Genomic DNA, 144,179 nt, shown 5'->3' with positions numbered 1-144,179 from the left:
GGGTGTTACAACACTCCAGCACTACGAAAGGATCTCGTCCCGAGATCTAGGACTGAAAGAATGCCGGGTACTCAGAACGGAGGTGATCCTCGCGTTCCCAAGTAGCTTCATGGTCGGAATGGTGTGACCACTTGACTTTGAGGAATTTGATTGACTTATTGCGAGTCTTGCGTTCTGTCTCTTCAAGAATAGCAATGGGGTGCTCACGATAGGAAAGATCTTCTTGGAGCTCAATGTCCTCGAAGTTGACGGCGGGGTCAGGACTCTTGAAGCACTTTCGAAGCTGAGAGACATGGAACACATCATGAACATTTGCAAAGTTTGAAGGAAGCTCAAGTTTATAGGCGAGATCGCCTCTCTTGCTGACAATCTTGAAAGGTCCCACGTATCTAGGGGCAAGCTTGCCTTTGATACCGAAGCGACGAGTACCTTTCATAGGAGAGAGACGGAGGTAAAAATGATCTCCGATCTCGAAAGCCAAATCACGGTGCTTACTATCATAGTAGCTCTTCTGATGGGATTGGGCTGCTTTGAGGTTATCTCGAATGACTTTGCACATTTCCTCTGCCTCTGTGATTAAGTCATTTCCGAGAAGCTGACGTTCACCGGTTTCAGACCAGTTGAGAGGGGTACGGCACTTCCTGCCATACAGAATTTCAAATGGGGCCTTGCCCGAACTTGCTTGAAAACTGTTGTTGCAGGAGAATTCAGCATAAGGAAGGCAATCCTCCCATTCATGCCGAAGGAGATCACACAAGCCCTGAGCATATCTTCAAGAATCTGGTTGACACGCTCGACTTGACCGCTAGTTTGAGGATGGAAAGCTGTGCTGAAGCAGATGTTGGTACACATGGCCTTCTGAAAAGAATCCCAAAACTTGGAGGTAAAGATGCTGCCACGGTCTGAAGAGGTCACTTGAGAAATACCGTGCAGAGAGACAATCCTAGAGGTATAGAGTTCCGCCAATTGAGCTGTAGTGATTGAATCTTTGATAGGCAGAAAGTGAGCCACTTTGGTGAGTTTGTCGATGACAATGAATATAGCATCATTGCCACGCTTGGACTTAGGAAACCCAGTCACGAAGTCCATCTCAATATGGTCAAACTTCCATTCTGGAATGGCAAGAGGTTGGAGGAGACCAGCTGGCCTTTGGTGTTCTGCCTTCACTCTTCTGCAGACATCACACTCATTCACTGTCGGGTGGTAGTTGCGACATATGCCAACGGGTGGCTTATCATTGTGGGAGCCAGTAAGACATCGTCGGTGCCAGGAAGCAGGATAAGGCGAAGACATGCACGCCGGTGGATCTTACCCAGCTTCGGGGCTCTCCATGGAGATAACACCCCTACTGCTGCTCTACGGGGTCTCCGCATGCTCACTCTATGAATCAAGTAGCTACACAACGCTCCTAGAGCTGTTTGGGGGGAGGAAGAAGAAAGGGCACGGCTCGCCTGCTTCTTCTCCTTAGGTGTGTCTAGAACTAGCAGGGGGTCCAACCCTTTGCATGGGTACTCCGGGGGGTCTATATAGGCCTACCCCCCGGGGGTACAATGGTAATCCGGCTGGGCACGGGCCCAGCCGTCTGTGACTGCGCTCGCCGGCTTCTGCGCCGGCTGCTGGGGCCCGCCGACTGGTGAGTCCCGCCGGCTGGCAGCTCCTTGGTCGACAGGCAGGCCCCACTGCCCAGGGCCTGGTTGGCGGCTGGTTACTGTGGCTTTATCTTGTTGACGTGAGCTTCATCGTGGTAAGCGCGACTACAGTACCGCCGCCTGCCGGGCGATCGCTGTAGCCTTACCGTGTCTTGTCTCCTTAATGGGGCGTCTTCCTCGAGGGAGGCGGCAAGCCGGCTGCGGGGAGCCGGCTCTGTCTTGGGCAGACTAGTTGGAGGCGTGGCCGTCTTCGGGCGTCTCTCTGCTCGACGGGGCCCACCGTCGATGGGCCAAGCTGGCGGCCCGTCGTGAGTGATGCCAGAGTTAGCATGGCAACAGTGCTGCGCCGGATGGGTCACGCCTACCCCGTACGGCGCACTGTGCCAGGCGTGCTCCGGGATTCGGGGTTGGCAGGCTTTACTGTAGCCACGCCCCGTCACACCGCCGTTAGGTGGGTGCAAACTTTGTGGGTACGGTCCTGACTGCTTTATGGGGAGCCGGCTTCTTGGAGTCGGCCTTCTCATGGCCGGCTTCTTGGAGTCGGCCTTCTCATCAGGGCTAAAGTCGGACCGCCTTCCGAAAGCCGGCTGGGCTGCAGCCAGCTAGGGGAAGGCGGCCCCATGTCTTGGATTCTTGAGAGCCGGGTGGGCTCGTAACTTTTTCAGAAGTGCCAGGGGAGGCCGGCTAGGCTACCCATGGCTATTTACTCCGAAAGGTGTCCCCGAAGCTGATCGAGCTCCGAGGTGAGCGGGGGGACGAGAAGCTTGGTCAGCTTCCTATCTAGAAGAGCCGGCTTTGCGGGCGTACGCCGACTTCAGAGAGCCCGCTTAGGCGGGAGGAGAGGGGACCTGCGTGCTGACCACGGGCCTTCTCGCGGCCACGTGGCGGCAGGGTCCTGCGTGCGCACGCGCATGACGGGACACCGCCACAGGCCCGGGCCCGCCACTCGCGAGCCTTAGTCCGGGCGCGGATCTTCCGTGGACCACAGGGGCCGCTCGCCTTCTCAAGGCAGTTTCGTCTCGCCGTTAAAGCTTGATAATCGCGGGACGTGGGAAGTGGGCACGATCGATCCCCACTCTTCCCCACGCCGCGCCTCCTCGGCTCCGCCGCGTGAGCCTATAAGTAGGGGGAGGAGGGAGAGCGACAGAGGTTCGCGTGCTCCCCCCCGCTCCGTCCCTCCTAATCCTTGTCTTCTTACTTTCGCTGCCACCGCAGCCTCCCGTCTCAGCGCCGCCGCGTCGCCACGCCACCTCGCTCCCATGGCATTGTCAAGCTCCTAGGACGGCTCCAACGTCCATGAAGACCACGTGGAGTTCCTTCGCCAGACCCGGCGCCTGCCCGGCGCTGACCGCGTACAGGTCCGCCTGGCGCCCGCGAGGGAGATCTCGCCGGCGCCGGAGGAGGGCGAGCGGGTCGTCTTCCGCTCGCACTGCCTGCGCGGCTTCGGCCTCCCGGCGAGCGGGTTTCTGCGCTCCTTCCTTGACTTCTACAACCTCCAGCCGCATCACCTCACGCCCAATGCGGTGATGCTGCTGTCGGCCTTCATCTCCCTCTGCGAAGGCTTCTTGGGGCTGCTCCCCACGCTGGAGCTCTGGGGAGAGTTCTTCCAGAGCAAGCTCGGCATAGTCGTCGCCGGCGTGCCCGCCCCCTGCGGAGCCTTCATCGCCATGAGGAGGGCGAGTGAGAACAATCCGTTCCCGCCCATCCCCCTGATCCAGTCGGTAAAGGTCTGGCAGAGATCTTATTTCTATGTGAAGAACGTCGCCGAGCAGGAAGACTACATCAACCTGCCGGCTTACGTAGCCGGCCCGCCGGCTGGGAGGCAGCCCTCGTGGAGCTTTCGGTCCCGGTCGTTGTCTCCGGCCGGGAACGCCGCCATCTCCCGGCTTCGGGTGATGATTCAGTCAGAAGGCCTGCGCGGGGCCGACTTGGTGGCCGCCTTCGTGGAGCGCCGGATTCTCCCTCTCCAGAGCCGGCACCATATGATGTGTCAGATGAGCGGCCGCTTCGATCCGAGCCGGCTGAGCACATGAGAAATGCCCCACGCGGAGGTGGCGCTCATGGTCAACTACATCGCCAACTGCAAGCTCGCTGGGGACTGGCAATACGGCAAGGTGCCGTATTCTCGCGCCAATCCTCCGCCCACGGTAAGCTTCTTTCTCTATCTTCTTTTTGGTCGTCAGCCGGCTTCATGACGGCCGGCTTCTGACCAGTCGGTCCTTTGAGCAGAACCCTCTTCTTGCGCCGCCGGCCGGGGTGGCAGGGATTGAACGCCAGTACGCCCCCGAGCGCACGGTGGATGATGTTGACGACCCGGACTTGGGGGCGGCCGCCATGGAAGATGCCGTCATGGGGGACAGTGCCGAGCCCGGGGGCTCAAGGTTCACCACGAGCTTCGAGGACTGGCCGGACGATTTCGAAGCCGAAGTCGCTCCGCGTCGCCAGCCGGTGGCCGACCAACAAGGCGCGGGCTTGTCTGTCGCGCCGGCTGCTGGCGGCGCGCAGAAGCACCGGGCCGCTCTAGGCCTCTTCGGCAGTCGGCCGAAGAAGTCCAAGCCTTCCGCCGCGGCGACAAATCGGGAGGAGGCGGCCGCGAAGGCGGCCCGCTTCCGCAAGGCCGTGAAACAGCCCCAGGCGGTCTCGGCATAAGTCTTCAATTGTCTTTCCGCATTCTCATCATCGTTCTCTTTTTCTTCGAATTTCTTCTTATCTTTTCCTCGCTTGCTGGACAGGGCGCCGCTTTCCCTTGAGCAGGGCCCGGGCGGCTCCGTCGTGGGGCCGGCCGGAGGGTCTTCGAGCTCCCGCCGCGTGGACCCCCGCGCCAATCTTAGGGAGGCCACAGAGCGGAACGCCCACGAAGCGCGGGAGGAGTGCGAGGCGGCGGAGAAGGTGGCCGCCCAGGCGGCGAAGGAGCAGGCCGAAGCGGTAGCCAAGGCCTCGAGGGAGGCGGCTTCCGCGGAGACGGAGGCGGAAAGCTCGCACAGCCAGCCTCCGCTGCTCGCCGTTCCTCTCCGAGCCGTAGCCCCCGACACCCCGTTGCCCTTGGCGGAGGAGATCATCCAAGACTCGCCGCTGTTGGAGAGGGGGGAGGACCCCGTGGCCTTGGCGGGGAGAGCGCCGCCTGCGGCGCCAACCGGAGCGGGCCAAGGCGGTCAATCGTCAGCGGCGCCAGAGGAGCCGGCCGGAGGTGAGCTGGAGAGCAGAGCAGGCCTCGAGGTGCAGCTGGCGACGGGCCGGCGTGCTGGGGGAGGCGCCAGTCCGCCAGAGTTGCGCTGAGCCACGGGCGCAGGCCAGCCGGCGGGAGATCTGGAGGCGGCCAGCACCGCCGTGTCCGAGTGGACTCCCAGCGGGGGGACTGGCGAGCTGGATGTGGCGGCTCAAGGGGTCCGGAGCCGGCTACAAGCTCAAGCCGCCCTGCTGCACCAGCTCAACCAAGAGTTTTTGTCGACGCGAACTACTATCCGGGTGAGTCCTTCGCTGTTGGCTGATTTGCTTTCATGATTTCTTCCGTGGGGGCGCGTCAGCGCACCCACTGGGTGTAGTCCCCGAGATTCGGGCCGACTGCTGCGCAGTCAGGTCGGATCTTTCTCGACGGCTTTCTTTCTTTGCTTTTTTCTGAATTTTCAGGAATACCACAACCTTCGTGCTGCCGCCTTCGTCTCCTAGGCTCGAGAGTTGAGCCGGCGGACCGACGACCTGGCCGACAGCCGAAGTAAGTACTTGGTTTTGTCTGTCTCCTGTGCGGGCGCGTCAGCGCACCCACTGGGTGTAGTCCCCGAGATCCGGGCCGATTGCTGCGCAGTCGGGTCGGATCTTTCTTGACGACTCTTTTCTTATTGATTTTTCTTTTTCTTTGTCTTCAGGGGCCAACGCCGACTTGAGGAAGGAGCTTGGCGAAGCGAAGGCGCCCTTTACACCAAAGAGGCCGAGTGCGCTGCCTTGGTCCAGGAACGGGATCGCCTGGCCAAGAAGCTGGCCGACCAAGAGGAAAGCCACAAAGCGGCCCTGCAGGCGGCGCGGGAAAGTGAAGCCACCTTGCTAGCGGAATATGAGATGGAGGCAGCGAGCTGGTCTAAGACCCGGCGAGCTCTGGACGAAGGCTTCGACCGGATCGAAGACTTGATCGACGGTAAGTTGCCTTCCTCGGCCCTCCTCCTGCCCCTTGTCGCCTGGGTCTTTTGACTTATCTTGAGCTGTTGCTTGTTGTTTCTTGCAGATTACTTCCCGGGCTACTCCGCCTTCGCCGCCCAAAGCATTGAGGCCCATCGCGAGGCGCGCCGGCAAGCGGGGGCCGACATCGCGCCGGATGCAAACCGGACCCTTGAGGAGCAGCTCCTGGCTGTCCAGGCACGGTTGCAGCCGGTTCATCGAATGCTTCGCCGGCTCCAACATGCCGGGGCGCAAGTGCTGGCCGCCCTCTGGCCCGGCGAGATGATCCCCCGCACTCCAAGCCGAACTGCCGACTGGCTGGAAGTCGCAGTTGGTCGCTTCGAGGCTTGGAAAGCGTCAACGGCCCGCCTCGGAGCCGGGCGGGCGTTGGAATTCGTTCGGGCTTGGTACCCGGGGCTGAGCCTGGACCAGCTACGCACTTGGCGGATGGAGGCCGACGCGGAGCTGGAGGCGGTGAGGCCGGCTATCGCCCAGCGGGCTTCGACGATCGCCGAGTGCACCGACATCAGCGTTTTCGCACCCGAAATCGATGATGACGGTGTCGCTCAGCCGGAGGAGTGGTTTGGGCTGAACCCGGCGGTGGGCGAGGACTCGGCGGAGGAGATTGCCTCCAGCGACGAGGGCGAAGAAGACGAAGACGAGGACGGCAGAGACGTTGAGCCGGCTGGTGGAACAACCAGCCGACCTCAAGCCGACCGTGCCTCCAGCAACGAGGCGCGTGGAAGCGCGCCCTCTGCGGGAAGAGGCGACCAAGCCGAAGTTCGTCAGCCGGCCGCTCCTTCAGCCGGCACGACCGTCTCCGCCAACCAGTCTGGCTTGTCGGCCGCTCCGCCAGCTTGACCTGCCGTCTTTATCTTTCCTGCTTTGTTGTCTTTGAACACTCTTTTGTTAAGTTTTCGCAGTTCCACCCACTGGGGGTGTATCCAAACTATGTTGAATGCTGGCCTCTTGGAGGTCTTTTTATGTAAATATTATCATGTGCATGTTTGGTTTCCATTCGCGTATGCTTGTTTATCCTTAGGCTTTTTCCTTTGCCGCCTTCCCTCTTTGGGGAGGCAAGTACTTGAGCTTTCTTGGATTAAAGTAAAGTGAATGGAAACTGGCCGGCCGGCTACTCTGGTAGCCAGTCGGTGGTGTGAGAAAAACCGGCTTTTGTTATATTAGTCCGTTAGTCCCTAGCCGTTTTTCGTGTGGGCGGTCGTTTCTACCTTTAACTCTTGCCAGCCGGACAGCCGGTTCTTCGAACTGCGACTTTGGCAAGAGAAGGCTTGAGAGCCAGCACACTACTTGTCTGACTGCTGGTAGGACTTCTAACATAACTTCAGTCGGCCAGTCCCCAAGCCGACTAGTCGAACTCGGTGCCGGACGGAATAAGTAAATGATACGACAAGGTCATAAGCATGATATTTTTCATTCATAAATAAGGGACGGCAGTCCCCGAGCCCTCCTCGGGGAGCCTATTGTCTTGTACTTAATACAAAGGTTAGCGTGATACATACTGCCTTTCAACTGTAAAATCTTCGAAGGAGGTTGGCATTCCATGGCCGTTCCGACTCCTTGCCGGAGTCGTCTCTCTTGCGTGACTTCGGCTTCTGTGCGTCGATCAGGTAGTAGGAGTCGTTGCCTAGAGCTCTGCTGATGATGAAAGGGCCTTCCCAAGGGGCTGAGAGCTTGTGCTGGCCGGCTGTTCGCTGGATCAGCCGGAGCACAAGGTCGCCCTCTTGGAAAGATCTTGGCCTGACCTACCGGCTGTGGTAGCGGCGCAAACCCTGCTGGTAAATTGCAGACCGGCTGAGGGCTAATAGCCGGCTTTCTTTCAGCAGGTCGACGCCGTCTTCTCGTGCTTCCTTGGCCTCCGCTTCCGTGTACATGGTTACTTGAGGCGAGTCGAATTCGATGTCAGTTGGGATGACCGCCTCGGCACCATACACAAGGAAGAAAGGGGTGAAGCCGGTTGACTTGTTTGGTGTAGTGCGCAGACTCCAGAGGACAGCCGGCAGCTCATTGAGCCAACAGCCGGCTGAACGCTCTAGAGGTACAACCAGTCGGGGCTTGATGCCGGAGAGGATGAGGCCGTTGGCTCGCTCGACCTGGCCGTTTGACTGCGGGTGGGCGATGGATGCTAAGTCCAGCCGGATACCTTGGGCTGCGCAGAAACGTGCCAAGGCTCCTTTGGCGAAATTCGTGCCATTGTCGGTGATGATGCTGTGCGGCACGCCGTACCGAGTTGTTATGTCCGCGATGAACGTCACGGCAGTCGGCCCATTCAGCTTCTTGATCGGCTTTGCCTCAACCCACTCGGTGAATTTTTCCACGGCGACGAGCAAATGCGTCATGCCGCCGCGCGCCGTCTTGAATGGGCCCACCATGTCCAGTCCCCAAACGGCAAAGGGCCAAGTGAGGGGAATGGTCTTGAGTGCCGAAGCCGGCATGTGTTGCTTGGAGCTGAAGAGCTGGCATCCCTTGCAATGCTTGACTAATTCTTTGGCGTCGTCCAAAGCAGTCGGCCAGAAGAAACCATGGCGGAAGGCTTTGGCAACAAGTGATCTTGAGGCTGCATGGTGGCCGCATTCTCCTTGGTGAATGTCTGTGAGGATTGCAATGCCCTTCTCTTGCTCGACGCACCGTTGGAGGATTCCAGTGACGCTTCTCTTGAGTAGTTCTCTGTTGACGATTGTGTATGCTCCGGCTCGACGCTGGACTTGTCTAGCTTCTGTTTCGTCAGCCGGCAGGTCTTGGTTTACTAGGAAGTTGTGGATGGACTGAGCCCATGATGGAGCCGCGACTTCTTCTACTGCTAAAGTGGCTACTGCCACCATGGTGGGCGGGCTAGGCGGTGAGGTGCTGGAGTCAGATGCCGGCTGTAGTGCTGGTGCAGTCCCCGGGCCGACTACCGCAGTCCCCGAGCCGGCTGCCGTAGTCTTCGAGCCGGTTGCCGAAGTCCCCGAGCCGGCTGCCGAAGTCGCCGGGTCGGCTACGGGGGTCTTGGGGTCGGCTACTTGATTCTTCGAGCCGGACCTGGCCGCGTCGGGGTCAGGCGGCACGAAGATGGAATCGGATTCCGGAGACGGCTTGATGGACGGCTTGAGGAGGCGTTGTAGAGCGACGCTGGTTGGAATTGCTTGCCGAGTGGAGCCTATTCGAGCCAGGGCATCGGCTGGCTCGTTGTCGGCTCGTGGTACGTGGAGGAACTCGCATCCTTCAAAGTATCCGCTGAGTTGTTGGACCAGGAAACGGTAGCTCGCCATATTCGCGTCCTTGGCGTCCCAGTCGCCGGATGATTGCTGGACTACCAGGTCCGAGTCGCCATAACATAGGATCCGGCGAATGCCAAGCTCTTTGGCAAGCCGGAGCCCATGTATGAGCGCCTCGTACTCGGCCACATTGTTGGAGGCAGCAAAGTGGATCTGTAGCATGTATCTGAGATTGTCGCCTTTGGGAGAGGTAAGGACGATGCCAGCTCCCAAGCCGGTGCGCATCTTGGACCCGTCGAAGTGCATGCGCCAATGGGTGGAGTCGGGAGCCGGCGGCAGGTACTGGGTCTCGGCCCAGTCGACGAGGAAGTCGGCCAGTGCTTGTGACTTGATGGCAGTGCGGGGCTGGTAGAAGATCGTGTATGGGGCCAGCTCGATGGCCCATTTCAGCACCCGGCCGGATGCATCCCGGCTGCCTATGATCTCGGCTAGCGGGGCAGTGCATACGACCGTGACGGGATGCTCTTGAAAGTAGGGTTCAGCTTCTTGGCGGTGAAGTACACGCTGTAACACATCTTTTGGTAGTGCGGGTAGTTCTGCTTTGAGGCGGACAGCACCTCACTCAAATAATACACCGGTCTCTGGACCGGCTGGGCTCGGCCTTCTTCCGGGCGCTCGACTACGATGACGGTGCTGACCACCCGGCTGGTTGCAGCGATGTAAAGGAGCATGGGCTCTTTCTCAGTCGGCGCCGCGAGGACAGGCGGCGTGGCCAGCATCTTCTTCAGCTCGTGAAAAGCTTGGTTGGCCTGGTCGTTCCACTCGAAGTGAGTGCTCTTCTTCATGAGGCGGTACAGGGGGAGAGCTTTCTCTCCAAGCCGGCTCATGAAGCGGTTCAGGGAGGCCAAGCACCCGGTGAACTTCTGGATGTCTCGAAGCTTGGTGGGGATCGCCATTCTCTCGATGGCCTTGATCTTCATCGGGTTGCACTCGATGCCGCGTTCGGAGACCAGGAAGCCTAGGAGCTGGCCTGCTGGCACTCCGAACACGCATTTCTCGGGGTTGAGCTTGATTTGGAACCGGCGTAAGTTCTCAAATGTTTCCTTCAGGTCCCCCAACAAGGTGCCGCGCTTCTCCATCTTCACGACGATGTCTTCCACGTATACGTGAGCGTTTCTGCCGAGTTGCTTGAGGAGGCACTTCTGCATGCAACGCTGAAAAGTGGCACCGGCGTTTCTCAAGCCGAATGTCATAGTCAGGTAGCAGAAGGCTCCGAACGGCGTGATGAAGGCGGTCTTCAGGCGGTCGTCCGGATCTAGCTTTATCTGATGGTATCCGGAGTAAGCATCCAAAAAACTAAACAGCTCGCATCCGGCTGTGGAGTCTATCACTTGGTCTATCCTTGGCAGGGCGAAGGGATCTTTGGGGCAGGCCTTGTTGAGACTCGTGTAGTCTATACACATGCGCCACTTGTTATTCTTCTTTAGCACAAGGACCGGGTTGGCGAGCCATTCTGGAAAGAAAACTTCCATGATAAAGCCGGCCGCCAAGAGCTGGGCTATCTCCTCCCCTACAATCCTGCGTTTCTCCTCCGATAGTCGGCGGAGGGGTTGTCTGACTGGCTTTGCGTCTTCTCGAACATGTAGTTTGTGCTCGGCGAATTTCCTCGGAACACCCGGCATGTCCTTGGGGGACCACGCAAAGATGTCCCGATTCTCACGGAGGAAATTGGTGAGCTCGCCTTCCTATTTGCTGTTTAGGTTTGCCCCGATGACGGCAAACCTCTCTGGATGCTCGGGGTCAAGAGGTATCTTCTTCGTCTCCTTGGCTGGCTGGAAAGATCCTTGAGCATCATGCTCCTTGGGGTCGGGGGACATGGCCGACTGCTTGCCGGCTATGTCCACGACTCGGTCCAGCATCTTCTTCTCTTCGGCAATCACAAGGGACTCGGCCAGCCGGCTGCTCGCCGCGGCGCACTCGGAGGACTTCTTGTAGTCACCGGCTATGGTGATGACGCCTTTGGTGCTTGGTATATTCATCTTGAGGTACGCATAGTGGGGAACCGCCATGAATTTGGCCAAGGCAGGTCGGCCCAGTAACGCATGGTAAGGGCTCTCCAGGTCCACCACTTCAAACCAGATCGCTTCCCGGCGGAAATGCTCCTTGTCCCCAAAAAGTACATCAATCTTGATTTTTCCAATGGGGGCGCAGGACAGGCCGGGTACGATGCCATGGAAAACTGTCCGAGTGGGAGTGAGCTGTTTTGTCTTGACGTTCAGCTTCTCCAGGGTGTCACGATACAGGATGTTGATGCTGCTCCTGCCGTCTATCAACACACGGGAGAAGCGGGCGGCGCGTCTGTCCGTTGCAAGGGTGGCTTCCAGGACCAAAGCATAAGAGCCGGGAGACGGCATCACCTCCGGATGGTCGGCCCGGCTCTAGTTGATGGGCTTTTCTGACCAATGCATGTGTCCAGCAGGGTTGGCAGTGACCACGCTGACTTCCTGGTGCTCTCGGCGTTTGCTGCACCGGTCTTCGGGCTGGCTGGTAAAGACGATGTAGGTTGCTTGCTCATCAGGGAACTCGTCATGCACAGCTCCGACTGTGGGCCGAGCGGCTGGAGGCGGCGGGGCCGGAGGCGGCGGGCCGGAAGGCGGAGGTGGCAAGAGCCCCTCGCCCTTAGAGATCCGGGTGAGCCAATTGCACTTCCGGGTCGTATGGTTGGACGGCTTCGCGCCGCAGTGGAACTTGCAAGGGGTGTCGAGGGTTTGCTCGTAGGAGAAGGCGGGCTGCCAAGCCGGCCTGCCGCCCTTGGGCTTCTTGGGCGTCGGTCGTTCTTCAGGCGGTGCATCTTCGACTGTGGCCACCTGCCGGCTGGCGGGACGGGGCGCGGGGCCCTTGCGCTTGTTGTCGTTCGAGTTGGGGTGTCGGCCGAAATCCCTAGCCGGCGTCTTGGGCGCAGGGTTGAGTACCTTTCCGGACGCGTCTACCCGAAGCTCGGTCTTCATTGAGGAGTCGTCAGTGGCGTACATGTCCGCTATGTCCAGAAGCTCGTCGAGGGTAGCCGGCTCGTCGCAGAGGAGCTTGTGCTTGAGGAGGGTGCCTTCTCGGCATCCGGCTGCGAAGTATTCTATGGCTTGCACCTCGTGCACCCCTTCACAGGAGTTGCGGAGCTCGGCCCAACGCGTGAGGTAATCGCGAGTGGACTCGGCGGGGCCTTGTACGCACAAGGAGAGCTGTCTGGGCTTGGGAGCCCGCTTGTAGGTGCTAGTGAAGTTGCGGATGAAGGCTTTTGTGATGTCTAGCCAACTGTTGATGCTACGCGGCTTGAGGCTGTTGAGCCAGGTCCACGCCGTGCCCTGCAGCATGAGGGGCACGTACTTCACGGTGACGCACCGGTTGCCATTAGCTATGCTAACTGCGGTGGAGTAGTCGATCAACCAATCTTCCGGCTTCACGGAGCCGTTGTACTTGGGAGTGTCTCTTGGGAGCAAGGATCCTTTGGGAAAGGGCTTGTCGCGGATGCGGGGGCCAAAACAAGGCGGGCCGACATCGTCTTCCTCTTCCAATGCCAGGGATCGCGCCAGGCGGTCGATCCGATGGCGGGCGTCGTTCTCGCCGATTCCTTCGCGGCGGCCCAGCCGGCCGCTGAGAGTCGGGTGCGCCACTGGCGGCTAGGCGGGATATCTCTCTCCACGGGGCAGAGGCGGAGGCGGGTCGCCCCGCCATTCCATGGCTCGGGGATGACCGTCCGCGTCCCGCTCGATGGAGATCCGGGTCCGGCTGCGGCTGGTGGCCGGCTCCTTCTCGCGTCGCACGCGGGTATTGCTCGTAGTCGGCGTCCGGGACGTCGCGCCGTGTTCTCGGCGCGGGGGAAGGCTTTCCGCGCGAGCATCGGCTTCGTGCCGCTGCGCGGCGGCGTCAATCAATTGCTGGATGCGCCGGGTTATGTGGGGAAGGTCTTCGGCCTCCAAGCCGTCCAGCTCGTCTACGGCCGCCTGGGCGGCACGCAAGTTCTCGAGCGGAGTGGCATAGACCGGGCGGTCAACTCCCAGCGTGTCGGCGATGACGGCGACGCGTTGCTTGACAAGGCCGGCCCGCCTTGGCCCGCCCGGGGCCGGCGTGCCGAAGGCGGCGCGGTCAGCTTCGCGCTGGTAGGCCTCAGTGAGGCATCTTACGGAGGCCAGCCTCCGGCCCTCTGCAAGGAGGGCGAGGCGGCATGCTTCCAGTGCTTCGTCGTCGGCGTCGGCCGGGAGAGGAGCGGACAAGTCGTGGGCCGCCGCGCGCGAGGCGTCGTGGGCGCTCTTGTCGGCCAGGCCGCCGTGGCCGACAACCATCACTTCGGCGGTGACAGCATCGCAGCCGTCGGCTCGAGGAAGCGGGTCGTTGTAGATCGTGACGTTGGTGGGGAAGGTGTCGTAGGAGGCCGCATCGGAGTCGACAGGCATCGGGTCGGTGGAGCCGACCGACTCCAGGTCTGCAGCGGGCTCGCTGGAGATATGGAGCTGGCCGAGAAGGTTGGCGAGGTGGTCGGTGCCCGCATCGGAGGCAAGCTCGTCGGAGATGAAGGTCTCGTCGGGGAGATCGGCGAGGCCGCTTGCCGCGCAGATGCTGGTGACGCCTTGCAGCGCGTCGTGGCAAGCGCCATCGGGCGTGCCGAGCTGGCTACGCTCGCTGGGGAGGAAGAGGGTTCCCGTCCAGAACAGGTCTCCGGACGACGGTGCGCCTGGCCCCAAGGTGGGCGCCAAATGTCGGGTGGTAGGTGCGACATATGCCAACGGGTGGCTTATCATTGTGGGAGCCAGTAAGACATCGCCGGTGCCAGGAAGCAGGATAAGGCGAAGACATGCACGCCGGTGGATCTTACCCAGCTTCGGGGCTCTCCATGGAGATAACACCCCTACTGCTGCTCTACGGGGTCTCCGCATGCTCACTCGATGAATCAAGTAGCTACACAACGCTCCTAGAGCTGTTTGGGGGGAGGAAGAAGAAAGGGCACGGCTCGCCTACTTCTTCTCCTTAGGTGTGTCTAGAACTAGCAGGGGGTCCAACCCTTTGCATGGGTGCTCCGGGGGGTCTATATAGGCCTACCCCCCGGGGGTACAATGGTAATCCGGCTGGGCGCGGGCCTGGCCGTCTGTGACTGCGCTCGTCGGCTTCTGTGCCGGCTGCTGGGTCCCGCCGACTGGTGGGTCCCGCCGGCTGCCAGCTCCTTGGTCGACAGGCAGGCCCCACTGCCCAGGGCCTGGTTGGCGGCTGGTTACTGTGGCTTTATCTTGTTGACGTGAGCTTCATCGTGGTAAGCGCGGCTACAGTACCACCGCCTGCCGGGCGATCGCTGTAGCCTTACCGCGTCTTGTCTCCTTAATGGGGCGTCTTCCTCGAGGGAGGTGGCAAGCCAGCTGCGGGGAGCCGGCTCTGTCTTGGGCCGACTAGTTGGAGGCGTGGCCGTCTTCGGGTGTCTCTCTGCTCGAAGGGGCCCACCGTCGATGGGCCGAGCTGGCGGCCCGTCGTGGGTGATGCCAGAGTCAGCGTGGCAACAGTGCTGTGCCGGACGGGTCACGCCTACCCCGTACGGCGTACTGTGCCAGGCGTGCTCTGGGATTCGGGGGTGGCAGGCTTTACTGTAGCCACGCCCCGTCGCACCGCCGTTAGGTGGGTGCAAACTTTGTGGGTACGGTCCTGACCGCTTTATGGGGAGCCGGCTTCTTGGAGTCGGCCTTCTCATGGCCGGCTTCTTGGAGTCGGCCTTCTCATGAGGGCTAAAGTCGGACCGCCTTCCGAAAGCCGGCCTGGGCTGCAGCCAGCTAGGGGAAGGCGGCCCCATGTCTTGGATTCCTGAGAGCCGGGCGGGCTCGTAACTTTTTCAGAAGTGCCAGGGGAGGCCGGCTAGGCTACCCATGGCTATTTACTCCGACATTCACGAATTGAGCAATCTCGCGCTTCATTCGAGTCCACCAATAAGCCTGCTTAAGGACCTGATACATCTTCGTGCTCCCAGGGTGGATGGAGAGGAGAGAATTGTGAGCCTCGTTCATGATCACTTTACGAAGTTCACCTTTGGGTACAACAATACAATCCTCGAAGAAGAGAGTATCCCTGTTATCAAGGCGGTAGCACTTGTACTTGGGTTGACTCTTGGCAATCCCAATCATCACCTTTTTCACCATAGCATCAAGAAGCTGGGCTTGGCGAATCTGGTCTTCCAAGGTAGGAGAGACTTGAAGGTTGGCGAGGAAACCTTGAGGAACAACTTGCAGATTAAGTTTGCGGAAAGCTTCACAAAGCTTGGGTTGATAAGGCTTGAGAATCAGACTGTTGTAGTAAGCCTTTCTGCTCAATGCGTCAGCAATCACATTGGCCTTGCCTGGAGTATACTCGATACTCGGATTATACTCTTGAATCATTTCGACCCATCGAGTTTGTCTGAGGTTGAGATTAGGCTGAGTGAAAATGTAGTTGAGACTCTTGTGATCAGTGAAAATGTCCACTTTTCTTCCCAATAGGAGATGTCTCCAAGTCAAAAGAGCATGCACAACTGCCACCAACTCGAGATCATGAGTGGGGTAGTTCTTCTCATTGGGCTTCAACTGGCGAGAGGTATAAGCAACAACTTTGTTCTCTTGCATCAATACTGCGCCAAGACCTTGGAGAGAGGCATCACAAAAGACCTCGTACGGTTTGGATTCATCAGGCGGAGTCAGAACTAGAGCAGTGATCAATTTCTCTTTCAAAGTGTTGAAAGCAATGTCACACTCCAGAGACCAAACGTACTTGACGTGCTTCTAGAGAAGATTTGAGAGAGGCTTCACGATCTTAGAAAAGTTTTCAACGAATCTTTGACAGTAACTTGCGAGACCGAGGAAGCTACAGAGTTGCTTCACGTTCTGAGGAGGTTCCCAATTCACAATTGCAGAGACCTTCTCAGGATTCACCGCAATGCCCTTGGCAGAGATGATATGACCAAGATAAAGAATCTCATCGAGCCAAAATTCGCACTTGGAGAACTTGGCGTAGAACTGATGTTCCCTGAATTTATCGAGTACCAAACGCAAGTGCTTGGCATGATCTTCCTTGTTCTTCGAGAAAACCAGAATGTCGTCGAGATAGACCAAAACGAAGTCATTGGTGCAGGCGTTGAAGATGAAGTTCATCATGCGAGAGAAAGTCGGAGGAGCGTTGACGAGGCCAAAAGACATGACAGTGTATTCATATGAACCATAGCTTGTCCTGAAAGCCGTCTTGGGAATATCTTGCTCACGGATACGAATCTGATGATAACCCATATAGAGATCAAGCTTGGAGAATACTTGGGCACCTTTGAGTTGTTCGAACAGCTCGTTGATGTTGGGAAGTGGATATTTGTTCTTGATGGTCTTCTTGTTCAATGGAAGGTAATCAACACAAAGTCGGTCCGTTCCATCCTTCTTCTTCACAAAAAGAATACCACAACCCCACGGAGAAGAACTAGGCCGGATGAGACCCATTCTTTCTTGAATATCAAGTTGCTTCTTCAGCTCCTTCAACTCTTCATGTCCGAGCTTGTAATGATGCTTGCACACAGGTTCCGTGCCGGGCTCAAGATCAATAACGAATTCAACTGGCCGGTGCGGAGGCATTCCTGGAAGCTCTTCTGGAAAGACGTCTCGATATTCGCAAACGACTAGAATCTGCGAGATCGCATCCAGTTCACCCTTCTCATTGAGAGAAAACAGACGGATGGTATTATCCCGAGCGGCAAAGACAATTACATCCTCAGACGAATGAGTCAATTGAATCTGCCTGGCTGCACAATCAAGCTGAGCCTTGTGCTTAGAAAGCCAATCCATTCCGAGAATAATATCAATATCCGAGTCACCAAGAACCGTAGGAGAAGATAGAAACTTGTAGTCACCGAAGGTGATAGTAACATCCAGAGCAATGGAGTTAGTATGCATGCGCCTACCGGGAGAGACAACTGCTAACGGACTAGGCAAAATTTGTAGAGCCAAACCATGCCTAGATGAAAACGGTCTTGAGATGAAACGATGCGATGCACCCGTGTCAAAAAGAACTTTTGTAGGAATATCATTAACAGGAAGGTTACCCATGATGACATTTGATGAGTCCTCTGCCTGAGCTGCATCCATCAAGTTGACCTTGGCGTGCTTGGGGTTATGCTTGACCACAGCTGTACTTGCCGATCTCACAGGAGGAGGAGGAGGAGGAAGACGCCTCTGGTTGAAACACTTGTTGGCATAGTGACCCTTCTGTTGGCACTTGTTGCACGTGACCTCTGAAAGCGGATGGTGATACGGAGCACTCGATCTTGGAGCTTGAGAAGAAGTCTTGTTCTGAAAGCCAGGGTTGGGTGGGTGGGAAGATCCACTGCCACCTTTGCTCTTCTGCTGATACGGCTGATGAAACGGAGGAGGAGGAAGCCAATACTTCTGCTGCTTGGTCACTTGAGTAGAGGAAGAAGGAGTAACATCTCTGACTCGCTTCTTGGAAGCATCACACCTCAACTAAGCAGCCTCTTGCTTCAATGCCATGTTGTAGAACTCATCGTACCTCAAGGGCTCAAAGAGAACAAGAGCTAGCTGGATTTCTTCTCTGAGACCACCCTGAACTGGTATATCATGCTCTTCTCATCAGGGACGTCCTGCTTAGCAAAGCGGGCAAGCTTCTGAAACAACTTGTTGTTGTCATAGACAGATAAAGAGCCTTGCTTCAGATTGCGGAATTCCTCACGCTTCCTTTCAACCATGCTCTGAGGGATATGGTGAGCTCTGAAATCTTGACGAAATTCATCCCAAGTGATAACACGTCCACCTCTGGAGTCCTTGTACTGCTGGAACCATTCTGCAGCTTGATCTTTGAGTTGGAAGGAAGCGAACTTGACAAAGTCCTCAGGCCTGACGTTACTGCACTCGAAATGCTTGCACAGATCCACAAGCCAATCGTCAGCATCGGTTGCCTCAACACAATTGCTGAAAGTCTTAGGCCCATTAGCAAGGAACTGGTTGAGTGTAGCAGAGTGATTCTGATTGTTGCCTTGGTTCCCTTGGTTGCCTTGATTGTGCCCTTGGAGAATTTTCATGATCAACTGTGTGTTTACATTGGTTGCGGCCATCACAGCTTGTCATGCCTCCGGAGGAGGTGGAGGTGGTGGCGGATCAGGATTCAGAGTCGTGCGCATTGGAGGAGCCATCCTGGAGAGGTTGACCACCATTAGCACATAGACAGACAAATATTGAAGCTGAATCCAATGGAATGAAAATTGCAACATATAGTCTTCACATCCGAACAAAGTGAACGAATGCATTCCTCTTGAAATGGTCACATATCCATAAATTGAGAAGCCACTTAGAATTTAGGTAGAGAAATAAATCAACAAGGTACGGATCAAGAACGAATAATCGGTATGAAATCCCAATCTCAAACCAATATCCGTGGAAGAACTAGAGCTACTAGAATTCCCACCTATGAAACTCCCGAATCTTTCCAGTTATGCAATCAGGTGTTGGGGATACAGGTGAAGCATAATATCTCACCCAAATCTAGCAAATCCTACATCCAGCTGTATCCATCCTTCAACACATAACCGAGAAAAACTTCGAAAACCAGCTACCTCAACCTTCGAAAAGCATCCGTTATACAAGTTATGGCGATACTCCCGAACTCCCGCCCCAGTACTGGGTGGCGTCGAGGTTATCTCACCAACAAACTGCATAAAAGAGATTTTTGATGTCGGCGTACTAAACTCAGGTATTCCAGAACTGCAACGATAAAATTATGACGACAACACCTCAGAGCTCAACTCCCCGGGACACTTCCACAAAACCCCTGACAGGAGGCACCAAGACAATGTTCTCATCATAAAACCATCGGAACGATTCCAAGATACCCGCGTGATCCTAAAAAAATTTATGAAATTTGAGAAGAGAAGAGTCAAAACTCTACGTCAGGATGCCTTACCAGAGCGATGAGGAGACTGGGAAGTAAAAAAGAATTCCTAAACTCTCCGATATATAATTCCTAAATGACTCAAAACATTTTTCTAGACACAACTCGGCCGCTAAAAATGATCAAGCAATGGGGCTCCTAAGGTCGGGGAAGGCTCTGATTACCAACTTGTAACACCCTCGATGCGATTATAGTTCCCACGTGTCGAGGCACGACTTAGAGACATAATCGCATTGAAGGCATATGTCGCAAGTTAGGCAATCATCACAAACATCCCAAGTAATATAATAATAAAGGGGAGATAACATAGTTGTCTTACACTCGCCACGTCAATCAAGGTACATAAATAACATTACATCATCCAAACACTCATGGCTCGACTACGGCGCCAAAATAAAAGATAACCCAACATGCGACACGGTCCCGATCACCCCCAACTGGGCACCACTACTGATCATCAGGAAAAGAAACATAATAACGTTGAGAGTCCTCGTCGAACTCCCACTTGAGCTCAAGCACGTCACCTGGAGCGGAGTCATCAAGCCCTCCATCTGGTGTAATAGTAATCTGTGAGCCACAGGGACTCAGCAATCTCGCACCCTCGCGATCAAGACTATTTAAGCTTATAGGTAAGGCAAGGTAAATATAAGTGGAGCAGCAACAAGCGACTAGCATATATGGTGGCTATCCTGTTCGCAAAAGAGAGCGAGAAGAGGAGGCAAAGCGCGAGCGAGAAACTAGAGGACAACCTGCGCAAGCATTACTCCAACACCGTGTCCACTTCCCGGACTCCGCCGAGAAGAGGCCATCACGGTAACACACTCAGTTGATTCATTTTAATTAAGTTAAGGTTCAAGTTATCTACAACCGGACATTAACAAATTCCCATCTGCCCATAACCGCGGGCACGGCTTTCGAAAGTTCAAATCCCTATAGGGGAGTCCCAACTTAGCCCATAACAAGCTCTCACAGTCAACGAAGGAATAGACCTCCTCCCGAGATGTTCCGATCAGACTCGGTATCTCGGTTCTTCAAGACACTTCGACAGGTTAAAACAAATCTAGCAACACCGCCCGAATGTGCCGACAAATCCCGATAGGAGCTGCACATATCTCTTTCTCAGGGCACACTCAGATTGTCTTAGGTACGGGTAGGCCAGCCCAGAGTTTCCCCTAGTGGCCACCGGCAGTTGACAGGTGGACTAACACTCAGAGGAGCATTGGCCCGGGGGGGTTTAAATAAGATGACCCTCAGGCTCCGTAAACCCAAGGGAAAAAGAGGCTAGGTGACAAATGGTAAAACCAAGGTTGGGCATTGCTGGAAAAGCTTTAATCAAGGTGAACTATCAAGGGGTTCCCATTATAACCCAACCGCGTAAGGAATGCAAAAATCCGGGAACATAACACCGATATGACGGAAACTAGGGCGGCAAGAGTGGAACAAAACACTAGGCGAGAGGCCGGGCCTTCCACCCTTTACCAAGTATATAGATGCATTAATATAACAAGATAATATAATGATATCCCAACAAGTAAATAAAGGTTCCAACAAGGAACGGCCTCCAATCTTCACCTGCAACTAGCAACGCTATAAGAGGGGCTGAGCAAAGCGGTAACATAGCCAAACAACGGTTTGCTAGGACAAGGTGGGTTAGAGGTTTGACATGGCAATATGGGAGGCTTGAAAGCAAGTGGTAGGCATCGTAGCATTGGCATAGCAAAAGAGCGAGCATCTAGCAAAGCAAAGATAGTAGTGATTTCGAGGGTATGATCATCTTGCCTGCAAAGTTGTCAGAGTTGACTGGATCCTCGAAAGCAAACTCAACGGGCTCCTCATTAGCGAACTCGTCTCCCGGCTCTACCCAAACAAGACAAACAAGCAAACGGAACACAATCAACCACGTGAAAAGCTCAAACAATATGATGCAAAGATGGTATGCTATGCGGGATGCGATGCGGGATGCATATGCAAGATTTGACAAGGGATGCATCAACCTGGCCTCAACTTGGGAATCCAAGTGTTCCGCTGGAAAGATGAGATGAAATCGCTTGAAAACGATATAAAGAAAGTCGGAATCGGAGTTATGGTTTGGAAATGGCAAGCAATTCAAATATGGCCACGTTCTGCGATTTACAACAAGTAGCCATCTAAATGCAATGAGATGAACAAGCTACAACACCCACACATTGCATCAAAATACATGGCAGGGATGCATTCAAGATGCTTAACAAAAGTCTAGCACTGATCTACGGCCAATTCATCCATTATCAGGTTCAAACAAGCATGGCAAAAATGCATATGGCAAACAGATCTCAGGCTTAGTGAAATTAACACTTGTCTAGAATTTCAGATCAGGCAGGACTCTTCGGAGCAACAAAACTACATGCTACATGACCTGAACATGGCAAAGTAAAGCATGGCATGGAGCTACTCAAAGAGCTTAACAAAAGTCCCTTAGTGACCTTGAGCCAAAAGGGATCAGAAAATACAATTGCAAGCATGTGAACATGGCAAAAACATAATCAGATCACAGACTTAGTGAAAACTGGAGCATGCTGAAAACAGATATCAAGTAGGCATGTTTACGAGCTCGATGCACTCACTTCGGAGCAAGTCATGCCAATCTAAGAACACACCCATCAAAAATAAACAAAATGCAAGCTATACATGGAAATAACAATAGCATAGCATGCACGGATCAACTACAACATCATCGGCAAAATTGCAAAAAAGTTGACAATCTTCCCAGATTCACAAAGTAGCAAAAGTAGAGCTCGATTGACTCAAGCTAGGTGCTCCATAATTGCAAACAAAGACATGGATGGATAGAGCACTACAAGATTAACAAAACATCCTTACTGATCATCCTCAAAAGAGGCACGGATCACTAGGAAACAACAAGAACATATGGCATCATGAGATAAACAGGTCAAGGACTTAGTGAAATTACTAAGTCCCTGAAATCAGCACTACCAAGTGCCTCACTTTGCAAGCTTGCACTAGTCACCACACACATCACAAAAATACATGGGTTGCACCTCTGGAAAGATGGCAAAACCCTTAACAAAACATATGTAGAGCTCATGGACATATCATGCACACAATAATCATGGCAAAAATGACAAAAATGCAAAATGGAGTAGCAGATCTGACAATTATCTCAAGTAGCCCTCTTCTAACAGCATTTCGGGCATCAAGATGAACTCAAATGAAAATGATGCAATGGAATGAAATGATGTACTCTCTGAGATGAACATTTTGATCTGCTATATGCCAAAAACGGAGCTACAGATGCGGAGATATGATGCAATGAACAGGAGCACATGGATTAGGGTTTTGTGCGAAAAAGTCAACCCACGTTGGATCTAGATCCAGATCCGGATGGCGCGGATTCCGAGGTTCGCCGGACAGAGCTCGAACTCGCCGGAGAGGGGGGGTTGCCGGAGCCGGGCCGGATCTTCGCCGGAGAGGGGCGCGGGCGCCGTATCCGGGCGTGGGGACGCCGGATCTGGCCGGAAGCGGGGTGGCGCCGGTGGCCGGAGGAAGCGGCGAGGCGGCGGCCGTCGTCGGGCGGCGAAGGGAGGCGCTGGCCGGTGAGGGGCGTCGGCGGCTGCGCGGGGCGGCGGAGCAGCTAGGGCGAGGCGGCGCGGACGGCGGAGCAGCTCGGGCGAGGCGGCACGGGGCGGCGGAGCCGGTTGGGCTGCGGGGGCCTCGCCTGGGCCAGGCGGGCCGCGGTTGGAGTGGCGGCGCGGGTGTGGTTGGCGGCGGCGTGTCCGGCGCAGGCGGACAATGTCCGGCGCGCGGAGAGGAGCGGGACTAGGGTTAGGGGTGGAATGGACCGCGAATTTCGGAGGGGGTGATATTTATAGGCGTAGAGGGAGCTAGGAGAGTCCAAATGAGGTGCGGTTTTCGGCCACGCGATCATGATCGAACGCTCTAGATGATGGAGCAGGTTTAGGTGGGTTTTGGGCCAAATTGGAGGGGTGTTGAGCTGCAATACACACGAGGCCTTTTCGGTCCCTCGGTTAACCGTTGGAGTATCAAACGAAGTCCAAATGATACGAAACATGACAGGCGGTCTACTGGTAGTAAACCAAGGCCGCTCGGCAAGTCTCGGTCCAATCCGGAAATGTTTAATCCCCACACACGAACGAAAGCTAGAAATGACCACCGGAGGAGAACGAGGCGCCGGAATGCAAAACGGACAACGGGGAAAATGCTCGAATGCATGAGACGAACACGTATGCAAATGCAATGCACATGATGACATGATATGAGATGCATGACAACGATAACAACACACGGAGACAAAAACACGAACCCGAGAAAATAAAATAACTTAACGCCGAAAACGGCAAGAGTGGAGTACAAATTGGGAAAGTTACATCCAGGGTGTTACGGCGAAGCAGCGCGAGAAGGCCGCTGCAACTGCCTTGTTCTCCATGCAAGCCAAGTTGGCCTCCGCCCGTGCTGAACTGCTCCCGCTTCAGAAGTGAGTTGCCGCTGCTGAATCCCTCGCGCGGTAGAGCAGGGAGGAGGCGATCTGCCAACGGACGTTGCAGCGCGAACACGTCCCCATGCTCCAGGACCTCAGGGTGAGGGCCAATCGGGCGCCGGGCATCATCTGCGACGAATACGCCCCTCATCCTATTTTAGAAGAATATGCCGGCCATCTTCGCTTCTTCACCGATGTCGTGACGTGCCTGGAGGACCGAGCTGAGAGGGTTCGTGAGCTCGTTGACGAAAAGAGCCGTGGCCTCCTTGGGCGCGCGTTTTCCCTCGTCTTCAGCCATCTTCAGAATGCCGACCCCAACTTTGACTTCGACGCCGCCATCGCCCTAGTGCCCAGAGCTATCCGGGACAACCTGGCGAGCTGGGTAGATGATAACGTGGATGCTCTGGTCAGAGCTTTCGCTTCTGACGACGACGCAGCTATGGTCGTGGCAGATGAAGGCGACGTGGTCGCTGATGGTGAAAACGATGCCGGCGACGAGGCTAGTAGCATGTCCGGGAGTGATTCGGAAGATGCTTCGAGCGACATGTTCGATTGAGACCGCGCTCCTTATTTTGAACCTGCGTGCAAAAATCTTGGGCATGGCCCCCGAAGATGTAAGTACATTTTGGAGGGGGAGCCCCTCATGTAATCAGACTATTGTTTTATTCCTTGAGCCAGACTTAAGGCGTGCTATTGTGAGTTCTCAAGTTCCTCCGCGAGCTTGCTGTAGTAACTTACCTCAGTCTAGGCGGGCCATAGACTGGCCTTGTAGTTGTCGATGTGCATTTCTCCCGAGGGGAGTCCTCCGCAGCTCGCGAGGTTTCGGGCTTCTAAGGAGCTCACTAGTCCGCCCGAGAGGGCCTTGCGAGAGACGAGTGTTAGATCATGGTGAGATGTGCGCACATACCACGACCAACCCCGCTCGTGAGGCACTCGTAAGGGAGGCGCAGTAGGTGCTAGCCTTGAAACGAGGCACGAAGCTAGAAAACTCAAGAAATTAACATGAACGAGAAAAGACCCCCCCCATGCTTGCCAATGAAAATACGACTGCGATTTCAAATTCAAAAGCACGGAAAATCAATCTACGGAAAAGGGGTTGAAAGAAAATGACCGCGTTCGGCACCTAGCTAGTCTTCTTGTCTTCTCACCAGCGCGAAGCCTAGTGCTTTCACTGGTCGTGAGCATAGTCATTGGGGAACAGTGTCGACGGCCAGCGCTGAGCATGGTGCTTCCACTAGGATGTGGGCTTGAGCCCCCGAGGCCCGAGGGTGGATCTCCGGAGACTCCGGGGCGTTTATAGCCCTCATTATTACATGAGAGTGTCACGGGTGGAGACATTCACAGGCGCGAGCCTTGCTTTGCGCCACCCTCGACCACCGTTGGGGTGTCCGGAAACTAGGACGATGCCAAGGGGAAAAGGGTACGCTAGTAGCACCCTCGGCGACCATGGGCCCTCTGCCGGGGGGAGGGCTTGTCGGCGCCTCCCCTGCAGAGGACCTACCTCGAGGCAACGCCTTGCCCCACGCGACGTGTGGGAGGGCCTTGCTCCGGACACGTTCCATGTAGCCCCGAGTGCGCTGCCCTTGGCTGGAGTGGGGCTGCCACGCTGGCGTCGCCGTCCTCCGTTGTGGCCTGGTCCACCTACGACCCATGGTTAGCGTAAGCCTGCTCCTAAGATATAAGTGGTACCCTGCGGTGGTTGTCATTGGCGGGGTCGGCTAGGCCCCTGGGTGGCTCATGGACGGCCTCGCCTTCCAGCATCTCTTCTTCCCAGCCCGGCTCGAAGAACGTGCAGGGGTCGTCCTCTGGCGTGTACTCCTGATCCACCATGCGGGCTACATAGGCTTCCTGAGCTGCCTCTCCGAAACCTCCATTGAGACGCCCTGTGCCCCATGCCGCTGAGCTCGGTGCGCCTCCCTGGTGGCTGTAGGGTGGCGCTCGATTGGGACCGTGAGGAGCAATGCCCGCAACTATGCCACCTGGGGGAGGCAAGGGCGCGGCCGGATGTCCGGCACCGCTGGTCGTGCTGGCGCTGGCGAGCCCTCCTGGTGCACCTGGGAGCATGCGGGCAATGAGGCCCGTCGTGCGACCTGGCCACAACTTGAGATGTAAGTAGGGAGCAGAGAGGCGGCGAACCCCTGGCTGCAGCATCCAACAGCTCGGCGACGCGTTCCGGCAACACATCGCGGCCGCTCTCCATCAGCCGGTACCGCAGCAGCTCCCGCGCTACCACGAGCCCGGCTCGCATGTTCACTTGTCCCTGTCGGTGTGTGGCGTCGTCGCTGCTGCGTAGTTTGAGGATTTTGCGGAGGCCCGCGCACGCCGTGGTGTGAGGGTGGAAGGCCTCAGTCCTCACCGCTCGTGTCCCACGGTGTTCGGTGGTGTACGGTCTGATGAAGCTATGTACCTAGGGTAGGGGCACGGACCTGTCCAAAGAGCCCTACCCAAGGACATCCCTAGAAGAAGTCACCTTTCAATCGACTTGAAGGTATCCCACTCGACAGGTTCAAGACACTCGACCAAGAAGCTATCACTCGACCATGAAGCCAACCACTCGACTATCAGGAGACCTAAAGTCACTCCGCAGGCAAACAGCCGGCTATTAAGTAGTCTTTATGGTCATTATAGCACTTTATAAGGGGCGTTACCAGTAACGCCCAACCTTAAATGTACCTTAAACCCTGCATCACTGAGGGCAGGAGAGGGCCGGCGAACTCTATATAAGTCACCCCCCTCCTCAGTATGAAGGGTTCGCACCCTTGTTATTCATACACACATAATCCAATCGACCGCTTCCGGGCACCGAGACGTAGGGCTGTTACTTCCTCCGAGAAGGGCCTGAACTCGTAATCCTCGTGTGTTTACAACTTCCCAATAGCTGAGATCTAGCCTCTCCATACACCCCCCCCCCCTACATCACTGTCAGAGTTAGAACCACGACAGTTGGCGCCCACCGTGGGGCAGGAATCTTAGCGCCTGATTGGAGAAGTTGCGATTTTTCCGATCCCTTTGATCATGGTTTCATGCGGAGTTTTGGAGGAGGGCCGCGAGATCTGCCTCGGCGCGCTCACGTTCATCGCCGACAACTCCGCCTGGCTTCAGGAGGCACCACTCGACATCGACGCGCTCCCTGTCCGCGGTGCGATGCACTTCCGCGCATGCGTTCGTGGCGTCCTCCTGCGGCAGCCGTCGACCCAGTATCGATCGGCCCCCGTGTCGTCTCCCCGCTCTGTCTCCCACCGGCGCAAGTGCTCCGGTCGGTCGAGACTTCAGAGGTGGGTGAGGCATGTCATGGCTCGCCAGTCGGCCGCCCCACAAGTCGCGGCAATCGAGGCCGACGAATCCCTCTGCGGCCTGTTCGACCTGTCGACTGGCTCCGCGGAGACCGCATCCGAGTGCGACAGCAGCGACCCAGCGGCTGAGGTTCTGGCGGTCGATTGAACGCACAGTCCTCCCGGTTTCCCTCGCGCTGATGGAGGCGCGGGTGGTGGCGACCCGTCACATCCCCACGATGAGTATCTCCCCGAACCTCTCACGTCATTACAGCGAGAGGAGCTTCGCCGCTGGAACATGGACGCACTCCACACTCCTATCGTTGGAGAGACCCCCGAGGCCCAGGCCTTGGAGGACGCGCGCTTGGCTAACTTGGCCGAGCGCACTCGACTGGAGAATCTCCAGCGAGCACTCGACGAGCAAGCGCGTCAGCGGGCTCCCGAGTCTAGTCGACGTCAGCTCTTCCCGCCGACGCAGGTATACCGAACCCTAGTTCAGAATTTGGCCGCCGCAGCCCGTATAGCAGAATCATTCAGCCCTCCAAGTCGGAGGCTGGCAGGGGCTTGTTGCAGATCAGAGCGTTGCTTCGGGCGGCGGGAAACCAGAATTCCGCTGTTTCTCAGTCGCGGAATAGGATCCACAGTCGATCCGTGGCAACAGATACAGTCCAGTCAGCTCACAGCCTGAGATCGCCCCCGAGGCGTGAGGGACGTGGTGACCGGCATGATCAGTATAGAAGGAATGAGCAGTATGATCACCGATCCGATCGTGATGATCGACGTCGAGTGCCAACCCCTCCCCCGAGGAGTGGGTCATATGCGCCTCGACATCGAGATGACAGGCGCCCTCGTAGTGTTGGGAAGAGGATTCCAGTCGACCCCAGGGACCCAGGCTTTGACGCGAGATCTAAACTCGTTCAAGGTTTGGTTGACCGGAACATAGCTCATCGGGAAGGCCACAACAGAGAAGCGCCTGCTAGCAGCAGAGTACATGTTTCGGGGCCAGAGTGTTTCAGTCGAGCCATCAGAGCCGCAGTGATTCCTCCCAACTTCAGGTTGGCGACTAGAGTCAGCAAGTTCACCGGTGAGTCTAAGCCTGACACTTGGCTCGAAGATTACCGAGTGGCTGTACAGATTGGCGGTGGTAATGATGAGGTGGCCATGAAGCATTTGCCTCTCATGTTAGAGGGCTCAGCCAGAGCGTGGCTAAATCAGTTGGCACCCAGCAGCATCTACACTTGGGAGGACCTCTCCCGAGTGTTTGTCACAACCTTTGAGGGAACATGCAAGCGACCCGCAGGCCTTACAGAATTGCGTTCTTGCATACAGAAACCGAATGAAACTCTGAGGGATTACATCCAGAGGTGGATCACGTTGCATCACACAGTTGAGAATGTGCCTGACCATCAAGCAGTTTGTGCCTTTAAAGAAGGCGTTAAATACAGAGAATTGAATCTGAAGTTCGGTCGAACTGGAGAGATGTCTCTAAACTGGATGATGGAGATTGCCACCAAATACGCTAATGGTGAAGACGAAGATCGACTCCGGAGTGGCAAGCATAAGGCAGTCGCCCAAGAAACCGGAGGAAACTCCAGTCGGAAACAGAAGCGGAAGGCCGAGCCAGCCGCCCCTGGGGAGGCCCTGGCCGTAACCCAGGGAAATTTCAATGGAAAACCCAAAGGCCCCTGGAAGCCAAAGAAAGTCAAGGATCAAGATGGAAATGATGTTTTGGATCTGCCATGTCACATCCACAACAAGAAAGATGAAGAGGGTAATTTTACTTACCCAAAGCATACCACTCGACAGTGCTGGCTCCTGATCCACCAGTTTCAGGGCAAACAGTCCAAAGATAAGGAAAAAGAGTCGGACAGAGTTGAGGACAAGGAAGATAGTGACGATGGATACCCCCAAATCAATTCCACCCTAATGATTTTTGCTGATGTCGAAAGCAAAAGTCGACTGAAAGTCATTAACCGTGAGGTGAATATGGTTGCTCCGGCAACACCCAGTTATCTGAAGTGGTCTCAGACTGCCATCACATTCGACCAGTCTGATCACCCTACGCACATTGCCACCCCTGGGAGGCAAGCTTTGGTGGTCGACCCAGTTGTCGAAGGCACTCGACTGACCAAAGTCCTGATGGATGGTGGCAGTGGCCTGAACATATTGTATGCTGAAACATTGAAAGGAATGGGCATTCCGATGTCCAGACTCAGTACCAGTAACATGAGCTTCCACGGAGTCATTCCTGGGAAGAAAGCCGAATCACTCGGCCAGATCGCTCTTGATGTGGTTTTCAGTGATTCAAAGAATTACCGCAAGGAAAAGTTGACATTCGAGGTTGTGGACTTCCAAAGTGCTTATCATGCCATTTTGGGCAGGCCAGCTTACGCACGCTTCATGGCTCGACCATGTTATGTGTATCTCAAATTGAAGATGCCTGGTCCCAAAGGTGTGATCACTATTACAGGCAATCGGAAGAAGGCATAAGAGTGTTTTCAGAAAGGCTCAAAGATTGCTGACGCTCAGATGGCAGTTGTTGAGCTGCAAGAGTACCAGAAGACTGCTGATCCGAGTGAATTGCTACGAGCCAAGAAGCCTGCTTCAGAATCTGCTTTTCAGTCGTCCGGTGAAACAAAGCCAGCCCACATTCACCCGACCGACCCCGATGCTGCCCCGACTCACATCTCAACGACGCTCGACTCCAAATAGGAAGAAGCGCTCATCCAGTTCCTCCGTGAGAACTGGGACATCTTCGCATGGAAGCCTTCTGACATGCCTGGAGTTCCCAGGGGGCTGGCTGAGCACCGTCTACGAGTCGACCCGAAGTTCAAGCCTATGAAAGAACATCTTCGATAGTCCGCCGTCCAGAAGAGGAAAGCTATTGGCGAGGAGGTGGCTCGGCTCTTAGCAGCGGAGTTCATCCGAGAGATTTACCACTCCGAGTGGCTCGCCAATGTTGTCATGGTCCCAAAGAAGGACAAGTCACTTCCCATGTGCATTGACTTTAAACATATCAATCGGGCCTGCCCGAAAGATCATTTCCCTCTCCCCCGCATTGACCAGGTAGTCGACTCGACCGCGGGGTGTGAGCGTTTGTCTTTTCTAGATGCTTATTCAGGGTACCATCAGATCCGTCTGTATGGACCCGACGAGACCAAAACGGCTTTCGTCACCCCATTCGGGTGCTTCTGTTACATCACCATGCCCTTCGGCCTCAAGAATGCTGGAGCCACGTTCATGAGGATGATTCAGAAGTGTTTGCTCACTCAGATAAGTCGGAACGTAGAAGCATACATGGATGATATTGTGGTTAAGTCACGGAAAGGTTCCGACCTACTGACTGACCTTGCCGAAACCTTTGCTAATCTCAGGAGATATGATATCAAGCTCAATCCATCAAAGTGCACATTCGGAGTTCCAGGTGGAAAGTTACTCGGTTTCCTTGTTTCCGAATGAGGAATCGACGCCAATCCCGAGAAAGTCGGCACCATACTTCGGATGAAGCGCCCTGTGCGTGTACACGATGTCCAGAAGCTTACAGGTTGCTTGGCCACTCTAAGTCGATTCATTTCTCGTCTCGGTGAAAAGGCGTTGCCTCTTTACCAACTGATGAAGAAGTTTGACAAGTTCGAGTGGACTCCAGAAGCTGATGCAGCGTTCGCAGAGCTCAAAGCTCTGCTCTCCACCCAGCCGGTGCTTGCTGCCCCAATCAGTAAAGAGCCTCTGCTGCTTTACATTGTGGCCACGGGACAAGTTGTCAGTATAGTACTTACGGTCGAGCGGGAAGAAGAAGGAAAGGCCTTCAGAGTTCAGCGCCCAGTATATTACGTGTCTGAAGTTTTGACTCCTTCGAAGCAAAGATATCCCCATTACCAGAAGCTTGTATATGGTATTTACATGACCACGAAGAAGGTTGCACACTACTTCTCTGACCATTCCATTTACAGTCGTCAGCGACGCTCCGCTGTCAGAGATTTTGCACAACAGAGATGCAACTGGTCGAGTGGCGAAGTGGGCGATTGAACTCCTTCCCCTAGATATCAAGTTTGAAGCAAAGAAGGCTATCAAGTCTCAAGCAATTGCAGATTTCGTCGCCGAGTGGATTGAACAGCAACTTCCGACTCAAGTTCACTCGGAGCACTGGACCATGTTCTTCGATGGATCTAAGATGATGAATGGTTCCGGTGCTGGGGTAGTATTGGTCTCCCCCCGAGGAGATAAGCTCAGATACGTTCTCCAGATTCACTTCGATTCCTCCAATAATGAAGCAGAATATGAAGCACTCTTGTATGGGTTGCGCATGGCCATTTCACTCGGCGTCCGGCACCTCATGGTCTATGGCGACTCAGATTTGGTGGTCAACCAGGTGATGAAGGAGTGGGACGTCAGAAGCCCAGCTATGACTGGCTACTGCAACGCAGTAAGAAAGTTAGAAAAGAAATTCGAGGGGTTAGAGCTTCATCACATCCCCCGACTGAAAAATCAAGCAGCTGATGATCTGGCAAAGATAGGCTCCAAGAGAGAAGCCATTCCCAACAATGTGTTTTTGGAGCACATCCGCTCGCCGTCGGTCCAGGAGGATCCTTTTACAGAAGAAGCCCCGCAACCGAAAAGTGCCACAGATCTGACTGAAGTCAAAATTCCTGCTGTGGTCGACCTAGTCATGGAAGTCTTGGCTATCACTCCCGACTGGACGATACCATACATCGCGTATATCTTGAGGAAAGAACTTCCAGAGGATGAAGAAGAGGCTCGACAGATCGTCCGTCGATCTAAAGCTTTCACAGTCATAAAAGGACAGTTGAATAGAGAAAGCGCAACTGGAATCGGTCAGAAGTGCATAACGCCAGAAGAAGGTCAGATGATCCTTGATGAAATCCACTCGGGGACCTGTGGTCACCATGCATCCTCTCGGACCATTGTGGCCAAAGCATACCAAGCGGGTTTTTTCTGGCCCAGGGCAAACGAAATGGTGAAAGAGATAGTCGACAAGTGTGAAGGCTGCCAGTTCTACTCCAACATGTCGCACAAGCCAGCATCAGCTCTGAGGACCATTCCACTCGTCTGGCCCTTCGCTGTTTGGGGACTGGACATGGTTGGTCCACTGAGAACAGGCAGGAGCGGATTCACACATGTGCTTGTGGCAGTCGACAAGTTTAGCAAATGAATTGAAGCCAAGCCTATCAAAAATCTTGATGCTAGCACTACTATCAGTTTTGTCAGAGAGTTGATATTCAGATACGGGGTCCCGCATAGCATCATCACTGACAATGGGTCAAACTTCGATTCAGACAAGTTCAGAGCTTTTTGCGCCTCTCAAGGCACACGAGTCGACTACGTGTCGGTCGCGCATCCCCAGTCGAATGGACAAGCTGAAAGAGCAAATGGTCTAATTCTCAAAGGACTGAAGCCTCGACTGATGCGTGATCTCAAGCACGCAGCAGGCGCTTGGGTCGACAAGCTTCCGTCAGTTTTGTGGGGACTGAGGACCACCCCGAACTGGTCGACTGGAAGAACGCCATTCTTTCTGGTTTACGGAGCCGAAGCCGTCCTGCCAAGCGATCTACTTCACAACACCCCCAGAGTCGAGCTTTATAACGAAGACGAAGCAGAGCAAGCCCGGCAAGATGCAGTCGACCTCCTAGAGGAGGAGAGGGAAATGGCTATGATCAGATCGACCATCTATCAGCAAGACTTGCGTCGATTCCATGCCAGAAATGTGAAGAGCCGAGCCTTCCAAGAAGGAGATTTGGTCCTCCGAATGGATTAGCAGAAACCACACAAACTTGCTCCTACTTGGGAAGGCCCCTTCATCGTCACCAGAGTCCTCCACAATGGAGCATATCACCACTACAATGTTGATCGCCAGATCGACGAGCCACGAGCTTGGAATGCGGAACTGCTCCGCCCCTTTTACACTTGAGTTCTCCCTTGGACGAGATGTAATAAGAAAAAATTTCTGCAGTTTATTTTTACCAAAGTCAAGAGTGTTCCAATAATTGCTGTCACTTTTGTTTGCATACGAAATCCCCCAGTGGGTGACTTAGCTGCGAATCCGTTCCGCCTAAGTTTGAAAAATCCTACCGAGTGGAGAGCCAGACTCCCACTCGGGGGCTTAGCTGCAGCCCAGTGCTTGCCTAAGTGTTCAAAAATCCTACCGAGTGGAGAGCCAGACTCCCACTCGGGGGCTTAGCTGCAGCCCAGTGCTCGCCTAAGTGTTTAAAAATCCTACCGAGTGGCGAGCCAGACTCCCACTCGGGGGCTTAGCTGCAGTCCAGTACTCGCCTAAGTTCTCCCACTTAGAGACTTAGCTGCAGTCAGGCACTCGCCTAAGTTTGAAAAAATCCTACCGAGTGGAGAGCAAACCTGCCACTCGGGGGCTTAACTGCAGTCCAGTACTCGACTAAGTTCTCCCACTTAGAGACTTAGCCGCAGTCAGGCACTCGCCTAAGTTTGAAAAAATCCTACCGAGTGGAGAGCAATCCTCCCACTCGGGGGCTTAGCTGCAGTCCAGTACTCTCCTAAGTTCTCCCACCTAGAGACTTAGCTGCATTCAGGCACTCGCCTAAGTTTGAAAAAATCCTACCGAGTGGAGAGCAATCCTCCCACTCGGGAGCTTAGCTGCAGCCCAGTGCTCGCCTAAGTGTTTAAAAATCCTACCGAGTGGCGAGCAAACCTCCCACTCGGGGGCTTAGCCGCAGCCGAGTGCTCACCTAAGTTTGAAAAAATCCTACCGAGTGGAGAGCAATCCTCCCACTCGGGGGCTTAGCTGCAGTCCAGTACTCGCCTAAGTTCTCCCACTTAGAGACTTAGCTGCAGTCAGGCACTCGCCTAAGTTTGAAAAAATCCTACCGAGTGGAGAGCAATCCTCCCACTCGGGGGCTTAGCTGCAGTCCAGTACTCGCCTAAGTTCTCCCACCTAGAGACTTAGCTGCAGTCAGGCACTCGCGTAAGTTTGAAAAAATCCTACCGAGTGGAGAGCAATCCTCCCACTCGGGGGCTTAGCTGCAGCCCAGTGCTCGCCTAAGTGTTTAAAAATCCTACCAAGTGAGAGCAAACCTCCCACTCGGGGGCTTAGCTGCAGCCCAGTGCTCGCCTAAGTGTTTAAAAATCCTACCGAGTGGAGAGCAAACCTCCCACTCGGGGGCTTAGCTACAGCCCAGCGCTCGCCTAAGTGTTTAAAAATCCTACCGAGTGGAGAGCAAACCTCCCACTCGGAGGCTTAGCTGCAGCCCAGTGCTCGCCTAAGTACAGGACACAACCCAATCCGCAAGGACGACGAGGCGCAAGTCGACTGCTACCTTCTCCTTCGGAGTTGCGCCGCAAATACAAGGTTATTCCGAGTGAAGATCAAGTTCCACTCGATGAATCAAATCATGAAGATATTCAACGAGAAATCAAGATCAGATAAAGCCTAAAAGGTCCCAGACCTCAGATCAAAGTACTCGAGCCCTCGGCTCAGTGGAGTTTAACGGTTACAAATCCACTCGGCATTCCGAGGCAAATTTAAAGTGAAGCATAAAAGTTTTTCATTCCTCAGGAGGAGGACTGGAAGGGGCGACAAACTCGTCCAAGTCGATCCCGTCTGCAATACGAGTGGCAGTAGCAATGAAAGTCTCCATGAAGTCTTGAAAGTTGTGCTTCCTGCTATTGGCAACTTGGATGGCGGCCAGCTTTTCTTCTCGCGCCTCCTTGCAATGGACGCGGACCAGAGACAGAGCGACATCAGCACCACATCTAGCAGAAGATTTCTTCCATTCCCCCACTCGACCTGGGACTTCATTAAGTCGAGCCATCAGGGACTCGAGGTCGTTCTGAAGCGTCGTCCCAGGCCAGAGTGATGTGTCGATCCGCGACATCACAACCTTCAGTCGAGCAAGATAGTCAACCACGCTGGCAATACGAGACTCCAGACGGAGCACGTTCATTGCAGCCTCGTCCTTCACAAGGGAGTTAGCAGGGTCCAAGCCTGGCTCCACTCGACTGGTCTCCTCTTCAAAGTTCTGACAGAATTCTGCAAACACGATTCAAGAATAAGACAGTGACCCTACACAGACTTGGTAACTGCAAGATAGTCGGGGCAGAGTAATTACCTTCGAGCACGACGGACAGCTTCTTGGCGAGTCCATCGAGATAAGCCTCTAGATCGTTCCTCTTCCCCGCCAGCTCACCTACCTTGTCGTGCAGAGCCACGTTGTCGTTCTTCAGTCGGCTGACCTCTTGATTGGCTACCTCGAGAGCAGCTTTCAGTCTGGAGTTCTCCTGCTCAAGAGCTCCGACCGAGGCCATTTTCTCTTCAGCAAGCCTCGTTTTGTCCAAGACCTCCTTCTGTGCCTCTGCAAGATCTTGATCCTTCTTCTTCAGAGCTTCCTCCAGTTTATCTGCGGCGCGTCGAGTGAAATCAACATCAAGAATGGACAAGAAAGAAAAGCCACTCGTCAAGAATGGAGAACCTTACCAGCCATACCTTTTGCTTCTTCTTGCGCCTTCTTCAAATTCTCCTGAGCAAGCTTCAAGTTAAGGTTGAGCTGGATCTGCCGATTCTCCAACTCAGTATAGCGAGCTACAAGTTCGCAGGATTTCTGTAAAAGGGAAAATCAGTCGACAGACGTCCAAAATAAGTTGCTTCCGAGTAACTAAGAGACAATGATGACGTTTCTAAGACTACAGCCGAATCAAGAACATTCGACAGTAGTCTCGGGGGCTACACCCAGTGGGTGCACTCAGCGTGCCCCCACTGTTAAAAAAAACAAACAAAAAGTCGACTGCCCGCAGTCGACCGGATACAGTCCCATTCGACATGGCCTGACCAGACCGAGTGAAGAAATACAGCTACAGCAACACAATATAAAGACTACAGTCGACTGCCAGCAGTCCACCATAGTCTCGGGGACTACACCCAGTGGGTGCACTTAGCGTGCCCCCACTCGTCCAAGAATTGGCAGACACACCCAGTGGGTGTACAGATACAAAGATCTTCGGAAAAGAGATTCTTCAAACAGCATATCATAACAGACCAAGTGTTGAGTCGACTGACCTGGACGTTGCTCTGAAGAGCCGAGCTCGTGTCATAAGCTGCTTGGCTGGCCTCCCGAGCCACCTTCACCTGCTCCATCATGATCCTCGCCTGGCGTATAGCCTCTTTTGCAGCAGCCGCTTGGTCCTCAGGGACAGGGTACGCGGCAAAAAGCGAAGGCGGATCCGTAGTCGACATCGAAGGCCGCACACTTGTCAGAGGAATGGCGAAAGTCACAGAAGCCCAAGCGGTGTCACCACCATCCCAAGCTACGGCCTCAGACGCCGGAGAAGATTGGGGGGTCTTGTCAGCCGACGCCCTCTTGTTCCTCCTCACTCTCAGCGGTTCGTTGTCGTCGTCATTCGGGAGGTCGATAACATGAGGAGGGGCTACAAGGGAAACATTCAATCGACCAGAGTTGCAATAAATGTTCAGTCGACTCAAAGCAGAACGTCAGTAATCGTACCAAGGTTGGAGGTAACAGCATCCTCCATCTCTTGGTCGTCGTCCTTGGCGGAGATCTCAGAAGTAGCAGCGCTGCAAATCTCGAAAATCAGTCAGTTGGCTCAATGAATCGACCAAGGATCTGTCCACGGTCGACGAAGGAAAGAAAGTTTTATTATTACCCGGAAATAGTAGGGACAGCCATCTTCATCTTGGGCAGAGCCTTGGGCGGCTTGGACAGCGTCGCGCGTGGGTGCTTGGGATCCTTCCCAGTCCGCGTAGGAGAAGAGGTCCAAGGGCATTTCGACGACTGCCCAACAGAAGCAGTCGCCTTGCCACGTTCCCGCGCTGGATCGTGTGTGAGCTTGGATCGCCTCTCCGGGCGAGGGGGTTCAACCTCCTCCTCCTCCTCTTCGCTGGAGTCGACGTTGTCATCTCCCTCTCCTTCACCGTCGGACTCCCACTCACCTTGGTCGTCTCCACTCTCACCTCCACTCGCCTCCCCTTCCTCAGTTGGCTCCTGGGCCCCGTTGGGAGTCGAGTACATCTCGGTAGTCGCCTGGAAAACAACAGACAAGACGAAAGTCAATCAACCTACTCAAAGAAGACCAATGAAGAAAACAAGATCCCAGTCAGGAGCATAAAGACATACCTGGTCCACATCATACGAGTTGTCGAGTGGAATTACCCTCCTGGCTCCTCGGGGGTTGTCTTTGTTCCCCATGATGCTCGACAGCCACCCCTCCAGCATCTCGTCAGTAACCTCCCTCGGGTGGACCCGAGTGGTGTCGTCGAGACCCGAGTACAGCCACATCGGGTGGTCACGAGCCTGGAGTGGTTGGATGCGCCTCCGGAGGAAGACCTCCAGCAAGTCCATACCAGTCACGCCCTCACGGACAAGCTCAACCACTCAACCAGCCAGCACTTTGACTTGGGCCTTTTCCTCCGGCGTCACTTTCAGAGAAGCAGGTTTTTCAGCTCGGTCGAGAGAGAAAGGGGGAAGTCCGGTCGACTGCCCTGGGGTCGCCTGGTCTTGACAGTAAAACGAGGTCGCCTGCCAACCGCGGACCGACTCCGGGAAAGTGATAGATGGAAAACAACTCTTTCCCCTCGTCTAGATCACCAGGCCCCCGCACAGCTGAATCACCTGCGTCCTTTCGTCACTCGACTTGGCCTTCTTGACCGATTGAGAACGGCAGGTAAAGATGTGCTTGAAGAGTCCCCAATGGGGGCGGCAACCCAAGAAACCCTCACACATAGAAATGAAAGCAGCAAGATATACGATGGAGTTGGGAGTGAAGTGGTGGAGCTGCACTCCGAAGAAGTTCAGAAAGCTCCGGAAAAAAGGATGGGGCGGCAGAGAAAACCCTCGGTCAATATGGGTGGCTAGGAGCACACACTCACAGTCGCGAGGCTGAGGTTCGTTCTCTCTCCCCGGGAGACGCGCAGCTTCGTGGGGAATGACTCCCCCCTCGACCATGTGGTCGAGATCTTCTTGCCGGATCACCGACGGCATCCAGTCGCCCAGGATCCAGCCGCGGGGTAGAGCAGACCTTGAGGAAGATCCGCCCCGAGCAGATCTCTTCCCTTTCCCCTGCGTCGCCGCCTTCTTCGCGCGCTCCAGAGCGGATGTCTTGTCCTTCGCCATCGCCGCCGGCAAATCTTGCACGGGTCTGCGGCGCTAGGGTGACAACGGAGGTGGCGGAGGAGCTTGCGAAGGGAGAGAGGAAGAAGAGAGCACACTGTTTAGAAACCCCGAGCCGGCTACTTATAAGAGGCCGCTCCCGAGTGGCTGACTGGTAGGCCCAGGCAATCCAGTCAAATCCCGCAGCAGACGCGCGCGCAGTACGTGGCGAAAAAGGTGGCGCAGAAATCGAGGAGCTTCTGCTTTATCGCTTCTGATTACTGCGGCCGCTCCCGTCCCGCGCGCTTCCCGAAATCCGAATCCCACGACATCCGCAGGCTGCAAAATAACTTGTCAAAACAGAAGACCCCGCTCGCGCCGACACTCGGTATGTCACAAGTAAAGAAATTCACTCGACGAAAGGCCTGGAATGGATCAAGGCGACTGAAAGAGGTTGATGACGTCATCCGTGACGATTGACCCAAAACGAGGCACTCATGTAGCCCAAAGAACCAGTCGGAAAGATCTCCAACTCTTTTCCCCACTCAAACCTCGATCCATTCGGGGGCTAATGATGAAGCTATGTACCTAGGGTAGGGGCACGGACCTGTCCAAAGAGCCCTACCCAAGGACATCCCTAGAAGAAGTCACCTTTCAATCGACTTGAAGGTATCCTACTCGACAGGTTCAAGACACTCGACCAAGAAGCTATCACTCGACCATGAAGCCAACCACTCGACTGTCAGGAGACCTAAAGTCACTCCGTAGGCACACGGTCAGCTATTAAGTAGTCTTTATGGTCATTATAGCACTTTATTAGGGGCGTTACCAGTAACGCCCAACCTTAAATGTACCTTAAACCCTGCATCACTAAGGACAGGAGAGGGCCGGCGAACTCTATATAAGCCACCCCCCTCCTCAGTATGAAGGGTTCGCACCCCTGTTATTCATACACACATAATCCAATCAACCGCTTCCGGGCACCGAGACATAGGGCTGTTACTTCCTCCGAGAAGGGCCTGAACTCGTAATCCTCGTGTGTTTACAACTTCCCAATAGCTGAGATCTAGCCTCTCCATACACACCCCCCTACATCACTGTCAGAGTTAGAACCACGACACGGTCTGCATGGAGCGTGGAGTTGAGGTCTCCTTGGGTGGACGGTGCCTCCCTGACGGCCCAAGCAGCCCACTGGTCGTTGTTGGTCCACGGGTCACCAGACATCGAGACCGTGGGGTGTTGGCGGATCAGCTGACGGATGAGAGGCTTCTGCACACCCCTACCTGGCGCGCCAAATTTCGGATTACGGGTTCTGGCAAAACCCTTGAGGTTCAAACTCTGGGGTGCGCACGAAGGTCTCTCTCCCTCTAGCTCACACTCTCGCAACGATCTCAAAGCCTAGCTTGCCGAACCCGAGGAACAAGAGACACAAGAGTTTATACTGGTTCTGGCCACCGTTGAGGTGTAGGTGTGGGATTGTCTTGTAGGCTTGGGATGAACAAGTACAAGGGAAGAACAACCTCCTGAGGAGAGGTGTTCTTGAGCTCGATGAGCTTGTGTGTGTCTGGATGTTCTTAAGGATCCGTCCAGATCCGATCCGATCAGATCTGATCAGATCAGATGAGAACCCCTCCTATGGTGGTGGCTAGTCCTATTTATAGAGTCGCGGGTCCTCTTCCCAAATATTAGGTGGGAAGGGATCCCACAATGGCCAATTTGAAGGGGGACAACTAGTACAACTTATCCTGACAAAAGGTGGTCTTCGCCTGCCAAAGGCTCTGTGTAACGCCCTCGATGCGCCAATATCTCCCACGTGTCGAAGCACGACTTAGAGGCATAACCGCATTGAAAGCAATGTCGCAAGTGAGGTAATCTTCACACAACCCATGTAATACATAAGGGAAAAAGATACATAGTTGGCTTACAATCGCCACTTAAGACAAGTACATGAATAAAGCATTACATCAACCAGATACAATCAAGGTTCGACTACGAAACCAAAATAAAATAGGACTACCCCAAATGCTACACAGATCCCCGATCGACCCCAACTGGGCTCCACTACAGATCAACTAGAACGAAGCAATACAACGGACAAGATCTTCATCAAGCTCCTCCTTGAGCTTGGTTGCGTCACCTGCTCGGTAACATCGGCACCTGCAAAACTGGTTTGGAACTATCTGTGAGTCACGGGGACTCAGCAATCTCACACCCTCGCGATCAAGACTATTTAAGCTTATAGGTAGGGTGAAAGGTATGAGGTGGATCTGCAGCAAACGACTAGCATATTTGGTGGCTAATATATACGCAAATGAGAGCGAGAAGAGAAGGCAAAAGCACGGTCGAGAAACTATGATCAAGAAGTGATCCTAGAACAACCTACGTCAAGCATAACTCCAACACCGTGTTCACTTCCTGGACTCCGCCGAGAAGTGACCATCATGGTTACACACGCGGTTGATGAATTTTAATTTAAGATCAACTTCAGGTTTTCTACAACTGGACATTAACAAATTCCCATCTACCCATAACCGTGGGCACGGCTTTCGAAAGGCCAAAACTCTGCAGGGGTGTCCCAACTTAGCCCATCACAAGCTCTCACGGTCAACGAAGGATATTCCTTCTAGCGGGAAGACCCGATCAGACTCGGAATCCCGGTTACAAGACATTTCGACAATGGTAAAACAAGACCAGCAAAGCCACCCAGATGTGCCGACAAATCCCGATAGGAGCTGCACATATCTCGTACTCAGGGCACACCGGATAGGTCAAGCTACGAGTAAAACCAGCCCTCGAGTTGCCCCGAGGTGGCCCCGCAGGCTGCCCATGTCGGACCAACACACAGAGGAGCACTGGCACGAGGGGGGGGGGGGTTAAAATAAAGATGACCCTTGGGCTGGCCGTCCCAAGGGAAAGAAAAGGCTAGGTGGCAAATGGTAAAAGCAATGTTGGGCCTTGCTGGAGGAGTTTTATTCAAGGCGAACTGTCAAGGGGTTCCCATTATAACCCAACCGCGTAAGGAACGCAAAATCTGGGAACATAACACCGATATGACGGAAACTAGGGCGGCAAGAGTGGAACAAAACACCAGGCATAAGGCCGAGCCTTCCACCCTTAACCAAGTATATAGATGCATTAATTAAATAAGAGATATTGTGATATCCCAACAAAAATATCCATGTTCCAAACATGGAACAAGCTCCAATCTTCACCTGCAACTAACAACGCTATAAGAGGGGCTGAGCAAAGCGGTAACATAGCCAAACAACAGTTTGCTAGGACAAGGTGGGTTAGAGGCTTGGCTTAACAATATGGGAGGCATGATAAGCAAGTGGTAGGTATCGCATCATAGGCATAGCAAAAGAGCAAGCAACTAGCAAGCAAAGATAGAAGTGATTTCGAGGGTATGGTATTCTTGCCTGAAATCCCGCAAGGAAGAAGAATGAGTCCATGAAGAAGACAAACGGACGTAGTCGAACGGGTCCTCACAAACGCGACGTTATCGGAACCAACCCGAAGAAGCAACACCGGAAGGAAGCACACAACAAAGTAAACAACCATCACATAAGCATGGCATGATGCGCAAACAAGTATTATGCATGTCCGGTTTAATGAAGCATGGCATGGCAAAATACACAAACAATCCTACAAATTAAGTGGAGCTCAACATGCAACTCCATTGCATATTGACGAAGCACCACATTCAAGTTATTTAGTTCACACTAGGTTATGTACTCAAAAATATTAAATGTTGGTTAACATGGCAAGAGATGAAGCAAAAGAAAACTACCTATCTAGGCAAGTTTAAGTGAGGCTGGAACAACAAACAACAAATCCGGAAACTCCTCATGTGCATATATTAGGTTTGGTCCTGTTCCGCCCTAAACCATATTTTAGAGTTGTTAAACATGCAAAGTGATGCCACCATGTTAAACTAGGCATTTTTCTACCCCATTTACATATAAGGTTTGTTTAAAACCGAGCTACGGTTAATTACTTATGAATTAAATCATTTTAGCAAGTTATTTAAGCAAATTTAAACAAACATCATTTTAAGCATTTTAAACATGGATGAAATTGAAATATTATGAAACTAGACAGAAATCTAATCACATTTCATATATAACTTATTTTAAACCGATGCACCATTTGTGAGTTATTAAATGAATGAAGTGCAAGGGTTTTTCTATAAATTGGCGTTCACAGGAAAATAGGAAAAAGTTCAAGCAGAAAAAAATGTAGAGCTGGGCCGAATCTTGCTGTCCCAACAATGGAAAAAAGGGGCTCAGGGTGGCCTCACCATGGGCTTTGCCCATGAGTTGGAGGGGAGGCCTCTGGGCCTGATGCATGCGGCGGTTGCGGCTTGTTGCTGAAGTGGCTCGCTCAACGAGAGCGAAGCAGAGACTGGGCGCTGACCCAGGCGATCGAAGCAGAGTGCGGGGGTCAATGGTGAGAAATCCTGCGGAGCTCCGGTGATGGAGGAAGGCGGAGCTCGCCGGGGATGGAGGGATCCGGGCGCGGGGTCCCCGGATCCGGCGACGGGCGAGGTGCTGGGCCTCACATGGCCGGCGTCAGGAGGTGGACGGGGCAGCGCCACGGCAGAGATTGGGTACCTGCGGGAGAGAGAGAGAGAGGGTGAGGGAGAGGGAGTCGCGCAAGGAAGGAAAGAGGAGAGGCCGGGGCCTGGTAGGGGTGCCGGCCACCAGCGGTCAAGGCAGCAGAGCAGCAGCTGTAGAAGACGGCGACTCCAGCCGGTTTGGGCATCCACGACGAAATAGAGGAGGGCCGGCGCGGGCAGTGATGCAGCGGACATGGTGCTGGACTTGGCGGCGGGGAAACCGGTCGGAGGCGAGCATCGTCTGGTGCGGCGAGGTAGCAGGCCGGCGGCGTTGTCTCCTGGGCGGTGGCTTCGATCGAACGGTCGGCGAGGTCGGGCAGCAACAGGGAGGCGTGAGGCGAGGCAGGGTAGGCCTGGGCACCTGCTGAGACGAGGGAGGAGGAAACGCCTCGACCCAATCGGGATCGAGCGCGGGGTCGATCTGAGAGGGAGAGGTGGGGTTTGCTGGTTGGATCGCTGCAGATACGAGGAAGATGCGGCGGCTACAGAGGGGATGGATCCCGAGGGGAATTTGGAGTGGGTGGCGGCTGAGGGGGACAAGCGACCTAGATTTTAGGGTTTTGTCTGATATATATAGCAAAAGGATTAAAGGAGAGGGATTTGGATCATCGGATTGAAATCCAACGGACGAGAATAAAATAGGTAGGGATTCCAAATAAGGAAACTGTGATGTTTTGTAGATGTTTGGGGATGTTCTGGATCCTACGGTGACGACTGTCCGGGTCGGGTCCGGGACAGCTTTCGGACGCGCGCGTGAGGAGGTCCGCGGGCTGACGAGAGAGCTTCAGCTAGGCCTGGCGGTAGGTAGTGAGTTGTGTAGACAGAGAAGAGACGGAGGCCCGGCGACTGTTTCCGGAGACCGAAAACGTCCGACGTTAGACCGACTATATTGCCGCTATAGTTATTCGTTGGGGCGTCAAACGAACTCCGAATGCGATGAAACTTGACAGGCGGTCTATCTACGCTATAATAAGACCACACACCAACTTTCAACCAATTCCGGGAACATTTTCTGGCCACTTATAAAATACTATTTTGGACATGCCGCGGGCGCGTGCAACTGTGGTTGGGCTCAGAACGAACAACGGAGAGAATGAGGAGACCGGGACAGATGCAAGTTTTTAAAACATGATGATGCAATGCACATGATGACATGATAAGATGCAACACGCAAGCAAATGAAATGGCGACAACGGCGAATAACAGGAAGACACCTGGCACAACGGTCTCGGGGCGTCACAACACTCCACCACTACAAAAGGATCTCGTCCCGAGATCTAGAATGGCACCGGAGGGAAAACGGAAGAGAGAGAAAAGGTAAAACTAAGTTGCTTCTTTGACAAACGAGTGAAACCAATGAACCTTGAGAGGTTAACCAATTGGAAAGAAGAATACAACGGAGATGAATAAAGTTGAAAACACTCCGATAGAAAAGAGGAACAAAGAACATTACTAGAACCTTGAGATTGAAGGGCAAGATAAATATTGAAACCACTCCGGTTAAAACAAGATAGAAAAGGATTAAGAATGATATAATTTGGGCAGCACTCCGACTGTAAATGGAAAGAATTGAACATGAACTTGAAAAGATGAGAGGATACTTGACGAGATGAACAACACATTGCCTCTGGAACTACTGAAAGAATGGCACAAAGGGTAAGAACGATTTGAGATGGCACTCCCGTTGAAAAGAGATGCAAGGCTTGATAGGATGAAAAGGACTTGAGCATAAAGGCCCAACACTCCGGTAATGGATAAGCAAGAAAAGATACAAGATCCTGACAAGAACAAGAAGAAGGTTTGAAGAGAGCAACATCACAATGCCTCTGGAAGAAATGAGAGAATGGAATGGAATGAACGGAGGAGAAAAACAAGGTCTTGAGAGAGCACGCTTACAGCAAAAGCTAGAACGGAGTTGTTGGGTTATCAACAACGAAACGAATAAACTTGTTGTGGGCTTATGGAAAACATCTCAAGAACTTGAGGTGAAATTCTGGCACTAATGGAAACAATAGATTGGATAGATGTGAACAAGGAGACGAGAAACTTATTTCACCGGGAGGATAGATGAAGAACTTGGGACATTTATGAGCACCATAAATAGCAACAATCCTTAGGGAAGGCTTTAGGTGAAACAAGACACAAGATAACTCCAATGAAGAGGTTGATGGATTTAAAATACCTCATTCTTAACAACATGTGAATCATGAAATATGAACTCAAATTATCAAGAATGACATAATACCACCTCCAATGATACGGTAGAAATAATTGCACTCCGGATTGCCAAATGCAGAAAACTTGAGCTCCTCTTAAAAGAATCTTGATGAACACTTCGAGAAGGAATTAAATCCTTTATGAACCATCATGTAGAACATCCATGAAGAACTCAAGTAACAAAAGGATGATCAACCAAAAGGAAAGAGAGGTTGAAAACACAAGGTGAAGAAGCCTTGCGATTATTTAGATGGAGCTTCGCGACGAGATAAAATGGAAAACCTCAGAACTCCGGGAAAAGAAAGATGAATAATTGAGATTAAGAATTTTGTTGAACCTCCGGGAAATGAAATTACTCACTTGGATGAAACAAGAATAAGAATTACGTAACGCGTATCCTTCACCAATTAAATTGATGGCAAGAAACAGATTTGGCATACAACTTATTCTCGTAAAAAAAGGATTAAGATAGATATTGGGCGAACTTGAAGAGGCCTTCGATGATCCACCGGTAGGATTTAAACAACGAATGAATTGATATGAGAACATAGGAAGAGAACTCTTGAACGAACCACCGTAAGAACTAAAAAACGAATGAAGTAAAGGAATGAATCACCTGGAAGAATTAGCAAATAAACGAAGATGCTTGAGAGAATTTAGATCCATGCGAACGAAGAGATTATGAGCTGATTAGAGAATCCTTGATTTAAGCACCGGTATGATTGGAGAATGATAATTGACAGCTGAGAATGAATAAGTCTTCTGAAATGATGGGCTCCAGAGAATCAAATTGAAAAGAATCTTGAATTGCTTCGGATAGGTGAAAAGGATTCTCACAATCGAAACAATTATGAGAGCATGGCAACAAGCTAGAATGACGAATCTTTGAGAGAATGGATAAGATTTGGGGGAAAAACTCTTCTTCGGTCTTCAAAAGTTGAGAATGGCGATGAGAGAAAACCACCATGAGTTTGTTGAGGTACTCCGGAATGAAAATTAGAAAGGTTGAACCTACGATGAAAGAATTAGAAAGATCTTGGAGAAAGACATATGACTGATGACAATTCATTCGTACGTCACACTTCGAAATGAAATTGAGGTTAACTCCGGTATAATTAGAAGAGTCAGGTAAGATCCTGGAAAAAGACCTGTGGGTTAGGGCCCACTCAAAAGAAACACCGTTGAAATGATTTAAAAGAGAGAATGCACCGGTTGAATTAAAATGGCTTGAATGAGATACCAATCTCGAAAGAGCTTGACCGAATGCAGAGTGGAAACACGAATCTTCGAGATATCTTCAGCACACCAGAACAATTGAATAGCGAGAAGTGAATTATTAGGAATTGCACCTGTATGAGAGGGAATTGAAATGAGCACTACTAGGAAAAGGCCTACTAATGGTGCACCTAATTTGGCCATTAATGGCGCATTAGTGGTGCGCCATTAGTGCCACGCCATTAGTATATTTTACTAATGGCGCACCACAGGTGCGCCATTAGTATCTGGTATACTAATGGCGCACCTCAGATGCGCCATTAGTATATACAATAGTGCGCCATTAGTATGCCTCCCAGGGGGCCATGTATACCCAGGTGCTTTGGCATACTAATGGCGCACAACAACAAGATGCGCCATTAGTAACTTCGGCATACTAATGGCGCACTGTTTAATGATGCGCCATTAGTATCCTTTGGCATACTAATGGCGCACTGTGATGTGATGCGCCATTAGTATGAATATTAGGTTTTTTTATTTTTTAATTTTCTATTTTTTGCACAGGTTACAAAATGTATAATTGGACAAAATATAGACAGCACACATCAACAATAGATTCATCGAATACAATAGAAGATTAGTCTCTGAATACAATTCATCATATTAGTCTCCGAATACAATTCATCATATTAGTCTCCGAATTGAAAAGACCGAACAAAGATAGAACATTATATTACAAGTCTCGACACCGCGAGTAGCGAGTTTGTCTTCACATTACAAGTCGATATCGATCATCTAAACTACCATCACATAGAAGAGAGCTGCGGCCATCACGATGAACATCATCACGATGAAACTCGTCTTCATCCGGTTCCTCCAGCGCTCCCTCCCCTCTCCCGCCAGATAGCGGGCGTATCTAGATTCAGCTTCGGCCCTAGTGGTGTACCCTTTGTAACTATTACCGCTGAATCGGTGAACCTGTCTCCGACACTCCTCCCAGTCGTCGTAGACTCCGGGAACCTTACCCTTGTACACGACATACGACGGCATCGCTATGCAGTAGCCAAACGAAACATTAGTACCAATTCACAGACAATACATAAGCAATATATGAGTATGCAACAGAACAATCGGAAGAGAAAAGCAAGACATTAATAGCATCGATTACATCTAAGTTGAACGACTCTCGAAACCAAAGAGACATACTACAAGTTCATTAAAGTTTAATTACAGCATGAGCCAATCGATGTTTCAGAACTAGACACAGCATCACTGCTTTCAACTCGACTCAAGGGACCGGAGCGTGGATGAAGCCGCCGTCTATCGTGGGAGTCATGAAATTGTTGGGTTTCGTAGTAATTTCAAAAAATTTCGTACGCACACGCAAGATCATTTGATGCATAGCAACGAGAGGGAAGAGTATTGTCTACGTACCCACGCAGACTGACTACGGAAGCGTTGACACAACGTAGAGGAAGTAGTCGTACGTCTTCACGATCCAACCGATCAAGCACCGAAACTACGGCACCTCCGAGTTCGAGCACACGTTCAGCTCGATGACGATCCCCGGACTCCGATCCAGCAAAGTGTCGGGGAAGAGTTCCGTCAGCACGACGGCGTGGTGACGATCTTGATGTACTACATCAGCAGGGCTTCGCCTAAACTCCGCTACAGTATTATCGAGGACTATGGTGGCTGGGGGCACTGCACACGGCTAAGGAATAGATCACGTGGATCAACTTGTGTTTCTTGATCTATCTTTGGTGCTAGCCCTGCCCCTCTATTTATATCTTAAGCCCTGAGGTCGAAACTTGGAGTTAAAGCCTTCATAAAGTCGGTTTCACCCAATAGGCAAGAGTCCTTCTCGGAATCCAGGGCCAGACGCCAGGGATCCCGACATCTGAACCCACACGCCAGGGACCCTGGCGTCTAGCCCCTGGACTCCGCAAAACTTCCTTTTGCGCTTTCCAAAAACCTTGTGGGCTTTCCCCTTTGGCCCAAATAAAGTGTTCTCGTACCCAAACATTTCGGGAAACATCCAGAACCCCTTCCGGTGACCAAACACTATTATCATATATATCAAACTTTATCTCCGGACCATTCCGGAGTTCCTCGTCATGTCCGTGATCTCATCTCGGGACTCCGAACAACCTTCGGTATATCAAAATGCATAAACTCATAATATAACTGTCATCGTAACCTTAAGCGTGCGGACCCTATGGGTTCGAGAACAATGTAGACATGACCGAGACACGTCTCCGGTCAATAACCAATAGAGGGACCTGGATGCCCATATTGGCTCCTACATATTCTACGAAGATCTTTATCGGTCATACCGCATAACAACATACGTTGTTCCCTTTGTCATCGGTATGTTACTTGCCCGAGATTCGATCGTCGGTATCCAATACCTAGTTCAATCTCGTTACCGGCAAGTCTCTTTACTCGTTCTGTAATACATCATCCCGCAACTAACTCATTAGTTGCAATGCTTGCAAGGCTTATGTGATGTGCATTACCGAGAGGGCCCAGAGATACCTCTCCGACAATCGGAGTGACAAAACCTAATCTCGAAATATGCCAACCCAACATGTACCTTTGGAGACACCTGTAGTACTCCTTTATAATCACCCAGTAACATTGTGATGTTTGGTAGTACCCAAAGTGTTCCTCCGGTAAACGGGAGTTGCATAATCTCATAGTTATAGGAACATGTCTAAGTCATGAAGAAAGCAATAGCAACATACTAAACGATCGGGTGCTAAGCTAATGGAATGGGTCATGTCAATCAGATCATTCAACTAATGATGTGATCCCGTTAATCAAATAACAACTCCTTTGTCTATGGTTAGGAAACATAACCATCTTTGATTAACGAGCTAGTCAAGTAGAGGCATACTAGTGACACTCTGTTTGTCTATGTATTCACACATGTATTATGTTTCCGGTTAATACAATTCTAGCATGAATAATAAACATTTATCATGAAATAAGGAAATAAATAATAACTTTATTATTGCCTCTAGGGCATATTTCCTTCAGTCTCCCACTTGCACTAGAGTCAATAATCTAGATCACATCACTATGTGATTAACATCGATAGTTCACATCATCATGTGATTAACACCCATAGTTCACATCGCCATGTGACCAACACCCAAAGGGTTTACTAGATTCGGTAATCTAGTTCACATCGCTATGCGATTAACACCCAAAGAGTACTAAGGTGTGATCATGTTTTGCTTGTGAGAGAATCTTAGTCAACGGTCTTTCACATTCAGATCCGTTATGTATTTTGCAATTTTCTATGTCTACAATGCTCTTCACGGAGCTACTCTAGCTAATTCCTCCCACTTTCAATATGTATCTAGATCGAGACTTAGAGTCATCCAGATCAGTGTCAAAACTTGCATCGACGTAACCCTTTACGGCGAACCTTTTTGTCACGTCCATAATCGAGAAACATATCCTTATTTCACTAAGGATAATTCTGACCGCTGTCCAGTGATCTACTCCTAGATCACTATTGTATTCCCTTGGCAAATTAGTGCAGGGTACACAATAGATCTGGTATACAGCATGACATACTTTATAGAACCTATGGCCAAGGCATATGGAATGACTTTCATTCTCTTTCTATCTTCTGCTGTGGTCGGGCTTTGAGTCTTACTCAACTTCACACCTTATAATACAGGCAAGAACTCTTTCTTTGACTGCTCCATTTTGAACTACTTCAAAATCTTGTCAAGGTATGTACTCATTGAAAAAACTTATCAAGCGTCTTGATCTATCTCTATAGATCTTGAAGCTCAATATGTAAGCAGCTTCACCGAAGTCTTTCTTTGAAAAACTCCTTTATGCTTTACAGAATAATTCTACATTATTTCCGATCAACAATATGTCATTCACATATACTTATCAGAAATGCTGCAGTGCTCCCACTCACTTTCTTGTAAATACAGGCTTCACCGCAAGTCTGTATAAAACTATATGCTTTGATCAACTCATCAAAGCATATATTCCAACTCTGAGATGCCTGCACCAGTCCACAGATGGATCGCTGGAGCTTGCACAATTTGTTAGCACCTTTCGGATTGACAAAACCTTCTGGTTGCATCATATACAACTCTTCTTTAATAAATCCATTAAGGAATGCAGTTTTGTTTATCAATTTGCCAGATTTCATAAAATGCGGCAATTACTAACATGATTCGGACAGACTCAAGCATAGATACGAGTGAGAAACTCTCATCGTAGTCAACACCTTGAACTTGTCGAAAACCTTTTTGCGACAATTCTAGCTTTGTTAGATAATAACACTACTATCAGCGTCCGTCTTCCTCTTGAAGATCCATTTATTTTCTATGGCTTGCCGATCATCGGGCAAGTCAACCAAAGTCCATACTTTGTTCTCATACATGGATCCCATCTCAGATTTTATGGCCTCAAACCATTTCGCGGAATCTGGGCTCATCATTGCTTCCTCATAGTTCGCAAGTTCGTCATGGTCTAGTAACATGACTTCCAGAACAGGATTACCGTACCACACTGGTGCGTATTTCACTCTGGTTTACCTACGAGATTCAGTAGTAACTTGATCTGAAGTTACATGATCATCATCATTAGCTTCCTCACTAACTGGTGTAGGTGTCACTGGAACAGTTTTCTGTGATGTACTACTTTCCAGTAAGGGAGCAGGTACAGTTACCTCATCAAGTTCTACTTTCCTCCCACTCACTTCTTTCGAGAGAAACTCCTTCTCTAGAAAGTTTCCGAATTTAGCAACAAAAGTCTTGCCTTCGGATCTGTGATAGAAGGTGTATCCAATAGTTTCCTTTGGATATCCTATGAAGACACATTTCTCCGATTTGGGTTTGAGCTTATCAGGTTGAAACTTTTTCACATAAGCATCACAACCCCAAACTTTAAGAAACGACAACTTTGGTTTCTTGCCAAACCACAGTTCGTAAGGCGTCGTCTCAACGGATTTTGATGGTGCCCTATTTAATGTGAATGCAGCTGTCTCTAATGCATAACCCCAAAACGATAGTGGTAGATCGGTAAGATACATCATAGATTGCACTATATCCAATAAAGTACGGTTATGACGTTCGGACTCACCATTACATTGTGGTGTTCCAGGTGGCATGAGTAGTGAAACTATTTCACATTGTTTTTAACTGAAGGCCAAACTCGTAACTCAAATACTCTTCTCTACGATCTGATCGTAGAAACTTTATTTTCTTGTTATGATGATTTTTCACTTCACTCTGAAATTCTTTGAACTTTTCAAATGTTTCAAACTTATGTTTCATCAAGTAGATATACTCATATCTGCTCAAATCATCTGTGAAGATTAGAAAATAATGATACTTGTCGCGAGCCTCAATATTCATCGGACCACATACATCAGTATGTATGATTTCCAACAAATCTGTTGCTCGCTCCATTGTTCCGAAGAACAGAGTCTTAGTCATCTTGCCCATGAGGCATGGTTCGCAAGCATCAACTGATTCATAATCAAGTGATTCCAAAAGCCCATCAGCATGGAGTTTCTTCATGCGCTTTACACCAATATGACCTAAACGGCAGTGCTACAAATAAGTTGCACTATCATTATTAACTTTGCATCTTTTGGTTTCAATATTATGATTATGTGTATCACTACGATCGAGATCCAACGAACTATTTTCATTGGGTGTGTAACCATATAAGGTTTTATTCATATAAACAGAACAACAATTTATTCTCTTACTTAAATGAATAACCGTATTACAATAAACATGATCAAATCATATTCATGCTTAACGCAAACACTAAATAACACTTATTTAGGTTCAACACTAATCTCGAAATTATAGGGAGTGTGCGATGATGATCATATCAATCTTGGAACCACTTCCAACACACATCGTCACTTCACCCTTAACTAGTCTTTGTTTATTCTGCAACTCCCGTTTCGAGTTACTAGTCTTAGCAACTGAACTAGTATCAAATACTGAGGGTTTGCTATAAACACTAGTAAAGTACACATCAATAACATGTATATCAAATATACTTATGTTCATTTTGCCATCCTTCTTATCCACCAATCACTTGGGGTAGTTCCGCTTCCAGTGACCAGTCCCTTTGCAGTAGAAGCACTTAGTCTCAGGCTTAGGACCAGACTTGGGCTTCTTCACTTGAGCAGCAACTTTCTTGCTGTTCTTCTTGAAGTTCCCCTTCTTCCCTCTGCCCTTTTCTTGAAACTAGTGATCTTATCAACCATCAACACTTGATGTTTTTCTTGATTTCTACCTTCGTTGATTTCAGCATCACGAAGAGCTTGGGAGTTGTTTCTGTTATCCCTTGCATATTATAGTTCATCACGAAGTTCTACTAACTTGGTGATGGTGACTAGAGAATTCTGTCAATCACTATCTTATCTGGAAGATTAACTCCCACTTGATTCAAGCGATTGTAGTACCCAGACAATCTGAGCACATGCTCACTAGTTGAGCGATTCTCCTCCATCTTTTAGCTATAGAACTTGTTGGAGACTTCATATCTCTCAACTCGGGTATTTGCTTGAAATATTAACTTCAACTCCTGGAACATCTCATATGGTCCATGACATTCAAAACGTCTTTGAAGTCCCGATTCTAAGCCGTTAAGCATGGTGCACTTAAACTATCAAGTAGTCATCATATTGAGCTAGCCAAACGTTCATAACGTCTGCATCTGCTCCTGCAATAGGTCTGTCACCTAGCGGTGCATCAAGGACATAATTCTTCTGTGCAGCAATGAGGATAAACCTCAGATCACGGATCCAATCCGCATTATTGCTACTAACATATTTCAACACAATTTTCTCTAGGAACATATCAAAACAAACATATGAAAGCAACAACGCGAGCTATTGATCTACAACATAGATATGCTAATACTACCAGGACTAAGTTCATGATAAATTAAAGTTCAATTAATCATATTACTTAAGAACTCCCACTTAGAAAGACATCCCTCTAATCTTCTAAGTGATCACGTGATCCAAATCAACTAAACCATAACCGATCATCACGTGAAATGAATTAGTTTTCAATGGTGAACATCATTATGTTGATCATATCTACTATATGATTCACGCTCGACCTTTCGGTCTACGTGTTCCGAGGCCATATCTGTATATGCTTGGCTCGTCAAGTATAACCTGAGTATTCCGCTTGTGCAACTGTTTTGCACCCGTTGTATTTGAACGTAGAACTTATCACACCCGATCATCACGTGGTGTCTCAGCACGAAGAACTTTCGCAACGGTGCATACTCAGGGAGAACACTTCTTGATAATTTAGTGAGAGATCATCTTATAATGCTACCGTCAATCAAAGCAAGATAAGATGCATAAAAGGATAAACATCACATGCAATCAATATAAGTGATATGATATGGCCATCAACATCTTGTGCTTGTGATCTCCATCTCCGAAGCACCGTCGTGATCACCATCGTCACCGGCGTGACACCTTGATCTCCATCGTAGCATCGTTGTTGTCTCGCCAAGCTTATGCTTCTAGGACTATCACTACCGCTTAGTAATAAAGTAAAGCATTACATCGCGATTGCATTGCATACAATAAAGCGACAACCATATGGCTCCTGCCAGTTGCCGATAACTCGGTTACAAAACATGATCATCTCATACAATAAAATTCAGCATCATGTCTTGACCATATCACATCACAACATGCCCTGCAAAAACAAGTTAGACGTCCTCTACTTTGTTGTTGCAAGTTTTACGTGGCTGCTACGGGCTTAAGCAAGAACCAATCTCACCTACGCATCAAAACCACAACGATAGTTTGTCAAAGCACGTCGGGGGAACCGGTCTCGCGTAAGCGTACGCGTAATGTTGGTCCGGGTCGTCTCGTCTGACAATGCCGCCGAACCAAAGTAGGACATGCTGGTAGGCAGTATGACTTATATCGCCCACAACTCACTTGTGTTCTACTCGTGCATATAACATCAACATAAATAACCTAGGCTCGGATGCCACTGTTGGGTTTCGTAGTAATTTCAAAAATCTTCCTACGCACATGCAAGATCATGTGATGCATAGCAACGAGAGGGAAGAGTATTGTCTACGTACCCACGCAGACCGACTGCGGAAGCGTTGACACAACGTAGAGGAAGTAGTCGTACGTCTTCACGATCCAACCGATCAAGCACCGAAACTACGGCACCTCCGAGTTCGAGCACACGTTCAGCTCGATGACGATCCCCGGACTCCGATCCAGCAAAGTATCGGGGAAGAGTTCCGTCAGATGACGGCGTGGTGAAGATCTTGATGTACTACAACAGCAGGGCTTCGCCTAAACTCCGCTACAGTATTATCGAGGACTATGGTGGCTGGGGGCACCGCACACGGCTAAGAAATAGATCACGTGGATCAACTTGCGTTTCTTGATCTATCTTTGGTGCTAGCCCTGCCCCTCTATTTATATCTTGAGCCCTGGGGTCGAAATTTGGAGTTAAAGCCTTCACAAAGTCGGTTTCACCCGATAGGCAAGAGTCCTTCTCAGACTCCAGGGCCAGACGCCAGGGATCCCGGCGTCTGGACCCAGACGCCAGGGACCCTGGCGTCTGGCCCCTAGACTCCGCAAAACTTCCTTTTGCGCTTTCCAAAAACCTTGTGGGCTTTCCCCTTTGGCCCAAATAAAGTGTTCTCGCACCCAAACATTTCGGGAAACATCCGGAACCCCTTCTGGTGATTTCCGGAACCCTTCCGGTGACCAAACACTATTATCATATATATCAAACTTTATCTCCGGACCATTCCGGAGTTCCTCGTCATGTCCGTGATCTCATCTCGGGACTCCGAACAACCTTCGGTATATCAAAATGCATAAACTCATAATATAACTGTCATCGTAACCTTAAGCGTGCGGACCCTACAGGTTCGAGAACAATGTAGACATGACCGAGACACGTCTCCGGTCAATAACCAATAGCGGGACCTGGATGCCCATATTGGCTCCTACATATTCTACGAAGATCTTTATTGGTCAGACCGCATAACAACATACGTTGTTCCCTTTGTCATCGGTATGTTACTTGCCCGAGATTCGATCGTCGGTATCCAATACCTAGTTCAATCTCGTTACTGGCAAGTCTCTTTACTCGTGATGTAATACATCATCCCGCAACTAACTCATTAGTTGCAATGCTTGCAAGGCTTATGCGATTGCATTACCGAGAGGGCCCAGAGATACCTCTCCGACAATCGGAGTGACAAAACCTAATCTTGAAATATGCCAACCCAACATGTACCTTTGGAGACACCTGTAGTACTCCTTTATAATCACCCAGTAACGTTGTGACGTTTGGTAGTACCCAAAGTGTTCCTCCGGTAAACGGGAGTTGCATAATCTCATAGTTATAGGAACATGTATAAGTCATGAAGAAAGCAATAGCAACATACTAAACGATCGGGTGCTAAGCTAATGGAATGGGTCATGTCAATCAGATCATTCAACTAATGATGTGATCCCGTTAATCAAATAACAACTCGTTTGTCTATGGTTAGGAAACATAACCATCTTTGATTAACGAGCTAGTCAAGTAGAGGCATACTAGTGACACTCTGTTTGTCTATGTATTCACACATGTATTATGTTTCCGGTTAATACAATTCTAGCATGAATAATAAACATTTATCATGAAATAAGGAAATAAATAATAACTTTATTATTGCCTCAAGGGCATATTTCCTTCAGAAATAACGGTTGTTGTCAGCCTGCATTTGTAGCATTGTGTCGATGTCACGGTTGGACGGTTGATTTCTGAGGTAGAACTGCCCCGAGGTACGAAGGAAATCTTGATAGATGATTTCCGCAAACTCCGATTGGATGCGAAACAATTCTTGTCTGATGTCCGTGTCCTGGATTGCCGACACGCTCGCGGCCCAATATTTGAGTTTACTCGGTAGGAGAAGTTGATGATGGTCCCGTACGATCGCCCGCATGTGATGGATGGCGTAGTAGGCACCCTTCTGACCGCCAGGCGGCTGCTTGACGCAGCAGAACATCGTATTGTGGGAGAACACGTGCTTGCCGTACTTACGAATAGGCCTGGTGAAGGTGCCTCCAGATTTGACGTAGCCAGGGAGAACATCATCAAGAACCTTCTTGACATTTGTGTAGTCTATGTTCGACTGACAGTCCGGGTCAAAATACGTGGCCATGGAATATTTGGGGCTTAGGAGGATGAGCGTGCAATGTGTGTCATTGCGGAAAACACGGAATGTTAAAAGAAAAACGATCGAAATCTAAGAATTCATATGTTACGGGGCGGTTGAGGGGAGCACTTACTCGGGAAAGTAAGGCACGAGGAAGTTATCCTTATCTTGGTTTGCCAGAATGACGCCTTCGAGGTAAGAAGTCACGACTTGCCGGTCCCCAGCGCTGCCCAAGATCTTGGCACGCATGTAGAAGGGGTCGACTATCACGATGTCCAAGATCTTGGCAACTTGGCTTCTCCGCGGTACCAGCTAGATCGCGCACGTCTTTTGTTGGGTTGGGTTCTTTAGAAGGAGGCCCCATGAAGTCTCCACCGTACCCATGATCAGCAAAGTACTGATCAATGTTGGCAAATGTATCATCGTCGTCGTCGTTCTGATCCTGTGCCATATGCATGTTTGGATCCAGTGGCATAGGGATGTCCGGCACCGTTGCGGCGGTCTTGCCATGGGGCCGACTTGGCGCCGGCACGACTGGCGGTGTTGTCTTTGGGGTGGTGTCCCCCGCCCCCAAACGAATCTGGCTCTTCGGCCAAAGCAGGGGCCAGCTCAGGTAGGCGCTGAGGGTCATCACATCATCATCGTCGGCCTCGACGGGTCGAATCGGAGGTAACAACTCGTCGCAGCCTTGCAGCACCCGAACCAGTTGAACCCTAAACAAGTTGGGTCGCATCTGGGTACCGTGGAACAAGGGGTTGCCCGGTTGAACGATTTTTCCCTTGGCGACATCGACCAACTCGTTGTTCACGAAGTGCAGGAGAGTGCACGGAACGTCGGCGGCGCCCTGCGAAAACATGTAGGGCGTCAGGGATGCCCAGTCAAAGGCAAGGAGATGAAGTCCTCGGCCGAGAGAGGCTTAATTAGTTACCGTGATGATGGCGTCGAGCTCGGCTAATGTCGAGGCACCGCCAACGGCGGGCGTGCAGTTGACGGAGGGGCCGCTTGCTGCAGAGGTGCCAGCCGGCGTACACCAGGGTGCATTAAGCTCCTGTGCCGGCGTCGGAGACACCAATGGCCCCGCCATCGCGTTCTGCGAGTTGCTGGCCGTGAAGCTAGGAATCAGGGGCGGCCCCTGTTGGCCGCCCGCAATCCACGCACTAATCCCCTGGATCAAGGTAGGCACAATGGCGGTGATCGTCGCTCCGAGTTGTTGTTGCACTTGCTCTTGGACAATCTCCGGAATCCACGCCACCTGTGCCCTGAGTTCTTGAACCTCGCGCGCCTGGCTTTCCGAGCTGGTCTTTTTCTCCTTTCGCCCACCAGTGTTATAGTATGATGACCATTTTGTCGACAAGCCTTTGCCGGCCACACGACCAGCTGACGTCGGCTTACTAAGCTTATCCTTGTTCTTCATTACATTCAACGCCCTATTTAGAGTGGTGTCCCAAGGGTTGCTCTTAGTCGACCCCGCGCTACTGCTTTCAGTCGCCTGCGGAAGGAATGTGAACCATTTAGAAATTTGGCTTCATTAATTAGAATGCAACCATATGGAGCTAATTACGTGGGGGTGTATTCCTTACCAGAACAAGCTCAAGCGCCCTGGTCTTCGGATCCGTGGTAAGCTCCTTTGTTTTCGGGTCCTTCTTGTACCGGGCCCTGACAAAGTTCCTCGTCTGCTTGTCACCGTATTTATCGAAGAGGGGCGGTAGGCCTTGCTCAGCACGGTCCGCCTCCTCCTTGTCCCATATAGGCTCCGCCACTCTGTAACCGCCGGGACCGAGTGTGTGTTCACCTAAGTTCAGCTCCCGCATTTCTTTCCCCCACTTACTTGATTCGGAGTTTGCGGTGCTCGAGCAATTGATCTTGAAGTCGTTGTAGTCATCTTCGGTGATCGAAGGATTTTTCTCCTTGATCTTCTCATAACTCTCACCTTTCTCGATCATTCTCTTCACATTGCTTTTCCAAGTAGACAGGGCCTTGCTCATCTTCGTGAGGGCAGCATTGTTCACTTTATTCCCTTTGAGGCTTGTGTTTTCAAATTCAGCGGGGAACTTGTATCGTTCGTGCAGCTTCGTGAAGAGGAAGTTGCGCAAATTCCCTCGGTCAGGATGCCTCAGGTTCTCGGTGTTGATCGAGATGGTGCTCCGGAGAATGCACCCGAGCTGAAGCGAGTACCCCTTGACTATTCGTTCGGGCGCCGTTGGATTCCCGTCGGAGTCCACTTCAGTAACTTCCTCCATGAGGGTGCGGAGCACGGTCGGGCGCCGGTCCTTCCATTGCCTCTTCGGTTGGCTGCCATCTGTGCGTGCGCCGCCATCATCAGTGGTGGCATCCTCGGCGGCACCATCAGTGGTGGCATCAGTGCGGTCATCCTCGGCGGTACCATCAGTGGTCTCAGGATCGGTGGGGAAGGCGGCGTCCTCATGGAAGTGAGGTTGTTCCTCCATCTCCTGGGACAGCTTCCAGAATGCCTTGCCGCCCGAACCCCCGGCCTCATCGTTGTTGGCCATGTTTCTCTCTAAATAGGAACAAAGTTTGGTCAAAAAGTTGGTTATTGTCAAGGAACAAGATCATGGTCTCATCATTTAGGGTTTGTCGACACCGAGGCATCCTAAAAGCTAAGCTTTTATCATTGAGGGTTTTTCGACGCCGAGGCACCGTAAAAGCCTAAGCTTTCATCATTTCGGTTTTTATTGACACCGAGGCACCCTAAAAGCCATGCATTAGTCACAAGTACGCCGGGGCACTTGATCCTACTTAATTAACTACTAAGATACCCCGGCCCATGCATTAGTCAAAAGGTCCCCATATGTCCTATTTTTAGCAAAGTCATGCTAAAATTCACGGAAAATTTCAGCATGACCTTTGCTGAAAATAGGACATATGGAGTACCCGAATTTGCCGGAACGGAAGTTAATTGACATTCCGGCAAACTCAAGGTCCTCTCGGGTGGACAAGGCAAAAAAGGCCTCCATCACAACATGGAAAATACATTGGCATGTGAAGAGGTGAAACAATATATGCATCTCCAAGCAGTATCGTTCAACATTTTGGACAAACCACTACAAGCAACATGAGACACTCAAAACAATTGCTACCAATGAATCTACACTTCTATAAGAAAATAAATCAGAAACTTAGTCTGTCATCATTAGGCAGCCACCATTAGTTATTCCGTTATGTTAAAGCAGAAATAGAAAAATAGACTGAAAACACTAAAATCAGAAACAAATCCAACTATACAGGCCAATGCATATAGGAAAAGTGAGGGGTTTAACTTCATTTTTTTTCAGGTTTTCTTGGGTGTATGAGGTCTGCTCTAATTTGTTTTGAAAAGTGAACCTGCTGTACTGGCCAATGCATATAGGAAAAGTGAACCTGCTGTACAGGCCAATGCATATAGGAAAATTAAGTCATGGAGAGTTGTTCATGATTTTCCTTGCCTTTTTTTGTCGAACAAACTTGATGCTTAAATTTTGGGTCTGAACATCAAGGATTACTTTGTACTAGTTTACAGAGACGGGGCTGAACAGTTACTTGTTGTATATATATTGCAATGTTTCTCCAATTTATCAGCTCTCAGTCATAGTAGTACAATATACTTGGTGTATTTATGGGTCCACTTAGCATGAAGGAGCTTGATCAAATTGAGAATCAAACAGAAATATCGTCAAGCATATCAGGTCAAAGAAGGCAAAAAACTTGTTACATAAGGTAAGGTTCAACAACTTCAGAACTTTTTCTGTGATACAAATACTGCTTCAGTTTAAGAACATGTCTTAGTTTTGAATTCTCTTAGTGAAAACCTACTTCAGAGCATCTAAATGGTGATGTATCCACTGTAGTTAGGATTTAGCTCAACTTTTAAGAAAAAACATTCTATAGAGTTAGGTTCACTATATATGACAGTGTTGTTAGTGGTTCTGCCTTGCTTATGTCAAAGCTGCATATTTTTGGAGAATAAGGTATTCCTTGATGAGCTATTTGACCTCAGAAATAAGGTACCGATGGATCAGGAACTTCGTACAATCCTCACCCTAGATAGTATGCTCCTTCTGTTACTATTGTTTATTTAATGGCTAACAAAATGAGCTGCAAGAGCAAGAATTGCAGGATCAAAATGACCTCAGAAATCCTCCTACCGGCAGGAAGATCCAGCTTGCGAGGGGAGAGGGGGAGAGGATGAGGGGGAGCTCACGGGGGCCGTGGTGTGGACGAGGCGACGAGGTGGGGCGACGAGGTCCGGGTGGTGGTGGTGCGACGAGATCCGGGAGGCGACGAGGTCCGGGTGGTGGTGGTGCTCCAGCGACGGTGGTGTGGACGGGGCGGCGTCCGGGCCAGCGGCAACGAGGGCGGCGGGGCGTTGGCGTCCAACGAGGTGGGGCAACAGGGAGAGCGGCGCCGAGGAGACGAGGATGACGGGGCGGCGGGGCGGCGACGTCGGGAGAGGAGAGGGCGGCGTTGCAGCGTCGGGGCGTCGGGGCGGTGACGAGGATGACGGGGCGGCGTCGCGGCGTCGAGGTGGCGGGGCAGCAGCGTCGGGAGAGGAGAGGGGAAGGGGATCGAGGGCGAGGGCGAGGGAGAGAGAGGGGATTGGTTTGGGCTGGGGAGGAAATATGGATGGGGGCAGCACAATACTAATGGCGCACCACCCCTCGGTGCGCCATAAGTACATCCATACTAATGGCGCACCTCACCCTGGTGCGCCATTAGTATTTTTTCTTGATTTCTGCTCGAGCCAACAGGTTATCTTCCACCTGACCTGATCCACACCAAGTTCCCTGTACTAGCTCGACTGGTCAGTAGCTAGTTCTCACACCAGGAGGTCCTGGGTTCGATTCCCAGGCTCCACAATTTTTTTTATGCATTTAAAATGCTATTTGATACTTATTTGTGTTTAAATATGTTCAAACTTGTTTAAATCATAACAGCAATATTTTTTTATAAGACAGTAATAATTTTTTTTAAAATATCATCAAACAGTAATGCCGGTGGAGCAGGGGAGGGTGCGCGGGGTGCGGGGGGCCGGCGGCGGCGGTTGAGTAGGGGAATCGAGGGTGCGGGGGGTCGGCTGCGGTGGCCGGTGGACCGGGGGGTGCTCGGCGGCGAGGGGGACCGGATCTGGCGAGGTGGGATAGCGATCGAGATGGAGGGAGATCGAGATCGAGTGTCCATGAAATTTAAAAATATTCATGATAGTTCAAAAAGTGCCCATGAAATACAATCCAGAAATTAAGGCTACGATTTAAATACAATCGATCTTAGCTAGCTATCTGTTCACAATCTTCTTGCCCTTCTTTTTCGCAAATGGAGTTCTTCTGTGGAACGGACGTCCTTTAGGTAGGGTGGTCCTGCTTCTTCTTGTGGTGTATGCTGCTACTTCATCATCGTCGTCATGTTCGATCCTCGGGTCGCCGTACTTGTCGAAGTCTTGCTCATTGGCTACTCCATCCATTCCGATGATCTTCCTTTTGCCTCTCCTCACGACAACACGACTGGGCTTTGACGGGTCGGTAATGAAGAAGCATTGGTCCACTTGGGAAGCCAGTACCCATGGCTCATTTTTCGTGGTGACGTTTGCGCCCGCGGTCTTGGATTTGGCTTCGGGTATAACCATGGTGGTGAAATACCGGTCTTCTTTTAGGACGCTCTTGGCCCATCTGACACGGAACATCGGGACCTTCTCTCCAGCGTAGCTCAGCTCCCAGATCTCCTCGATCCTTCCGTAGTATCTGTCCTTGTCGTTACCGGTGTAGGATTCCATCGTTACCCCGGAGTTCTGATAACCATCGCTCTTCATGTCCTTGGCCTCGGTGTAGAATGTGTAGCCGTTGATATCGTACGCCTCATAGGTCATCAGATTGTGCTCGGCGCCCTGTGACAAGGCGAATATGAGTTGTTCTTCCGCGGAAGAATCCTCATGTAAAGGGTACGACAGAAGCTTCTGCTTGAACCAACGCGTGAAACATGAGTTGTGCTCTTTGAGTATATCTCCATCCGTCCTCTGTTGGCCTCGGTCATTGTACGTCTTCTTAATAAAGGTTTTGTGCTCTACCACCCAAGGATCGACCACGTCTATGTGTTGTAGCGCGACTAGGTTTGCTCTTTCAAAGTCGGCGAGTCGACCCTCGAAGTCGACATGCATTTCGCGGCGACCCTCACGGTGACCCCATCCAGCGAGCCTGCCGAGGTGCCTGTTGACGGGCAGACCAACGGGGTTCTCGATGCCTAGATAATTCATGCAGTAGGAGATGCACTCTTCGGTCAGAAAGACCCTGGCTATGCTTCCCTCTGGACGTGACATGTTGCGAACGTATCCTTTTATGACGCCATTCATCCTTTCAAACGGCATCATGCTGTGCAGGAACGTCAGCCCGAGTTGGATGATATCGTCCACGATATGGACCAGCAGATGCACCATAACGTCGAAGAATGCGGGCGGGAAGTACATCTCAAGCTCGCATAGTATCACCACGATCTCTTCCTGTAGCCTTCTGAGTTGCCTCACGCCAACAGACTTCCGAGAGATGACGTTGAAAAAGTTGCATAGGCCAAATAGCGTTTCACGGACGTGCGCGTCCATGATCCCACAGATTGCAACTGGAAGTATCTGCGTCATCAGCACGTGACAGTCGTGAGACTTCATCCCGCTGAACTTCAGCTTCGCTGGGTCTAGGTATCTGCTTATCTTCCCCGCGTAACCGTAAGGAAGTTTTACTCCTAGGAGGCAGGTGAAAAGCTGCTCGATCTCCTCCTGACTTAGAGTGAAGCACGCGGGAGGGTAGTCATTTCCGGTCTTCTTGGCCTTTTTGCCTTTGCGACGACTTTCCGTGTCCTGCTTCGCCTCATCATCATCATCATATATAGCGTGAAGCTCCTGCCTGATGCCCATTGATTTCAAGTTTGCCCTTGCTTTCGGCCCATCTTTGGTCCTCTCTGGCATGTTGAGAAGGGTACCAAGCAGACTCTCGCACACGTTCTTCGTGATATGCATTACATCAAGGCTGTGAGGCACACGGTGGATCTTCCAGTACGGCAAGTCCCAGAAAACAGACCTCATTTTCCATACCTTCAGCAGCGGCTCTGGCGCCTTTCGCTTCTTTCCCGGCTCTGGCACCTTTTGCTTCTTTCCCGGCAGTGGGTAGTCTTTCCAATTTTTCAACAGCTCGTCTATTTCCTCGCCGCTCCTCGTACGCGGGCGTCCTCGGGGTTCGGTTTCACCATCGAACAGATCCTTGCATTTTCTCCACGGGTCATCGTCGCGAAGCCACCTTCGATGTCCCATGAACACGGTTTTCGAAGACCCGGGATCTCTATCTAGCTGGCGATACATTGTGTCATCCATGCACCTGACGCATCCAGAAAATCCGTGGACCACCTGCCCCGCGACATATCCGTAACTGAGATAGTCGTGCACCGTCGTGAGCAGCGCGGCTCTCATAGGGAAATATTCTTTCTCTGCGGCGTCCCACGTATTGGCTGGCGTTTTCCACAGCGTGTCAAGCTCCTCTTTCGGCAGCCCCAGATACAGATTGATGTCGTTCCCTGGTTGTTTTGGTCCTTCAATTAGCATACTCACGTGAATGTACTTCCTCTTCATGCACAACCAGGGGGGAAGGTTGTACATCCACACAAACACAGGCCAGGTGCTATGTGTGCTTCTCTGGCTGCCAAACGGATTGACTCCATCGGTGCTCGCGCCCAGCACGATGTTCCTTCGATCGTCCCCAAATTATGGGTCTTCGAAGTTCAACGCTTGCCACTGGCTCGCATCCTTAGGGTGACTCAGCATCTTGTCTTTTTTATCTATCTCCGGATCATTTGCGTCATCTTCTCGCTTCTTCTCCTCCCTATCCGCGTGCCAACGCAGGAGCTTTGCTACCTTAGGGTCCGCGAAATACCGCTGCAGACGAGGAGTGATCGGAAAGTACCACACCACTTTTCGAGGAGCTTTCTTCCTCTTCTTGTATCGAGTGACGCCGCACACCGGACAAATGGTAGACTCCGCGTGCTCGTCCCGATAAATGATGCAATTGTTCATGCACACATGGTATTTCACGTGCGGTAAATCCAGAGGACACACGATTTTCTTCGCCTCCTCCAAACTGGTCGGGCACTTGTTCCCCTTGGGAAGACATTCGTGCCAGAATGATATGTTCTTGTCGAAGCATGCGTCGGTCATTTTGTGTTTTACCTTCATCTCCAGAGCCATGAGCATTACTTTCAGGCGGGTATCCTCGGGCCTGCATCCTTCATACAATGGAGTAACCGCGTCTAACTCAAGTTGATCCATCTTGGCTTTCTCTCGGGCGGCAGCTCTTGCGTTATCCGTCTGCTTGAGAAGCAGCTCTTGAATATGAGGGTCCTGCACCCAGCCCATCGATGGTCCAGCGTCGTCTGCTCCGCCGGCATCATCATCTTCATGATCATGCCCATCGTCTGCTCCGGCATCTTCCTCATCATTATGTCCTGCATCTTCTACATGATGACTGTGTACAACATCACCGTCGTGATCATCTCCTGGGGATTCTTCGTCTTCTCGCCCGCCCGAGCCGCGGTGGTTGTCTTGCTGCCCTTCCTCATTTCTTGCCCGGCCCCCATGGACGACTTCGTAGTCATCTTCATCACCTTTCCACCGATAGCCATCCATGAAACCACGCAAGAGCAGGTGGTCCCGCACCTACCCGGATTCCGGGTCCGCAATAAGGCTCTTCAGCTTGCATCTTCGACACGGACATCTTATCTCCGTCTCGTTCTTTTGAAGCATCTCGGCCTTCGCGGACCTCAAAAACCTATTCACGATGCCTTCGGTCATCGTGCAGACCATGGTCGCCTGCGGGGTAGAGCAAAACGATATTTTAGAACCAAGAAAAAATTTGGCATGACTTTCCCTAAAAATAGGACCAAAAAGAATGCTTAATGCCAAAATTCTCGCCGAAACGGAAATGAATCAACATTCCAGCAAAATATTGGCAACTATCGCATTTCAAATACCGGTACACCTCCAAACACAAACACATATGCAACACCACAAACATATGCAACACCACGAACATACATAGATCTAGCTAGGCCATAAAAAGTGCATGTGCACATTGTTGTAGGGAGAACAACACAAATATAGCTTCCCCCCTTACTTACCTATCAAAACAAGGTAATTTAACCACTTAAATTGAATGAATCTATGGTGGAAATGAGGTGAAAAAGAGGAGGCACCCGAGACAAGGAGGAGGTGGAGAGAATGAAGTGGGGAGAAAGTGAGTGTGGGTAGGAGAGGCTGTCCAAAATATCTTGTTGCTGCCCACTTACTAATGGCGCACCAACTCTAAATGCGCCATTAGTAATCCAGGTTACTAATGGCGCACCTTCTGGTGGTGTGCCATTAGTAGTTTTGCAAAAAAAAATACTAATGGCCCACTGTTCCACAGTGCGCCATTACTAGTTTAAACTAGTAATGGCGCACGGTCGGACAGTGCGCCATTAGTAGTTTTGCAAAAAAAGGAATAAAAAATATAATAAAAAAACAACATTAGTGGCGCACTTTCCGACAGGTGCGCCATTACTAGTTACAACTAGTAATGGTGCACTGTGTTTGGATGCGCCATTAGTATGTTTGGACAGGCGCATTAGTTCAAAAAAAAATTTGATACTAATGGCGCACCCTGGGCCAGGTGCGCCATTAGTAGTTTCAGCTATGGCATATCAGAAGGTGGTGCACCATTAGTATATACTAATGGCGCACCGCTTGTCTGGTGCGCCATTAGTGTCAATCTCATCTATAGCCCTTTTTCTAGTAGTGGAGGAAAGGGTATGATCAACAAAGCTTGACTTGAACCCACCGGAGAAGAAAAAGAATGAAAAGTGACGAACTAGTAGAACATCTTCATGAGAACCACCGGGTAAGAATATTGACGGAAAAGGAATGGAGAGGCTTCCCATCAATAAAAGGGTACTTGAATAAGAAATCTGAGTCCTTGAAGAAAAAGGGTGGGAGGGTGGGAAAACAAAGACAACTTGGAGACGGATGAAACAAACACCGTTGACGAAAAATTTGAGTTGATCTTGTGGATGTTGAAAATGATCGGATCCACTTGAATAGAGACACACCGGTTCAGAAGAAATTGAGATGGAAAACTCGACGATCACGAAGTATTGGTATTCACGTAAAAATATGAGAACACCGCTTAGAAAAGGTATGGAATCAACACTTGACATTGAAGCAACTCGAATACCACAACTCAAAACAAAAACAAAGGATTGGCTTACAGAATAAGCCGGAACAAACATATGATAGAAATTTCGTCCGAAGTTTTCGTGGTGGGGCCTACACGGGCTCGATCGTACAGCACCATCATGTACAAGGCAGTGCACATGACATACGAAGCGTCCCCGAGTCAGCATAGCCAAGGACTCTTTAAGACACAACGAGACCACTGTAAAACCAACCGTGGATAGGCGGACCACTAGACGTCGAACCCCAATTTCATATCATACATCTGTCGGAAAGATATCCTAAGAGCTACTTGAATTCCCACTTATAAACTCCCGAAACTTTCCGGTTATGCAATCAGGTGTTGGGGATACAAGGGAAGCATAATATCTCACCCAAAACTAGCAAATCCTACATCCAGCTATATCCATCCTTCAACACATAACCAAGAAACCTTTGGAAATCGTTCACCTCAACCTTTGAAAAGCATCCGTTATACGAGTTATGGCAATACTCCCGAACTCGCACCCCAATACTGGGTGGCATCGAGGTTATCTCACCAACAACTGCATAAAAGAAATTTTCGATGTCGGCGAAACTAATCTCAGGTATTCCAGAACTGCAACGATAAAATTGTGACGACAACACCTCGGAGCTCAACTCCCCGGGACACTGCCACAACCCCTAAATGTCAGGAGGCACCAAGAACAATGTTCTCGTCACAAAACCATCGGAACGATTCCAAGATACCCGCGTGATCTTAAATTTTTTTTAGTGAAATCTGAGAAGAGAAGAGTCAAAACTCTATGTCAAGATACCTCACCAGAGCGACGACGTGACTGAGGAGTAAAAAGAATTCCTAACTCTCCGATATATATAATCCTAAATGACTCAAAACATTTTTCTAGACTCAACAACGCCAACGATTTGATCAAGCAGGGGTCTCCTAAGGTCGGGGAAGGCTCTGATTACCAACTTGTAACGCCCTCGATGCGGCTATATCTCCCACGTGTCAAAGCACGACTTAGAGGCATAACCGCATTGAAAGCAATGTCGCAAGTGAGGTAATCTTCACACAACCCATGTAATACATAAGGGAAAAAGATACATAGTTGGCTTACAATCGCCACTTCACAAAATTACATGAATAAAGCATTACATCAACCAGATACAATCAAGGTCCGACTACGGAACCAAAATAAAAGAAGACTACCCCAAATGCTACACAGATCCCCGATCGACCCCAACTGGGCTCCACTACTGATCCACTAGAACGAAGCAACACAACGGACAAGATCTTCATCGAGCTCCTCCTTGAGCTTGGTTGCGTCACCTTCACTGTAACATCGGCACCTGCAAACTGGTTTGGAAGTATCTGTGAGTCACGGGGACTTAGCAATCTCACACACTCGCGATCAAGACTATTTAAGCTTATAGGTAGGGTAAAAGGTATGAGGTGGAGCTGCAGCAAGCGACTAGCATATTTGGTGGCTAACATATACGCAAATGAGAGCGAGAAGAGAAGGCAAAAGCACGGTCGAGAAACTATGATCAAGAAGTGATCCTAGAACAACCTACGTCAAGCATAACTCCAACACCGTGTTCACTTCCCGAACTCCGCCGAGAAGAGACCATCACGGTTACACACGCGGTTGATGAATTTTAATTTAAGATCAACTTCAGGTTTTCTACAATCGGACATTAACAAATTCCCATCTGCCCATAACCCCGGGCACGGCTTTCGAAAGTTCAAAACCCTGCAGGGGTGTCCCAACTTAGCCCATCACAAGCTCTCATGGTCAACGAAGGATATTCCTTCTAGCGGGAAGACCCGATCAGACTCGGAATCCCGGTTAGAAGACATTTCGACAATGGTAAAACAAGACCAGCAAAGCCACCCAAATGTGCCGACAAATCCCGACAGGAGCTGCACATATCTCGTTCTTAGGGCACACCGGATAGGTCAAGCTACGAGTAAAACCAGCCCTCGAGTTGCCCCGAGGTGGCCCCGTAGGCTGCCCACTTCGGACCAACACTCAGAGGAGCACTGGCCCGGGGGGTTAAAATAAAGATGACCCTCGGGCTGGCCGACCCAAGGGAAACAAAAGTCTAGGTGGCAAATGGTAAAAGAAATGTTGGGCCTTGCTGGAGGAGTTTTATTCAAGGCGAACTGTCAAGGGGTTCCCATTATAACCCAACCGCGTAAGGAACGCAAAATCTGGGAAGATAACACCAATATGACAGAAACTAGGGCGGCAAGAGTGGAACAAAACACCAGGCATAAGGCCGAGCCTTCCACCCTTTACCAAGTATATAGACGCATTAATTAAATAAGAGATATTGTGATATCCCAACAAAAATATCCATGTTCCAAACATGGAACAAGCTCCAATCATCACCTGCCACTAACAACGCTATAAGAGGGGCTGAGCAAAGCGGTAACATAGCCAAACAACGGTTTGCTAGGACAAGGTGGGTTAGAGGCTTGGCTTAACAATATGGGAGGCATGATAAGCAAGTGGTAGGTATCGCAGCATAGGCACAGCAAAAGAGCGAGCAACTAGCAAGCAAAAATAGAAGTGATTTCGAGGGAATGGTCATCTTGCCTGAAATCCCGCAAGGAAGAAGAACGAGTCCATGAAGAAGACAAATGGACGTAGTCGAACGGGTCCTCACAAACGCGACGTTATCGGAACCAACCTAAAGAAGCAACAGCGGAAAGAAGCACACAACAAAGTAAACAACCATCACATAAGCATGGCACGATGCGCATACAAGTATGATGCATGTCCGATTTAATGAAGCATGGCATGGCAAAATACACAAACAATCCTACAAATTAAGTGGAGCTCAACATGAAACTCCGTTGCATATTGACGAAGCACCAAATTCAAGTTATTTAGTTCACTCTCGGTTAGGTACTCAACAATATTAAATGTTGGTTAACATGGCAAGAGATGAAGCAGAAGAAAACTACCTATCTAGGCAAGTTTAAGTGAGGCCGGAACAACAAACAACAAATCCAGAAACTCCTCATGTGTATATATTAGGTTTGGTCCTGTTCTGCCCTAAACCATATTTTAGAGTTGTTAAACATGCAAAGTGATGCACCATGTTAAACTAGGCATTTTTCTACCCCATTTACATATAAGGTTTGTTTAAAACCGAGCTACGGTTAATTAGTTATGAATTAAATCATTTTAGCAAGTTATTAAGAAAATTTAAACAAACATCATTTTAAGCATTTTAAACATGGATGAAATTGACATATTATGAAAGTAGACAGAAATCTAATCACATTTCATATATAACTTATTTTAAACCGATGCTCCATTTGTGAGTTATTAAATGAATGAAGTGCAAGGGTTTTTCTATAAATTGGCGTTCACAGGAAAATAGGAAAAACGTTCAGGTAGAAAAAAAATATAGAGCTGGGCCGAATCTTGCTGGCCCAACAATGGAAAAAGGGGCTCAGGGTGGCCTCACCATGGGCTTTTCCCATGAGTTGGAGGGGAGGCCTCTGGGCCTGATGCACGCGGCGATTGCGGCCTGTTGCTGAAGTGGCTTGCTGAAGTGGCTCGCTCAACACGAGCGAAGCAAAGACTGGGCGCTGACCCAGGCGATCGAAGCAGAGTGCGGGGGTCAACGGCGAGGAATCCGGCGGAGCTCCGGCGATGGAGGAAGGCGGAGCTCGCCGGGGATGGAGGGATCCGGGCGCGGGGTCCCCGGATCCGGCGACGGGTGAAGTGCTGGGCCTCACATGGCCAGCGTCAGGAGGTGGACGGGGCTGCGCCATGGCGGAGGTTGGGTACCTGCGGGAGAGAGAGAGGGTGAGGGAGAGGGAGTCGCACAGGGAAGGAAAGAGGAGAGGCAGGGGCCTGGTTGCGGTGCCGGCCACCAGCGGTCCAGGCAGAAGAGCAGCAGCTGTAGAAGACGGCGACTCCAGCCGGTTCGGGCGTCCACAGCAAAACAGAGGAGGGCCAGCTCGGGCAGTGATGCAGCAGACACGGTGCTGGACTTGGCGGCGGGGAAACTAGTCAGAGGCAAGTGGTGTTTGGTGCGGCGAGGTAGCAGGCCGGCGGCGTTGTCTCCTGGGCGGCGGCTTCGATCGAACGGCCGACGAGGTCGGGCAGCAACAGGGAGGCGCGAGGCGAGGCAGGGTAGGCCTTGGGCACCTGCTGAGATGAGGGAGGAGGAAACGCCTCGACCCAATCGGAATCGAGCGCGGGGTCGATCTGAGAGGGAGAGGTGGGGTTTGCTGGTTGGATCGCTGCAGATACGAGGAAGATGCGGCGGCTACAGAGGGGATGGATCCCGAGGGGAATTTGGAGTGGGTGGCGGCTGAGGGGGACAAGCGACCAAGTTTTTAGGGTTTTGTCTGATATATATAGCAAAAGGATTAAAGGAGAGGGATTTGGATCGTCGGATCGAAATCCAATGGATGAGAATAAAATAGGTAGGGATTCCAAATAAGGAAACGATGATGTTTCGTAGATGTTTGGGGATGTTCTGGATCCAACGGTGACGACTGCCCGGGTCGGGTCCGGGACAGCTTTCGGACGCGCGCGCGAGGAGGTCCGCGAGCTGACGAGAGAGCTTCAGCTAGGCCTGGCGGTAGGTAGTGAGCTGTGTAGACGGTCTCGAGCTGAGAGAATAGAAGAGAGGGAGGCCCGGTGACTGTTTCCGGAGACCGAAAACGTCCGACGTTAGACCGACTATATTGCCGCTATAGTTATTCGTTGGGGCGTCAAACGAACTCCGAATGCGATGAAACTTGACAGGCGGTCTATCTACGCTATAATAAGACCACACGCCAACTTTAAACCCATTCCGAGAACATTTTTAGACCACTTATAAAATACTATTTCGGACATGTCGCGGGCGCGTGCAAGTGTGGTTGGGCTCAGAACGGACAACGGACAGAATGAGGAGGCCGGGATAGATGCAAGTTCTTAAAACATGATGATGCAATGCACATGATGACATGATAAGATGCAACACGCAAGCAAATGACATGGCAACAATAGCGAATAACAGGAAGACACCTGGCACAATGGTCTTGGGGCGTCACACTCTGGTTGTGAAGCCGTTGTGGGCTCCGTGATGACCTCCGTCCTGCTGGTCTTGGTCTTGTTGCGCCGATATGGAAACCTTTGCCTGATGCCTCGGGACTCCTCGTATGCACCTACCTCTTTAGCACCAAAGAGGCAACTGGTACTCTGCGCCCGCTGGCGCCCGCCTGGCCTTGGTCGTCATGGCTCAGTTCACGGAAACCTCACGAGGTGCCCCTCGCCTTGATCTCTCTGTCCTCGCAAGCCAGCCTAGTGAGGTTGTCCCTGAGGAGGTGTTGTGTTGTCCGCCTCGTGAGGCTTGGCCCCTCGCGAGGGTCTTGAGTGTTTGTTGATGAAGATGGGTCGTACCAGGCCACTGGATGAGCCACGCCCTGGGCCATAGGCAGGCAAGTCTAGGTACCCCCGTTCCCAGGAAACTGACAGGTACTGCTCTTAGCGGTGCCAACGACCCTCACGCCACGGAGGCAGTCTTGGGCTGTGAGTCGACTAGACTGTGTCCGCCACCACAGACCTGCTGTGCATCCTATTGCGTGATTGAAAAACGATTACGTTTTGTTCCCCTGCTGCCCGAAGCAACGATCGAATTTGCATCAAACAACTACAAGCCTTTGAACGGGATGGCTGAATCGACTCTGCTATATGGGTTGCTGCTGCAAGATTCTGGACTAGTGTGAGATATACCCCCGTTCCCATGATGCCGACAATGAGTTATACAGAAAGTAACCAAATGATGTTTCCTTGAGATGCATCTCCAGGGAGCAGAGGAACGAGCTGCTAGCCAACATACACGGCGGAGACTGCGGGCACCACTCGTCGTCACGCACCCTGGTCGGCAAGGCGGTCCTTAGTGGGTTCTACTGGCCCACGGCACTCAATGACGCGGCTGAGTTGGTGAGGTCCTGCGAGGCTTGCCAATTCCATGCCAAGCAAATCCACCAGCCTGCCCAGGGCCTCCAGACTATCCCACTTTCGTGGCCTTTCACGGTCTGGGGGATGGATATCCTTGGTCCGTTCCGACGAGTGCCCGGGGGCTACTGCTACCTCAACGTCGCCATCTACAAGTTCACCAAATGGGCAGAGGTTGAAGCCATCCACACCATCCCAGCCGGGTCAGCATTTAAGTTCATCAAGGGCCTCGGGAGCTGGTTCGGGGTCCTTAACCGCATCGTCAGCGACAATGGCTCGCAGTTCACTAGCAATCTCTTCAAGACCTACCGTGCTAACCTTGGAACACAGATTTGCTACGCGTCGATGGCACACCCCAGGAGCAATGGCCAAGCTGAGCGTGCCAACGCTGAGGTCTTGGGAGGCCTCAAGACCCGGACCTTCAAGAAGAAGCTCGAAGCCTGCAGCAGGGGCTGGCACGACGAGCTCGATTCTGTGCTCTGGTCCATCCGCACCACCCCCACCAAGCCAAGAGGCGAGACCCCGTTCTTCCTAGTCTACCGAGCAGAAGCGGTTCTCCCTCACGAGGTCAGGCATCGCTCTGCGCGGGTCCTGGCATTTGATAAGACGCAACAGGACGCCATGCAGGGATGGACCTTGTGCAGGCGGAGGAACGCCGCCGTGAAGCCTCGCTCCGAGCAGAAAGATATCAGCAGGCATTGCGACGGTACCATTGTCGCAGCATCCGCTCCAGGATGCTTGAGGTGGGCGATCTCGTCCTGAGGCAGGTGCTCTTTAGGGAAGGGCTGCATAAGCTCTCACCCATGTGGGTGGGCCCGTTTAGGATTTCCCGCGTCTCCAGGCCAGGCGCTGTGCACCGGGAGACGCAGGACAAGATCCCCATCCAGAACGCCTGGAACATCCAGCACCTCCAGAAGTTCTACCCGTGAAGCAAGGCCCAGTGCCTGTGAAGATCTCTGCTCGCGACACTCTCACGTAATAATGAGTTGGGCTATACACGCCCCCAATTCTCTGGAGTGCTGCCCTCGGGCCTCGAGGGCTCCCTCCCACATCCTAGTGGCGGCACTTAGCTCCACGCTGGTGAGCAGACTAGACTAGGTGCCGGATGTGGCTATTCCTTTGCTTTCTGTAGTTGGCTTGCCCCTTTTACTTTAGTGAAATTTGAAGTTCTGCCGTCTCTTGATGGTTTGGTTGAACCCCTCTTCTTTCTGATTCTTCCCTCGATTCTTTGTTTTTCACCAGGGAGGGCGATAGTTGCCCGACGCTCTCCCTCGCACGCCCCGCGAGGGGGGCTGGACAGGTAGTATGCGCGTGCGCACTCCCCTGGTCTCCGTGAGGCGTTCTCATCTGAGCTTATGATCGGCGCTTCCCCTTTTAGTCTGTGCCCCACGTGTCCCGTGACGCGGTGCGTTTGGCCATAACCAGCCCATACCTAAGGCCTCCCGCAAGAAGGGTTAATGATTTCTTAATGAATTTTTGCAGTTTCGCGATGTCACCCGAATCAACAGTGGGGAAGCCCCACCAGGTGCCCAGAGATGCGCGCCCTCATGAGGTCAAAGCTACCCCGGATGCATCGAGCTAAGTTACGCCTCTACACCTGTATAAGGCATAGATCTCACGACACAACCCGGAAGCAATAAACACACCACAAAAGCAACCTAAGCACCATGGTTCATTACACGCCCCTGCGGGGCTCCATACTCGTTTCTCACAATGCAGGAGGAAAGGGAAGGAGAGGACAAGCAAAAGCGGCTCCTACGACTCGACTGCTCATGAGGATCGGCCCCTGAATTTAGAAGGAGCCCTCCTCGCGCTTCCCCGGGGAGCGACGACGGGACGACCCGCCAACGTCCTCGAAGCGTGCCAGACGGCGTGGCGGCTAGTCATAGCTGCCGCCGCAAGAGCTCTCACCGGAGGAGGAGCTGCCATAGCTAGGCAAACCGTGGCCGCCACCAAGGGCGAGTTCACCCTTGTGCTCGCCACGGCCATCGCCAAGACCGAGCACCTCGCCATCATCGTCGTCCTCAGGTCAGCATCCGGCACGGTGGCTATCTTCCCTGAACACCCTCACGAAGAGGGTCGCTGCCCCGTCAAACTTGAAATGGGGGGTGCACCGCCTTCCCAGGCCACGCGGGCAGGCAAACGTCTGCCAGCCACGGGCCAGGGCTACCTCGCCCACAGCAGAGATCTCCACCACAACCCACGAAGCCTTGCTGCAGCAGCCGTCCGCCTACAGGCAGGGGCTGCCGGGACCTGGGGCCGGCAGTTCGTCGGCAAAGGAGCGCGGAAGTTGCATCCAAGTGCCAGCTGGGTTCTCCGACCACACGACAAACTCTGACAGAACCTCCGCTGAGTGGAAGCGCGGCCCGGGAGGCCGGGCGACCATGGTGCGCCTCTCCTCATTGATGGGTCTGCCCCGACCTAAGCGGCTCCTGCCGCATGAAGAAGCACCGTCACGGCCACCAAGGATAGCGCCGGACCCTGAGGGAGTTTGCCCACGCCCACGAGGGACCGCAGCGGGGGTTCCGGCATGCTTGCGCGGGCGACCGCGCCAACTCTTGGGCGGTGGTGAGCCGGGCCCCTCCTAGCGAGCTTTCCACTTCTCGGCGGCCGAGAACCTCTTCACTAGTGCCATGGGTGTCGCGGCAAGGAAGAAGAAGAAGAAGCAGGAGGAGCGGAGGAAGAGATGGGTGACGGGGGCTTCGCCCCCTCCTCATTTATAGCTGAGGGGAGGCCAACCGCCGGCCTCCACGATCTAAGGTATTGATGACCTTTTTCTGCATGCAATAGGGACATGTCAAGTCAAGCAGTTGTCAAGGCAGCATGGGGAAGCGGAGACACCCACGACCGGTCAATCTCCACGCATCAATCAAGGTCGCAGGCTATTGGGGCCCGCGGCACTCCGCACTTGACCCTTGGCTTCGCCGCTGTGACGCCCCGAGACCGATGCGCCAGGTGTCTTCCAGTTATTCGATGTTGTTGCCTTGTCATTCGCTTGCGTGTTGCATCTTTCCATGTCATCATCCGCATTGCATCTGCATGTTCTCAAAAATTGCATCCGTCCCGGCCTCCCCGTTCCTTCCGTTGTCCGTTCTGAGTCTAGACACCCTTGCACACGCCGGCGGCATGTCCGAAATATTATTTTTATAAGTGGCTGGAAAATGTTCTCGGAATGGGTTAAAAGTTGGCGTGCAGTGTTGTTTTGTTGTCAGTAGGCCACCTGCCAAGTTTCGTCGCATTCGGAGGTCGTTTGATGCCCCAACGGATAACTATAGCGACAATATAGTCGGTCAAATCGTCGGACATTTAGGTCTCCGAAACAGTCGCCGGGTCTTTCTCTCTTTTATCTCCGCTCAGCCCGAGGACTCTCCGCAACCCACCTACAACCCACTAGACCCACCTAATCCCTCCTTGCATAGTGCATCAACCACCCTCGAGTGCGTGTCTGACAGTTGTCCCGAACCCAACCCGGACAGTCGTCACCGTTGGGTCCGGATCATCCCCAAACATCTACAAAACATCACTGTTTTCTTATTTGGACTCCCTAACTATTTTATTCGCGACCGTCCGATTGCAATCGTAGGGACGTGATAGCCTCTACCCTAAATCCCTTTGCAATATAAATAGTGGGCAACCCTAAAACCTAGGGATCTGTCCCATCCATCCCGTGTCCACCGCCGCCGCCACCCACTCGAAATCTCTCGGGATCCATCCCCAATTTCTTTGTCCCATCAATCCATCCAGCCGGAGCACTCCACTCCTCCCCTTGATCCCACCAAGTTGATGCCAGAGGCCCTGCCTCGTGTGCCCGCGCAAGGAGATGAGCCCTATCCTGCAGACCGAGCTCCTTCGTCCACGCCCTTGTCACCTCCGACCTCCTCGCAACCCCGCTACCCCGACGAAGCTCGCCGCCGACAACCACTCCCAGCAGGCCTCGTCGCCTCTCCTCCCTTTCTTCTCTTCCCATCCCTGCATCTCTCTCTTTCTCTCAGCTTTTCTCTCTACCCCGCAGGAACCAGGAGCTCCACGCCATGGCTAATCCCCTCGCCGAGCTCCTCAAGTCCCGCTGCCTCCTCAAGTTCCTCACCGCCGGAATCCTCAGCGCCATCGCGACTGCCGCTTGCCTCGTCCTGGCCTCACCGACGTGCCGCCGCGCTATCAACCCCTGCTCGGCCCGTCGCGTCCTCTGCATCACGGCCTCACCTGCTTCGGCCTCTAGCCTTTGCCATCGAGCGCCGCCTCCACCTGGATCCGTCAAGTCCGCCGCCCGCTGCCATCTTCCCGGCAAACCACGCCGCCCCGCCGCTTCCCGTGCCTGCCGGCGTCCACCTGTGACCTCCCTGCTTCTGTTCCCTGAGACCGCCGCCGCTTCTTCCTGTACGAGAGGAGGGCGAGCGAGTCCCTCGCAAACCTCCTATGCCCGTTGACCGCACGTGGACCGCGCCCCTCCTCAAGGCCCAGCAGCCGGCCTGCCCAAGCTTCTTCCCAACTGGGCCTCAGCCCAAAGTGAGCCACCCCAGCGCCCCACCTTTTTTCTCATGTTGGGCCAGACAATTTCAGGCTAGTGTAGTATTTTTTCAGAGATGCAATTTTGCCTATTAATCCTGAGACAACAGTTTTACACAAAACCCCTTCCTGTTCATGCATTTAATAACTAAATAACCGTGCATCGGTTTAAAATAAATTATATATGAAACTTGCGTAGAATTTTGTGTAGATTAATAATTTGCAACTTTCATCCATGTTAAAAATGTTTAAAATGATGTTTGTTTATAATTTACCTAATGCCATGCTAAAATGCTTTATTTTATAACTAAATAACCATAGCTCGGTTTTAAATAATCTTTATATGTAAATGGGGTGGAATAATGCCTAGTTTAACATGGTGACATTGCTTTGCATGTTTAACAACTCTAAAATATGCTTTAGGGAAGAACAGTACCAAATCTAATATATGCTCATGAGATTTTTCTTCGGACTTGTTGCTTGTTGTTCCGGCCTCATTTAAACATGCCTAGATAGGTAGTTTTATTGTGCTTCGCCCCTTGCCATGCTAACCAACATTTAATATTGTTGAGTACATAAACGATATCGAACTAAATAAGTTGTTGTGGTGTTTCGTCAATATGTAACTCATTGCATATTCGGCTCCACTTAATTTGTAGAATTGCTTGTGCACTTTGCCATGCCATGCTTCATTAAACTGGACATGCATCATACTTGATTGTGCATCATGCCATGATTATGTGATGGTTTTTTACTATGTTGTTTGCTTCTTTCCAGTGTTGCTTCTTCGGGTTAGTTCTGATAACGTCGCGTTTGTGAGGATCCGTTCGACAATGTCCGTTTGTCTTCTTCATGGACTCGTTCTTCTTCCTTGCGGGATCTCAAGAAAGATGAACATATCCTCGAAATCACTTCTATCTTTGCTTGCTAGTTGCTCGTTCTTTTGCTATTCCGCGATACCTACCACTTGCTATATCATTCCTCCCATATTGCCATGTCAAGCCTCTAACCCACCTTTCCTAGCAAACCGTTGTTTGGCTATGTTACCGCTTTGCTCAGCCTCTCTTATAGCGTTGCTAGTTCTAGGTGAAGATGGAGTTTGTTCCATGCTGGAACATTTATTTTGTTTGGGATATCACAATATCTCTTATTTAATCAATGCATCTATATACTTGGTAAAGGGTGGAAGGCTCGGCCTTATGCCTGGTGTTTTGTTCCACTCTTGCCGCCCTAGTTTCCGTCATACCGGTGTTATGTTCCTTGATTTTTGCGTTCCTTACGCGGTTGGGTTATAATGGGAACCCCTTGACAGTTCGCCTTGAATAAAACTCCTCCAGCAAGGCCAAACCTTTGTTTTACCATTTGCCACCTAAGCCTTTTTCCCTTGGGTTCTGCAGACTCAAGGGTCATCTTTATTTAAACCCCCGGGCCAGTGCACCGTGCAGGGCCTTCCCTTGGCAACTTGGGTTACGTCGGCTCCTGTACGCTTAGCTTATCCGGTGTGCCTTGAGAACGAGATATGTGCAGCTCCTATCGGGATTTGTCGGCACAGCGGGTGGTCTTGCTGGTCTTGTTTTACCATTGTTGAAATGTCTTGTAACAGTGAGAGCTTGTGATGGGCTAAGTTGGGACAGCCCTACAGGGTTTTGAACTTTTGAAAGCCATGCCCGCGGTTATGGGAAGATGGGAATTTGTTAATGTTCGGTTGTAGAAAACTCGATACTTAACTTAATTAAGATGCATCAACCGCATGTGTAGCCGTGATGGTCTCTTTCCAGCGGAGTCCGGGAATTGAACACGGTTCTTGTGTTATGCTTGAACGTAAGTAGTTTCAGGATCACTTCTTGATCACTTCTAGTTCACGACCGTGCATTGCTTCTCTTCTCGCTCTCATTTGCATAAGTTAGCCACTATATATGCTAGTGCTTGCTGCAGCTCCACCTCACTACCCTGTCCTACCTTTAAGCTTAAATAGTCTTGATCGCGAGGGTGTGAGATTGTTGTGTCCCCATGACTCACAGATTACTTCCAAAACCAACTTGCAGGTGTCGTTGATACCGTGCATGTGACACAAGCCAGCTCGAGTGGGAGCTCGATGAAGATCGTGTTCGTTGTGTTGTTTCGTTCCAGTTGATCAGTAGTGGAGCCCAGTCGGGGCGATCGAGGATCTATTGCATTAGGTGTTGTCTTTCTTTATTTGGTTCCGTAGTCGGACCTTGATTGTATTCTGGATGATGTAATGTTATATTTATGTATTGTTTGAAGTGGCGATTGTGAGCCAACTCTTTATCCCTTTCTTATTCAGTACATGGGATGTGTAAAGATTACCCCTCTTGCGACATGCCTACTATGCGGTTATGCCTCTAAGTCGTGCTCCGACACATGGGAGATTTAGCCACATCATGGGTTTTACAGCCGCGAAGCCAAGTACGAGCGCGCTTTGGGCCCGGGGGCTACTGTCGGCGTCTTGGGAATAGGGGTACCCAGACTTGCCTGCCTGTGGCCCAAGGCGTGGCTCCATCAGCCGCGTAGTACGGCCCATCTTCATCAACAACCACTCAAGACCCTCGCGAGGGGCCAAACCTCGCGAGGCGGACGACACCAAGACCTCCTCCGGGGTGGACACCCTAGGCTGGCTCCCGAGGAGCAGAGATATCTATGCAAGGGGTACCTCGTGAGGAGTGTGTGACGTGAGCCATGACGACCAAGGCCAGGCGGGCGCAGAGTACTCGTTGCCTCTTTGGTCATAGAGGGGCAAGCGCAGGTGAGGAGTCCCGAGGCATCCGAGAAAGGTTAACATATTGGTGCAACGAGACCAAGACCAGCAGGACGGAGGTCACTGTGGAGCCCACGATGGCGTCACCACCATAGTCCTTGGTAGGCGAACAACACCTTTTGTCAGGATAACTTGTACTAGTTGTCCCCCTTCAAATTGGTCATTGTGTGATCCCTTCCCGCCTAATATTTGGGGAGAGGACCCGGGCCCCTATATAGAGGACTAGCCACCACTGGAGGGAGGCATCTCATCTTGGACTGGATCCATTCCACCAAGGCCACCATACAAGCTCACCGAGCTCAAGAACACCTCTCCTCAGGTGGCTGTTCATCCTCACCCTACAAGGCAATCCAACACACCACACTGGAGTAGGGTATTACACCACAACGGTGGCCAGAACCAGTATAAAGTCTTGTGTCCCTAGTTCCTCAGGTTCGGCGAGCTAGGCTTTGAGATCGTGGCGAGAGCGTGAGCTAGGGAGAGAGAGATCTTCGTGCGCACCCCTTTGTTTGAACCTCAAGGGTTTTTTGGAACCCGTAATCCGACCCATTCCACCTCTACATGGCCATATACATGCACGAGTTCCTAGCAAGGTTCATCTTTTTCATTAATACGCTGGTAATACAAGTAAAAGCCTTGGAGAACACAGACATGGACTTGAGAGATTACATTATTTGAACAAATATTTGCCTAGTGCATACAGGTTTAAGATTGAAAAAGGATAAGTGCCCCGTGATCTCCCTCTTTTCGTTTTCCCTCCACCAGGTATTGTGGTGGGAAGAGGGGAGGACAAAAGAGGCTTCCAAGTAGTGGCCCACCCTGTTCCTGCCGCGACCTGCCAGGCGCGGCCTGACGAGATTGGGAGTGGCGAGGCTGTGAAGGAGGGGCACGGAGAGCAGAGCGGCGGTCCCCTAGTCACCACCTCCAGGACCAGCAAGAAGGCCCGGCTTGGGCGCCGACGGAGTCATCCACTAAAGCTCAGCCAGAAGACTGCTAGAGGGGAGGCGAAGGCACCAAGAGAAGATCCCTCCCCGGCTATCACCCAAAGAGGCTGGTGATGATGGTGCTAGGGAGGGAGGGGAAGAGAGGAAAGACAAGGTGGTAGGCCGCCGGTCGGAGGCGAAGGCATCCACACCATCGTACTCCGACCTGACCCCACGCCACCCGCCTTCTACGTCTTCCCTCATTTTCCCTCCATCACCGCTACTCCCGAGAAGCACCAAGACTATAGCCCAGCACCTTCCCCGAAAAGACGGTGAGCGACCAAGATAGCCAGCGGGCTCGGGGCACGCTGCTCCCCTCCTAGGTGGGCAGGAAGGCGCGCCTCTCATCAGCATCAGCCCCAAGGCCCCCGGAAGGGATAGTGCTGGGATTACCAACGATCCCCAGCCCTATCTCCCAGGCCAGCATCAAAGACGACGAGGGCTCGGTCACCGGGTCAACAAGCAGCGGTAGAACGAGGCCGAATGTCATGTTACCCGGTGGGCAACCAACCATGGCAGAAGGAGCAAGCACTTTCCCACAATGGGAAAGCTTGATATCCCGCGCCATAGGTGGTTTGTCCGCCGGGTCTACTCCAGGCTTGGACCAGGCTCACTCCCAAAGCATTAGCATAGGCATTCGATGTCACCAACCTCAAGCTGGAGCCCGGGGCCAGGCCCCAGGCCCTTCTCTTCGACATAACCAGCAGGAGCTAGAAGGCAGAGGAGAAGAAATGCAAGAGTGGATGACTGCACTCTCCCCTCGCCCTCCCCTTTATAGGCGGGCCGAGGAGGGGAGCCGCTCCCTCAACAAGCGACCACCGCCCTCCTCCACCAATACGTGAAGCCCCCCCCCCCCCCCCCCGTCTTGATGCTCTCCCGCACCACGCGCCTCCGTTACCTACCCGCGTGATGCATGCCTCATACGTGGCCGAGGATAAGGGCGTGGTGGGAAGAGTAAATTGGCAGTTTCCACCACGTGTGTTAAAGTCATTCACGGGCCATTGCAAGAGTGGCCCCACCACAATTGGCTTTACACGACGCGCGGGGAAACCAGAAACTGGCCAGGATTCAAGGTTAATGAAGAAGCAAAGAAGACCCCAGGAGACCAGCCTCCTCTACACCCCGGCCTGTGCACTTATTAGGACCTACCCGGACGATGCTCAGCAGCGCGTTCGGGGTAGGCCCAGGGGCTTCTGTCAGTGCAACAAACCCTGGGTTTGTTGCCTAGACTATGCACAGGCACGAGAGCAAGGTTATAGCACCAAGGACAGGCCAAAGTACAAGAAATCAAGATTCTCAGAAGGCCAATATGCAGATCAAGAGGACCAGGGCCAAGCTAGGGAAGTAAGAAACCACCAGGAGAAAATTCTCCCTTTCTGGGTAGGCGAGCCCGGCAAGGACGTGGTCACCCCCAGAAGAAGACCTCCAAGACCCCCCCCCCGGCAGGGCTTGCCGGGCTCACGGAGATGCAACCACCTCACTAAACCACTTCACCACGATGCACGTCGTCAACCAGTGCGGTGTCCAGCCGGAGAGTGACTAAGTGGCAGCCATCTGCCACATGGCGGCCTCTTTCTACAAGGAGTATCCATAGATCACACCCATCCTACGACGTGTGGAGGAAGCAGGCGCGAAGCTGGCAAAACTTCCTGGCAAGGCTTGCCGGGCAGGCGACGATGTGACGTCAAGCGGCGCATTCAATGCGCTCTGTCAGCGTGCAGAATTAGGAATGATAACACCGTTTGCTATCTTACCAGTTCATAATGACTGATTTGGCACTTTGGTGACCCCTTTACCTATAAAAGGAGGTCCGACGCAACCTTAGAAAGGGGTTGGAGACAAGATTAGCAAATCCACCCCGCCTCATATTTCATACGCGCGTAGCCATTTCACCCCTAGGTGACCCTGCCAGGGAAACGCACTACGACCACCACCATTTTTCCACCATCAATCCACCAAAGCAGGAGTAGGATTTTACTACTCACGGCGTCCCGAACCTGGCTAAAATTGCTTGTGTGATCTCTGTCGTGCTGCCCCATGCTCTTCTACTCTTTGTGAAACGTGGCATCCCCCTGCAGAACCAGCAAGGGACCCTTGGTCCCATAGGTGGTCATGGTTTCCCGCGATAGGACTGAAATCCCAGAGACTGTAGGAAGGCTGCGATATGCTGGTACCAAGATTGAGGCGCCTGCTTCAACCTGTAAAGAAAATGGGAGAGCAAGCACACAAAGTCCGGATGCTCGGGGTCAGTGAAACCAGTGGGCTGCTCACAGAACACCTGCTTAGCAAGATGGGTGTGCAAGAAGGTGTTGGGGACATCCAACTGGTGCACAGGCCAGGTGCGGAAGACCACCAACTAGAGCACGGTGTGGATCATTCCAGGTTTAACAACCGGGGCGAAGGTGTTGGTGAAGTCCACGCTCGCGAGCTGCCGAAATCCATGAATCACCCACCGAGCCTTGTATCGCTCAAGAGAACTGTCCGGGCGCGTCTTGTGGCAAAACACCCACTTGCCAGTGATGATGTTGGCACGTGGGGGGCGCGGAACAAGCTGCCACGTGTGGTTGTGCTGTAGGGCATCGAACTCATGCATCGCGGTGAGCCAATGGGGATCCAGAAGGGCAGTGCAAGCAGAGGCGGGAATGGGTGATGGCATCGATGTCGAGGCGACGCAGACATACTCGTCCGAGGAGTAGTGTGGGCTCGTCCGAAGCACACATGCCCGGGCGCAGGTCGTGACGCCTAGAGGCGGGGCAGCGGCGCGGGCCATGGCGACGGTGAGGGCCGCGGCGGTGGCGGCTACATCCGAGCCGGCAAAGGAGGTGGCGACGGGCGAGGACCAAGTCGAGCTCATCGCCGGGGTTGCCGTCGTGGGAGTAAGTCTGACAATAGAATAGGGGGTACATAGGAGGAGGCAAGATCCTAGCTACGGTGAGGTTGTGCATGCAAGGTTTTACGAGTTCAGGCACTTCTCGGAGGAAGTAACAGCCCTACGTCTCGGTGCCCGGAGGCTTGGTCGACTGGATTATGTGTGAAAGTTACAGGAGATGTGAACCCTTGTGCCAGAGGAGGTGGTGGCTTATATAGAGTGCTCCAGGATCCCAGCCATCCCATGTTACAGGGTTCAATGTACATTAAGACAGGGCATTACTGTTAACGCTAGCTATAAAGAGCTATAAATGATCTTAAAGACTGCGGAGTGAACGCCTGACCATTGCCCGAGTGGTTTCTTGTATGGTCGAGTGACTTCTTCTTGGTCGAATGGAATTGGGGTATCCGAGTGAGATAATTGGTCGATTGGGTTGCACTCCAAGGTTACTTCAGTCGGTATCCTTTGTTGTACTTTGAATCTTCTTGACTCTAGGGTAGTGACCTTGGGTACAGCGTCTAGGTCAGACCTATGACCTTACCCTAGGTTAATGGCATCGTCATTAGCCCCCAAATGGATTGAGGTCCGAGTGAAATGGTAGTTGAAGTTGGTTCCGACTTGATTCCACGCCTCAGAGGCATTTCACCAGAATTAGGTAGTCATGCTGGGGCTTCATTTTTGTTTCAGTCGCCTTGATCAATTCAGAGGTCGTCAAGTGAGTTATGTTGATAATCTTTGAGTGACTTATGGTACGAAATCTTCGGCGTGATTGGTCGCTCTGCCGTTCCCAGATCTCACGGGATTCGAAGTTTCAGGGAAGCGCGCAGGACGGAGCACGCCGCAGTAATCAAAGTAGATAGATGGGGGCGCCTTGATCTTCACACCACCTTTTCCGCCATGTATCGGGCGAGCGTCTGCAGTGGGATATGATATGATCGCTCGGGCCCAGTCGTCAGCCACTCAGAAGTGATCTCATAAATACCACCCGGGTCGATGCAACGCACAGTGCATCCCAACCGTCCTCTTCCTCCTCTATTTCTCCACCGTGCTCTCCAACATCTTCGTTGTCTCCACTCGCTCGCGCGCACTCCGCCACCATGGGAAATGACAAGATGGCAGCCCTAGAGTGCTCGAAGAATGCGGCGGCGATCGCGAAGGGCGAAGATGAGTTGAGGGTCGTCGTCGAGGTCTGGTTTGCCGCCTAGTTGGATCCAGGGGGACTGGATTCAATCCACGATCCAGAAAGAAGACTTTGAGGATCTGGCCAGTGGAGGCTTGATTTCTCATGGGTCTTGGAGGTTGCCGGGGAACGAGACCGAGCCTCAGGCGCAGGGGGGTGAGTGCGTCCTCCTTGCAACCCATGTCAATCGCAGTTTCACTCTGCCTCCGCATCCTTTTTCCTGGGTTTCTTGAACTTTTTTGGTGCCCAACTTCATCATGTCTTGCTGCGTATGTCTCTGTGTGTGAAAACTTCTTGGGCTGTTGACCACATAGGTGTTTCATCAAACACATCTTTACTTGTCGTCCTTAAACTGTGAAGAAGGCAAATCCGGCTGACAAAAAGACGCACGTGATCCAAATGTGTGGGTGTCTAGGGATTCAGATGAGGGGTAGGAGTACTTTTCAATCTATGACTCTTCCCGAGTCAGTTAGAGGGTGGCAGTCGACCTAGTTCTACTACCAAGATGTTCCGACTCCTGGTCAGTCCACTGGTCTTCCCCCTTTCACCATGGATCGAGTCCTCCAACCCTCTTCATTGACCGTGACTCCAGTAGAGAAAGGAGATGTGTCCATGCTAGTCGACCGGGTAGTCCAATTCGTCCGTGATGGCGTGACTGGCATGGATTTGTTGGAGGTGTTTCTCAGTCGATGCATCTAGCCTCTCCAAGGTCGCTATCATCCGATGTTGATGTACTCAGGCCCTTAGGACACCACTCAGGTCGACCCAGAGGAAGTCACCAAGGACATGGTGGCATAGTGGCTGCGGAGCATTTCTGGAAACAAAGACAACCCAGGGGTCCAGAAGAGTTGCACCATTCGACGCCGAAAATGAGCCGGACAAGGTCTGACGTTTGTTGCCGAGTGCCTTTTTATTCTGATTTGCAACTATCCTTGAATCTGATTGATGCTTGTTTAACTCACCAGGAGGGAACGTAGCTCTATGATAATGAAGACGGGGAGTGAGTCCAGGAGGGAACGTAGAGCACAGACGTGAGTGGCGACTGGCAATCCCCCGATGACAATGAAGACGAGAGTGACGACTCAGACAGCAGTGAGGAAGTTGACTCACCACCTCGCTCAGAACTTCGATCCAAACAGTCTCAAGACCCTGCGGGCGGGCGTGGCAAGGCAGCTCCTCCAAGCACACAAGTGCAAAAACGCACTCGGACTTCGTCAGCGGAAACGTCTGAAAAGGCCACCAAGCAGCCCAAGACCGCCCCCTCAATGCCTCGGAACACCTTTCCCAAGATCAAGGTGGATGTTCCCGTCACTTCTGCGTAAGTTTTTTGCTTTCTCTCTTTGCTTTTGCGTCGTTTGGGAACTTATATGTTACCGTTGACTCATTCTCTCGCTTGACCGAGTGAGTTCTGAAACTTTTAGCGCTGCTACTTCTGGGACCTCCATGGACATTTACAAGGAACAAGATGATGAGGAGACTGAAGATGCAGCCACTTCCAAAGTGGGTACAATTCTACAATCTTGCCCTAAGTTTGTCAATTGTACTGTCGGTCGACTGAACTCTTGCGGTCGAGTCTTTTGCAGCACCACCAAATGTCATTGATCCTCCAGACGACTATGAAGATGCGCCTCAAAAGACCATGGGAAGAAAGGGCGGGACTTTGAGCAGGAGGGTGCCTACTAGCAAGGTACCTCAGTCGACATCAGTGCCAAAACCAGTGATCCAACAATCCAGAGATCCAATTCGGGCTTCTATTTGTTTTGCTGATCTTGTGTCGACTGATCATCCTTCGGTGTCGACCACCCAAGTCCTTTCCCCGTCCATGCAACTCCATGCCTTAGATCCCCTGGCTGCTTCGACTGTTCCACCAACTCTGCTCTTTGTTACCCATCATGTCCTAGAGGACCTAGTGAGCGCACGAAGCTAGCAAGGTTGCCTACGATGCTAGCTCTGCTCTTCAAACCAATGTCCAGGTGAGTTCATTTTCGACTGATCTTTCAGCTTGATTTTTGCTCTGTTAGGATATGGTACTTGAAAACTACTGCTATATTATCCGTAAGATGTCCGTGGATGAGCGTTTTGAAACCTTTATTGTGCATCTATCATGATTATGCGCTTGTATCCGTTCACCCACTGGGTGCTTTAACTTTTGCTGAATAGTTCTTCCACTTGAGTCAACTAGGTCGCGTCGAGTGTATCCTTGAATCAGTGGGGGCAAGCAGAGTGCACCCACTGGGTGTAGTCCCTAAGACCACCGCCGAATGTTTGATTCGCGGGGGTCTTTGTCAAATGTCTCTATACAGTTCTTCCACTCGGTCGAGACAGGTTGTGCCGAGTGGGATCCGGACCAGTGGGGGCACGTCGAGTGCACCCACTGGGCGTAGTCCCCGAGACCGCGGTCGACTATGGGAAGTCGGAGGTGGTCTGAGAATAAGTGTGCCCATTTTTTTACTCTGAGTAGACAGACCATGTCGAGTGGAAAGTCGAACTAGTGGGGGCATGCCAAGTGAACCCACTGGGTGTAGTCCCTGAGACTACTGTTGAATGTTTGATTCGGTAGTAGTCTTAGAAGTCTTTTTGCTATAATGACCTGAACTTGTATCTTATCGCTCGGAAGCAATTGATCTTTGTTCCTGTCGACTGACGTGTCTTATTCATTGATTGTAGAAATCTTGTGAACTCGGGGTTCGGTTTGCTGAATTGGAGAGGAAACAGATCCAGCTCAATCTCGACCTCGAGCTGGGCATGGAGAACTTGCAGAAGGCTAAGGATGAAGCAGCTGCCATGGGAGGTAATAACTTGTCGTTTGTTTGACTTGTCATCTTTTCCTTTCATCTTTTGAACCGAGTGACTCTACTCGAATAGATGTGCGTAGTGAAAACAGACAACTCCAAGATCCTCTGAATAATGCTATTTCTTTAGACAAAATGAAGCAGGCTTTGGAGCAGAAGGACCTCGACCTTGCAGCAGCGTAGAAGACGGCGCGAGAGAAAATTGAACTTGCTGACAAGAAGCTGGCTTCAGTCGGCAAGTTGGAATAGGAAAATGCCAAGCTGAAGACTGCCATTGATGAAGCCAACAAAGAAGCGTGCAGCTGAAGAAGGACAAGGTGGCCCTGACAGACGAGGTAGAAGATCTCACTCGGAAGAGAGACGAACTAGAGGCCTATCTGGGAGGACTCGCCAAGAAGATGTTCCTCATGCTTGAAGGAACTGTGAGCAGAATTCTGTCAAAATTTGGAGGAAGAGACTGGGTGGATTGAGACGAGCCTGGACCCCATTAACTCCCCCGTCAAGGATGAGGCTGTGATGAACATGTAGCGACTGGAATCTCGCCTCACCTACGTTATGGAGTATCTTGCACGACTGAAAGTGGCGCTGTCACGGATCGACACAGAACTCTGGCCAAGTGTGATGTTCCAAAACAACCTCGAGTCTCTGATGACTCGACTCAATGAAATCCCTGGTCGAGTGCAGGCGTGGAAGAAGTCCTCTGCTCAGTGCGGCGTTGGCGTGGCTCTGTCTCTGGTCCGCATTCATTGCAAAGAAGTTAGAGAAGAGAAGCTGGTGGCTCTCATGGTCGCCAGTATGAAGAAGCTTCAATTCCAGTCCTTTATGGAGACCTTCATCGAGGCTGCTACTTGCATTGCTGATGGAATCAACAAGGACGAGTTCATCGAGACAGCTAGTCCTCCTCCTGCAGAGTGAACAAACTTGATGCCTCACTTTTATTTGCCTCGGAATGCCGAGTGATTTTGTAACCGTTAAACTCTTTCGGGCCTGATGCTCGAGTACTTCTGTTCGCTGTTCTGAACCTTGCTGGATTTATCCGAACTTGGTTTTTCTCTGAATATGGTTGTTTTGTCTTTACCACTTTCAGTTCTCTTAACTCCGGGTGAAACTTGATTCTTCACTCAGAATAGACGTTGTACTTGTGGCGCGGCTCCAACGAGAGGGCTGCAGACATGAGCGCTAGGTGTCGCGCGTAACCTGCACCTCGTCGTCCTTGCGGATCGGTATGGAGTGGACATTGTACTTGTGACGTAGCTCCGACAAGTGGGCCGCGGATATGAGCACTAGGTGCTACACATGACCTGCACCTCGTCGTCCTTGTAGATCTATATGGAGCGTACGTTGTACTTGTGATGCAGCTCTGACAAGAGGGCCGAGGATATGAGCACTAGGTGCTGCACACGACCTGCACCTTGTGGTCCTTGTGGATCGGGATCGGGCGGACGTTGCACTTATGACGCAGCTCGGAGTATTTTTGTAACTTAGGTGAATCGGATTCGCGGCTAAGCCCTCAAGTGGGAGGATCGCTCATCACTCGGAGTAACTTGTAACTTAGGCGAGTAAGGGATCACAGCTAAGCCCCCGAGTGGGAGGATTTCTCTCCACCCGGAGTATTTTGAAACTTAGGCAAATCGGGTTCGCGGCTAAGCCCCTGAGTGGGACGATTGCTCTCCACACGGAGTATTTTGTAACTTAGGAGAGTACGGGATCACCGCTAAGTCCCCGAGTGAGAGGCTTGCTCTTCACTCGAAGTGTTTTCGAAACTTAGGCGAGTATGGTATCGCAACTAAGCCCCGAGTGAGAGGGTTTCTCTTCACTCAATGTGTTTTTCAAACTTAGGCGAATCGGGTTCGCGGCTAAGCCCCCGAGTGGGAGGATTGCTCTCCACTCAGAGTATTTTGTAACTTAAGCGAATACGGGATAGTAGCTAAGTCCCCGAGTGAGAGGGTTGCTCTTCACTCGGTGTGTTTTTGAGACTTAGGCGAGTACGGGATCAAAGCTAAGCCCCCAAGTGAGAGGGTTGCTCTTCACTCGGAATGTTTTTGAAACTTAGGCGAGTACGGGATCACAGCTAAGCCCTCGAGTTAGAGTGTTGCTCTTCACTCAGAGTATTTTTGAAACTTAGGTGAGTACGGGATCGCAGCTAAGCCCCCGTGTGAGAGGGTTGCTCTTCACTCAGAGTGTTTTCGAAATTTAGGCGAATCCGGTTCGCGGCTAAGCCCCTAAGTGAGAGGTTTGCTCTTCACTCAAGAGTGTTTTTGAAACTTAGGCGAGTACGAGATTGCAGCTAAGCCCCCGTGTGAGAGGGTTGCTCTTCATTCAGAGTGTTTTTGAAACTTAGGCGAATCGGATTCGCGGCTAAGCCACCCACTGGGGATTTGAGCACATATGTTTATGGGATAACAATCATTGAGATACCGCAAAAACCTTGTCTTCGGCAAGCAAACTGAAGGATTCTTATTACAACTCGTCGATCCGAGTGTTTAGGTATAGAAACGGATGAGCAGCTCCGCATTCCACGAGCGTGGCTCTTATTCTTTCTTGGCTACGTTGTAGAGGTGATACACCCCATTGTGGTGCACCTTGGTGATGATGAAGGGTCCTTCCCAGGCCGGAGCGAGTTTGTGAGGTCGTTTCTGATGCACTCGGAGCACATGGTTTCCTTCTTGGAATGCTCGACCTCTGACATTACAGGCACATAATGGATGCAGGTCTTGTTGATAGATGGTCGACCGGATCAGAGCCATATCTCGTTCTTCTTCAAGGGGATCAACCGCATCTTGGTGTGCCTGTTAAGCTTCTGCTTCTGGGAAGAGTTCCACTCTGGGAGTGTTGTGCAGCAAGTCACTCAGCAGCACAGCTTCAGCACCATATACCATGAAGAAAGGAGTTTGGTCAGTCGACCAATTGGGAGTTGTCCTCAGTCTCCATAAGAAGGACGGCAATTCAGTCAGCCAAGCTCTAGCAGCATGCTTGAGATCATGCATCAGTCAAGGTTTCAGCCCTTGAAGGATCAAGCCATTCACCCTTTCTGCTTGCCCATTCGACTGCGGGTGCGCAATGGATGCGTAATCGACCCGAGTGCCTTGGGAAGCACAAAACGCTCTGAACTCATTAGAATCAAAGTTGGAGCCATTATCTATGATAATGTTGTGAGGGACTCCATATCTGAATATTAGCTCCCTGATGAAACTGATGGCAGTGCTTGAATCAAGGTTTTTGATAGGCTTGGGTTTGATCCATTTGGTGCATTTGTCGACTGCTATGAGCAAATGAGTGAAACCACTTCTATGGTCTTAAAAGGTCCAACCATGTCCAATCCCCAGACTGCAAAAGGCCAGATGAGTGGAATAGTCATCAGGGCAGATGCAGGTTTGTGAGATAGGTTTAAGTAAAAGTGGCAGCCTACACACTTGTCGACTATATCCTTAGCCATCTCATTTGCACGTGGCCAGTAGAACCCCGCTCGGTATGCTTTGGCAACGATGGTCCGAGAGGACTCATGGTGGCCACAGGTCCCCGGGTGGATCTCATTTAGAATCATTCGGCCTTCTTCTGGAGAAATACAATGTTGGGCGACCCTGGTAACGCTTTCCATGTAGAGCTGTCCACTTATCACGGTGAATGCTTTGGGTCAAAGGACAATATGGCGGGCCTCGTCTTCATCCTCGGGGAGCTCCTGCCTGAGCAGGTATGCGATATATGGCACCGTCCAGTCGGGGGTTATCACCAAAACCTCCATGATCAAGTCAACTACAACTGGGACTTCGAATTCAGTCAGATTAGTTGAACTTATCGGTTGCGGGAGCTCCTCTGTGAAGGGATCTTCTTGAACTACTGGGCCATGGAGATGCTCAAAAAACACATTACTGTGGATGGGTTTCCGAGTGGAACATATCTTCGCCAGGTCATCTACTGCTTGATTCTTGAGTCGGGGTATGTGGTGGACCTCTAACCCCTCAAACTTCTTCTCTAGCTTTCTTAGTGCATTGCAATAACCAGTCATTGCTGGACTCCTGATATCCCATTCCTTCATCTCTTGATTGACCACCAAATCTGAGTCGTCGTAGACCATCAGGCGACGGACGCCGAGTGAGATGGGCATACGCAACCCATACAAAGTGCCTCATACTCAGCTTTATTGTTTGAAGAATCGAAATGAATTTTGAGTACGTAGCTGAGCTTATCACCTCTGGGGGATACCAGGACTACTCCAGCACCAGAGCCATTCAATATCTTGGACCCATCAAAAAACACAGTCTAATGTTCCGAGTGAATCTTAATTGGTTGCCGTTGTTCAATCCACTCAGCGAGGAAATCTGCTATTCTTGGGACTTGATTGCTTTCTTTACCTCAAACTTTATATCCAACGGAAAGAGTTCAATCGCCCACTTTGCCACTCGACCAGTTGCATCCCAATTTTTCAGAATTTCTGATAATGGAGCGTCATTGACGACTGAAACCGAGTGGTTTGAGAAGTAGTGTGCCACATTCTTTCTGGTCGAGTTAATTCCATAAACAAGATTTTGATAATGTGGATATCTCTGCTTAGACAGAGTCAAGACTTCAGAAATATAATACACTGCGTGCTGAACTTTGTCGGCTTTGCCTTCTTCTTATCGCTCGACCGTGAGCACTGTGCTGACAACTTGTCCAGTGGTTGCAATGTACAGTAGTAGAGGATCTTTGCTGATTGGGGCAGCAAGCACCGGCAGGGTGGAAAGCAGGGCTTTGAGCTCTTCAAACGCTACTTCGGCTTCAGGAGTCCACTCGAATCTATGAGACTTCTTCATCAGTCGGTAAAGAGGCAATGCCATTTCTCCGAGACGAGAGATGAATCGGCTCAATGCAGCCAAACAACTAGTAAGCTTCTGAACGTCGTGCACACGCACGGGGTGTTTCAATAGGAGGATTGCTCCAACCTTTTCCGGGTTTGTGTCGATCCCTCATTCGGAAACGAGAAAACCAAGTAACTTTCCACCTGGAACTCTGAATGTGCACTTTGATGAGTTGAGCTTGATATCATATCTTCTAAAGTTGGCAAAGGTTTCAACGAGGTCAGTCAGTAGGTCGGAAACTTTATGTGACTTGACCATGATGTCATCCATGTATGCTTCCACATTCCTACCAATTTGAGTGATCAGGCACTTCTGCATCATGTGCATGAATGTGGCGCCAGCATTCTTGAGACCAAAAGGCCCAAATAGTTGGATCTGATGGTACCCAGAATATGCGTGCAAAAAGTACAAATGCTCTCATCCCGCAGTCGAGTCGACAATTTGGTTGATGTGGGGGAGAGGGAAATGATCTTTCAGGCAGGCCCGATTGATGTGTTTGAAATCGATACACATACGAAGTGAATCATCTTTCTTGGGGACCATGACAACATTGGCGAGCCACTCGGAGTGGTATATCCCGCGTATGAACTCAGCTACCAGAAGCCGAGCCAGCTCCTCCCAATTTCCTTCCTCTTCTACACAACGAACCAAATGAGATGCTCTTTAACGGGTTTTGCTTTTGGGTCAACTCGCAAACGCTGCTCAGCCAGTCCCCTGGGTACACCCGGCATGTCAGATGGTTTGAAGATGTCCCAGTTCTCACGGAGGAACTGGATGAGCGCTTCATCCTATTTGCTATCGAGTGTTGTTGAGATATGATTCGAAGCAGCATTGGGATCGGTCGGGTGAATGTGAACTGGCTCTGTTTCAGTGGATGACTAAAATCACTCGGATCTGCATTCGTCTAGTATTCTTGCATCTCTACTAATGCCATCTGTTAATCGGCAATCTTTGAGCTCTTTTAGAGGCACTCTTCTACTCTCTGCCAATTTCCAGTGATTGTGATCACGCATCTGGGGCCAGGCATCTTCAACTTGAGGTACATGTAACACGGTCGAGCCATGAAACAAGCATATGCACGCATGCCCAAAATAGCATGGTAGGCACTGTGAAAATCCACCACTTCAAACGTCAACTTTTCCTTGCGGTAATTCTTTGAATCACCGAAAACCACATCAAGAGTGATCTGACCAAGTGAATCGGCTTTGTTCCCTATGATGACTCCATGGAATCGCATGTTGCTTTCACTGAGCTTGGACATCGGAATCCCCATCCCTCAGAGGGTCTCAGTGTATAAAATGTTCAAACCACTGCCACCATCCATCAAGACCTTGGTCAGTCGAGTGCCCCCAACGACAGGGTCGACCACCAACGCTTGCCGCCCGGGGGTGGCAACATGCGCTAGGTGATTGGACTGGTCAAATGTAATGTGAGTTTTTGACAACTTCTGATATGTCGTCGTTGCCAGAGCAACCATGTTTACTTCTCTGTTGATAACTTTCAGTCGACTTTTGCTCTCGATGTCATCTAAAATCACTAAAGTGGCATTGACATTGGGGTAACCATTTTATTCCTCCTTGTCCTCGTCCTTCTCAGATTCCATTTCCTTTTCAATGGGCTGACCGTCTCTGATGCTCTGAATTAGGAGTCGACATTTTCAAGTTGTATGCTTGGGGTAAATTAGGTTACCCTCTTCATCTTTCTTAGTGTGCATGTGACACGGCAAATCAAGCACATCATTTCCCGCTTGATCTTTCACTTTCTTGGGGATCCATGGCCCCTTAGGATTTCCTTTAAATTTCCCTTGGTTCAAAACTGCAGCCTCACCAGGACCTACGAGTTCGGCTTTGCTCTTATGCTTTCGACTGGAATTCCCTCCTTCGGTGTCCTTGGCGACTGGTTTGTTCTTGCCACTACGGAGTCTGTCTTCTTCCTTGCCGTTAGCGTACCGAGTGGCTATTTCCATCATCCGAGCTAGGGACATGTCTCCTGTCCGACCGAATATTAGGTTATGCTCTCTGTACTGAATGTCATCCTTGAAGGCGGAAACTGCCTGATGCTGTTACACATTCATCATGGTATGATGAAGAGTGGTCCATCTCTGGATGTAATCTCTCAAAGTTCCATTCGGTTTCTGGACACAATGTTGTAATTCGGTCAGCCCTGCAGGTCGTTTCCAAGTTCCTTCAAATGTAATGACAAACACTCGGGCCAATTCTTCTCAACTGAAGATACTACCAGGATCCAACTGATTCAACCATGCTTTGGCTGAACCCTCCAGCATCAGGGGGAGGTGCTTCATGGCCACATCATCATTGCCGCCACCAATCTGCAAAGCCACATGGGAATCCTCTAACCATGTGTCTGGCTTCGATTTACCGGTGAACTTACTCACTCCCGTCACGAACCTGAAGTTGGGAGGGATCTCAGCAGCTCCGATGGCTCTGCTGAAACATTCAGTCCCAGAAACATGCACTTTGCTACCAATCGGACTATCTTTGTCTAGTCCTTCTCTGTGTGCCCAGCCTCTGTCGACCAGACCGTACACAAGAACTGATCTTGCATCAAACCCGAGCTCTCTTGGGTCGACTGGTGCCATTCTCTCATCGCCAGATAAAAAGAACTTGAAAGGAGAACACCACATGCCGGTTAACGGATAAGCACGGAAAGGAACATGATCTTGACAAAACAAGATTATGGGTCTAAGAGAGAAACATCACAATGCCTCCGGAAGAAAGAATAGAAGATAGCTCATTGGAATAAAAGAATGTAGAAGAAAATGCCAGCTTCTGCCACCAATGAGCTTGGAGAGCACCCTTCCAAAAAGGTTATGACGGAGTTTTTGTAAAAAGCAACAACGAAACGAAAAAGCTTGTAGTGGGCTGATGAAAACATTCGAGAATTATGAGGTGAAATTCTTCCACTAACGGAAAACAATAGATTGCATTGATATCAACAAGAAGACGAGAAGCTTATTTCAGCGGGTGGATAAATGAAGTACTTGGGTCATTTATAAGCACTATAATAGCAAAAATCCTTAGGGAAGGCTTAAGGTCAAATATAACCCAAGATAACTCCAAAGAAGAGATTGATTGGTTGAGAAGAAGTCTTGAGCAAAGAGAAAATGATGGATTTAGATATGTCACTCTTGAAAACTTATGAATCACGAAACATGAAGGAAAAATTATCAACAATGACATAACACCACCTCAAAAGATAAGATAGAAAGAATTGCACTTCGAAATGCAAGATGAAGAATGCTTGAACTCCTCAATACAGAACACGTGTTGAGCACCATGTTTAATTTAGAGTATAGCTTGGCGGATCATAACTTCGAGAGAAATCTTGAAGAACAATTGAACAATGAAAGGAATCCTTGACGAACCACCATGTAGAGTCTCCATGAAGAAATCCGTTAATGAAAAGGATGATAAAAAAAGAAAGAGAAGTTGAAAACACAAGGTGAAGCCTCTCAAAGATTTAGATGGAGCTTGCGGCGATATAATTGAGAGAGCTTGGAACTCCAAGAAAAGAAAAGATGAAACAATAAAACCAAGAATTTGATGAGCCTCCGAAATAAGGAATTAATCACTTTGGATGAAACAAGAAGAATTACATTATGCTTATTCTTCATCAATTAAATTGATGGCAAGCATAGGATTTGGCATACTACTTATTCTCGTAGAAAGGATTAAGATAGATATGGCGCAACTTGGGAAGGTCTTCAACGAACCACCAGAAGGGTTGAAACAACGAATAAATTGATATGATAAATGAAGGAAGAAGAATCTTGGAAGAACCACCATAAGAATTGAAAATGACAGTAGCAAAAGCACAATTCACCTGGAAGAATATGAAGAATGAATGAAGATACTTGAGGGGATTTAGATACATGAGAAGAATCGATCAGGAGCTGATTAGAAAATATTTGAATGATGCACCGGTAAGATTTGGTGAACAAGAGTTGGAAGATGGAATGAATAATTCCGAGATGATGGCCTCCGGATAATCAAACTAAAAAAATACTCCTGAATTGCTCCAGATGGGTGAAAAGAATTCTCACAATCAAAAATAATTATGAGAGGATGACATCAAGCTAGAACCATGAATCTTCAAAAGAACATATATGATTGAAGAGAAACTCTTCTTCGGTCTTCAAATCCGAGAATGACGATGAGAAACACCATCAAGAATTGTTTAGACACTCCGGGAGAATCAAAAGCGAAGAGGTTGATCCAAGATGAAAAGAATTTGAAAATTCTTGGAGGAAGGCATATGACTGATGATAAATCATTCTTACGTCAAACGTGGAAAAGAATATGGGAGTAACTCCGGGAAATTAGAAGAGTCTGGTAAGATCCTAGGAAAAGACCTCTGGGTTAGGGCCCACTCAAAAGAAACGCCGTTGAATGATTTAAAAGATAGATTGCGCCGGTTTAATTAAATGGCTTGAATAAGATAGCAATCTCGAAATAGCTTGAACGGATTGAGAATGGAAACGAATCTTCTGAGATATCTTTGCACTTCGAAACAAATGAAAAGTGAGAGGTGAATGATAAAGAGGTGGACCAGCATGAGAAAACATTTGAAACGAGGAAAGGATAAGATCAACACCGAAATCTTGATTTGAATCCACCGGAGAAGATAAAAGAAACGAAAAATGGTGAACTTGAAGCTCCATTAGAATATTCATGAGAATCACTGGATAAGAACATTGAAAGACAAGAATGAAGAGTCTTCACATCCATAAGATGGATACTTGATTAAGAAATCTGAGTCCTTGAAGAAAAAGGGTGGGAGGGTGGGAAAAACAAAGACAACTTGGGACGAATGAAACAAACACCATTGAGAATACTTAGAGTTGATCTTGCAAATGTTGAAAAGATTGGATCCACCTGAAGAGGAGCACACCGGTTGGAAAGAATTGGCATGACAAACTCAATGATCAATAAGGATTAGCATTCACATAGAAATATGAGAACACCTCTTAGGAAAGGTATGGAAACAAAATTGACTTGAAGCAACTCGAATACCACAACTGAAAAACAAAACAAAGGATTGGCTAGCAAAATAAGCCGGAAGCAAACATATGATAGATCCCATATCGTATCATGTGTCTGTTGGAAAGATATTCTAGGAGCTACTTGAATTCCCACTTATAAACTCCCGAAACTTTCTGGTTATGCAATCAGGTGTTGGGGATACAGGGGAAGCATAATATCTCACCCAAAACTAGCAAATCCTACATCCAGCTGTATCCACCCTTCAACACATAACCAAGAAACCTTCGGAAATCGTGTACCTCAACCTTCGAAAAGCATCCGTTATACAAGTTATGGCAATACTACCGAACTCCTGCCCCAGCACTAAATGCCATCCTTGAAGGCGGAAACTGCCTGATGCTCTTACACATTCACCATGGTATGATGAAGAGTGGCCATCTCTGGATGTAATCTCTCAAAGTTCCATTCGGTTTCTGGACACAATGTTGTAATTCGATCAGCCCTGCAGGTCATTTGCAAGTTCCTTCAAATGTAATGACAAACACTCGGGCCAATTCTTCTCAACTGAAGATACTACCAGGAGCCAACTGATTCAACCATGCTTTGGCTGAACCCTCCAGCATCAGGGGGAGGTGCTTCATGGCCACATCATCATTGCCGCCACCAATCTACAAAGCCACACGGGAATCCTCTAACCATGTGTCTGGCTTCGATTCACCGGTGAACTTACTCATTCCCGTCGCCAACCTGAAGTTGGGAGGGATCTCAGCAGCTCCGATGGCTCTGCTGAAACATTCAGTCCCAGAAACATGCACTTTGCTACCAATCGGACTATCTTTGTCTAGTCCTTCTCTGTGTGCCCGGCCTCTGTCGACCAGACCGTACACAAGAACTGATCTTGCATCAAACCCAAGCTCTCTTGGGTCGACCGGTGCCCTTCGCTCATTGCCAGATAAAAAGAACTTGAAAGGAGAACACCACACGCCGGTTAACGGATAAGCACGGAAAGGAACATGATCTTGACAAAACAAGATTATGGGTCTAAGAGAGAAACATCACAATGCCTCCGGAAGAAAGAATAGAAGATAGCTCATTGGAATAAAAGAATGTAGAAGAAAATGCCAGCTTCTGCCACCAATGAGCTTGGAGAGCACCCTTCCAAAAAGGTTATGACAGAGTTTTTGTAAAAAGCAACAACGAAACGAAAAAGCTTGTAGTGGGCTTATGGAAAACATTCGAGAATTATGAGGTGAAATTTTGCCACTAACGGAAAACAATAGATTGGATTGATATCAACAAGAAGACGAGAAGCTTATTTCAACGGGTGGATAAATGAAGTACTTGTGTCATTTATAAGCACCATAATAGCAACAATCCTTAGGGAAGGCTTAAGGTGAAATATAACCCAAGATAACTCCAAAGAAGAGATTGATTGGTTGAGAAGAAGTCTTGAGCGAAGAGAAAATGATGGATTTAGATATGTCACTCTTGAAAACTTGTGAATCATGAAACATGAAGGAAAAATCAACAATGACATAACACCACCTCAAAAGATAAGATAGAAAGAATTGCACTTCAAAATGCATGATGAAGAATGCTTGAACTCCTCAATACAAAACACGTGTTGAGCACCATGTTTAATTTAGAATATAGCTTGGCGGATCATCACTTTGAGAGAAATCTTGAAGAACAATTGAACAATGAAAGGAATCCTTGACGAACCACCATGTAGAGTCTCCATGAAGAACTCCGTTAATGAAAAGGATGATAAAAAAGAAAGAGAAGTTGAAAACACAAGGTGAAGCCTTGCAAAGATTTAGATGGAGCTTGCGGCGATATAATTGAGGGAGCTTGGAACTCTGAGAAAAGAAAAGATGAAACAATATAAACCGAGAATTTGACGAGCCTCTGAAATAAGGAATTAATCACTTTCGATGAAACAAGAATAAGAATTACATTATGCTTATCCTTCATCAATTAAATTGATGGCAAGCAAAGGATTTGGCATACTACTTATTCTTGTAGAAAGGATTAAGATAGATATGGCGCAACTTGGGAAGATCTTCAACGAACCACCGGAAGGGTTGAAACAACGAATAAATTGATATGATAAACAAAGGAAGAAGAATCATGGAAGAACCACCGTAAGAATTGAAAATGACAGTAGCAAAAGCACAATTCACCTGGAAGAATATGAAGAATGAATGAAGATACCTGAGGGGATTTAGATACATGAGAACGAATCAATCAGGAGCTGATTAGAGAATATTTGAATGATGCACCGGTAAGATTTGGAGAACAAGAGTTGAAAGCTGGAATGAATAATTCCGAGATGATGGCCTCTAGATAATCAAACTAAAAAATACTCCTGAATTGCTCCAGATGGGTGAAAAGAATTCTCACAATCCAAAATAATTATGAGAGGATGACATCAAGCTAGAACCATGAATCTTCAAGAGAACATATATGATTGAAGAGAAACTCTTCTTCAGTCTTCAAATCTGAGAATGACGATGAGAAACACCATCAAGAATTGTTTAGACACTCCGGAAGCATAATATCTCACCCAAAACTAGCAAATCCTACATCCAGCTGTATCCATCCTTCAACACATAACCAAGAAACCTTCGGAAATCGTGTACCTCAACCTTCGAAAAGCATCCATTATACGAGTTATGGAAATACTCCCGAACTCCTACCCTAGTACTGGGTGGCGTCGAGGTAATCTCACCAACAACTGCATAAAAGAGATTTTCGATGTCGGCGAACTCAGGTATTCCAGAACTGCAACGATAAAACTATGACGACAACACCTCGGAGCTCAACTCCCCGGGACACTGCCACAACCCCTAAATATCAGGAGGCACCAAGAACAATGTTCTCATCACAAAACCATCAGAACGATTCCAAGATACCCGCGTGATCCTAAAAAAATCGTGAAATTTGAGAAGAGAAGAGTCAAAACACTACGTCAGGATGCCTCACCAGAGCGACGAAGGGACTGAGGAGTAAAAAGAATCCTACTCTCCGATATATATAACCCTATAAGACTCAAAACATTTTTCTAGACTCAACAATGCTAGCGATTCGATCAAGCAGGGGAAGGCTCTGATACCAACTTGTAACACCCACGATGGGGTTATATCTCCCAAATGTCGGAGCACGACTTAGAGGCATAACCGCATTGTAGGCATGTCGCAAGAGGGGTAATCTTTACACATCCCATGTACCGAATAAGAAAGGGATAAAGAGTTGGCTTACAATCGCCACTACACACAATACATAAATATAACATTACATCATCCAGAATACAATCAAGGTCCGACTACGGAACCAAATAAAGAAAGACCACCCCTAATGCTAGATCCCAGATCGCCCCAACTAGGCTCCACTACTGATCAAAACGAAAACGAAACAAAACAATGATCAAGATCTTCATCGAGCTCCCACTTGAGCTGGATTGCGTCACCTGCAATGGTATCATCGACACCTGCAACTGTTTTGGAAGTATCTGTGAGCCACGAAGACTTCGCAATCTCACACCCGCGAGATCAAGACTATTTAAGCTTATGGGTAGGAAAGGGTAGTGAGGTGGAGCTGCAGCAAGCACTAGCATATACGGTGGCTAACTTACGCAAATAAGAGCGATAAGAGAAGCAAAGCACGGTCGAGCAACTATAAGTGATCAAGAAGTGATCCTGAAGCTACTTACGTTCAAGCATAACCCAAGAACCGTGTTCACTTCGTGGACTCCACCAAAAAGAGACCATCATGGCTACATACGCGGTTGATGCATTTTAATTAAGTTAAGTGTCAAGTTTTCTACAACCGAATATTAACAAATTCCCATCTGCCCATAACCACGGGCACGGCTTTCGAAAGTTCAAAACCCTGCAGTGGTGTCCCAACTTAGCCCATCAGAAGCTCTCACGGTCAACGAAGGATATTCCTTCTCCCAGGAAGACCCGATCAGACTCAGAATCCTGGTTACAAGACATTTCGACAAGGGTAAAACAAGACCAGCAAAACCGCCCGAATGTGCCGACAAATCCCGATAGGAGCTGCACATATCTCGTTCTCAGGGCACACCGGATGAGTAATCCGTACAACTAAAACCAACCCTCAAGTTTCCCCGAGGTGGCATTGCAAGGGCCTCTAATTTGGACCAACACTCAGAGGAGCACTGGCCCGGGGGGGTTAAAATAAAGATGACCCTCGGGCTCCGGAAACCCGAGGGAAAAAGGCTTAGGTGACAAATGGTAAAACCAAGGTTGGGCCTTGCTGGAGGAGTTTTATTCAAGGCGAACTGTCAAGGGGTTCCCATTATAACCCAACCGCGTAAGGAACGCAAAATGAAGGAACATAACACCGGTATGACGGAAACTAGGGCGGCAAGAGTGGAACAAAACACCAGGCATAAGGCCGAGCCTTCCACCCTTTACCAAGTATATAGATGCATTAATTAAAATAAGAGATATTGTGGTATCCCAACATATCCATATTCCAACAAGGAACAAAATCCTTCTTCACCTGCAACTAAAAACTCTATAAGAGGGGCTGAGCAAAGCGGTAACATAGCCAAACAACGGTTTGCTAGGACAAGGTGGGTTAGAGGATGGACATGGCAACATGGGAGGCATGATATAGCAGGTGGTAGGTATCGCGGCATAGCAATAGAGCGAACAACTATCAAGAAAAGATAGAAGTGATTTCGAGGGTATGGTCATCTTGCCTGAGATCCCGCAAGGAACAAGAACGAGTCCATGCAGAAGACAAACGAATGTAGACGAACCGATCCTCACAAACGCGACATTATCGGAACTAACCCAAAGAAGAAACACCAGAAAGAAGCAAATAACAAAGTAAACAACCATCACATCAACATGGAATAATGCACAATCAAGTATGATGCATGTCTGGTTTAAAGAGGCATAGCATGGCAAAGAGCACAAACAACACTACAGGTTAAGTGGAGCTCAATATGCAACTCCGTTGCATATTGAAGAAAACACCACATTCAAGTTATTTAGTTCGATCTCGTTTATGTACTCAACAATATTAAATGTTGTTAAACATGGCAAGAGATGAAGCAAAAGTAAACTAAACATCTTAGGCAATTTAAGTGAGGCCGGAAACAACAAATAACCTTTCCGGTAAAAATCCCCACATGCATTTAGCAATTAAAGGCAAACAACAATATTAAACATTTTAAATATTGTTATCATGATGCAGATGACAAATACAAGTTTATGCAATATTTATGAAAATGTTGATAAGAGCATGTTATGAAGCATTTGACATCGTGGCGGAAACGAAATGGGTGCCACGGCGACGATAATGAAACGGTGTAACGGCAGCGTTCCAGTTACGACAACTCATTGAGACGTCGGTGCAAAAGAAAGTGACGGGAGCATGTCATGCAAGGATGGTGGGGTGCTCCCGGTAACCGGGTTCCCATGGGTCGACCACGGTGCCAAGAGAGGGAAACAACTAACGTTCACGGCAAGATACAACATCCAAACATGCATCCCATACAACACAAGCATTCGTTCTTGGACGGTCGTCTCGAGGTTATACCTTCGAAGCGTGCATTTTCAAAGCGTATCGAGTTCGTCGAGGGAAGTAGTCGTTCACGCGATGGTAGTAGAAGTGGTGGTACATGTTCGTTTTTTTGGAGAGGTACTTGATGAATCCAAGGTTTCTGGGGGCGACGGTAGTGGAACTTGGCATTTCTGAGTTCTTCGGAGGTCGTCATGGAGCTTGGTAAAAAAACACGGTGTCGGTAGTCGTTCTGTCAGGACCCGGATTCCAAGTCACATCGATCTAGCTGGTAACACCTCATATCACTTTGCGGCCTCACGCACGGTATCCCCACGGGTGTTGCCTTACCATGGCCCGGGACCGTTTGCGCCTTTTGGCTCACGTATATGATAGTGTCGCTAGCATCCATATGACAGAACCCGGGCCGACATGACTAGTCGTGAACCCAAAGTGGCATAACTTACGGGGATAGGCATACATGAATCAACATCGAACATGTCGGTCAGCAGCATGCGAATCCAGGATGTAGCACTGGGCTAACAGGACTCCGGTGAACTGGGCTGTAGCAGGCTAGGCAGGACCCCGGATGTCACCGTGTGACATTTCCTGGAAGGGACAGACACATGAACGAAGTGAATCACATGCCGGCTAGTCAAGTGTTCTGGAGCAGTAGTGCTAGGCTAGCAGGACTCCGGTGAACCGGGCTGTAGCGGACTACTATGGCTCATGGAAGCACAAGACTACATTTCCCCATAAGAGAGGCTACCAAGGATAAACAACAAGGTTGTCGGATCCCACACATACCAAGCATTTCATACACACAATATGCTCAATATGGCATCACAACAAGACTCTACGACTCAGAGTATTTATTCATTAGGCTTCGAAGAACCAAGTATTGCAAACTTGTGTCTCATGACCCCACATACAGAGCATACAAGCGACAAGCACATGCAGAAGCTTAACTTGTCTGAGTACAGAAAACTACAAATGAAAAAGGCTGAGAGGCCTGACTATCTACAAGATCCTGCCGAGGGCACAAGATCGTAGCTGAGGTAACAAGATAAACGTCGAAGCCCACGCGAAACTACTAGCGAGACTGAAGTCTCTCTACAAAACATAAAATAAGCAAACGTGAGTATAAATGTACCCAACAAGACTTATATTAGAACTATCTACATATGCATCATTATCAACAAAGGGATGGTGGGGTTTAACTACAGCAAGCCAGCTTTTGACTCAGTGGCTAACCTGAACTAAGACTACAAGTAACTCTTTGAGGTGGCGCACACGAGTCCACATATTCACCATATCAATACTCCACTATGGATCCGCTCCCGTCTCCCTACGAGAAGGCCATCCATAGCACTCACGCTTATCTTGCGCATTTTAGAGTATCCACTTTCACTTGTCTATGAACTATTCAAGGGGTCCAAGTTTCCATATCCGAGGAATCCGGCTATTCGAATAGATAATGATAACCCTGCAGGGGTGTACTTCTTCACACATGCTCTCACCACTTATCACCATGTACACATCATGTATCTCGGCAACCTTCAAGTGGAAGCTTGGCAAGGGTGTCGGCCATGACCTGACTAACCACACAAGTCTCTCATCTAGGTTTATCGCCTATTCGGGTTCCATCTGCAAGGAGATCTGGCCAGGGTGTCGCTCACGGCCCCAAACGATATGTACAGGGTTCCCAAGCCCACCATCCGGGTGCCACTTGGTACACCGAGCCACTGTGCCTAGTCTGTCCCAAGCCCACCTGTACCGGGTGCCACTTGGTAGACTACTAACACTACCTACAAACACTAGAAACTAGTTGCAACTCCTGGACAGAGATCGAGTTGATTAATAAGTCGAGAGGGGTTGAGTTACCGGAACCCAATGTGTGGTAGTAACTATTCATGGATCACAAACACCAAACTCAGTTCCTGAGGACGGCTGCAACGAGACAACCCACCATGTACTCCTTCATGGCCTCTCACCACTACCTTTACCAAATCGTGTTCACACACTTAGCTCTCAATAGTAGGACATGCTCACCACATTCCAATTCATCCCCGATGAATCGGACCTGACTCAACTCTAAGCAGTAGCTGGCATGACAAACAAGCATGAATGAGTAGGCACATCAGGGATCAAACAACTCCTACTCATGCTAGTGGATTTCATCTATTTACTGTTTAAATGACAGGTCATGCAGGGGGAAGGGGTTCAAGTACCGCAGCATGTAACAGTTGAATCGTTGTTGTCCTAATGCAGTAAAAGAGAGCAAGAGCGAGAGAGTGGGATTGTATCGAAATGAACAAGGGGGTTTTGCTTGCCTGGCACTTCTGAAGATAGCATTGAGTCTTCATCAGTGTCAATGATCACAACGTCGGAACATCGTCTATCGAGAGGGGACAAATACCTGAAACAGAGAAGAAATACAATCAATGCAATGCACAATATGATGCATGCTCATGAAATGTCAATATGCTGTGTGTTGGGCTAATGCAACTAAAACCAGAGTGCTTTGACCTTATTTGAATCAAATACAAGCCTAAACTATGAACTCATGTAAGTGCATTATCATGTTTCATCTAAACTGCAAGGTTAGGTTGCTCTAACATGCATGAAACCAGTACAGATGGAAAGGTTGGATTTTTTTGATAATTTTTCATATATAACTTATTTCAATCTGAGTTATAGATTATTTTCTATGAATTTTTGAAGTTTTGGAAATTTTCTGAAAATAAATAAATCAAATAGATTTACTTAAAATCCAGAAAATCATTACTACGTCAGCCTGACGTCAGAATGACGTCATCGGGTCAACAGCATCAGCCCAGGTCAAACCTGACGCTGGGACCCACCGGTCAGTGACTAGGCTAATTGACAGAGAGTGTTAGTGCTAATTTAATCCTAACTAAAAGTGTCAATGGGGCATGGGCCCACATGTCCATGACCCAGGGGGGGTCAAACTGTGGTCAACCCTGGTCAGTGGGGTCAAACCCACCGGCGATGTGATGCCGGCGAGGCCAAACGCGGCGGAGAGTTGCGGGATTGCACCTCCGACGACCAAACCAACGACGGAGGCCATCTACGTAACGAGGAGGCTCGGCCGCATCGACTAGTGCCATCGGTTTCGCCAGACGTGGCCTGGAACAATGGCGGCATCCACTCCCACGGCGGCACGACGGGGCGAAGAGCTAGGTGCTACGGCCTCCTGGTGATGTGCTGAGCATGGTGACGCGCTCGGTTTCGAGCTTATGCGTCTATGGCCACGACGGCGACGTGGCTAGGGGGAGAAGGAAGAGGAGCTCACGGCGAGTGCAGCGGTGGCCTCGGAGAGCTCGGGGAAGGGCTGGTGATGGCAGGAGGTCGCCGGCGATCTCAGCGTCCAAGGGAGGAAGAAGAGCTCGGGGTCGTCGTCACAGAGCTCCTAGCGGCGCTTTGTCTTGGTGCAGAGGATGCGGGGGTCGAGGTGGGGTTCTTGGCAAAGCTGGATGGGCGTGGGGAGGTCGGTGGCAGCGGCGAACGGTGGCGGCGGCTCTGTTCAGGAAGAGAGCAGAGAGGGGAGGGGAGAGAGCTGCGAGGAGGGGAAAAGTTCAAAGGGTCGAGGGGAGTGCGTGGCGGCGCCAGGGAGGGCCAGGGCGAAGCGACAAGCAGGAGGTGGCCGTCGGTGGCCGTGCACGTGCTGGCGCACCGCGGGCATAGGCCCTCGTGCCTTCTGGCACGAGGTTGAAGGAGGCGGTGCTAGGCTGGGCCACTACAGCAGTGGGCTGAGCCAATAGGCTGGACAGGTAAGCGGCCCAGGTAGTTTCCTCTCTCTCTCTCTCTGTGTTTTCTATTTTAATTACTGTTTTCTATTTTTCTATAATTTTTTTGACTTAAATAAAATGCTAAGACATTTTCAAAAACCCTGAAAATAATTGTGGGCACTTTTGAAAATATTTCCAATAGCCCTCAACCACTTTTAGAATTATTTGGGCATTTTAATTATTTATAGCAAATAAATGCCCAAATTCAAATACTTTATGAATTCATTCAAAAATCCAAAGTGGCCTAGGAAAATGTGCACCATTTTTGGCAGAGGTTCTAGACCAATTCAAAAATGATGAACTTTTCCAAAGGAATTTTGGGTTCATTGAAAATGATTTTTTAATTTTTTTTATTTGAACCTAGTTGGATTCATCTGTGCTAGGGTTTCGACAGTCCCCAATTCAAATTCATTGAAATTTAAACATGATGCACACATGACTAGCTAGTCTAGGTCAAGGTAAAGGTAGGGATGTGACACGTTCACTCGATGGTCTTCGACGATGGTAGGCATACACGTTCCGTGGACGTTCGAGTCATCGGTAAAGGAAATTGGCGATCCATAGAGGGTACTTGTCGGATCCACAACACTGTAACCATTTATGGCAGAGGAGCTTGATGTTCACGGGTCTCCCAAAGGCGTCGTGGTACTTGTCGACATCCGATACGTAGAGTACTTGGCAGTTTTGTGTAGACGGACTTGTGGTGGTCTTAGACCGGGTGATCTTGGCATATCCGACAGTGAAAGGCACACACGTGGTCGGTGGAGCTTGCGGGCACGCAGAGGAAGGTCAGCAAGGACTTGGGGCGACAGAGCACTCCAGTGAAGCCAGCAGGGTCGTTGGGCAACGCGAGGGAGAGAAGCGGCGCAAGGCGGTGCTAGGTGACTGCGGGCATGCCCTAGCGGCCTTGCTTGCCGGCAGCAGAGGTGCGAGGCGAGCGGCGGCCTCCTGCTGGTCGTGGACTTAGCGTTGTAGAAGGGCAGCGGCAGCAGCGTGCGGAGGAGATTGGGTGCCGGATAGGAGGCCGGGCTGCGAGGCCATGAGAGGCACAGCGAGAAGGCTCCGCCCCTGGCGCATGCGGGGATGGGATGGAGCGGCGCAGGGGCGGCAGGGGCGCTGGTCGCCGGCAGGGGCGGCTGGAGGTAGTAAGCCGGCTGCGGAGAAGCTCCAGGGCGGTGGCTCGATGGACAGAGGAGCTAGGTGGCAATGCGCGGGATCTAGAGAGAGACAGATGGGGTCAGGTCGAGGCGCAAGGAGAGGAGAGGAACTGCGAGCGAGAGAAGGGATCGGGCGAAGGGGAGAGGTCGAGGGATCTCTCGATCCCTCTGGTGGCGCTAGGAGGGATGAAGGGACGATCGGCTAGGGTTGACAGGGCGGGGAGATGGGCCTTAGGGGCTGGTTTGGCTGCGGGGGAAGGATGGCCTGGTGGGAGGCCCAAATGGCCAGCGGTGCAGGCCACCTCTCTCTCTCTATTTAACTTCTTACATTTTAAAATGAAACAAAAAAAGAGAAGGTAGGGGTGGAATCTAGGCATGGGCATAATTTTCACGGACTCGTAAAACTATGCACGGTCCATGAAAAATAGGAGAGGCATGATTGAAAGATGTAATTCAAACTCATTTGAATTTAGTTCAAATGGGTTTGAACTAGGACTTGGATTTAGCAGTGCCCAAAAATGTTCAGATTTTTGGAGGAACCTCGGTAAAAGTAATAAGAATTGCAAACAATATTTGAAGGTCAAATTGGAAGTAGAAAAGGAATGGGGAATATTTGCAAGTGTGTTCCGGTTAATTCCAAACTAATGGAATATTTATTATAGCTCCCTAATATTGGGAGGATATGTTATAAAGAGAAAACACCATGTGTACTTCCCTCGATTTAAATGAATCGAAGATCCATACAATTTAATTGGTTGAATTTTTGTTAGCTTTGAAAAATGATGGCATGATGACATGATTCAATGCACATGATGCAAAGATGGGTGCAATAGACAAAACAAATCACACCACGGATCTCAGAAACCATGGAAGGCATCTGAAGCTCTGGTCTTGGGGCGTTACATGCGGCCTGGTCCACCTGCAATCCATGGTTAGCGTAAGCCTGCTCCTAAGATATAAGTGGTACCCTACGGTGGTTGTCGTTGGCGGGGTCGGCGAGGCTCCTGGGTGGCTCATGGACGGCCTCGGCTTCCAGCATCTCTTCTTCCCAGCCCAGCTCGAAGAATGTGCAGGGGTCGTCCTCTGGCGTGTACTCCTGATCCACCATGCGGGCTACATAGGCTTCCCAGCTGCCTCTCCGGAACCTCCGTTGAGACGCCATGTGCCCCACGCCACTGAGCTCGGTGCGCCTCCCTGGTGGTTGTAGGGTGGCGCTCAATTGGGACCATGAGGAGCAACGCCCGCAACTACGCCACATGGGGGAGGCAAGGGCGTGGCCGGATGTCCGGCACCGCTGGTCGTGCTGGCGCTGGCGAGCCCTATTGGTGCACCTAGGAGCACGCGGGCGCAACGAGGCCCGTCGTGCGACCCGGCCACAACTTGAGATGTAAGTAGGGAGCAGAAAGGCGGTGAATCCCTGGCTGCAGCATCCAACAGATCGGCGATGTGTTCCAGCAAAGCATCGCGGCCGCTCTCCATCAGTCGGCACCGCAGCAGCTCCCGCGCTACCACAAGCGCGGCTCGCATGTTCGCCTGTTCCCGTTGGGTGTGTGGCGTCGTCGCTGCTGCGTAGTTTGAGGATCTTGTGGCGGCCCGCGCATGCCGCGGTGTGAGGGTGGAAGGCGTCAGTCCGTGCTGCTTGCGTCCCATGGTGTTCGGCGGTGTACGGGCTGCATGGAGCGCAGAGTTGAAGTCTCCTTGGGAGGTCGGTGCCGCCCTGATGGCCCAAGCAGCCCACTGGTCGGTGTTGGTCCTCGGGTCACCGGACATCAAGACTGCAGGGTGTTGGCGAATCAGCTGACGGAAGAGAGGCTTCAGCGCACCCCTACCTGGCGCACCAAATGTCAAATTATGGGTTCTGGCAAAACCCTTGAGGTTCAAACTCTGGGGTGCACACGAAGGTCTCTCTCCCTCTAGCTCACACTCTCGCAACGATCTCAAAGCCTAGCTTGCCGAACCCGAGGAACAAGAGACACAAGAGTTTATACTAGTTCTGGCCACCGTTGCGGTGTAATATCCTACTCTAGTGTGGTGTGGTGGATTGCCTTGTAGGCTGGGGAGGAACAAGTAAAGGGGAAGAACAACCTCCTGAGGAGAGGTGTTCTTGAGCTCGATGAGCTTGTGTGTGTCTGGATGTTCTGAATGATCCGTCTAGATCTGATCCGATCAGATCAGATCAGATCAGATGAGATCCGCTCCTATGGTGGTGGCTAGTCCTATTTATAGAGGCCCGGGTCCTCTTCCCAAATATTAGGCGGGAAGGGATCCCACAACGGCCAATTTGAAGGGGGACAACTAGTACAAGTTATCCTGACCAAGCGTGGTCTTTGCCTACCAAAGGCTCTGGTGGTGACGCCATTGTGGGCTCCGTGATGACCTCCGTCCTGCTGGCCTTGGTCTCGTTGCACTGATATGGAAACCTTTGCCTGATGCCTCAGGACTCCTTGTCTACACCTGCCTCTTTAGCACCAAAGAGGCAACTGGTACTCTGCGCCCGCCTGGCGCCCGCCTGGCCTTGGTCGTCATGGCTCACGTCACGGAAACCTCACGAGGTGCCCCTCTCCTTGATGTCTCTGTCCTCGCAAGCCAGCCTAGTGAGGCTATCCCTGAGGAGGTCTTGTGTTGTCCACCTCGTGAGGCTTGGCCCCTCGTGAGTGTCTTGAGTGTTTGTTGATGAAGATGGGCCGTACCAGGCCGCTGGATGAGCCACGCCCTGGGCTATAGGCAGGTAAGTCTGGGTACCCTCGTTCCCAGGACACCGACAGGTACTGCTCTTGGCGATGCCCACGACCCTCACGCCATGGAGCCAGTCTTGGGCTGTGAGTCAACTAGACTGTGTCCGCCACCATGGACCTGCTGTGCATCCTATTGCGCGAATGAAAAACGACTGAGTTTTGTTCCCCCGCCGCCCGAAGCAACGCTTGAACTTGCATCAAACCTCTACCAGCCTCTGAACAGGATGGCTGAATCGACTCTGCTATATGGTTTGCTGCTGCAAGATTCTGAACTGGTGTGCAATACACCTGACATTCAGGAGGAAACAACTGTCAGTGCCGTCGACTGGATTCGGGGATCTGCTGACGAGCGCATTCGTCGAGTGAATGTTGGAGATTCTCCAGACGTGCGTGCTCAGCCAAGGTGGCCAGGCACGCAGCCTCCAAGGCCCGAGCCTCAGAGGTTTCCCTAATGATGGGGGTGTGGAGGGCCTCCACATTGCACCGATGCAGCTCTTCCCTCTACTCTGAAGTGAGGGCTTTGGGGTGATACTGGTCATGACCGCGCGCCGGACTGCCACCACCATCACCGCCACCACTGCGACGGCAACCAGGCGGGCTGCCTGGCATGTCGACCATCAGGACCTCTATCGCCGGGTCACTGCTCTCGCACTCGGACACAGTCTCAGCGGAACTAGTCGACGGGTCGAATAGTCCGTAGAGAGATTCATCAAGCTTGATTACCGCAACTTGTGGGGTAGTCGATTGGTGGGCCACCGCATGTTTCACCAAGCGCTGAAGCCGAGATCGACCATATCTCTTGCAACGGCGTACAGCTGGAAGGGTGGACGACACAGGAGCCGACCAATACTGGGTCGACGGTATCCGTAGGAGGTCGCCGCAGGCACTCGCACGGAAGTGCGCCGCCCCGTGGACGGGAGGGGCCTCGACATCGAGGGGGCCCTCTTGTAACCAGGCGGAGTCATCAGCGATGAAGATGAGCGCGCCGAGTCAGGTCTCGCGGCTCAAAGCCAAACCACCGCCGAAAACCATGTTGATGAAGATTGGAAAAACTGTAACCTCGCTGAAAGTCGCTAAGACACCTGCCCCACGGTGGGCGCTAACCATCGTGGGAGTAAGTATGACAATATAATGGGGGTACGTAGGAGGAGGCAAGATCCTAGCTACGTTGAGGTTGTGCACGCAAGGTTTTATGAGTTCAGGCCCTTCTCGGAGGAAGTAACAACCCTACGTCTCGGTGCCCAGAGTCTTGCTCGACTGGATTATGCATGAAAGTTACATGGGGTGCGAACCATTGTGCCAGAGGAGGGGCGGCTTATATAGAGTGCGCCAGGACCCCAGCCATCCCGCTTTATAGGGTTCAATGTACATTAAGATAGGGCATTACTGGTAACGCCAGCTATAAATAGCTATAAATGATCTTAAAGACTGCAGAGTGAATGCCTGACCGTTGCCATCCTGAATGGCTTTAGGTCTTCCGTACTCCGAGTGGTTTCTTGTATGGCGAGTGACTTCTTCTTAGTCGAATAGAATTGGGGTATCCGAGTGAGATAATTGGTCGAGTGGATTACACTCCAAGGTTACTTCAGTCGGTATCCTTTGTTGTACTTTGAATGTTCTTGACTCTAGGGTAGTGACCTTGGGTAGGGCGTCTAGCTCAGGCCTATGACCCTACCCTAGGTTAATGGCATCGTCAGTGGTAGCGCCAACCGGGGTGGCGGGCGGTGTGCCTTCCAGCTCAACCTCATGGGAGGGAGACGGGGACCAGGGAACCCGGTCAGACTTGACCTCTGGGAGGGAGTAGAAAAACTAGGCAGCGGCAGAAGGCGCCGTGCTAGGGGGACCTCCGGGTGGTGCCACTACGCATCACACCAGGTAGGGGGGGTGGGGGTTGGTGCCGAAGGATCCGAAGCTAGAGAAACCTAAAAAAGGGAACACCGTCTCGACAAAGTACACATTCCTCAAGGTGTACACACGAGGAGTGACAGGATCATAGCAGAGGTAACCTTTGGTGTTAGGGGGTTGCCAAGGAAGACGCATGGGATGGAACATGGTGCGAGTTTGTGTGGCGTGGTGGATGCATTGCTAGGATAACAAAGACACCCAAAGATGCGGAGACCATCATAGGACGGTGGTGTACCGAAGAGAAGGTGATGAGGGGCGTAGTTCCACCAAGGGCGACATGGATGGATGTTAACTAAAAGAGTTGCGGTGGCGAGAGCATCGGGCTATAACGCCCTCGATTCGGCTATATCTCCTACATGTCGAAGCACGACTTAGAGGCATAACCGCATTGAAAGAAATGTTGCAAGTAAGGTAATCTTCACAACAACCCATGTAAATAGATAAAAGGGGTAAAGGTACATAGTTGGCTTACACTCGCCACGTCACACAAATACATGAATAACATTACAATCATCCAATACACTCATGGTCCGACTATGGTACCAAAATAAAAAATCAACCCCAACATGCGACACGGTCCCCGATCGCCCCAACTGGGCACCACTACTGATCATCTAGGAAAGACACATAGTAATGACGAGAGTCTTCATCGAACTCCCACTTGAGCTCAAGCGCATCATCTAGAACGGTATCATCGGTCCCTGCATCTGGTTTTGGAAGTAAACTGTGAGTCACGGGGACTCAACAATCTCGCACCCTCGCGATCAAGACTATTTGAGCTTATAGGTAAGGCAAGGTAATATGTGGAGCTGCAGCAAGCGACTAGCATATATGGTGGCTATCCTGTTCGCAAAAGAGAGCGAGAAGAGAAGGCAAAGCACGAACGAAGAACTATGATCAAGAAGTGATCCTAGAACAACCTACGTCAATCATTACTCCAACACCGTGTTCACTTCCCGGACTCCGCTGAGAAGAGACCATCATGGTTACACACGCGGTTGATTCATTTTAGTTAAGTTAAGTTTCATGTTATCTACAACCGGACATTAACAAATTCCCATCTGCCCATAACCGCGGGCACGGCTTTCGAAAGTTCAAATCCCTGCAGGGGAGTCCCAACTTAGCCCATCACAAGCTCTCACGGTCAACGAAGGATATTCCTTCTCTCGAGACATTCCGATCAGACTCGGCATCCCAGTTCTACAAGACATCCTCGACAATGGTAAAACAAGTCCACCAACACCGCCCGAATGTGCCAACAAATCCCGATAGGAGCTGCACATATCTCGTTCTTAGGGCACACTCAGATTGTCCAAACTTCCGGTAGGCCAGCCTAGATTTGCCCCTGGTGGCCACCGGCGGCTGACGCGGTGGACCAACACTGAGAGGAGCACTGGCCCGGGGGGGTTTAAATAAAGATGACCCTTGGTCTCCGGAAACCCAAGGGAAAAAGAGGCTAGGTGGCAAATGGTAAAACCAAGGTTGGGCATTGGTGGAGGAGTTTTATTCAAGGCGAACTGTCAAGGGGTTCCCATTATCACCCAACCGCGTAAGGAACGCAAATTCCGGGAACATAACAACGATATGACGGAAACTAGGGCGGCAAGAGTGGAACAAAACACTAGGCATAGGGCCGAGCCTTCCACCCTTTACCAAGTATATAGCTGCATTAAGATAACACGATAATATAGTGATATCCCAACAATAAACAATGTTCCAACAAGGAATGATCTCCAATCTTCACCTACAACTAGCAACGGTTTGCTAGGACATGGTGGGTTAGAGGTTTGACATGGCAATTTGGGAGGCATGATAAGCAAGTGGTAGGCATCGAAGCATAGGCATAGCAAAAGAGCGAGCATCTAGCAAGCAAAGATAGAAGTGATTTCGAGGGTATGATCATCTTGCCTGCAAAGTTGTAAGAGTTGACTTGATCCTCGTAAGCAAACTCAACGGGCTCCTCATTAGGGAACTCGTTTCCCGGCTCTACCCAAACAAGACAAACAAGAAAAAGGAACACAATCAACCACGTGTGGTGCTCAAACAACATGATGCGAACATGGTATACTATGCGGGATGCGATATGTGATGCATATGCAAGATTTGACAAGGAATGATTGAACCTGGCCTCAACATGGAAATCCAAGAGTTCCACTTGAAAGGATGGGTGATTTCGGCTGAAATCGATATAAAGATCACCGGAATCGGATGTACGGTTTGGAAATGGCAAGCAAAACAAATATGGCACCGGTCTGCGATAATCAGCAACTAGCCATCTAAAAGCATCAAGATAATTATGCTACAGCACTCAAACATGACAACAAAATACATGGCAGGTATCCACTCATGATGCTTGACAAAACATGGACACTGAGCTACGGTCAATTCATCCATTAACAGGATCAAACAAGCATGGCAAAAATGCAAATGATAACAGGTTTCAGACTTAGTGAAATTAACACAAGTCTGGAATTTTAACATCAGGTAGCACACTTTAGAGAATGAGAACTACATGCTACAGGAACATAACATGGCAAAGAAAGGCATGGAATGAAGCTACTCCAAGCACTTAACAAAAGTCCCTTAGTGACCTTGAGCCAAAAGGGATCAGAAAATACAATTGCAAGCATGTGAACATGGCAAAAACATAATCAGATCTCAGACTTAGTGAAAAACTGGAGCATGCAAAACAGTTAGCGAGTAGGCATGTTTACGAGCTTGATGCACTCACTACAGAGCATGGCATGACAAACTAAGCATACACCCATGAATAATAAATGTCATAGAATCTAGACATGGCAAGAACAACAACATAGCACGCACGGATCAATAGCAACATCCTCGGCAAAATTGCTAACAAGTCAACAATCTGCCAGGATTCAGGAAATAGCAAAAGTAGAGCTCGATTGACTCAAGCTAGGGTTATCCATAAATGCAAACAAATACATAGATGGATAGAGAACCACAATGTTAACAAATCATCCTTACTTATCATCCTCAAAAGAGGCATGGATCACTAGGAAACAACATGAACATATGGCATAATGACAAAATCAGGACAAGGACTTGGTGAAATTCTAAGTCCCTGAAATCAGCATTACCGATTGCACTACTTTGCAAGCTTGTGCTAGTCACCACACATATCATAAAAATACATGGTAAGCACCTCTGTAAAGATGGCATGGAATACAACAGAACTCGTGTAGAGCTCAGGAGCATATCATGCACACATTAAACATGGCAAAAATGACAAATAGCTATTTGATGAAACAGATCTGACAATTTTATCACATAGCCCTCTTCCAACAGAATTTCGGGCATCAAGATGAGCTCAAATGAAAATGATGCAATGATATGAAATGATGTACTCTTTGAGATGAACATTTTGATATGCTACATGCACAAATCGGAGCTACGGATGCGGAGTTATAGCATGATGAATAATGCAAATTAGCTAGGGTTTCTCAGGGAAGAAGTCAACCGATCTAGATCTCGAGATCTACTGTAGCAACACTGTAGCAGGCGCGGAAAACAAGGATCGTCAGCGCGGACGAACAGCGCGGCGGCCGGAGCTGAGGAAGCTCGCCGGGGCGGCTCGCCGGCCGGAGAGGAAGGCGGCGGAGGGCGGCGGACATCGGCGGCGAGGTGGCAGCGGACGCAGAGGCCCGAGCGGCGGGCGCTGGTGGCCGGGGCGGCGCGCGCGGTCGACCGGGGCGGCGGACGTCCGTGGCGGGGCGGCGGCCGGTCAGCGAAGTCGGCGGCGGGGCTGGAGCGACGTCGGGCGCGGGAGGGCGCGGCCCGGTGGTGCGGCGAGGAGGGCCGGCCTCGGGCCTGGCGGGCCAGAGGAGAGAGACGGCGGCGGAGGGACAGGTGGGGGCTCCTATTGGCGGCGGCGGTGCGTCCGGGCAGCGACGAACATGTCCGGCCGCGCGGAGAGGAGCGGGACTAGGGTTAGAGTAGGATGATCCGTGATTTTCGGGAGATGAACTATATATAGGGGTAGAAGAGGCTAGGAAGCTCCAAATGGAGTGCGGTTTTTGGCCACGCGATCGTGATCGAACGCTCTAGATGATGGAAAGGTTTTTGTTGGGTTTTGGGCCAAATTTGAGGGGTGTTGGGCTGCAACACAAATGAGGCCTTCTCGGTCCCTCGGTTAATCATTGGAGTATCAAACGAAGTCCAAATGACCCGAAACTTGACAGGCGGTCTACCGGTAGTAAACCAAGGCCTCTTGACAAGTCTCAGTCCAATCCAGAAATGTTTAACCCCCACACACGAAAAGAGGTAGAATGGGGCACCAGAGGAGATAGGAGCGCCGGAATGCAAAACGGACAACGGGGAAAATGCTCGGATGCATGAGACGAACACGTATGCAAATGCAATGCACATGATGACATGATATGAGATGCATGACAAAGGCAACAACACACGGAGACAAAAACCCGAACCCGGGGAAAATAAAATAACTTAGGCCAGAAACAGCAAGAGTTGGGATACATATAAGGTAAATTACATCCGGGGGTGTTACAACACTCCACCACTACAAAAGGATCTCGTCCCGAGATCTAGGACTGGAAAAACGCCGGGTACTCAGAACGGAGGTGATCCTCGCGTTCCCAGGTGGCTTCACAGTCAGAGTGTTGTGACCACTTGACTTTGAGGAATTTGATTGACGTATTGTGAGTCTTGCGTTCAGTCTGTTCAAGAATAGCAACTGGGTGCTCACGATAAGAAAGGTCTTCTTGGAGATCAATGTCTTCAAAGTTGACGGTGCGGTCAGAAGTCTTGAAGCACTTGCGGAGATGAGAGACATGGAACACGTCGTGCACATTTGCAAAGTTGGAAGGAAGCTCGAGTTGATAGGCGAGATCGCCTCTCTTGCTGACGATCTTGAAAGGACCCACGTATCTAGGGACAAGCTTCCCTTTGATACCGAAGAGATGAGTACCTTTCATTGGAGAGACGCGGAGGTAAACATGGTATCCAATATCGAAGGCAAAATCACGATGCTTACCATCATAGTAGCTCTTCCGGCGTGATTGCGCTGCTTTGAGGTTATCACGAATGACTTTGCAGATTTCCTCTGCCTCTGTGATCAAGTCGTTACCAAGAAGTTGATGTTCACCGGTCTCTGACCAGTTAAGAGGAGTACGGCACTTCCTGCCATAGAGAATTTCAAATGGGGCCTTGCCCGAACTCGCTAGAAAACTGTTGTTGTAGGAGAACTCGGCATATGGTAGACAATCTTCCCACTTCATACCGAAAGAGATAACGCAAGCCCTAAGCATATCTTCAAGAATCTGATTGACACGCTCGACTTGACCGCTAGTTTGAGGATGAAAAGCTGTGCTGAAACGGATGTTGGTGCCCATGGCCTTCTGAAAAGAATCCCAAAACTTGGAGGTAAAGATGCTGCCACGGTCTGAAGAGAACAACGGCGGAATGCCGTGCAGAGAGACAATCTGAGAGGTATAAAGCTCCGCCAATTGAGTTGCAGTGATAGACTCTTTGATAGGCAGGAAATGAGCCACTTTAGTGAGTTTGTCGATGACAAGAAATAAAGCATCATTGCCACGCTTGGACTTTAGAAACCCAGTCACGAATTCCATCTCAATGTGGTCAAACTTCCATTCTGGAATGGCAAGAGGTTGAAGGAGACCAGCTGGTCGTTGGTGTTCTGCCTTCACTCTTCTGCAGACATCACATTCATTCATGAACTGAGCAATCTCGCGCTTCATTCGAGTCCACCAATAAGCCTGCTTGAGGTCCTGGTATATCTTCGTACTCCCGGAGTGGATAGAGAGCACTGAATTGTGAGCCTCATTCATAATTTCCTTACGAAGATCACCTTTAGGCACAACAATGCGATCCTCGAAGAAGCGAGGATCCTTGTCATCAAGGCGATAGCACTTGTACTTGGGTTGACTCTTGGCAGTCCCAATCTTCACCTTCTTCACCATAGTATCAAGAAGTTGAGCCTCGCGAATCTGATCTTCCAAAGTAGGAGAGACTTGAAGGTTGGCGAGGAAACCTTGAGGAACAACTTGCAAATTGAGTTTGCGGAAAGCTTCACAAAGCTCGGGTTGGTAAGGCTTGAGAATCAGACTGTTGCAGTAAGCCTTCCTGCTCAAAGCGTCAACAATCACATTGGCCTTGCCTGGAGTATATTCGATGCACGGATTATACTCTTGAATCATTTCGACCCAACGAGTCTGCTTGAGGTTGAGATTAGGCTGAGTGAAAATGTACTTGAGACTCTTGTGGTCAGTGAAAATGTCCACTTTTCTTCCCAATAAGAGATGTCTCCAAGTCAAAAGAGCATGCACCACTGCCGCCAACTCGAGGTCATGAGTGGGGTAGTTCTTCTCGTTGGGCTTCAACTGGCGATAGGTATAAGCCACAACTTTCTTCTCTTGCATCAACACTGCACCAAGACCTTGAAGAGAAGAATCGCAGAAGACCTCGAACGGTTTGGATTCATTAGGAGGAGTCAGAACTGGAGCAGTGACTAATTTCTCTTTCAAAGTGTTGAAAGCGATGTCACACTCAGGAGACCAAACGTACTTGACGTGATTTTGGAGAAGGTTGGAAAGCGGCTTCGCGATCTTTGAAAAGTTCTCAACGAACCTTCGACAGTAGCTTGCGAGACCAAGGAAGCTGTGGAGTTGCTTCATGTTCTGAGGTGGTTCCCAATTCACAATTGCAGACACTTTCTCAGGATTCACCGCTATGCCCTTGGCAGAGATGATATGCCCAAGGTAGAGAACCTCATCGAGCCAAAACTCCCACTTTGAGAACTTTGCGTGGAACTGATGTTCTCTGAGCTTATCGAGCACCAAACGCAAATGCTTGGCATGATCTTCCTTGTTCTTCGAAAAGACCAAAATGTCATCGAGGTAGACCAAGACGAAGTCATTTGTGTAGGCGTTGAAGATGAAGTTCATCATGCGAGAGAAAGTTAGAGGAGCGTTGACGAGGCCAAAAGACATGACAGTGTATTCATATGAACCATAGCTTGTTCTGAATGTCGTCTTGGGAATATCTTGCTCACGGATACGAATCTGGTGATAGCCCATACGGAGATCAAGCTTGGAGAATACTTGAGCACCTTTGAGTTGTTCAAACAGCTCGTTGATGTTGGGAAGTGGGTACTTGTTCTTTATAATCTTCTTGTTCAATGGACAGTATTCAACACAAAGTCGGTCCATTCCATCCTTCTTCTTCACAAAAAGAACTCCACAACCCCATGGAGAAGAACTAGGTCGGATGAGACCCATTCGCTCTTGAATATCGAGTTGCTTCTTCTGCTCCTTCAACTCTTCAGGTCCAAGCTTGTAAGAACGTTTGCAAACATGTTCCGTGCCCGGCTCAAGATCGATGACGAACTCAACTGGCCGGTGCGGAGGCATTCCTGGAAGCTCTTCTGGAAAGACGTCTTGATATTCGCAAACGACTGGAATTTGAGAGATGGCATCCAGTTCACCCTTCTCATTGAGAGAAAACAGACGGATGGTATTATTCCGAGCGACAAAGACAATTACATCCTCAGACGAATGAGTCAATTGAATCTGCCTAGCGGCACAATCAAGCTGAGCCTTGTGCTTAGAAAGCCAGTCCATTCCAAGAATAAGATCAATATCCGAGTTACCAAGGACCATTGGAGAAGCCAGAAACTTGAAATCACCCATCATGATAGAAATATCCAGAATCTCGTAGTCTGTGAGCAAACATTTACCCGGTCAGACAACTGCTAACGGTTTATGCAAAACTTGAGAAGACAACTCATGCTTAGATGCAAAAGGTCTCGAGATGAAACAATGCAATGCACCAATGTCAAAAAGTACTTTTGCAGGAACATCATTAACAGGAAGGTTACCCATGACGACATCTGACGAGTCCTCTGCCTAAGCTGCATTACTCAAGTTGACCTTGGCGTGCTTGGGGTTATGCTTGACCACAGCTGTACTTGCCGATCTCACAGGAGGAGGAGGAGGGAGACGCCTCTGATTGAAGCATTTGTTGGCATAGTGACCCTTCTGTTGGCACTTGTTGCACGTGACATCTGAAAGCGGACGGTGATACAGAGCACTTGCTCTTGGAGCTTGAGACGAAGTCTTGTTCTGAAAGCCAGGGTTGGGTGGGTGGGAAGATCCACTACCACCTTTGCTCTTCTGCTGATAAGGCTGACGGAACGGAGGAGGAGGAAGCCAATACTTCTACTTCTTAGCCACTTGAGTTGAGGAAGAAGGAGTTGCATCTCTGACTCACTTCTTGGAAGCATCGCACTTCAGTTGAGCAGTCTCTTGCTTCATTGCCATGTTGTAAAACTCATCGTACCTCTTGGTCTCAAAGAGAACGAGAGCTAGCTGGATTTCTTCTCTGAGAACACCCCTGAACTGATATATCATGCTCTTCTCGTCAGGGACGTCTTGCTTAGAAAAACGGTCAAGCTTCTAAAACATCTTGTTGTACTCGTAAACAGACATAGAGCCTTGCTTCAGGTTGCGGAATTCCTCACGCTTGCCTTCAACCACGCTCTGAGGAATATGATGAGCTTTGAAGTCTTGACGGAATTCATCCCAGGTAATCACATGGCCTCCTCTGGAATCTTTGTACTGCTGAAACCATTCTGCAGCTTGGTCTTTGAGTTGGAAGGAAGCGAACTTGACAAAGTCCTCAGGCCTGACGTTAATGCACTTGAAATGCTTGCATATGTCCACGAGCCAATCATCAGCGTCTGTTGCCTCAACACAATTGCTGAAGGTCTTTGGCTGGTTAGCAAGGAACTGGTTGAGTGTAGCAAAGTGATTCTGATTGTTGCCTTGGCCCTGTTTCCCTTGATTGCGCTCTTGAAGAAGTTGCATGATCAGCTGCGTGTTTGCATTGGTAGCGGCCATCACAGCTTGCCATGCCTCCGGAGGTGGAGGTGGTGGTGGCGGATCAGGATTCAGAGTCATGCGCGTTGGAGGAGCCATCCTGAAGAGGTTGACATCCATTAGCACATTGACAGACAAATATTGAAGCTGAATCAAACGGGTAAATTGCAACATATAGTCTTCACATCCAAACAAAATGAACGAATGCATTCCAGTAGAAATGGTCACATATCCATAAATTGAGAAGCCACTTAGAATTGATGTAGAAGAATAAAACCAACAAGGTACGGAACAAGAACGAATACTCGGTAAGGATCACCCAATCTCAAACCAAATATCCGTGGAAGAAGAACTAGAGCTACAAGAATTCCCACCTATGAAACTCCCGAACCTTTCCGGTTATGCAATCAAGTGTTGGGGATACAGGGGAAGCATAATATCTCACCCAAATCTAGCAAATCCTACATCCAGCTGTATCCATCCTTCAACACATAACCGAGAAAAACTTCGGAAATTGTCTACCTCATCCTTCGAAAAGCATCCGTTATACAAGTTATGGAAATACTCCCAAACTCCCGCCCCAGTACTGGGTGGCGTCGAGGTTATCTCACCAACAATTGCATAAAAGAGATTTTCAATGTCGGCGAAACTAAACTCAGGTATTCCAGAACTGCAACGATAAAATTGTGACGACAACACCACGGAGCTGAACTCCCCGGGGCACGGCCACAACCCCTAAATGACAGGAGGCACCAAGAACAATGTTCTCGTCACAAATCGATCAGAACGATTCCAAGATACCCGTGTGATCCTAAAAAAATTAGTGAAATTTGAGAAGAGAAGAGTCAAAACTCTACGTCAGGATGCCTTACCAGAGCGATGAAGGGACTGGGGAGTAAAAAGAAGTCCTAACTCTCCGATATATATAATCCTAAATGACTCAAAACATTTTTCTAGACTCCACAACGCCAGCTATTCGATCAAGTAGGGGGGCTCCTAAGGTCGGGGAAGGCTCTGATACCAACTTGTAACGCCCTCGATTCGGCTATATCTCCTATGTGTCGAAGCACGACTTAGAGGCATAACCGCATTGAAAGCAATGTCGCAAGTAAGGTAATATTCACAACAACCCATGTAAATAGATAAAATGGGTAAAGGTACATAGTTGGCTTACACTCGCCACGTCACACAAATACATGAATAACATTACAATCATCCAATACACTCATGGTCCGACTATGGTACCAAAATAAAAGATCAACCCCAACATGCGACACGGTCCCCGATCGCCCCAACTGGGCACCACTACTGATCATCTGGGAAAGACACATAGTAATGACGAGAGTCTTCATCGAACTCCCACTTGAGCTCAAGCGCATCATCTGGAACGGTATCATCGGTCCCTGCATCTGGTTTTGGAAGTAAATTGTGAGTCACGGGGACTCAACAATCTCGCACCCTCGCGATCAAGACTATTTAAGCTTATAGGTAAGGCAAGGTAATATGTGGAGATGCAGCAAGTGACTAGCATATATGGTGGCTATCCTGTTCGCAAAAGAGAGCGAGAAGAGAAGGCAAAGCACGAACAAAGAACTATGATCAAGAAGTGATCCTAGAACAACCTACGTCAAACATTACTCCAACACCGTGTTCACTTCCCGGACTCCGCTGAGAAGAGACCATCACGGTTACACACGCGGTTGATTCATTTTAGTTAAGTTAAGTTTCATGTTATCTACAACCGGACATTAACAAATTCCCATCTGCCCATAACGGCGGGCACGGCTTTCGAAAGTTCAAATCCCTGCAGGGGAGTCCCAACTTAGCCCATCACAAGCTCTCACAGTCAACGAAGGATATTCCTTCTCTCGAGACATTCCGATCAGACTCGGCATCCCGGTTCTACAAGACATCCTCGACAATGGTAAAACAAGTCCAGCAACACCGCCCGAATGTGCCAACAAATCCCGATAGGAGCTGCACATATCTCGTTCTTAGGGCACACTCAGATTGTCCAAACTTCCGGTAGGCCAGCCCAGATTTGCCCCTGGTGGCCACCGGCGGCTGACGCGGTGGACCAACACTCAGAGGAGCACTGGCCCGGGGGGGGTTTAAATAAAGATGACCCTTGGTCTCCAGAAACCCAAGGGAAAAAGAGGCTAGGTGGCAAATGGTAAAACCAAGGTTGGGCATTGCTGGAGGAGTTTTATTCAAGGCGAACTGTCAAGGGGTTCCCATTATCACCCAACCGCATAAGGAACGCAAATTCTGGGAACATAACAACGATATGACGGAAACTTGGGCGGCAAGAGTGGAACAAAACACTAGGCATAGGGCCGAGCCTTCCACCCTTTACCAAGTATATAGCTGCATTAAGATAACACGATAATATAGTGATATCCCAACAATAAACAATGTTCCAACAAGGAACGATCTCCAATCTTCACCTACAACTAGCAACGCTATAAGAGGGGCTGAGCAAAGCGGTAACATAGCCAATCAACGGTTTGCTAGGACATGGTGGGTTAGATATTTGACATGGCAATTTGGGAGGCATGATAAGCAAGTGGTAGGGATAGCAAAAGAGCAAGCATCTAGCAAGCAAAGATAGAAGTGATTTCGAGGGTATGATCATCTTGCCTGCAAAGTTGTCAGAGTTGACTTGATCCTCGTAAGCAAACTCAACGGGCTCCTGGCTCTACCCAAACAAGACAAACAAGACAAAGTAACACAATCAACCACGTGCGGTGCTCAAACAACATGATGCGAACATGGTATGCTATGCGGGATGCGATATGTGATGCATATGCAAGATTTGACAGGGAATGATTGAACCTGGCCTCTACTTGGAAATCCGAGAGTTGCACTTGAAAGGTGAGGTGATTTCGGTTGAAATCGATATAAAGATCACCGGAATCAGATGCATGTTTTGCAAATGGCAAGCAAAACAAATATGGCACCGGTCTGCGATAATCAGCAAGTAGCCATCTAAAAGCATCAAGATAATTATGCTACAGCACTCAAACATGACAACAAAATACATGGCAGGGATTCACTCATGATTTTTGACAAAAGATGAACACTGAGCTGCGGTCAATTCATCCATTAACAGGTTCAAATAAGCATGGAAAAACGCAAATTAACACAAGTCTGGAATTTTAACATCAGGTAGCACAATTTAGAGCATGAAAACTACATGCTACAGGAACTTAACATGGCAAATCAATGCGTGGCACGAAGCTACTCAAAGCACTTAACAAAAGTCCCTTAGTGACCTTGAGCCAAAAGGGATCAGAAAATACAATTGCAAGCATGTGAACATGGCAAAAACATAATCAGATCTCAGACTTAGTGAAAAACTGGAGCATGCAAAATAGTTAGCGAGTAGGCATGTTTACGAGCTCGATGCACTCACTACAGAGCATGGCATGAAAAACTAATCATACACCCATCAAGAATACAAGGCATATAAGCTAGACATGGCAAGAACAACAACATAGCACGCACGGATCAATAGCAACATCCTCGGCAAAATTGCTAACAAGTCAACAATCTGCCGGGATTCACGAAATAGCAAAAGTAGAGCTCGATGGACTCAAGATAGGGTGCTCCATAAATGCAAACAAAGACATGGATGGATAGAGCACCACAATGTTAACAAATCATCCTTACTTATCATCCTCAAAAGAGGCACAGATCACTAGGAAACAACATGAACATATGGCATAATGACAAAATCAGGACAAGGACTTGGTGAAATTCTAAGTCCCTGAAATCAGCATTACCGATTGCACTACTTTGCAAGCTTGTGCTAGTCACCACACATATCACAAAAATACATGGTAAGCACCTCTGTAAAGATGGCATGACATATAACAAAACTCATGTAGAGCTCAGGAGCATATCATGCACACATTAAATATGGCAAAAATGACAAATCGCTATTTGATGAAACAGATCTGACAATTTTATCACATAGCCCACTTTGAGAAATGAAAATGAAAATGATGCAATGATATGAAATGATGTACTCTTTGAGACGAACATTTTGATATGCTACACGCACTAATCGGAGCTACGGATGCGGAGTTATAGCATGATGAATAATGCAAATTAGCTAGGGTTTCTCGGGGAAGAAGTCAAACGATCCAGATCTAGAGATCTACTGTAGCAACACTGTAGCAGGGCGCGGACAACGAGGATCCTCGGCGTGGACGAACAGTGCGGCGGCCGGAGCTGAGGAAGCTCGACGGGGCGGCTCGCCGGCTGGAGAGGAAGGCAGCGAAGGGCGGCGGACGTCGGCGGCGAGGTGGCCGCTGACGTGGCCGCCGCCGGTGGCCGGGGCGGCGCGTGCCGGCGACCGGGCCGGCGGACGTCGGTGGTGGGGCGGCGGCCGGTCGGCGAAGTCGGCGGCGGGGCTGGAGCGACGTCGAGCACGGGAGGGCGCGACCCGGTGGTGCGGCTAGGAGGGCCGGCCTCGGGCCCGGTGGGCCGGAGGAGAGATATGGTGGCGGAGGGACAGGTGGCGGGCTCCTATTGGCGGCGGCGGTGCGTCCGGGCGGCGACGGACATGTCCGGCCGCGCGGAGAGGAGCGGGACTAGGGTCAGGGTAGGATGATCCACGAATTTTGGGAGATGAACTATATATAGGGGTAGAAGAGGCTAGGAAGCTCCAAATGGAGTGCGGTTTTCGGCCACGTGATCGTGATCGAACGCTCTAGATGATGGAAAGGTTTTTGGTGGGTTTTGGGCCAAATTTGAGGTGTGTTGGGCTGCAACACAAACGAGGCCTTCTCGGTCCCTCGGTTAACCGTTGGAGTATCAAACGAAGTCCAAATGACATGAAACTTGACAGGCAGTCTACCGGTAGTAAACCAAGGCCGCTTGACAAGTCTCGGTCCAATCCAAAAATGTTTAAATCCCACACACGAAAAGAGGTAGAAAGGGGCACCGGAGGAGATAGGAGCGCCAGAATGCAAAACGGACAACGGGGAAAATGCTCGTATGCATGAGACGAACACGTATGCAAATGCAATGCACATGATGACATGATATGAGATGCATGACAGAGGCAACAACACACGGAGACAAAAACCCGAACCCGAGGAAAATAAAATAACTTAGGCCGCAAACAGCAAGAGTTGGGATACATATAAGGTAAATTACATCCGGGGGTGTTACAGGGCCAAAACCGAGTGGGCACGTTAGAGTGAAAGAGTAACTATCGGATTCTGGGTTCTGGCAAACCCTTCAGGTTCGAACACTGGGACGCTCACGAAGATCTCTCTCTCCCTAGCTCGCCCTCGCAACTATCTCAAGGCCTAGCTCGCCGAACCCAAGGAACAAGTGACACGAGAGATTATACATGTTCGGGCCACCGTTGTGGTGTAATACCCTACTCTAGTGTGGTGTGGTGGATTGCCTCGTGGGCTGAGGATGAACTAGTACAATGGATGAACAACCTCCTAAGGAGAGAGGTGTTCTTGAGCTCGATGAGCTGGTGTGCTTGAGGATGGTCCGAATGATTCATCCCTTGCTATGGTGGTGGCTAGTCCTATTTATAGAGGCCCTAGTTCTCTTTCCAAATGTTTAGGCGGGAAGGGATCCGACAACGGCCAATTTTGAAGGCAGACAACTAGTACAAGTTATCCTGACAAAAGGTGGTCTTCGCCTGCCAAAGGCTATGGTGGTGACGCCGTCGTGGGCTCCGCGGTGACCTCCGTCCTGCCGTCCTGCTGGTCTTGGTCTTGTTGCACCAATATGGAAATGTTTGCCTGATGCCTTGGGACTCCTCACCTGCGCCTGCTTCCTTAGCACCAAAGAGGAAACTGGCACTCTGCACCCGCTGGCGCCGTCCTAGCCTTGGTCATCATGGCTCACGTCGCGCGGACCTCGCGAGATGCCCCTTGCATAGATATATTTGCTCCTCACGAGGCTGCCCTAGAGGAGGTCTTGGTGTCGTCCTCCTCGCGAGGATCTTGAGTGGTTGCTGATGAAGTTGGGCCGTACCTGGCCATTGGTGGGGCCATGCCCTGGGCCGCAGGCAGGCAAATTTGGGTACCCCCCGTTCCCAGGACGCCGACAGTAACATGCGAACGCGGTCATTAAGTGTGCGGAGGATACGCTCGGCACGACTGTTCTGCTGGGAGGTGTAAGGGCAAGTTATATGGAAGGTGGTGCCATGATAGGCGAGAAGTGTGCGGAGAGCGACGTTGTCAAACTCTTTTCTATTTGGAGTGCAATTATGGGGCGACCGAACTAGGTGGTGTCATAAGAATAAGAGGGAGTGAGTGTGGCTAAAGCATTGGATTTATGACGAAGAGGAGAAGTCCACACATCATGAGAAAAATCATCTAAAATCACCAAGTAGAATAGATAGCATGTGTTACTCGCAACGGGAGACGTCCAAGGATCACTGTGAAGTAATTGAAACAGAAAGGTGGAAACTATAGTACATGCAGTAAAGGGAAGGCGAACGTGCTTGCCCAAACGACAAGCCTCACAAGTATGCTCGTCGAGCTTATTACAGGAGAAAGAAAAACACCTAAGAATCTTACGCAAAACGGCGGGGTTGGGGTGGCCCTAGCGAGCATGCCAAAGGTCGACACCAGTGGTGAGGGCGACGGGTGTGGAGGTGGAGGCACCGGCATGCATGGGATAGAGCCCGTCAGGGCTATCACATCTGGGGAGCACCATCCGGGTACGAGCATCCTTCACAGAAAAACCAACACTGTCAAATTCAACTGTAAGTGTATTTCTCACTAGTAAGACGACGAACGGAAACTAAACTAGTGACTAATTCAGGGGAGACAAGGACATTAGACATAGTGATATGTGTGGAACTAGATGGAAAACTAGTACTACCGACATGAGTGATAGGTAAAGAAGAACCGTTGCCAACGGTGATGTGAGTGGGAGTATTAACTAGAGTGGAGGGGGATAGGTTAGCAGGATGAGCCATCATGTGCGCAGTAGCACCTGAGTCCATGTACAAGTCGCCACCACCACCTTAGTTACTCGGCGAAGGGGCGGAGTGAAGGGCGGCCAGGAGGGCAGGGTCCCACGGTGCAGGTACCGGCGGCGACCGATGAACGAGGGGTAGCCACCGAGGGGTGGCGGCATGAGCAGAGCACCGTACGGCTGGTAGGGGTGCCGATGAACGCCTGGTGGCCCATGGCGCGGGGACCAAGGAGACCCGGTGCAGGGGCCCGCGAGACTGGCATGTGATAGGCATGGGTGAAGCCCGTCCATGGGTTCTGCCTGGTGGCCCACGGCGGAGGAGCCTGCTGATAGCGGGGCACTACTCCCGCACGTTGTGCCTACTGCTGGCGGCGGCCCCTGCCGCCCCGCTGATTGCACCGGCCCCCGCCACCTTGGGGCTGCTTGGGAGGCGCGGGGGTGCGGGCGTCAGCGGGAAGTAGCCGATGGGCGCAGGTGGCGCGCACGGACCAGGCGCGGCCGGTGGAGAAGGACCGCCACGGGTGGTGCCGACGGCGAGGGCGGTGTGCTGGACCCACTACTTCAGCTTCGTCATCCGGCGCTCCTCAAGTTTGAGGTACGGGGCGAAGCGCTGGAAAGTGGGCTGCGGTAGTAGGGTGAGTTGGATGCCGCTTTGCCGAAGTCCTCATTAAGTTCGGCGATGAGGGTGCTCAACATGAGGTCGTCAGAGACCTTAGCACCGATGTCGCAAAGCTTGTTGGCGAGAATCTTGAGCCTCATGCAGAATTTATCAATGGTGGAATTGTCCTGGTGACAACTGAAGAACTCCTGCTGCATGAAAACAAGGCGCTACAGTTTGTTGTCGGTGAAGAGCGCGTTGATCTTGGCCCACACGGCACAAGCGTTGTCGTCCTCAGTGACAACCGTGTGGAAGATGTCCTTCGAGACGGTCTGGTAGAACCATCGGATGATCGTTGCCTCAATGGCGGACCTCTCCAGATCGCTCCGCATGTACTCTCTATCCACAGAACCGTCGATGTGCTTGGTGAGGTAGTACTCGCGGAAGATGAGGTTGAAGTAGATCTTCTATGCGTAGTACGACGTGGTGGAGCTATTGAGATGGATAGGGACCCGGGCCTCGATGTTGACGTCATAGATGGTGGCGGTGGAGGGCTCCGGGCTGGCGAAGGGGTTCGACGAGCGGGACGTGGAGGAGCTTGGGGAAGACATGTTGGCGGGTAGGGTTAGGGTTTTGGGAGGACGAGGAGGAGGCAGCTGCGGGGGAGACAGCTGTGGTGGCGTGCGGCTTCGGAAGGGCACAACATGGCTAGGGACAGCGGGCGGCGCGAGCGGCGACGGTGATGGAGGGAGAGAGCGACACGACATTACGCAGTGGGCGGCATGTCGCAGAGGAAGGCACGGCGCGGCAGAGGGGGCGGCGCGGCATAGGGGGAGGAAGCGGTGAATGGGGCGGCACGACGCGGGTAGAGGAGGGGCGCGGCGGTGGTGGCTTGCAGCGGTGGTGGGTGCGGCAGCAGTGGCGACGGTGAACCCGAGGTTAGGACCGAAAAGGATGATACCATGCGGATGGGCAAGTTTGCAATACAATGAACGATGTATTGATGGGGTGCTGGTGCATGTATATATAATTACATGGTAGGCCTCAACGTCAACTATACAGGACTAGGAGGTGGGCCACAACAAGAATATACATGCAACACAAAATATATACTCAACATAGTTGGCCAAACCAAATCAATAGATTAGAGAGAAATACAAAGCTATAATAATCATGCATAAAAGAGTTCAGAGAGGACTCTAATAATATGCATGGATAATCTGATGTTAAACTCACAATTCAGCGGATCCCAACAAACACAGTGCAAAAAGATTATATCGAATAGGTGCCCAAGAACATCGAGGAGAACATTTTATTGAAGATCAAAGAGAGAGAATAAGCCATCTAGCTACTAGCTATGGGCCCGTAGGTCAGTGATAAACTATCCACGCCTCATCGGAGGGGTAGCAAGGTTGATGTAGAAGCCATCTGTGATTGATTCCCCCTCTAGCAGAGTGTCAGAAAAGCCGCCAAATGGTATCTCGCGAGAATAGAAACTTGCGGCAGCGGAAAAGGTTTTTTTGGTGGCTCTGTATTGGTTTCCTGATTTTAGATAATTTATAGAGGCGAAATTAGGTCAAACGGAGCAAAGGTGGGACCACAAGGCATCAGGGTGCGCCCTGGTGCCTTGTGGCCACCTCCTTCGCCTTCTGACTTCTCCTGAAGCTTCTAGGGTCTCTTATGTCCAGAAAAAAATCATGAAAGTTTCGTGTCATTTGGACTTCATTTCGTACTGATTTCCTGGAAAACCAAAAATAGGCAAAAAATAGCTACTAGCACTTGGCACTAGGTTAATAGGTTAGTCCTAAAAATGATATATGATGATATATAATTGCATATAAAACATCGAAGATTGATAATATAATAGCATGGAACAATCAAATATTATATATACATTGGAGATGTATCACTAATGTTCCTGGTTGTTCCACGCATCAGGAAAAATTTATATTGTAGTAGATGCACCTAGCGTAGGCCAATAAAGACCCAGTTGGGGATGATGGTGTATCCACCATCCATAAATTCATACCATCAGATCTACATCTAACGCATGTGATGTAAGTTATGGCATTTATGCAACATGACTCTCTCTGCACCAATTTGCAGAGCGCCTTAATCTACAAACTAACCACATCCTTCCCTCACCTCATCCAAAAAATCACAAGGAATACATTTTGGGTGAAACCTAATATATTGTAACACCCAGTATGTGAATCCCACATGTGTCGAAGCACGACTTACAGGCATAAGCACATATTAGGCTCGTCACCAGGATGGTTATATCTTCGCACATACCATGTAATGAACAAGGGTGAATACTAGATAAAGGCTTATAGTCGCCACATGTATACAACATAATATTCAATCATTCATACATTCATCCCAAAGAAGACAAGGTCCGGCCAAATGAGAAATGGCATAACTGCCCACGCTACAATCCCGATCGACCCGGAAATGAAACATACATATGACCATGGTCCTCATGTTACTCCCACTGGAGCTCTGTACTATCACCTATATCTATATTGTTACCTGCAGCTATTGTCTCAATAATCTGTGAGCCACGAGGAATCAGCAATCTCATTACCCAGGGTATCAAAACTAGCGAAGCTCAATGGGTGACGTGTGGGTAGTGGTGAGGTTGCAGCAAGCACCACTACAAAAAAATACACTCCCGTGATGATACATGTTTGTCACAGTAGGTCGCGTTTTTGTCATGCATGTACATCCATGACGATTTTATGACAGAATCAAGATAGTCATACGTGTGCTGTCGTAGAAGTGTTCCATGACATTACCAAAATTGTCATCACGGAAGTGTCCACTTCCATGATGATAAATCGCGCGTCACAGAAGTGCTTTCGTCAAGGGTGACCGACACGTGGCATCCACCATAACGGAACGACGTTGAGCTATCGGGTCAGGTTTTGGATCCGATAACACGTTAATAGCCTCGACCAATGGGAAATTTCCATGTGTAAAATTCTTATGGGCCGAATGAAACACGTGTCAGCTCGTTAGTTGGTCAGATAGGCGCCTATGATATGTCGACACGTGCCACGGCCCACCACTGGCCCATTTAGCTTACAAAGCCATCCCGTTTGACTTGGTCAAAAGTTAACGGGCTGGCCCATGAAAAGCCTGTTAACGGTCTCTTCGCAAATAGCCCATTTTACGGCCCGTTAACTCATGGCCCGTTAGGCCCTAAAGGAAATCAGCCCAACAACATCATGTGGGCTGTCGAATATAACACCAGTCCATTTCACTTTCGGCCCATGTATGGCCCACGACGTCTTTCGGCCCATATGAGGTCTTCGTATCTTTCGGCCCTTTACAGGCCCACGGTGACTCTAGCCCATAATGAACAGTAATATTCTTTATACCCGTTAACGGCCCGTGATTTACATGGGCCGTTTCCAGCCCATGTTAGCTTTCAGCCTATTGACGGCCCATACGTTCTTGGGCTCCTTTTCGGCCCTCGATTACTTCCGGCCTGTTACTGGCATGTTCCCCTAATGGGCCAAATTCGACCCATGGCAAGAGTCGGCCCGTTACTGGCATGTTCCCCTAATGGGCCAAATTCGGCCATGGCAAGAGTCGGCCCATTACTGGCCTATTACCCTAATGGGCCAAATTCGGCCCATGGCAAGAGTCGGCCCGTTTTTGGCCTGTTAACCCGTTGCGCCGTTTCCAGCCCGTCCTATATTCTGGCCCAGTAACGACCCGTTATGCCTGTGATAGAATTAAGCCTTTGCTGTCCTACAGCCTGTTAACGGCATGTTACCGTGATGGGCCGATACCAATTACGCCCGATTACGGCCCATGTAGACCCATTTATCCGATGGCCCGAGGCCCAGCGATTACAGGCCCATTTCTCAACGGCCCATAGGAGACACATGGATCCTACGGCCTGTATATGGCCCATGGTAGTTGCGGCCACTAGCAAACCAGGGAAAAAGAAGACTAGGAAATAAATAAGGCCGAAACTAACACTAGGCTATTAAGGCGATTGCACAGATTACATCCACTCAGCATCAAAGATCGCCACAAGTGCAAATATAGGGAACACCCTACACTATACAAAAATGGCTTGATGTTTTCTTCAGCCGGTGGCTGCACATTAAGAATAAATTTTGTATCGCACCAAAACAAATTATAACTATATAACAAAAGGAAGGTTGGCATAAAACTTAACAGTCTATTAGATAAATGCACCACCAGAAGTTTAGAAGCTCAGTTCATTTGACTTGACTGTTACGTTTTCATGCTGTATTGTCCGATGGAGCACCATAACCCTCGCCTTCGTTTCCCCTAGGCTCCTGAACAACATAGCAAATGTCTGATAGTCTGGTTTCAAAACCATGCATATCTTGACGACATTGAGCAATGTTTCTCCTTGTTTCACAAAGGATCTCTGTTAGGGAATGGCTTGTGTCTGGAGCGCAGATACAACATTGCTTTGAGCTTGCATATCATGATCATGAGGCAGTTTGGACGATATTGCCTTAACAACCAACCCAGTATTACCAAGGAACGTGCTTTTGGCACTGTTAGTGGACAGGTACTGACCCACTGCAGCAAGAGCTGACATTGCGGTTACAGTTGCCTTGCCACCTTCAGAAGGTGGTGGTTCCACCATTTTTTCGATAGCTTGCTGAAAAGTTGAGGTTTTACATTAGTAGTACCAGGACAGAAGATATTAAGGAGGCAGCAAAACCAAACAAAATAGCTTTGGTCTATATACAGAACTTATTCTGGTGAAGACATGTAAAATATTAGTTGTATTTTATTGCAAAGTACATAATAAAACCAGGTTCCAAACATATGACCATGTACCATCGCTAATGTATTGTCTATTTCTTCACATTGTATTGAGGGCTATGGATAAAGAGACGAAGTTTATAATACGATAAGCATAGTATGACATCATTCATATCACAAAACAACTGAGAACAGACAAACAGGCAATTGTAACGTTGTGTGGGCAAGTCCAGCACGGAACTAGATTACGGGTCAAGATCAAAGGAACATCACTCCTCTCTTTTAAACCTTGTAAGGTGCAATGATATGCTAAGACAATTGTGTATAAAATTGAAAAGAGTAATAGACATTGGCTGCAAACCATGCACTTCAAGGCACAAGTCAGAGTAATTAGTACTTAAAAGGCATGAGGATTAAGGACTTACAACAATGGCTTTGACTCGTGTAGTCATGCCCTTCTTCTTGCTGGTGTGACAGTCCTTGAAGATTTCAACATCATTTGGTTCAGGTACTTTTTGGTCCTTGCGGGCCTTCCTCTGCATTTCGAACAAGTCAATATAGATCTAATAAAATGGTACAACGAAAAGAGTGAAACAGCATCTAATTACAAGAGCCTCACAGTGTGCAATATAGCTACGAGATCCTGTCGTCTGTTGGAATTTCACTTTCGTACGGTTGGCCTTGTTCTTTGAACAGTTCACCTACAAGAAGATAGATTTGTGTGGCACATGCGTAAATAGGACTTCAACATGTGATCTGATCACATATATATAATGTACCTGATACTTCGGATCAGACCAGTGTTTAACAAGTCCCCTCCAGTATTCATCCGATATATTTTCCACTAGAGATGTTTGGGGAAGTTCACTGTTAGCCTTGCCTTCAAAGTGAGTTTTCCTCAAGTTATATCGATACTATCGTAGAGCAGACTTGAAAACATGGGTGCAAGCTTGTCTGGTTGCATCATCTTGGCTATCCAACTTGAACCTCATCTATTGAAAATTATGGGAGTCTCATTATCAGCAACCTAGAAAGTATGGGACAGAGCAAGACGATATTACTAGTTTCCATACATAACCATACTTACAGATAAATGGTCGAGGAAGGTGTTGAACTGGGTTTCGTCTTTGTCATTCCTGTAGTGAATCCATGTTGGGAGGATACGTACCTGACACCTAACAGCAACTGCTGCCTATGATACTAACTTGGCTGACTCTGTATCATCACGTGGCCTTTTTAAACCTGCCTCAAAACGGATCTCGTTTCTTCCTCCTCTAGATTTAGTTAACCTATTGAGCATTATCCCTGATGTTTTTTTCCTCTTGCGCCTAGGTGCTAGTCCAACAACGAACATAGGAAGTGTTAGTGTACATCAAACTGTGAGACTACATATAAAGAAGCATGCAACTGTAACTTGACTCTAGCAACTACCTTCTTGTTGTTGAAGCTCACAAGGTTCATCTGATATTGCCAACTCGTCTTGTGTCAAGGGTGCTTGGGAAGTACTGTCAGGTGGCAAGGGAGCTTGGGAACATGCTGCTAGCTCAGTTGACGCACGAGTAAGTCGTGCAGCTGGTAGTACTGTGGTAGGTGTTGCAAGAACTAGGGCTGTCTCTGCTTGTTTGGTGGCAACTATTTGTTTCTGTTTGGCCTTTTTTGCAACTCATGTAGCATGGGATGCCGTGTTTGTAGAATTTTCCGCTGGACTTTGACATTCTATTGCACCATCAGTACCAGCAGAATCTGCAGGATTCATCCGCTTCTCATTCCCTAACATTCTGTGTTTCTTCCTCTTTCTTTGTGCCATGTTAAGTCAAGCCGACAAGGAAAACGAATAACAATCTAGCTCTTGAGAACAAATTGATGCATGATGCAGACGAACTGAACTTTGATGTTAGACAACCACATGATAGGAGGATGTAATATGTATGAAAAATAGGACGGAAGAGATAACTAGAACTATGATGTGTAAACTAAGAAGAAGACATTTCACCAAATTAGAAGCAATGCAATGGAAGGTAGACACCATATGAAAGATGCTACAAATATCGCTCTGCCAAGTTAACAATGTCTCATCATAAATGGTGTTTAAACAAATGTGAAGCAGTACAAGAAATAAATCATATGCAAGATGCAAAGAACATCACACTACCATGTTAGAGGTCTCTCGTCATTAGTGCCATTGCATATTCACAGCATTGCATATTCACAGCTTATGATGTGTAATCTAAGGAGAAGGCATTTCAACAAATTAGAAGCAATGAAAGCTAGACACCATATGAAAGATGCAACGAATATCACTCTACCAAGTTAAAATTGTCGCGTCATAAGTGCCATTTCAACAAATTAGTAGTACAAGCTAGAAAAGAATGTGAGATGTAACCTATATCACACTCTGAAGTCAAACGTGTCTTATGATAAGTGATTGTTGCAGGTTACACAACAGTAGTAATTTGATGTAAGAACATGATGTGATAGACAGATATTGTATGTTGTAGAAACAGGAACACATGTCTTCTTCAAGTATAATGTGTAAAGTAAGCAGATGGAATTCAAAAAAATTAGAAGCAATACAAGCTAGACATCACACATAATATGCAACCACATATAACAGTGCCAAGTTAGAGGGAGCACCGGTGATGCTGCACTAGGGGAGACGTGCTCATCATAAACACAGCTTTGTTGAGTGTCTATGCATGTGTAGTCTTGGAAATCATCTTGGGGGTGTGGAGGAGTAGAAACTGTAGAGGCCCTCCGTTCGGAAGGAGCACCTTTATCCGCTGCCTTGCTAACTTCCTTCCGCTTTATTGATTTTGAATTGTCAAGTAAAACCGACAAGAAAAAGCAATAAAATTCTCTCTTCAGAACTCATTCATGCATGATACTGACAACCACTACTTTGATGTAAGGCAAACACATGATACCAGGATGGAATATGTATGAAAAATAGGACGGCATGGCATATTCACAATTGTTTGTGTAAACTAAGCAGAAACCATTCCAGCAAATAAGAAGCAATGCAATCTAGACAACACATGAAAGATGCAACCAATATGACTCTCCCAAGTTAAAAGCGTCCCATCATAAATGGAATTTTAACAAATTAGAAGCAGTGCATGCTATAAATCATATGAAAGATGCAACTAATATCGCACTCCATATACTAAAGGTGTCTCGTCATGTTGATTGATGCGGGATAGAAAAAAAATAATAGTTTTATGTAAGGACATGCATAATAGACAGATGTACTATGTAGTAAATACAAGAAGGCATGTCACATTAATAGGTATAATGTATAAGCTAAGCAGACTAGCACATGCAGTTTAACCAGATTGGAAGAATTACAATCTAGACACCATATGCAACATGCAACCACATATCACGCTGCCAAGTTAGAGCAAGCACCTATGATGCTAGTGTAGGGGAAATGCTGTAATCAACTACAGAGCTACGTTCACTATCTTCATCTAGCATTTCTGTCTCTTGAGAATCCTGTCGAGAGGCTGACGCTGCATTCTTTAAATGAGGAGTAGTCCCCTGCCTGCCTGCCTCGTCATAAGAGATTGATGAGGGATACACAAGAACATTAGTTTGATGTAAGAACATGGTTAATACACACATGTACTAGTATGTACCAAAAACAGAAAGGCATGTCATATTCTAAGGTATAATGTGTAAGCTAAGCAGATGCAATTTAACCAAATTGGAAGCAATACAACCTAGACATCCTGCTGGAGTGGTGAGCATGATCATCTAGGACCTGAGAGCCTGGTGGGAGGCGGGCTGCTTCGCCGCCATCGCAACTTTTTAGTTGACTCCCAGGTGATGCCTATCTTTGCTGGGCTTGTCACTGGCTCGGCCAGTGCCCTGACAAGCTATTTGTCTTCTGGTGCTCACGGGATGGTGGTTCATGTAAAAAAATATCTTTCCTTATATTACCGACTTCGGCCTTTCGAATACAAGCTAGACACCATATGGAACATGCAACCACATATGACACCGCGAAGTTAAGGCAAGCACCTGGGATGGGGGTTCATTGCGAGCGAGGTCATCAACTCCAGAGCTACGTTTACCGTCTCCATCTGCTGACACTGCACCCTTTATAGCGCTGTAACGTGTCTTGCCTACCCGCATATGAAGCTGGAGTGACTTCTCTCTTCTCTTTTTCGCTTCTCTCATGGCAGCAGAGTCTGAAATACCCTTGCATAAAAACACAATAGTGAGAGTAAGGCTGAAGTGTGTGCAGAACTAGTGCACTGTAAAAGTAGCAGATAATAGGTGGCTGAAAAATAAATGACAGCAGACATATGATAGGTCTACAACATTGCATGGCAAACAAAATTCGATTCTACTCCATATGATTTTCTAATATATGAGCACAGGAAATGCAGGTACTCCTCCAGCACACCACCACATGTGGTCATATCTAAGATAACAGTCGACTGAAAATAAATAGGTTAGTCAATTTTTTTTAATGAACCGTCCGATCCATAAGGAACGGGCAGATGGCCTTCGTCTACCTCCCGCCAGTCACTGTTGACGATCTTTCTCGAACCGCCAGCGACCACCGGCCCAGACCCCTGCCTCCCCCGCCCCGCCCTCCCATCGACCTCACACCACTGTCGTGCTTGGCAGCGCCCCCAGGCCATCCCTTTAATCCCGGCCGACCTCCAGATCGGGCGGCTCCAGCTCTAGGCCGCACACGCCCCTAAGATAAACACCAATGCGTTGCTTCCCCGGTGTAATATGCGTACTAGCGCCTGTTATGCCGGGGAATGCTTCCGTTAATTCGGAATCAACTAGCCAGAAATTGAAATTTAGGGGGGTGACGGACCTCTAGCTAAGGTGAAATAGTATATGAGGAGAAGCCTTGTGCATCGCGAGTTACTAGGAACATCTAGTATCAAGAAGAAGCGGTCAACTAGTTTCTTCTGTGGGATGAATATCCTGCAAGCAGAGACGTAAGATTTGCATGAATAAGGGAAGAGGAGTACCTTTTTTGGTTGCCGTTGTGGTCACCTCCACATGTCACGCTGATCTTCTTCTGTTTACCGGGGAAACCGATGTTCTGGAGGGTGCAGGCTTGGACGAACCCATGGCCAAATTGTGGACTGTGTTGCCGTGGCCGTATGTCGGCGGAGGGGAAGCAGATCCGAGGCGGCGAAGGATGGTGTAGTAGGAATAGCTCCGGTGCGGTGGAGGGTGGCGAAGTTGGAGCAGTAGCGGTGAGGCACAGGACGGCGTGGTTGAACTAGCTCTGGTACGGACGACTCGGCCTCGGCTTCAACTACTAGCCATGGAGGGCGTTGCGGTGGACGACGACGTCGGGGTATCGGCTCCAGCGTGATGGAGGAGGGCGGCGGTTAATGGGTGTGATGGGGTGGCGGACGGAGGACGCCGGGGTTTCGCGGCTGGTTGAGAGGTAGTTTTGGTGCCCACGGAGTACGAATGGGGAATCGGACGGGTTGGGGGAACCATGTTTCGGTCTGGGACGCGCTTGTTTTTGGCTTTTTTGAACAGAAGATGGGACGCGCTTGTTTGAAATTTGGGGAAAGTACAAACTTTGCCCCCCTCTTAAATTTCGGACCTACTGCGGGTTGGGGGTAGGATGGTAATCCCAGGTGTCCCAAATAGTGGGCAGTAGCGATTTCGGCCGGGCGCATGTGTGCTTAGGCGGCCATTGTGTATGAATGTTTTTCGGATGCGGTTGCGTGGTGTCTAGATGAAGCTACAAACCTACCCCGGTTTAGACCTTTGGACGTCGGGCCGGTAGGTTTCACGGGTCGGAGTTATTAGAAAAGTAATTTCCTTGTACTACCAAACATTGGTCTCACGCGGTTTCAGGCGAGGAGAGGCTCTTTTGGCGCTTCGTTCGAAATTTTGAAACACAAGCATTCACGTTTAGACTACTCTTGAACTATGAGGATTGACCTAAATAGACAGCGTTATATTTGACCTTGTATGTTTGAAAATCTCATTAAATTATCCGCTTCTTTCTGAAATTTTGACACTTGGAAATCCTATAACTACGATTATTTCGGAATGGAGGAGCTATATTTGAATCTATTTTGTACACGACTACATATGCTATTATGTACAAAATCAGAGCAAAGATTGGTGCCCCCATAATTTAGGTATGGTTTACAAATGCCATGATATCAAATTCAAATTATTGAATAGACTTCATGTTGAATTCAATTTTTTTAAACTACCTTAAGTTGAATTCAAATGTATGCTAGTTCATAGGTAGCTATTTATAATGTCCATTGTGTAACTTTTGTATGTATAATGTGCTTTACACACACAACATGAACTATACTCACGTTTATATTCGATTGCTAAAGTGATGCATTGTATGGAGTTCAAAATACTAACTATGTGGATCAATTGTGTCGAATAATAACATAGACATGATCAAATTCGATAGAATCTAGATGTCTGATGGATCAATGACCGCTCCTTACGCGAATTGCAAATATCATGATCCCATCCTAATATTTGGATACAATTTATGTCTTTAATCAATGTGTAGAGCAGTCTTTTACGTGTAGTTTCACTCTCCATCGATGGTCTCTCACACATGCTCACACACTCTCTCCCGAGGTGTCTTTCTCGCACACATGCTCTAGATATAACCCTCCCTCCCTCTCGTAACCATTTACAACTGTTTTCACTAACCTTTATCACAAGCACTCTTCCTCTCGCAAACATACACACGCACAATCCTCATCAACCCTTTCTATATACATGGACCTGCCTACGTGTCCCATGTACGCACATTATCTTTACGCCTGTCTCTCACGCATTGTCTCACACCTCTCTTCCTAATCGACGAGTATGATTCTAGCAGAGCATTCTGTAGGATGGCCCTTAAAGTTAGGTTGGATGAATAGTAATATCAGATATAAAGGGGTTACCTTAGTCCGAGAACCTAGGGTTACAAATCCTAGCCAGCTTTGTCAGTGGACACAGAGTCCTTCACAATTCTGCTATCTTTGTCTTGTACGACTAGTCATCCATGGGTCTTCCTAAATGCGTCACGGGCCGACCAATGTGGCGCAGGATGGAACCGAAAGAAGGGCCTCACCTCGACCCACCGGACCTCATGCGGTGACACACCCTCTGCCCCCACGTCTCATTATCTTTTCACACCCACACATACCAACACAAACACCACACACACAGAAAATTTCCCCTGGTGCCTCTATTCCCCCCCTTGCATATACACACTCAAGGGAATGGAATCTCTTGTCGTGACGTCATATTCGTCTCTCTCTCTAGACCACTCTCATTTCTCGTGCTATCTCTCCCACACCCCCCCCCCCGTCGGCCCCTCTATCCATGCCTCTCTCGAATACGTAATACACACACATACCTCTCTAGGCCCCGCCAAATGCATCAACTACACATTCACACATGTTACATCACTTACCCCATTGATCTAAAAATCCCTCTATTCACGTTTATTTCGCATACAACATTCCTTTTGAATAAAGTGTGGCCAAAAAATTATTTTAGAGTTTCTACATATATACAACATTACAAAGTTATATGGAGGAGTATGAACGCTAATTTTCATTGCATGGTGCCCACAATGATATTTATTCCGCATTGTGAATTTGTATATTTTTATACTATATACAAAGTTAGTCATAATAAAGGGAGACGAAGAGCATCTCTCTCTCTCCATTGCATAACCCCCCTGTACGCCCCTTTCACGTATGCACACAAAACTATCTCCAGGTCCTCTGAAAGTAAGCCCCCAGGAAATTCATGCATGTTTCATCTTTCTCTCGCGATATATGCAATGACGATCATTGTATTTGAAGCGAAAGCACGATACATACATTGGACTTCAGAATCCACTCATTACGGTCACCATTTTCATTTAGTGGTTATTATACAGTCACGGGCTCACCGTGCAACTCTGTATTTGCTCATGACATGACTAGTTGACCAGTTAAACGCTCCACGTGGCACCTCTAGTGTTGCATCACATTATCTCACTACCATTGTGCCCACCTGTCGACTTGTATATACTCTACATCTACACTCTTATAAAATACATAAAATACGCTCTTATAAAAAACAGAGCGGGCCGGCTGCGGGAGGAGGCTGGCGGTACCATATGGCACCCTGTGGTTGGGCGCGGGCGGCGGCGCGGCGTGTCCGGCGGCGGACGGACACGTCCAGCACGGAGAGGGAAGGTATGTTAGGGTTTCGCCTGGATTTTTTGGGGAAGGAGGTCTTTATATAGGCATAGGGGGAGCTAGGAGAGTCCAAATGAGGTGCGGTTTTCGGCCACGCGATCGTGATCGAACGCTCTAGATGATGGAGAGGATTTTGGTGGGTTTTGGGCCAAATTGGAAGGGTGTTGGGCTGCAACACACACGAGGCATTCTCGTTCCCTCGGTTAACCGTTGGAGTATCAAACGAAGTCCAAATGGTACGAAACTTGATAGGCGGTCTACCGATAGTAAACCAAGGCCGCTTGGCAAGTCTCGGTCCAATCCGGAAATGTTTAACCCCCACACACGAAAGGAAGGTAGAAAGGACCACCGGAGGAGATAGGAGTGCTGGAATGCAAAACGGACAACGGGGAAAATGCTCGGATGCATGAGACGAACACGTATGCAAATGCAATGCACATGATGACATGATTTGAGATGCATGAGAAAGACAATAGAAACACGAAGACAAAAACCCGACAACGAGGAAATATCATAACTTAGTGCCGGAAATGGCAAGAGTTGGAATACATATATGGTAAATTACATCCGGGGTGTTACAGCTATATACCTCCAGGATTGTCTCTCTGCACGACATTCCACAGTTGATTTCTTCAGATCGTGGAAGCATCTTTACCTCTAAGTTCTGGGATTCCTTTTAGAAGGCCATGGGCACCAACATTCGCTTCAGCACAACCTTTCATCCTCAAACCGGTGGCCAAGTCGAGCGAGTCAATCAAATTCTTGAAGATATGCTCAGGGCTTGTGTCATTTCTTTCGGTATGAAGTGGGAAGATTGTCTTCCATATGCCGAGTTCTCCTACAACAACAACTTCCAAGAGAGTTCGGGCAAGGCCCCATTCGAGATTCTCTATGGCAGGAAGTGTCGTACTCCTCTTAACTGGTCAGAGACTGGTGAACGCGAACTTCTTGGCAATGACTTGATCACAGAGGCTGAAGAAGTGTGCAAAGTCATTCGTGAAAATCTCAAAGCCGCACAATCGCGCCAGAAGAGTTACTATGATAGCAAGCATCGCGATTTGGCTTTCGAGATCAGAGACCATGTCTACCTCCAATTAAAGGTATGCGTCGCTTCGGTATCAAAGGGAAGCTTGCCCCTAGATACGTGGGTCCTTTCAATATCATTGGCAAAAGAGGCGATCTCGCCTATCAACTTGAGCTTCCATCCAACTTTGCAACCATGCACGACGTGTTTCATGTATCTCAGCTTCGCAAATGTTTCAAGACTCCTGACCGCACCATCAACTTTGAAGAGATTGATCTCCAAGAAGACTTGTCTTATCATGAGCATCCCGTTGCTATTCTTGAAGAAACTGAGCGCAGGACTCGCAACAAGTCTATCAAATTCCTGAAAGTGAAGTTGTCACATCATTCCGACCGTGAAGCCACCTGGGAACGCGAGGACCACCTCCGTTCTAAATATCCGGAGTTTTTCCAGTCCTAGATCTCAGGACGAGATCCTTTCGTAGTGGTGGAGTGTTGTAACGCCCCATATGTAACCTGCCATATTTGTATTCCAACTCTTGCCATTTCCGGCACTAAGTTATGATATTTTCTCGTTGTCGGGTTTTTGTCTTCGTGTTTCTTTTGTCTTTCTCATGCATCTCAAATCATGTCATCATGTGCATCGCATTTGCATACGTGTTCGTCTCATCCATCCGAGCTTTTTCCCCGTTGTCCGTTTTGCTTTCCGGCGTTCCTATGTCCTCCGGTGTCCCGTTTTGCCTCTTTTTGTGTGCAGGTGTTAAACATTCTCGGATTGGACCGAGACTTTCCAAGCGGCCTTGGTTTGCTACCGGTAGACCACCTATCAAGTTTCGTGCCATTTGGACTTCGTTTGATACTCAACGGTTAACAGAGGAACTGTAAAGGCCTCGTGTGTGTTGCAGCACAACACCCCTCCAAAGTGGCCCAAAACCCACCAAAACCCCCTCCATCATCTGGGCCGTTCGATCACGATCGCGTGGCCGCACACCGTGCTCAATTTGGAGCCTCCTAGCTCCCTCTACCTATAAAAAGGCATCTCCCCCGAAAATCACAGATGAAACCCTAACCTCTCCATCTCCTCACGCCGACGGACGAAAAATCGTCGGTCGGACGTGTCCGGTCCGCCCGCCGCCGCCACGTGTCGTCGCCCGATTCGCCCGCCGCCCGCGCACCCACATCGCCGCACCGGCCCGCCGGGGCCCAGGCAGGGCCCTCTCGGCCCGAAGCCGCCGCCGCCCGAGGGTCGCCCGCCTCCTCGCGCCCCGATCGTCGCCTCCGCTCCCCGCTCGCCGGCCGGAGCTCGTCGCCGGCAGCTCCCGCGCCCCCCGCGAGGCGCCTTGCCTCCCGATCTGCCTGAGGTGGCCGGAACCGCCGCCCGCCGCCGGATCCAGA

The sequence above is a fragment of the Triticum urartu genome, chromosome 4A (genome assembly GCF_056163025.1).
Source record: "Triticum urartu cultivar PI428250 chromosome 4A, HENAU_Tu73, whole genome shotgun sequence".
Taxonomy (NCBI): domain Eukaryota; kingdom Viridiplantae; phylum Streptophyta; class Magnoliopsida; order Poales; family Poaceae; genus Triticum; species Triticum urartu.
The sequence above is the reverse complement of the archived record's forward strand: the minus strand, read 5'-3'. Positions refer to the sequence as shown.